This window comes from Pelmatolapia mariae, linkage group LG12, assembly GCF_036321145.2.
Source record: "Pelmatolapia mariae isolate MD_Pm_ZW linkage group LG12, Pm_UMD_F_2, whole genome shotgun sequence".
Classification (NCBI taxonomy): domain Eukaryota; kingdom Metazoa; phylum Chordata; class Actinopteri; order Cichliformes; family Cichlidae; genus Pelmatolapia; species Pelmatolapia mariae.
Genome location: NC_086237.1, coordinates 16,659,213 through 16,781,108, shown reverse-complemented (window position 1 = coordinate 16,781,108; position 121,896 = coordinate 16,659,213). Strand labels below are relative to the sequence as shown.

General features: G+C 40.2%; 4 protein-coding genes across 6 annotated transcripts; 3 read left to right on the top strand and 1 right to left on the bottom strand.

Moving 5' to 3' along the window:
• The first annotated feature begins 1,471 nt into the window (after window positions 1–1,471).
• LOC134639267 (cytochrome P450 1A1) lies at window positions 1,472–8,771 on the top strand. 2 transcript variants are annotated; one of them, XM_063490386.1, is made up of 8 exons: window positions 1,472–1,581; window positions 5,016–5,322; window positions 5,412–6,017; window positions 6,669–6,792; window positions 6,904–6,993; window positions 8,074–8,197; window positions 8,290–8,376; window positions 8,489–8,771. In XM_063490386.1, exons 2-8 carry the CDS (start codon window positions 5,032–5,034, stop codon window positions 8,769–8,771), a joined length of 1,605 nt encoding a protein of 534 aa, XP_063346456.1. In that variant the 5' UTR covers window positions 1,472–1,581; window positions 5,016–5,031. The 2 variants fall into 2 exon arrangements, with proteins under 2 accessions (XP_063346456.1, XP_063346457.1); XM_063490387.1 differs by lacking the exon at window positions 1,472–1,581 and adding an exon at window positions 4,710–4,816.
• A 1,987-nt stretch (window positions 8,772–10,758) lies between these two features.
• On the bottom strand, window positions 10,759–23,374 carry si:dkey-96l17.6 (uncharacterized). Its single transcript, XM_063488751.1, has 20 exons — window positions 23,272–23,374; window positions 22,444–22,632; window positions 16,319–16,428; window positions 15,669–15,761; window positions 15,469–15,591; window positions 15,188–15,280; window positions 14,977–15,037; window positions 14,747–14,889; window positions 14,410–14,586; window positions 14,121–14,281; window positions 13,815–13,927; window positions 13,530–13,633; window positions 13,147–13,246; window positions 12,870–13,062; window positions 12,177–12,357; window positions 11,835–12,072; window positions 11,379–11,539; window positions 11,183–11,287; window positions 10,993–11,090; window positions 10,759–10,907 (listed from the first exon to the last, which is right to left on the bottom strand). Exons 1-20 carry the CDS (start codon window positions 23,372–23,374, stop codon window positions 10,778–10,780), a joined length of 2,676 nt encoding a protein of 891 aa, XP_063344821.1. The 3' UTR covers window positions 10,759–10,777.
• A 4,382-nt stretch (window positions 23,375–27,756) lies between these two features.
• Window positions 27,757–32,993, top strand: anxa1a (annexin A1a). Its single transcript, XM_063489125.1, has 12 exons — window positions 27,757–27,849; window positions 28,473–28,551; window positions 29,232–29,322; window positions 29,568–29,662; window positions 29,768–29,881; window positions 30,139–30,229; window positions 30,341–30,420; window positions 30,837–30,981; window positions 31,082–31,177; window positions 31,286–31,344; window positions 32,203–32,325; window positions 32,481–32,993. Exons 2-12 carry the CDS (start codon window positions 28,492–28,494, stop codon window positions 32,538–32,540), a joined length of 1,014 nt encoding a protein of 337 aa, XP_063345195.1. The 5' UTR covers window positions 27,757–27,849; window positions 28,473–28,491; the 3' UTR covers window positions 32,541–32,993.
• Window positions 32,994–34,196: 1,203 nt separating this feature from the next.
• mfsd3 (major facilitator superfamily domain containing 3) lies at window positions 34,197–59,408 on the top strand. Of its 2 annotated transcripts, none has more exons than XM_063490084.1 (6): window positions 34,197–34,284; window positions 34,756–35,581; window positions 45,177–45,324; window positions 51,292–51,392; window positions 54,942–55,051; window positions 57,346–59,408. In XM_063490084.1, the coding sequence occupies exons 2-6, from the start codon at window positions 34,882–34,884 to the stop codon at window positions 57,541–57,543; spliced, it is 1,257 nt and encodes a 418-aa protein (XP_063346154.1). In that variant the 5' UTR covers window positions 34,197–34,284; window positions 34,756–34,881; the 3' UTR covers window positions 57,544–59,408. The 2 variants fall into 2 exon arrangements, with proteins under 2 accessions (XP_063346154.1, XP_063346155.1); XM_063490085.1 differs by having other exon boundaries at window positions 34,206–34,249.
• Window positions 59,409–121,896: the final 62,488 nt, after the last annotated feature.

Genomic DNA, 121,896 nt, shown 5'->3' with positions numbered 1-121,896 from the left:
TTTATTTCATCATGTATAAAATATTGTAATTCATTGTTTGCTTGTCAGAGCAAGTGAACAATGAATTGCCATCTGAACTGGAGATCTGTGGATCTCCTTCATAAAACAGCTAAACCCTCATCTTTTTACACTTGCATTTGGTTAACCTTTGTTTTTATTCTCTGGTATTTTGTTATAAAGCATTCTGTAATTTTTATGTAAAAATGTGCTATGCAAATACATTCTTACATGTGAGTCCACGCCAGCACATGACCTTCACAATCTGTCCCCATGTTTTAAGGTCTTCCCCTCATCAAGAACACCTCAGCTAAGTCGGGCTTGTTCAGCTGTTGATAGTTAGCTTTGTTGTCTACCAGCTTAAAGTTAGCTTATATGACCCTGTTGTTGTCAGTTATAAGACTGTAGGTGATGAATATGCTGTCTGTGACGCCCAAATTTTGAGGGGTTTTTTGAGCACCAACCTGAGGTGGATGGTGGATAGTACTTGGACCTGACACCATTGAAAAGTCTGGCTTGATTAATTTACTGACTCTGGAGCAATCTATGGCAGCTTATCTAGCACAAGGTGTGCACAGCACTGTATGTTTTATTGAAGCTTGTTTCTGCCACTGAAAAAAACTTTTTGTTGGCCTGGAGTAACATCATCTTCCCTCAAGAGGGCAGTGTCATCTGCCACTGGGGAGATGACACTGCCCTCTTGTGAGACAGGAACCACTCTCTCAGTCAGAGAAACTAGTTGGCTCACTCACCTCCAGGCCTCTGGAGAGAATGTGTATTAAATATTTCTCATGTAACTGCAGCGTCTGTTCAGGTTTTGTCGCTTCAGTGCCCAAACAAAGGTGGTTCAAGGTCACTGGGTAAATGTTAATGTTGCATACATTAAAGAAAGCATCCTGCATTTGTCTAACTCAAAAAAGATCTGAGATAGCAGCACCTCCTTTATTACTTCCTTCAGCAACAGAACTGGACTATCCTTTGTGAAAGGGAAGGAGAAAAATAAATGAGTACAACTGATGAGTGATGCAGCTTATCCATCTTATTAGTGTAATTTTACAATTTTGTGCCATCCATCCTCCTGCCTGTAACCTGGAAATCAATCTAAGTGGACCATCTTGGAGCAGGTCAGTTACTGGAGGTCAGTATCTGGAGGACAGTGGAGGGGGGGAGTGGAGGTGTGGGGAGCTGTAATGCATACTTTGCAGAAAAGACTAACAGGATCAACAAATCTTGAGATCCTTTATGTTTGTAGATTATTTTAGTTCCTTGAAACGTTCAACTGTCTGATCATATCAGTTTTGTATTTCATCAAACTGTTATATTTATCTGACATCTGAGGTCATCAAATTCAGTAACAGGCAGTTACTGACACACTCCTTTCTCTAGATGCCTCTTCCTCAGCTCCTCGGCCTTTATCTGTTGTGGGAGGGATTAAAACGCAAAGGAAAGTAGGATGTACAAACTGAGAGATGAGGAGGGGAACGCTTCTCTGAGTAAATCTGCAGCAGCTGCTTGAGGAAACACTGTAAATAAACTGCAGAGCGAGAGCAGTCCCGGTGGCCCGTGCATCGGAGACAAATAAAGGTTGGTACAGCCGTTATTTGTTGCTCCCAAGAAGTGCAGGGAAAAGAGGGGTGGGGCTCGTCCAATTTTGGACGTGACGGTATAAAAGAAATGTAACGTATAGATTCAAAATGCTCAAACACTCTTGCAGCTTGTTAACCGCAGAGACCGGATAACAGCAACTGCTCTCAAAGATGCGTAAGGTCATTAGCGACATATGCGCACCACAGTCAAGCTTACATTTGAAGGTAGCCTGTACGTACTTTCCACCCTGTGACCACCAACAAGCACCTTCACCGAGTGCTTCAAAGCTCCCCTCCCAGAGAGGGGCGTCCACTCTGTAGCCTATCAGGGCGCTCCGGCTTTGATAGAAGTACTGATGTCACATAATCAAGCCCCGGGCTTCTGAGTGAATTTTCAGGAATAAGTAAATAAATAGATGAATAACTCCTAGCAGAGGTTGGTCGCTGTTCATCACTGAGTTTCTCAATTCACCGAGGAGCTAATTTAATTTGCGAGAGCCTAAACTATCTCTGCAGTGGCCTCCAGCAGTCTGCTCTCACCGACGCGGTGATTCTTGTCCCTTCAAGAAGTGGATGTCAATTATTAGTGGCTCCACTGAGTCTATATAAAAACTGTGCCGTCACCCATTCCTTATGGAAACAGTGGTAATTAATAAAAATTAAAATACAGTAAAAAAAAAAAAGAAAAGAAGAAGCTTGTTTTAGATTCTTTGCCACTGTGTTGTTTTATGTTCAGGTTCGGGTTTTCTCTCCGTTATTGTAGGGTCTTTAGCTTCAAATTATTAAAGGCTTTGAGATTTTGTGATTTTGGTGGTATATAAATAAAATTAAATTGATTTGAATTGAATTATGAAATCTCCAAAGGTTGATCCTGTTCATCCGGACGTAGCGTATTCAGTGGAAGGTTTCCCCAATCTTATAAACAGTACTGTTTATAAGATTGAGGAAACCTGAAGTCAGTTGAGACTGAAGAAATCACTTGGATGAGTGACGAAACGTTTTTCCCATTGAATACGCTACGTCCAGATGAACAGAATCAACCTTTGGAGATTTACTTACCTGGATGATTGAGAATGCATCAAGATGAATTATGAAATCTATTTAAATATGAACACTCTTTTCTAAAGCACATTTCCAAAGTAACCAACTGTTATACAGCTTCATAAAAAGTAGATTTGAATAAATTAGTGTTGTGTTTAGGGGTCGGCTTAGTTTAACACATTTTTAAAAGATTAAAACATACAAAGTTATGGCAAAGATGGAAAAGCAGTTATTTCTGATGACTGACGTCACTTGTCGTCAGTTATGTTGATCATTTGTTTATGTTAATGGTCGGTTGCTTTTTTGCTTTATATCGTGAGACAAGAAATAATGGTCCAGTGCATCCTACGTGAGAGAAAGTAATAAAGGGAACACTGAAGTGGCTTTCCTCAACATTTAGGGAATTTAACCAATAATTGATGTTATCAGCAAACTTAGCGGGCTGAATAAAAAAACTGAACAGGTGCAATACAGAGACCCACATATCCGGTAATTATTGTAAGGCCACAAGCCTCTTGGACTGTCCATAGCACACAACAGAGCATATTATTTGTCAACTACTTTAAATCAAAATAGTTGGAAAGAAACAGGCAGCGCAAACATGTGGTCCATTTCAGTGATTTAAATTAGCAGAGATGAGGACTGGCATGTAGCGACTAGCTGCAGCTTCCTGTGTTGGGAAATCTGTCACTTATGTCTATAACTTTAACTTTAAGCCATAGTGGATAGGTAATGAGAAAACATACAAAGTGGATAGTTATTATGAAGGGAAAACTATCCATAGAGGCCCAAACCATTTTTTGTACTAGACTGTAAACAAGCTTTTAATTATATAAAGTTAACATTTTTACACTGGACTGTATGGGGACTGACTGGATTGAAGGCTGAAGCGCCTGTGTGATGGTGTGGCACTGAGTGGGGAGGGCTAGACTTCTGGAAGCCATTTGGAGTTGCTAAATACTTTCCTAGCTCAAAAGAGTTTTTTTGGGTGGTCCAGCATGTTCTGACCAGGCAGCACATAAACAGGCAGGGTGGGACACAGTCATTTCCCATTGTTAAGCTGTTTCACTCAATGCGGCTGTGTTGCAGTCTTCATTTCCTGCCTATCAGACAGGAACACGCAGGGCAGCCTAAATCTCACATTTTCTCCACTTATAAGTGAATGAAGACGTGGGTCAGGTATCAGATCCTTTTGGCAGGGTTGAAATCCATCTCTTTGCATTCAGGGCAATCACCCATTACACCGCGTCTCTTTTCTTCGACAGAGGTTTGGAATACATGCAGTTGCACATGGATTTCCTAATACACTCCATACATTTCAATTCACTCTGATACTACTGGTTCTGGAGAGCAGTGATCCTCAACCTGGTGGCTCCTTGGTGATGATGAAATCCTGTTATGTCTAGATAATCGGTCCACAGGCAGTGGGGCCCTAATTTGTCCTCTCAAGAGTGTGGGGAGGTTCAAAATTAATAGCTGAAGCTTTTCCCCCTTAGTCTGGCAGTTTATTTTCCAGTCTACAGCCTAAAACATCAAGAGAGAACTGAATCATGCACAGCGAAGACATAAGTAGTCAGATTTTAGGTGAAGAGGCAGTGCAGTATTAAATTATAAACAAATCATCCAACTAACAACTAACATTGTTTCTATAAGTGTCAAGTTTTTATTTAAAAGCATCTCCGGTGGTCAGGGCCAGGAAGCTGGTAATAATACCACATAATGAGTTTGAAAAACATTTTTAGCCTATGCACTGCATCAAACAGCCTCCATGTATGAAGTGCTTTGGCTGTTCCAGTGGAGTAGGAAATGTGCTATATAAAAACCATTTACAATTTACCTTTGGTAGTCAAGGTAAGAACTGGGGAGGAGGAGCCCATGCTGTGTAAGGTTCCAGTCTGTGGTTAAATTGGCTGATGCAGTCCTCTGGCTGGCGCAGTCGGACTCATCCAAAACCCTGAGCCAAGTTTCTCACTATGTGTGCCTCTCTTTTGTGAATGGGCGGCAGCTCCCTCTGCAGGGGGCCTGGCTGCTGTTGCTGCATGGCACATCCCATAATGCAAGCCACTCTCATCACAAGTTCCCAAGGGTCAGACCTCAAACCTCTGACTCCCTAATATTTTGGTGTCTGCTCTCTGCTGTCTAAATTGAGCTGTTAATTTTTTTCTCCGCCAAGTTTCCGAGAGGACTGTATGGTGAGTTTATCTTACGGTATGCCTTTCTTATCATTTCTTTATTTTTTAATATTCTTTCCTTGTTTAGTTTTTACAGGACACAGTATGAGGCACATTTTCTTTTATTTTAACGAGGATCTGTTTTCTCCCTTTCAAGGATAAATATGGGGTTTTTTTGTTTTGTTTCTTCGCTTTCACCTTTCTCTCTCTTATCTCTCAGTATTTCTACTTGCAACATGAGGCCACTGCTGTTTGGGATTCTGCCAATCAAGGAGAACTCTTTTGGCTCTCTATCTAGTGTAACTGTTGCACTCTGTCTTTTAACCCTCCTCCTGATGGTTATCTGGGGTCGAAAGAGTAAGAGATCCTTCTTCCACTTCCATCATGACTCTCAACTGGACCACACAAAATACCCCCCACCTCCTGGCCCCAAACCGTGGCCCCTTGTCGGGAATCTGCTCCAGGTTGGGGAGCAGATTCATCTCTCTCTAACTGGGTTGAGGCTTCAGTATGGAGACATCTTCAAGGTACATATAGTTACATAGTTTTTGTATTATTAATTTCAGATGAATAGAGTGAGCATGAGTTAATTTATTTGTTTGTGTCATGAATCCAGCTCCGCCTTGGCTCTTTGACTGTTGTCGTTCTGAGTGGGTACAACACCATCAGGCAGGCTCTGGTTCGACACGGGGAAACTTTTGCGGGACGACCTAATCTTTTCATCTTCTCTGCTATAGCCAATGGGACCAGCATGACTTTCAATGAGAACTACGGGCCTGTGTGGCTGCTCCATAAGAAGCTGTGTAAGAATGCCCTCAGGTCTTTCTCCCAGGCTGAGCCAAGGGGTTTTGGTGCCACCTGCCTCTTAGAGGAGCACATATGTGCAGAGGCTGCAGGGATGGTGCAGGTGATTCGAGAAAAAGCTGCTAAAGAGGAAACGGAGGGTATAGACCCAGCAACGACCTTGGTAACCTCAGTGGCAAATGTCGTCTGTGCGCTCTGTTTTGGGAAACGGTATGACTACAGTGATAAGGAGTTTCTCACTATTGTTGATGTCAACAATGAGGTCCTGAAGCTCTTTGCAGCGGGGAACCTGGCTGATTTCTTCCCCGTGTTTCGCTACTTTCCGAGTCCATCTCTGAGAAAGATAGTCCAGTACGTTCGCAGGATGAACAGATTCATGGAGCGGAACATTGAGGAACACGTTGACACCTTTGATAAGGTAATTAAGTATGCAGACTTACATGTAGGCAAGAATTTAGTTTAAATGGGGAAAAATGACAGTATAATCTGTGCCATATAATCACTGTTTGCTTAAGTTCTATTTATTTCATTTTTGCACATGACTTACTGACATAAACTTCAGTTTCATAATAATCACCAACTAAGCTTCTTAATGATTTGTGAATATTGCAATTTATGAATAAATTTTTTATATTATCTTAACTTTAACTGATCTTTTGCACAGTGACCTTTAATAGATGTCGCCACAGCCTTATGTTGTAAATAATGTGTCTGTTGGTGTTGTTTTCTTTAGATCTGTGCCACTAAATTGCATCCCGGCTCTTTAATCTGACATTGAACTCGTACATTGGTAGCTATGAGCGTAACTGTAGCCAAAAAAATAACAAACAAGTTCCATGGGATGGACCTTTTTTGTTCTTGTGCAGAGATGGCTAAAATGTTCGCACGCACTCTAATTAGGAATTAACAACTCTACTGGAAGACACGCGTCTTACCGCAATTGATTACTGTCCCTTCCCTAATTACTTTTAAGGTTTAAAGCAAGCTGGCAGTTAAAGTAGATAACTTTATATTTGAGCAGTGACAGCTGCATTGATGTTGGAAGGAGTAAAGTTATCTGTGTTTGCAGAACCGTATCCGGGACATTACAGATGCTCTAATTGCACTTTGTGAAGAAAGAGAAGAAAGCAAGGATACTTCGATGCTCTCTAACGACCAGATCATTCACACTGTCATAGACATCTTTGGAGCAGGTTAGGCAAACTACAAATTTCACATTATGATGCTTTTACGCTTGTATTATGCCAGTAATAGATCCTAATGGTGATAATGAATTTTCCCCCTTTTTTTGTGGTTTTCCAAAGGATTCGACACCATCATCGCTGGTTTGCAGTGGAGCCTGTTGTACCTCATCAAGTTTCCTGACATCCAGGATAAAATACACCAGGAAATAGGTGATGCCTTATGCTCCAATAAAACAAACTCATATGCTGTAGAGTGTGCTCGCCAAAGTCACCCATTGTTAGAAACTGGCAAATACACTGCTTACAGAGAATTCAGGGTATGCTAAATAGGAAAGTCTTCTCTTGTTCCTGCTCTGATGACTGACGCATAATCATTCTGTTTCTCATAGACCAAAAATAGGAGGTTGCTCCTTAATCGTTTTGAGTCCCACATCACTGATGAGCATAAGTCAGTAGTACATGTAGTTCTTATCTATTAAAATATTCAGCACAAATGGGATTCACACAGTTTACAAGAAACGGGTGGAAATGCACCTCTCATTAGCAGCTATGCACAGGCCATACAGGAGCATGCAGCCGTCTGTGATGTCTGCAGTATCAGGGAGAATCCTTATTAAAAAGACTGAACAACGGCCAACCGGAGCACGCTTTCTGGAGAGACAGAATCGGACCAGAGAAACTCACAAAAGATCAGTCCAATTTGCTGACGCTTTTTGAAGTGGGCTCAGAGAACTGGTGCTGTCTGTTCTGAGGCACGTTGTATTTTCACAGAGGGCGAGATGAAGCGAGAGAGAGACAGAGAGAACTAAGAGGAGGCAGGATGAATCAGAACAGGAGAGGGGTTAGAGAGTTCCCGGGAGACACAAAGGCGCTGACACGCAAGGCAGTGAACAGACGTAGTCTGACATTATTCCCCTTTTCATCTCTTAAATTTCATTTAATTAAGAGGCTTTTATTCAGTTGTTTACAGTACCGGAAGCCTTATTAGTGGAGCAATATTTGTAAAGTAATCTAAAGGATCAGCATATTTTAAATGGTAATGATTTGTGATGCACATGTGCATAAAGTTTTTACAAACTGAAAGAAAGCAAACCACAGCCTGGAAATCAGTTTATGTTAAGTTTAAATTAAAAATTAATAATATGACATATTAGAATAAGAGAATAAAAATGAAAAGAAAAAAATTAAATAATGTTAAAACAATTACAAGTTTATCACCACTTATGTCACATTTTTTTAGACCCAAAAATCGAGATGCAGATTATGTTTTATTATGTTTCTTTTTTTAAGATGAGCATATCGGCAAACTCCAGCTGCCCAGGTTTTCCAACAAGGCCAAGATGCCTTTCACAGAGGCGTTCATATATGAAGTGTTTCGTCATGCTTCATATGTCCCTTTTACCATACCACACTGGTAAGACCTAAAGTTTTGACAGCAGTAAATTTGTTTTCTCAGCATGTAGATTGTTTTTTAACGCTTTCCTTTGATTTTGTTTTCCTCTCCAGCACCACGAGAGACATCACATTTAATGGTTATTTCATTCCCAAAGACACATGCGTCTTCATTAATCAATATCAAGTCAACCATGATACGTGAGTAGCCGAAAGCAGTTGAAATCTACTTTGTCTCTTTCTTTTTATCTTATAAGACTGTGTGGATTTTTTAACATTTTGTTTATTTGTTAAAATGTTCATTCTTTCCCAGTGACCTTTGGGGCGATCCTGAGACATTTCGTCCCCAGCGTTTCTTGAATCCATGTGGACTCCTGAACAAAGAGCTGACAGAGAAGGTCCAGATCTTCGGCATGGGAAAAAGACGCTGTCTTGGCGATGAATTTGCACGTTTGGAGATGTTTGTGTTTCTCACCACGCTTCTTCATGGGCTGCGTATTGAAAATGTTCCAGGGCAGGAGCTGGATCTCAGCACTGATTTTGGTCTAACTATGAAACCACGTCCATACAGGATTACCATTTCCCAGAGATTTTAGACCGTCTGAAAACTCAAATGATGATCTTTCTGATGTTTTGGAATGTCACAGCGGAAATTAATTGTAGTTATTACTATTTTGTGCTCAGTTTGGCAAATGTGGTCAAAGCACAGACACAAAGATAAATATACACAAAGCGAACATGAGGTCATTTTACAGCATTCAGGCCATCTGCCTGCTACATTAATATCTTAAGTGACTGGTCACAGTTTAAAGCGGAGGAATGAGGATGAGTGTCACTGATCAGTCCTTCAGGCCTCAAACTACATTCATGCAGGGTTCATCCCCATTTGAATTAACCCCCCCTCTTCTTCTTCACACCTCTGTCATGTCCTTGTTTGCTCTTTGTCCTCCATTCCTTCTCCTCCTCTTAATGTAGCTTTAACTCACACCCCGTAAGCTAACTCATCTACTCTCAGTGCTGATCCCCAAATTAACCACACGTTCTTCTCTTTACCATCACTGTAACCTGCCACACACCCAGATAAGAAACAGTACCCAAAATATACGAGAGGTAAAGAGTGTGAAATTGAGCAGTGCTATTTTCATAAGCTAAATGTGATGTAGTATGGCAGCAGGGTAAGTCACAATGACTTCATTAATAGTTTTGTAAATAGAAATAGAATAGACACTTCTAGCTGTTGTTAAACTTTTGTTTGTGAACAAAAGTGCCTTCTTTTGGAAACTATGAAGTACAGACTTCAGCTGTTAGCTCTTACTGAACTGTTTCACCTGAATATTACAAGATGAATCGCTTAATCTTATTGTAAATATCTGACCTCTATACGTCATGTTGAGGTAAATTCATATCACATAAAAAAAACGTGTGCTATAAAAACTGCAAACATATTAACAAATATTCAAATGATCTCAAAGCTCTAATACCACTAGGTTTAATGCCATTATTGTTTATAATGTATGCATAAAATGTTAACTTTTGTACTATTTTTGAAAGAAAAAGTAGAGCTGATGTTGGAATTTTTTTTAAAGCATATACAGCCTACAGTTAGCCTCTTTCTAGAATTACTAAGCTAGTAATTCTAGAAAGAGTACAACTGAGTCACATAAAACAGCTGCAGACAGTGGCTTTGTATAAAACATGCAATCTGAAAACAATAATGTGCCTGTGCTTGTGTGGTAATGTATACTGGCTTTCTGTCTGTACCTTCACACTGTTCTGAGTGACTCATGGATGATGATGGCAATGATGAGGCTTACTCTGAAGTGAGTAGGGGAGGACTAGCTCAGAAGGATGCCTCCAAAGTACAAAAACAAAAAAACAATCTTGTCTACCTAGATACATATGTTAAGTACAGAAAACTGAGCTATGGGAATGTATTAAGTAAAGTAGAATGCAAGCATTTTAACCCTATTTTAATTTTTTATAGATTATTTTAATAATAAATATTAACTAAGGATACATATTAAATAATAAATATTGTTTTCCTCATGAGATCTGTGTCACAGTGCCGTATTTTTATATTCCATAGATTTTTATGTACAAGTGGACAAATTTTCTTTGATGCAGATTTGAACCTTTCCTACAATTCCCCCGACCTTTGAACTAAAGCTTTAATTTTACAAACTCATCAGTATAACTCTTGATAACAACAGTGTAACATTGCGTGCTATTGCATGTCTATTCACAGCCACTGAACTCACTGGCCACACACAAAGACGTGCAAACTGAATGACCAACTGACTTCTATTCACATCTTCATTTACACATGGAGCCTTTTATTGTGGGGGCCCGTTTCTATACATTCATTAAGAAACCACACGCAATCCTCACAGCAACTGTCAGTAACCGCATTGTGATGTCTGTCCAACTAATTAAGTAATGGCTAAATTAATATGTGAACGTCTCTAACAATCTTTACTCATAACTTTATTCACTATTACGACGCAGAACGGTTCAAACATCTTCCTCTTCCACGCTCTGCCCAGATCTCAGTTTCATGATCACCTGGAAAAAAAGTAGATTTACATTATTTTATGGTTTAATTCTAAATAGAAATGTATATATTTGAATAGCTGGCTGTGAAAGTGGCATGCACCTCTTTCAGCTGGGCAATCTCTTTACTTTCCACATTTCTCTGAGCGTTGTTGGTTATGGCCTTCACTCTTGTTGCATAACTGCAAAGTTCAGAGAGTTCAAGTGTTATTCTGTTGAGTTTTTACTGATAAAATACAATAAAACACAGTTTTTTTTCTCTGTTACATAAGAGATGTGAGCGTCTCGTCAAGATTGTATTCTGTAGGAGAGATGTTGACGATCATCAGAGTTTTGGCATTTCCACCCAAAGAGTCTTGCATCACCTGAGAGAGATGAAACACATTTTGGTTGACCTGCTTGTCTACGTTGGAGTTGAGAATTGAAAAACTAGAATACTGCCTTTTTAATTTATTACCTGTGTTAGCTTGCTATTCCTGTATGGCACATGGGGCAGTTCGGCAGATAAAGCTGAGATCACGTCACCCAGTGCACTCAAAGACTTGTTAATGGAGTTTGCCTCCTGCACAGAGGAGAACATGGAAGAATTTAAAGAAGTCATGACAAATCTTTCAACCACTCACTGACCCATGAAACATAAGATAGGAGCAGACCTTCAGCTGGTGGTCCTTGACACCTGTTTTGGCTGCTCGCTCACTGCCTGCCAGGTCTACAAGGCTCAGCTTCCCACTGCTTACACTCCCGTTTGTCAGATTCCTGCTCTCCACCATGATGCCAACAATTAGATGAGAGCGGGAACTCTCCACGTTCATCTCTTAAGAAATATCCATGACAAAAATACAACAGGACAAAGAAAGATGGATTTTGATATATTTCTGGTATTTTAAGAAGTGTGACTTCAGAAGATGTTGATTAATAATCAGTCCTCAGATTCTATAATGAAAAAAAAAGATTCAGCGTGTTGTTGCTCTGCTGTTTTCAACCCAGATCTGCAATGAAGTACCTAAATGCCACCCCACTGCTATAACTGTAACTAACACGATTAATCCAGATCAATTAGCAGGACCCTATTTGAACCGGGTGGCTTTTGCACGGCATCGAGAGCTCACTGGTGGCAGAGATGTGTCGGTTTGCGCAGGCCTGCTGGAACAGAGCGTAGAGCTCCTGGGCACTGGAAGCCTCTTTTGTCTCTGCTCCTTGGGCGAACACAACTCCCTTTCTGTTCCTCTTGATCTCCACCCGCCTGGCCTGGCCATGGGATTGAGTGTGTGCGTGGGCCTCACCAGCCTGGCTCGCAAAGAGGTCCTGCAGCCTGTCATTGTAGAGCTCCAACATATAGGCTGAAACCTAAAAGGAAGCACAGTAACCAGGAAGAGAGGAACAAAGGGAAGCAACGTCTTTTCTCTCCCAAACATGGTTTGTTTATATGCTGGTGAAATAATGTCTGCTACCTTGAAACTGAATTTAGAGCTGTTCTCGCGCATGATATCAAACATGGCATTGAAAGCTCTCGGGATGATCCCGGGATTCTTCTGTTCCTTATCCCCAACCATAGTGAAGGTCTTCCCTGAGCCCGTCTGGCCATACGCAAAGACACAAACGTTGTAACCGTCGATAGCTAACTGGATCAGCCTGTGGGAAAAACATTTTCTTCAGTTGAAAGCATCAAAATATATGGAAGGCTTGATGTTAAGTTACCTCAGGAGCAAGAGGTATCATAAATTGGGTTTCGCTGTTTCTACTTTTCCATCAACTCTTGAAATCTGCTTTTGAGCATAATTTGCTCCCTTTTAACGTTACTAAATAGCCATAACATTGCACAGCAGCAGAATCCCAAACTGAGAGAAACAGTGTACAGAGGTGGCACAGCAGCATGAGCGAATGCAACATCAGCTGTCGTCTGTGTACTGGCAATGAAGGAATTTTATCTTCTCTAACGGAGAAGAGCTCCCACTCATCACAAATCCCAATTTAACCCAAGCTTGAGTGCCTCCATGTGGCACACGTTAGGTAACTGTAGCTTTGGTTAGCCTGAGCTGGTACCTTAAAGTTACTTTTTAGATTCACAGTGGTTGCTATGATAGAAATTTGGGACTCCCTGTGTCTGTTATGTCACGTTGAATAAACAGGGCCGGGCCCCTCACCTGCTGGTGTCATGAAACAAGTCTTCCTGAGAGGCTTCAGCACTGAACACCTTGTCAAACTGAAACTCCCTTGGTCCACGAGGGGTTTCTACGGTGACAGAGTATTCGTCTATTTTTTCCACAACGATGGCCCCACCCTGCGCAGCTTCGGCTCGGCTCACAGGGCGAATCCGACAAAACACTCTAATTTTACCTGAAGAAACATGTTTTTCTTTTTAGACTAAAAGTCTAACTAAAACTAAAATGCGCTACATACAGTACAGACATACATGCATACCTTTCATATCTTCAACCATATTGTAATATTTTTTCCTCAGGGTCCTTTCTGAAGTGTAGTTCTCAATTATTTTCTTTTTCTCTTCTTTTTCTTGCTTCAACTTGAAAAAGACATGATGATAAGGAAAGAGTTATCATAGTGAGGAATGCATTACATAAAATCAAGTATTTACAGCACTTTGTGCTAAAATATTCTATAATCAATGTTTAGAATAACAATGGGGCTGCTTTGGTACCCTGTTGGACTGTTGATTTATAATATAAGTGATACCTAATGAGCAGCATGTATCTGTAAAAGCTCACTGTAGACAGATTAATGCCTCTGTCTGTGGTTTCTGTAGTGTTTGGGTGGACAGATCTGACCTGATGTGGTAAAAAACTAACCTGATCCTGCAGCAATAGAAGCTGCTGACCGGCACTCTTAACTCCACCCGTGGTTTGGCTTGCCTCCTGACCCAGGATATCCTCCAGTTCTGAAACTGCACAGTCTGAGTGGAGATGGAAAATACAAGAGTGATATGTAAAAGACTGTTACTAATATATTATGACAATAAGATGTACATTTTTGTTATATAAAAGAAGTGAAGAATGTATGTGATGTGACTATATGAATTCATTTACTATTACTGGCTGGAGCCAACATATTCAGGAAATATAAGATGTATTTACCATTCATCACGGGGCTCTCTCCATTTTTAATGCAGCCTAAAGCGATTTGACAGACCTCAATCTCCCTCACTGTTTCTTGCAATAGAGACAGATTTGACTTGTATTTCTCTGACCTGTGAAATATAAGAAAACCTTTAAAGTAAAGTGTGTAACTTAACTTAACCTGATATTTTGATATTAAGCAGTTATTACAACCATTAAGAAATCATTTTTTCCCCCTTTCTTTCTTTTTGTTTGTTTGTTTGTTTGTTTGTTTGTTTGTTTGTTTGTTTGTTTGTTTGTTTGTTTGTTTTTTCAATTTCTAACCCCTCCTGGTCAGTGGCATCCTCTCTGTCATTGCTTTCTTCTTGAACATTCTTGAGTCGGTCCAGTTTGTTTCTGGCTTCGGCCAGAGCAACCCGATTGTCCGCAATCATCTGGTCTAACAGGGCTCTGGTTTCAGGCACTGCACTGCAGATTTCATGAGCCTAAAGAAAGAGAAATCGATGCAACAGCCTAAATAAATCAGGGAGGAAAAGAGATGATTTTTCTTTGATTTTATTGCTGGCAGTTGGTTTTCCACATAGTTTAATATTAACTAATGTGTGAGCAGCACCTTGTGTATGACGGTGCAAAGCAGAACGCCACAGGGTGGCTGAGGCACCGGAGGAATGGGGCTCCTCTCTGCCTCCAGCAGTTCAGTGATCTCCCTCTCCCTCTGGTACAGGCTCTCCTTTAGCTCCTCTAGACGAGCTTTAGCGCCCTCCAGTGGTTGATCAGAATCACTGCAGTCCTTCATTAAAAAAGTGGGTTAGTCCACCAAACATAAATCAAAACAAAACAGAAAAAGCAACACTCTAAACTTTTCTTCTTATTGTCCTTTTCATGTTTTTTTTAACTCCTTTATCCTTTATTTGAGAAACAAGCTGTCACAACAACAAATTCAAACCCACCCCTGTTTGTTCCTGTGCTGACAGTCCTTCAATCTCCAGGTTTTCACCTTCCCCTGTGGTTTCCTGCTGCTCCTGTGTGGAAACCACCAACATTTCTTGGACTTTTCCTATTTCTTGCCGGGCCATCTGTAGCTCCTGCAATGCTGCTCAATGCAAAATGGCATGAATAATTTGTTAGGCACAAACATTTGGTGTTTCACAGACTTTAACATCATGGCAGATAAACTCACTGGAGGCCTGGTGACTGTGCAGGACATCCAGCCTGTTGGAGAACAGTTCCAGCATTTTGCTCTAATTGAAAGAAAAGAAGAAAATCTATGTGATTATATTGTTAAAATAGACTCAGTGTTCTTCTCAAATAAAGCCACAAGAGTGTGCTCTCATTCAGAAGCTCGATGACTGATGTAAGAGGTCATGAAGTCTGCCAGACTGCTATGCAACCTTTTCTCTGTGCCACTGCAGGGCCTCTTCCACACTCCTCTTCCTCTCAGCTCTCTGCTCCTTCAGCAACAGCTCATTTTGAGCTTTCAGGCTCTGCAGGAAACAGGAACACGAATGCATGTAAATATGTATCCGGCCACTCAATATTTCAGATGTGGATTACAAGGAATATGAACTGGAAAATTAAAAGTAGAAATGCACCACAACAAATTTGCAGTAAAATGAGCAAGATTAAAACAATAGAGGTGTTCATGTACGGCAAATAGGAGAAGGACTGCGACCTCAACTTTAGCCTCCCAGTCAGCTTTCTTCTTCTCCACCTTCTCCTGGTAGACATCCAGGATTTTTCGCAGTGTGTTTAACTTGTTCTGATAGTGAGATCTGATCTTCTGCACGGTACAATCCTGATGAAAGAGGACCGTTGTCAGTACTGTTTTGTTTTAGTAGACTCCCTCACACAGACACTCACACACATCATCACCTGGTTCTCCCGCATTGTCATCTGGAAATTCGCTTCCAGCTCCTGGACCATTTCCAGATGCCTTTTACTCATGCTTTCCATGTCCTTGGCTATCTGTTTTTACAGCGCACAGTCACTAACAGATATCAGATAGACACAAAAATGCATCCTGGTATCATGATCCTGATCAAATGCCTTCGAGGGCAACAGTGGCACAATCAAGGCAGCCATGTGAGTGTGAATGAGAGCAAAACAACAGTGTCTGACAGTGTCTTCATTGTGTGTCTGCATGCCTGCAACCAGGCAAGGCACTAAGTAAAAGGTCTGAAGAAATATTTATCATCCACTGAGAAAGAAGAATAAGCTACTTTGTCTGCTTTGACCATGCTAACATGCATCACAGGCTGATTGAGATTAGGATGTTAATTTTTGGTTTTTCTTCTTCTTTTTGCTATTTCACTTTGGAGTTGCCCAAGCAGGTCATCTGTTTCCATCTGCAAGTTCAAACAAACTAATTATCTCCCTTCTTACTTTGTCCCTGAATCATCCAACCTGAGCTGTCTCTCTAACATATTAATCCGTGATACCTCCACTAGTGTAAAACTGATTCGACTTTAAATAAAACTACACTGGTCTGCACGACTGTCCTGTGATGATCCTCATTGTTTTACCTGAGCAATGCAGAGTTCAGCAGACTCATATGGGATGTAGATCTTGCCACCTGGTGACTGCTCAACTTGATCTGCATCACTCCTGCCTGGCAGCTGAGATTCTGATGAGCCTGCAGAAAGAGCAAGCTGCAAATGACTGTTTATTACAGAGAATGGGGCTTAGTTAAAGTGATAATTAGTAGCAAGCCTGTCTCTCTAGTGCCATGCACAAGGAGCATGATTTTAAATCTGTACACAGGTAAAGTTCTCAAAGTATACTTGGAAATCATGTTAAAATGATGACTAAGCTTGTAAAAGCAAACACACATAGACTTAAACTAGATAGACTGCACTGATCTACCTGTCTGCCAGTTCATGTTGGGCAATCAGCATGTGGCACATAAAACTTCACTGAAACAGTTTCTAAAAAGGGATCAACAATGCAACCATGAATAATCTGCTTGTAGTCCTATGTTAACTTGTGCTCACTTTGTCCATTTATGTATATTCTATAGATATTCAATTTAAGGTCTGCCTAGAGAATGAATTACAAATCAAATTAGGACATGAATGCAGGGGTGTGTCGCAAGATTCACATTTCATACTCCTCCCTGTATTAAAACGAACAATAATAAAAAGTAACTTTTCCACACTCCACCACACCCACTGTCACACTCGTCTCACAGCAGAGAAAGAAACTAAATTGCAAATTTAAAATACTATAAAATTAACATTTCAGTATATGTTTTTGCTCTGAATCTGTGGTTCCCAACCATTTTGTCCTTTGACTCCTTAAAATGAAAGTGTTTTTTGTATTTTTCGCATGTATTTCTGTTTTTTTGTACTTTGCTGTTTTTTTATTATTACTCCTGTCTCAGCATATCAGATATGATTTAACTTTTGAGGTGTGCTGGCCTTAGTTTGGGATTAATTAAACCTAGCTACCAATGTTCCCTCTAAGCTGCGCACGTGCGCAATTGCGCACTGCTGGCACGGTCTCTGCGCACAGAAAATCTGTGTTGCGCACAAAAAAAATCTAACCTGAATTGAAATTAAAATTAAAACTTTAACAATTCTGTTTTGCATTGTTAGTCAGTAAGTGACTGGCTGCTCCCGTATGGGATTAGAACGATGCCACCTTATCTCATAGTCCAGCCAATGATGCGATTCACATTCGTATATACGCAGCCAATCAACGTCGTTGACAGGCTATGACAGCGTCCTTATGTGCTGACACTGGAGTTCTAGTTAGCAAAGCGGCGTGGCTGATGTGGAGTGAAGCCACGTTAATGACAACGTGTACAACCATTGGAGAGGTGAGCAGGACAGATGGAACAATTGAAAAAGGGAAAAGTGTGGACTTTATACCAGTTTTTAAATTGTGTTGATAGGCCACGTAAAACCAGAGTTATGATAAAAATATATACAATGTTTGGTTTTCTTCCTGAATACTGTCGTTGTTTATATTTACTGCGGGAAGAAACGGTAAAAACGGCGTTTTATAAGGAAAACCAACACAGGCGGAGAGTGCTCACAGGCACTCTCCGCCTGTGAGCAAAAACAAAACCAACCCCCCACCCTTTCCTATTGGTCGAAAAAAGTACCATGTCGACCAATCAAAAAATGATATGGCAATGTGGCATCTAGTTGTTAAGAAACGGGGGGAAGTTTTAGGAGTGACGGCGGTGTTCTGAGATGTGAGAGATTTGAGACGTTTAGCGCAAATCTTGTGTAGTGAGTGTGTAGTGTAGTCAATAGTTTTGTTGTGTGTGTCAGAACAATGAGGCGACTGCTGAATGTTACAGGTGTTACAGGAGTGATACATCTGCTGTTGTCAGGCCTGCAGGTATCAGGCTGTTGTTCTCCTTTGTCTCATAGTGGACAGAAATTATTTTTGGAGTGGCACAAATAATTTGTGTGGCATCAGATTTGATGCAGAGCACCTGATTGTTCTGTAAATAGTTTGAAATGTTTATTTAAAAACACCTTGGCTGCATTAAAAAAATAGCTGCAAAAAACTTTGTTTGCCAAACTGAGTTACTTTTTTGAAGAAGTAACTATATAATTAATTGCCCAACATTGGTCATTATATACTGTATTTGGCAGACAGAGTTACAGGACTCTCTCCGAGACCACAGACTCATAATGCAAGTCAGAGCTTTATGAAAAAAAGAAAAAAAGTGTGTTTTCAAAATTGGAGTTCAAGTTATTTTTACTTCCAATAGTGTTAACATACTACACAGGTCATGAACAAGATTTTTTAAATTTTCATTTATAAGTGGGCTAAAGCAGTTAATTAAAAGTAGTCTAACATAAATGTAAATGCTGTAATTTGATTATTTTAATAAACCATGTAACTTGGATGGATTCGATGCTGGCGTGACCACAGTGCACACGTCTGATGTCGCTCACAGTGGTCCAAGGGATCGCTCAGGGAGTTTGTGTGTTCGCTCAGACACATGAAAAATTAGAGGGGACATTGCTAGCTACTCTTCATCCAAATGCAACAGTGAGATGCTGCTTTAACACTGATGCTTTAAAAAATTTAATAATGTTGTGCACTATAAAACACGGTCACCATCACCAGTACTTTTATTATTGCTACTTTAAGTATTTTTAATTTTTTCTTGATTTGTCACAGACTGTTTTACATTGTTGGATTTTTTACTTTTACTTCAACGCAATTACTGTGTAAGCAGAAACTGAACACCCATACTGCAGGGGAAACACGCACACACTATAACCCCCATTTCCTCTCATACAATATTCTTTGTAGGATATTGTAGGTAGCACACTTTCTTTTTCTTTTCTTTTTTTTTTTTACAGCACCTTGGTTGACCTCTTGTCCATTGTGTTTCCTTGGGCTGGCAGTGATCCAGCGCCTGAATGCGGCCCACCTCTTCATCCAAAGAGTTTGGGGATAAGCAACAGCTTGAACAGCTAAGCACATGTTTTTGGAGAGTTGGAATTAAAACTGAATAGATATGAAAAAGCAGAAGGTACAGGTTCTGTAAGCACATATTGTCTACTGGAAGCTTTTTTTGTAATCCCTGTGTAAACATAAACAGTTTCCCTAATTTTTTAAGTCGCTTAAGTGAAGAAAATTGTAAATTTTCACCCAACTATCTAATTATATTTATATAATTTATATATTTATATATACAATTTTCTTTGGATACACCTTTTCATTTAATGGTTTTACTTTATTTTCATGACTCTTTACGTTACGTTTCTCACTGAAGGTACAAAAACTATAAATGAACACATATGGAAATATGTAGTAAATAAAAGCATGTGAAATAACTCAAAACAAGTTTTATATTCACTCTGCGGTCCATTTCATCCCAAACCATCTCCACTGGGTTTAGGTCAGGGGACTGTGGAGGCCAAGCCATCTGGTGCAGCACTCCATCACTCTCCTTCTTGGTCAAATAGGCCTTACACTGCCTGGAGGTGTGTTTGGGGTCTGCCTCACACAAAGACACGGCAGGACACTTTTCCTTAGTAGTGGTTTCTTAGCAGCTATTTGACCATAAAGGCCTCATTTGCACAGTCTCGTCTGAACAGTTGATGTAGAGATGTTTTGCAATTTCTGAGACTGGTAACTCGGATGAATTTATCTTCAGCAGAAGAGGTGACCCTTGGTCTTCCTTTTTTGGGGGCAGTCCTTGTGTGAGCCAGTTTTGTTGTAGCCCTTGATAGTTTTTGCAACTGCAATGGGGACACATTCAAATTTTTAGCAATTTTCCAGACTGACCGACTTTCAGTTCTTAAAGTAATGATGGACTATCGTTTCTCTTTACTTAGCTGATTGGTTCTTGTTATTATATGAATTCTAAGAGTTGTCAAATAGGGCTGTCAGGTGTGTGCCAACCTGACTTCTGCACTACACAACTGATCTCCCAACCCCATTAAGAAGGCAAGAAATTCCACAAATGAACCCTGACAAGGCACACCTGTGAAGTGAAAACCATTTCAGGTGACTACATCATGAAGCTCACTGAGAGAAGGCCAAGGGTTTGCAGAGCTGTCAACAAAGCAAAGAGTGGTGACTTTCAGAAATATAAAATTTAAAACATATTTAGAGTTATTAATCAGATTTCTTTCTGACATAGTTTCATAGATCTTGCTTCATATATTTGATGTCTATAGTTAGTATATACAATTTAGAAAGTAGTAAAAAATAAAGAAAAAACATTCAATGACAAGGTGTGTCCAGATTTTTGACTGGTATTGTATGTATATATAGAATTAAATAGTCATGATACTTTACAGGTGGAAGCTTGTGAAATACTTTCATTGTTTGCTTGTGTACTTTTTTTTACCCAGCTTGCTTGTAGAATTGAGTTGAAATGCTAGATTTTAACAATGAAATGAATCATATAAACTAAAAAAACAGCTCCAAAAAGTTCAAATAAATTCATTTAGCTTCTTTCCACGTGGATGGAAACTGTATTTTTGTTACCTTCACCCCAGAGGTTATGTTTTGGTAGTGTTTGTATGTGTGCTGTCATTCTGTCTGAATAACATGATAACTTAAAAGTTTAAATGAATTCTGATAATTCTGATCTTTTTAGGGGTGTAGAGTGGAGTCATGGCCATTAAAATCCCGCTTACATTTACAAAGGTCTTCAAGGTCAATGTACTGATTCATTGGTCAAAAATTGACAAAAAGCCTTATAACTGAAAAACTAAGATTCTTACAAGCGTGGTGCCTATTGTCAACATATATATAAAAAGTAGCATAGTAAGATTTAAAATGTTATGTTATATTTGAACTCTGACCTCTTGTTCAAGCTCAATGCATTGATCTCAAGGTCAAAGTGATAATACAGTAATGCCATAAAGAGCATTTAAAAATGTTTCTTACTGTCATTGTTTGCATTGAGAGCATATATGCATTTATGGAATAATATATGGGGATTCTTAATATAACATTACTTTGGACCTTTGACCTTTTCTTCAAGGTCAAATAAGGTTAAACCTCAATAATCTTTTATCTTTTTCATGAATGCTTAAAATTCTACTGCATTGGTTTGTATTGGGAGCATTCAGATTATGATACTGATATATGGGGATTCTTACTGTCACATTATAGCTGGTATCCAAATATCATGTGACATTTGACCTCTGACCTCACTTTTGCATTTCACATCTGCCTTTTTTTCAAGTTGGGCCCAACATGTTATCTATCTTTACACAAAGTATTGTCAAGAGAATGAACTGCCTAGATAGGAAAAAAACTGTAGGCCTCCCGTTGTCCAGCCACCTCCTCCAGCTTATCCTGGGGAACACCAAGGCGTTCCCAGGCCAGCCGAGAGTTATAATCTCTCCAGTGTGTCCTGGGTCTGCCGCGGGGTCATTCCGGTGGGACATGCCCAGAACTTCTCACCCAGGAGGCATCCTTTTCAGAGGCTCAAACCACCACAACTGGCTCCTTTCCATGTGGAGGAGTAGTGACTTTACTCTAAGGGAGCGTCCACCCATACAATACTATTCTCTTACAAGTAAATACTGCTCAGAGTGAGCTAACCTGGTTAAAGTTTGTAATCTTTTTTATAACAAATTTATGATCATTTTATTTCACTTACATAGAAGGACTCTTGGGAAAACGAAAACACATAAATCACTTGGAAACAGTTCCATTTTATTTCTAAGATTTCAAACATGTCTTACATTTTCATTTTGAGTGATTCATGGCATTCAGTTTAATGTCTATTTACATTTCTGAAGGCTGCAATCAAAAAGTAGATTATAACATGATTAATATGTTCTAGTTAACTAAACAGTTAGTTCTGGCTTACTTTCTCTTTCAGTTCGAAGCTTTGCCACTCTCAGCCTTGTCTAAAATATTCCACAAGTTGGCCCTGTTTGACAACTTCATCATTCTCCGTGTCATGCAGAACCCATCCCACCCTCTCCCCTCTTTTGTTCCTCGTACAGGAATGTGGGTGTGTTGTCATGTTGTAACTTTCCTCACAGAAACACCTTTCAGCAGAGAAACAGAAATTATGTCAGGAACTGGAGAGAAAGTTACTGGAGTACAAACACAGTTATCCAGTTGAATGAGTCTAAAAGCAGGCTATAGAAGAGCCCAGCGGTAAAAGGCAGAAAACAGGGCAAAACTGAAAGTCAGCTGGTCTGACCTGCTGTGGTTTTCTCATACTGGTCAAGCTGTGTGTTGTGAATAATCGGGGTTGGCCTTTCATCTTGAAGCTCTGGTACACTGCCTGGTAGCTCTTCCAGCGTCTGCGCTGCCACAGGGACTTTAGCAACCCTCGAGGACACCACACGGTCCTCGGGGCAAGTAGACCTGAAAGTCGTCTCCCAGGCAACTGAGAGAAACATATTACATATGAACTATAAATACAAACAGTGAAAAGATGAGATATGATCCTTCCCTTCACTGCCATTACTTTGGATAGACTTTTGATGATTGTAGACAGAGAAAAGGTGAAAGAACAAAAAGGAGGTGCAGCATGAGGACACGCAGCTTTAAGGTACTGATAACATCTTCATGGGATATAAAGACCTTTAAAGCCATGAGAATTCAATTGCACATAAAAAATAACTGTGAAAAACACACCTGGTGTAATTTCTATTCAGATGTAGTGGCTACCAGTTATTAATGCAACTGCCATGTAAGTCTGTGTACTTGTCAATCAGTATGTGTGCTTGCATGTGCTTCGATCTGGTTCCACAGGTTCTCGTATCTAGATTTTCAACCAGACCTTTTTAGGAACAATGCGTTCTGTTTTTTTTTTTCAATGCACTGGCTGCTTCAATGCTTCACAAAGGAGGCATCCAAGCAGCTGAAATATTTAACCCATGTCCAACTTCATCTGTCTGCACCCAATACCCTCTGTCAGTTCTATTCTTATGTGATATTAGATACAACAAAAAAACAAGGATGCTATTTTCACCATGCATACAAATAAAAGCCATTAGTAATGGGACTTTGTTTCTAAACTCACATTGCTTGCCTGCAGGAGCTACAGATCGATGTCTTCCTACTTTCTTTCCCAGGAAGGTCAGTGAATAGGATCCACTCTCAGCTCCGGGAGAGTTCACGTACATTGTGTATATAAATATGTGGTGCAGGTCACTGCTACACTGAAAAAAAGGCCATGTTGGATTTACTTAATTCAATAGTGGACATTGGTTGCACACAACTGGTTTGCTTTGGCAGAAACTTAAACAACCGAGTTAAATCAACACAACTTATTCATATTCAATAAACCTGTGCATTTTGTGTTGATAAAACGCAATTGAAACATGTTTAGATGAAGTAAGTTGAGCTCTTGGAATATTTTAATCCTTCACAATTTTGTCATTTTATTTCAACACTATTCAATAACTTTTACCCCAATAGTACTTGGTCACTTAAATACTACATGTTGTCTTCATATTACATAATGTTCAACAAAGTCTAGAGTCTGGTTAACATAAAAATTTAATGGATTTACAACAACTACCATCCTCCTTTCTGGGTTGCAGGGGGGCTGGGGCATAACCCTGAAGTGATAGGGTAAGAGGCAGGGTACACCCTGGACAGCTCACCAGTCTATCACATAGAGACAAACAACCATTTGCACTCACATTCACAGAATCACTAATTAACCTAACCTAACTCTAATGACTGCATGACTTTTAACTGTGGGAGGAAACCAGAATACCCAGATAGAAACCACTAGCGAGATTGTGGATTTGAACCTAAGACCTTCTTGCTGTGAAACAACAGAACTAACCACCACGCCACCGATCCGGGCTTAACAACAGTAGGAAAGCTATGATTTCAAGGCTTGATGCAGAATTTTCTGTACGTTTTTGTCCTTGACAGGTTACACCACAATAAATAGCAATAGCATACACGTGGTGTGTGTGTAGTTGTCTGCCTCTTATGACTCCAGTGATTTTCCTGCAGTTTGAAATCTTGTGCGATCTTGTGAATTTCATGAGTCCAGCAACTAACCACTCTTACTAGATTGTAACATGTCATCTCAACAAGAACAAATTAAGTTGTTGAATTTCATACAGATCCTACATGATTTAATTACGTTCAAGATAGAAACATGAAATTTGTGTGTTCAAATTACAAGGTAGCCTTTTAACAACCACCCAATTTATATTTTTCGGTATACCGAAAAAAGTAGAGGCGGCTGCTCGACTTGACTGAGATGGATGCCTTCCTCAAACCACGATCCAAAGCGCACAAGACTGAAATCCCATGCGGTGTCACGAGATTTAACATTGCTATATTATTGACTTACTTCACTCGAACATGATATGAACAATTTAATCTACCCTCTCTGCATATCATGTAGTTTCTACACTATATAGTTACACTTAACTTTAAAGCATGAGGCAATAGTGTTAAATACACGCAAGATGCTTACATAAATCCAAGAGATGGACAATCCCTTTTTTTCAGTGTATTCTTTAGGTTGATCTCTGTTAAGTTGACACATGAGAGTGGACCCGTCTGAAACACACAAAAAGGAAAAATCATGTTGAATTTTGAAAGCTAAAAAAAATGAACTTATAGACTGAAAATCCTCAAATATTTTAATCTATATCTTGAACTTTCAATCGCGCCCTCAAACTATGTGCAGATGTCAAAATGCCCACTCAGCAGCTTCACTCAAGGAGTGTAATCCTTCAGTCAGCCACTCCAAGCTACTATAAGCTGCAAGCTTCAGAACAGGAAAAACTGAAAATCCCAAACTTTCAGTGTGGACCTATTTTTATTTTCAGATTCTCTCATTTCACTGTGTCGTATCAGGACAAATCTTCAGCTTCCTTTACTAAACTTGTGCAAATTTACTATAACACCATCCACTAAACTGTAAAAATATGCAAATGAATGTATATTTAAATACAAAAATGTAAAAAAGAGAGAAAAAAAAAAGCAGAACTACCTGGTTGTCAGAGCAGCTCAGATCCCTTCAGTGTGATTCAGGCCAGGGTGCTGCTGTGCTGATCAGGAGAACGAGATGATCCTGATCTCTTATGGGAACCAAACTCTAAACAGTCTTTAAATATTAAACCTGCAGAGATAGAGTTTCACCGGGTACCAGCTTAAACTCTGCACAGCCAGAGGGTAAAAAGATGCCATAAACAGTCCTCAGGTTTCCCGTGTGTGAGATAGAGATTGTAACTGGATGCTTCCTCATACTAACAGACACATATATGGTTTACACACACACACACACTTCACTTGGGCTTTGTTTTTTCTCTTTCTTTTCTTGGAAACCTACATTTTCCCAAATAAAGTTAATAAAACTGAAACACACCACCTACATCCAAAAAATAAGAAGAGAATGAAGACAAAATCAGAAATTCTTGCTAATAGAATTTATTTTGTAATAAAATCATATCAGTTGCAGCTGCTACTGTTGTCCTTTTGTCCTTGGCTCAGGGTCTCTGTTACAGTTTCCTTTTTTTTCTTTCTTAGACTGAGAAACTCATTTGGAACATTTGGCCCACAGCTTGAGCATCTGTTTAACACACCTTCCTTAGAGGTAAATCCACCCGTGATACCACTTTAATGAAAGTGCAGCTTTGCCTGCTGTTTCCCTTTATTTCTCCACATTCGCAACCCTAACCCTGGATATCAAACTGACCCTTTTTCTCCAATCTGGAAACTCCAACCAATTAATCACACAAGTCTTTCATCACCGGAAAATATCAGGACATATCGTATATGTGACGGAGGTTTTATTGCATGTCGCCACTAGCCTCTGGGAATTCAATTGTTCCGTCTGATTACAAAGTCTGACGGGGTTAAAATATTGTAATCACTGACAGCATTAACACTCTGTTGAGACATGCAGACTTCAAGGAGTATGACAACCTGGCCCTGCTGTCATGACAACACAACACACCTCAGAGACACGCATTATCTTGTCACTCCAACGCTTAGACTTTGGAGAAATTTTGAGGTCTTGGTTAGCTTGGTTATTCGTACAGACAATGTAATGCTGGACTCCCACATAAATACATCACAGTAGTGCTGTCATACTGTTTAACATCACCCGTGGATAACCTTGTTGCAAAGACAAGAGAAAACAGCAGGAACGTCAAAGACAGATATTGATCTACCAACCAGTAAGACCAGTGGCGGTCCTAGCCTGTTTGGCACCCTGGACGAACACTCCCTTTGGCGAAACTTACACTTACACTTACACACACACACACACACACACACGCACACACACACACACACACAAACATATATATGAAGAGAGAGAGAGTATGCATAGTACGCAAACACTTAACAAACAGCCATCATAATTCACCATACAATGAGAATAGGACAAATCAACAACTGACAATGACTAATTAATATTGTGCTGAACACAGTCCAAAAGATTCAGTAAGCTACATCAGTCTCTACTGTTTACTATCATAGCCAAGTGGCTAACAAACGTAAACAGAAGTTTTCACTATCCCTACTAATTAGTGTTATCTTGTTGTATCTCTGTTGTGGTCAGTGCTATCCTCTATGCTGTTGCATGCTGGGGCAGCAGGTTGAGGGTCACAGATGGCAACAGACTAAATAAACTGATCCACAAGCCCAGTAATGGTGTAGGGATGGAGCTGGACTCCGTTAGGGTGGTGTCTGAGAGGCAGGTGTTGTCCAAGATAAGGACAATCATGGATAATACCTCCCACCCACTCCATGCCATGCTGGCTACTAACAGGAGCACGTTCAGTGAGAGACTGAGATGACCAAAAAGCACCACTGAACGACACAGGAAATCATTCCATTTCTGGGATTTCGCACAACCCAAGATTCAAATTATAATTATAATGGGCTTGGATTTACAACATTATGAATGAAATGTGCTCTTTTTGGACACCCCCCCCCCAAACAATATATTTATTGTTTGTTTACTTGCACTGTTGTAACTGGAGCCTCGTCGTCTCGTCTCTATATACTATACTATATCGGAGATGACAATAAAGTTTACTTTGACTTCAGCACAGCAGCAAGCAGCGCACCGAGGGCTCTCGCGCTCACGAAATTTTATAGAATTTCGAAAAAACATCGGTGCAAATTATAAGTCTGTATCATTATGTCTCGTGTTTGTTGGTTTGTTTTTATTTATTTATTTTTTTTATTTTGGTGGTACTCCAGCCAGCCAGAGACTCCCCCGCCGCCCCGCCCTCTCCTCCCTGTGCCGCAAGCAGCAACCCAACCCTGAACACACCACTCCCAGATGTCCCACATGTCCACGAGATCACAGTTTTTATTAACATTTTTTATACCTGGCACGTGATCGGCAGATGTTTTCAAGTAAGCAACGGGACTGTTTTAAATCTGCAGGAGGATCTGTTGCCAGCTCTTACACTGAATCCGGATGTTGCGTTAAGATTGCGGCTGCAGAGGACACACCGCAGAGATTCAGCCCAATGGTAGCCGCGGAGGGCGGCGTGGGCTGGACCCGTCACTAGGAGTGGTTTGTGCTCGAGTATAAATACACGCTTTCTGTGACTACAACGCCCCTGGAAACTCGGTGAGACAAACTTCTTCTCTTTAAGGCAACACGGTAAGTCTTTTGACTCCCAGGAAATCTTTGGCGTTGTAGATTCTGAACTCAGCTGAGTTTGGAGCGAGATTTGATGGCTTTCGGTCTCCTCTCCCCGATGAGATCTAAAGTTGCAGCAAGGTATATTGATTGGTGCAACTTACGAGGCGGAGGGAGTGTGAGGTTAAAGTTTGTCTTGAAAATGCTCTGCTGTCCCAACTACGTAGAGAAAGCAAATTCTATCATAAAATCAATCGAGCGGATGATATAAATAGATATATTCTATCCCACATTATAATGTATGTCCGTATCAGAGATGAGTGGGTGTGGCCAGGGTGTTTGCTACAGATGCTTGTCATTATAGAAAACTGCTTATTGTAAATCCAGAGTAGATATCTGGACTTTCACTTGACCTCTCCAACAGCAGATAAAAGAAAACACTTTTTTTTTTTTTGTTTAATACTTTAGAACTTCACTTAGAAGATTGCCGAAAGAGTCACTACTTTGAGCAACATTTACAAAAACCTTTATTTTTAGATGCTCAACTGTTTCTCACAAGGAGAAACAAAACTTTAAATGCTACGATAAATGTTCATATTTGGATCAAACACTGCTGACATTCTTCTTCTCCTCCTCTCTTACAGACAGACTCCACTCCCCACCATGTCTTTCATCCAGGCCTTCTTGGAGCAGAGCGTTTACTTGGGCATGCCCGATGATTCAGTATGTAACACTGTGGTTCCAGTTGCTAAGGCCAAACACCCTGTTTTTCCTTTTTTTTCCGTCTCTTCCTGTGGTATGCTAGGGTGGAAAAAGTGATCTGGCAGTAGAGCAGAGTAGAAAAACGCTGCGTAGGAGGTGTCGATATAAAAAGAATGAATGAGTTTAGATGTTGAAGAGAGGAAGGAAATTAACAAAAAAAATGGTGGTAGATTAATTATAGAAACATCATTAAAGTAAAAAGGGGCCTGAACTGTAAAGATTATATGCACAGAGAATGATAACCATAGAGAGTCTTGGGAATGTATGAGTCACTGAAGCCGGAATTTGAGCTCCTCCCTTTATAAACTCTGCAAACAGAACAAAATGGTACTTCTCCTTTCCCCGATTTCTTAAAGTAAGCTTAGAGAAAGTTGCACAAGTTGTAGGATAACAGTTTGGACTCTTTTATTGTTCACTTCAGTCCAAACGGGGCATCTGCCAACATTTTAAAAGCTTTGTGTTGACATCTGAAATATAAGGGAGGAACCGTAGGGGCTCCTTTTTTCTGTCTTAATTTCAAGGATACAGTCACTGGGTTTCAACACTTTTGTAGTTAAAACATTTGAAAAATGCACCTCTGCATCCCACCTTGTACATTCCACTAAAGTATTTACCAAACGCAATAATCTGGCACGTTTCAGGCTTTAAAGAATGAGGGAACGGTGAAGCCAGCGCTCAATTTCAACCCTAGTGGAGATGCAGCAGTCTTGGACAAGGCCATCAAGACAAAAGGTGAAGCTGAAATGCATGAGGGACGCTTTGAAGCGTGTGCGAGCATGCTTTGGTGTTGCAATGTGTCTCTAAGTGTTAAGTACAGACTTTCTTGGCTTTCTTGTCAAGAATCTTAACACCCTCTGGTGGCCATCATATGTAATTACCTTCTGTATCTCTGTGGGATCACACACACCAAACAATGAATGCTGAACAGTCATACTGCTGCAGAATGACAGGAATGCTTGTTTTACTTGCTTGTGCAGGTGTGGATGAGAACACCATTATTGAAATTCTGGTCAAAAGGAGCAACGAGCAGAGGCAGCAGATTAAAGAGGCTTACCAGAAGGCCAACGGCAAGGTAATGACAATTAGACAAACACGATCAGATCAAGACATTACAAAACTGACAGGAAACATTACTTCCTCTGGATCATACATTTAATCATCCGTTGATACCTCTTAGCCTCTGGAAACAGCCCTGAAAAATGCTCTGAAGGGAGATCTGGAGGAAGTCGTGTTGGCTCTGTTGAAAACTCCTGCCCAGTATGATGCCCAGCAGCTAAAACTGGCAATGAAGGTACACAAACACACATTACTAAGATGAGCACATTGACAAAAAAGCTATTAGAAAGTACTTGACTACATATGTGCAAAATGCTTTCTCTGGTTTCACCATGATCTCTTATTGTCGGCACATGATGATATCCACCCACTTAAACATATTAATCCTTTGTTTTTCTAAAGGGAGGTGGCTAAAAGGTGTGTTTAACTGGTTTTGTGAAGCCTTAAGAGTCTTTCTGTCTCAATCCTTCTATCTGTGTATCTCTGCCTCAGGGTCTGGGAACAGACGAGGACACCCTGATTGAGATTTTAGCTTCCCGAACCAACCGGCAGATCGTAGACATAAAGAAAGTCTACAAGGAAGGTTTGTGCCAAAGTTCAAGCAACAATCTTCAGTTTCTAGAAGCTAAAATTTGAACAACAACACAAGTGCCAGTGGGAAAACTAATTCCACTTTTGCGATTACTTTGCTAAGAATACAAGAAAGAGCTGGAAGAGGACATCAAGTCTGACACTAGTGGAGACTTCAGGAAGGCTCTCATTGCGCTCTGCAAGGTACTTGAGTGTGTTTTATTTACTGCTCTGTTGCAGGATCTTTACCGAAATCATTTATTCTGTCATAGCACCAGGATGCTCTAAGTTCTGAAACAACATAAGACTCCCCACTGAAGCTGGAACACCGAGCTGTTTATAAAAAGCAAACTTACTCCCTAGACACACACATACAGTCACGTGTACTCACATTTGGATATCTTACAAACTCAGTTCACATTTTAAAGTTAAAAGCCACATTTTAATTAAATTTTGAGAAATGTGAAGCTTTCTTGGTGAATTCAGTGGCATTAAATAGAACATTGTTTGTGCTTACTGTGCTTTTTCAACTTGCCAACTCTTAAAAATATCCATGATTTATTAAATTAGCTAGTTTGATTGCTGTGCTGATGGAATCAATCTGTTTCTTCATATCACAGGCTGCCAGGACTGAAGGAGTTTGCGAGCAGCTGGTTGACAGTGATGCCAGGGCTCTGTATGAGGCGGGAGAGGCCAGGAAGGGAACGGACTGCGCTGTCTTTATCGACATCCTAACCAGCAGGAGTGCCATTCATCTCCGACAAGGTTGGTTTGATTCTTGCACCATTAAGTATATATATTTTTTTAAGTCTTATCTTTAACATCTCCTTCTTAGGAATAACACCTAATCTTTCTTCTACTTCAGTGTTTGATAGGTACAAAAAGTACAGCAAAGTGGATGTGGCCAAAGCCCTCGACCTCGAACTGAAGGGAGATATTGAGAATTGCCTCACAGCAGTTGGTAAAGTCATAAACCTCTGTTTATGAAACCTCTAAACTATTACTTTAGCATTAAATCAGCATATTCTGGATGGACTGGATTAAAACTTAAAAAAATATATATTCACAGTGAAGTGTGCTGGAAGCAGAACTGCCTTCTTTGCAGAGAAACTCTACTTGGCCATGAAGGTACAGTATATGTAGGATGCTACAGGTACAACTAAATATTACAGGGAAATAATTCACAAGTGGATAAATGTAGAAGTACTCTTTAATTTGGATGATCCCAATTGCCATTTGAAAAAACTAATTGGCTGTCAATGTGGCTCAGGTTTTAGAGCCGGGTTTCTGCTATTTAGTAGGTTGGATGTTCAGTCCCCAGTTTCTGCATCTGTATATTGATGTGTCCTTGGGCAAGCTTTTGAACCCCAAATACCTCCTTCTCACAGAAGATAATTAGACACTGGTGAACAATGCTGGGCTGCTTTGGATCAGAATGTGCTAACTTTAGATTATTTATGTGAATTAGCCAATCGGCTAATTCACATAAATAATAAACAGCTCAGTCAGTGTCAAAAATAGGCTCCCATGAACTGGAGAAGTGTCCCAGCATGAGAAACCTGAGCCATGGACAAAGGAGTATTCATGCATTTAATACATTTATCACTGGGTGAATGTCTGAACATAGTAGCATCATAATGCTGAAAAAGGGTATTCCTTTGCCCACTGGAGCAACTTTTGACATGTTTGATCTCAGTTTTTACAAAACAAGATAACTAGGTGGATGTTTTTAAGTTACAAACTGACTTACATTTAGTCAGTTGCATAGATATAAAGAGTAAATCCCCTATAATTTGTCCAGTTCTTGAAGTTCTGTAGCAAAACAGCTCTTCGCTAAATAGAAATAATAGTCAAATCTAAAACCTTTTACTTTTAAAAATTCCCTTTAATCACATGCAATATTTCTGTTATCTTTTCCACATATAATATAATAAATGGCATGTTATAATATAAATGTTTCATGACTGGCTCGTTTCTGCCCTTCAGGGTAAAGGTACCCGCAAGCATATCTTGACCCGCATCATGGTGAGCCGCTCTGAAATTGACATGAAGCGGATCAAGGAAGACTACAAGAAGAATTATGGCAAAACACTCTACCAGGACATTCTGGTGAGCAAACATCTAAAAGTTAAACCCATTCCAGATGTTCAGTTTTGAATGGATTGTGCATATGACGGTACAAAAATGTCAAAAGAAAACATGTAAAGATTTATGGATTTAAAAAAAAAAAAAAAAAAAAATTACTTGTATTTTTCTCCATTTAGGATGACACCGCAGGTGATTACGAGAAGATTCTGCTCGCTCTCTGTGGGGGTGAAAACTAACAGCCTATCGCTGGGATCAAAGCTCATACAGCAGAATATCCATGCCAGTGTACAACTGTGGAAAATCGCTTGTTATCTCTTAAATACATAATGTGCCTTTTGTGCTTGTGGAGACCTGACAAGACGGTCTTTCTTTGCAAGACGTCATGATAGTTAGATGATATTGGCAATGAGCGAATACTAACCTGGAGTTGACAGAGCAGTGCAGATAGGCCGTTTCCTTTCTGAGAAATTCTTTTTATTTCAGCGCAGATCTCATAGCATTATGCCAGAAGATCTATGTTCTAGACAGACTTTGCTTGCACTTACTAGGTTCTATAACTAAAGTCCAAAGAGAAGCTGATGTGATCAGTGCAGCTCATGTATCCAGATCACCACATGCCAATTGTTTAATGTTACCATTACTCTTGAAGGAGATTTGATGTTCTGCAAATAAAAGCTTTTTTTACTGAAGGTTAGCCTGAGTGGTCTTGATTATTTACAAATTCATACAACACATATCAGACACGAGAACAAATAAGTGGTCAAGGTTTACATACATACATACATACATTATGGGTGCGAATGTCTTTGAATTGTTATTTTTCCAGGGTGGAAGGAGTGGTGCTGAAGGTTCTACAATGTCTTTAACTGGACAAAGCCAAGGCCTATTGACTTGATAGTGATCGTGATTGACAACTGGTAGTTTCTTTTTGCCAGCATAAACAGGATTTGTTAGAGCTATTTCTAAAGGGGGAAAAAACCCTTCTAATTTATCATTAGTTCTGAAAATTATACATAAGTACAAGTTATTTGGAAATATCAACACTTTACTAAGGTCTGGAAGAAGACCCAAACTGTCACCCACAGATGAAAGGAAATTGGTTAGGATGTTCAGGAACCACCAAGGGTCAAGCTTGTCATGAAATGGAAACTGCTGGAACGCCAGCGTCACAGTCCTAAGTGAAGTGAGTTTTACATCACCATGAACTACAAGGGTGCCCACCAAAACAACAACCCTTGTTCCAGAATTGACAACCTCGAATGAAATTTGCAGCTTCCCACACGGACAAGCCAAATGTCTTTTGGAGAAGTTTTATGATCAGATGAGAAATGAGCTTTCAGGTCATAATTACAAGATATCTGTTTGGAGGAGTAAATGTGAGGATTTCAAACCTAAGAGAATGATGGTGGTGGTGGCATCATGCTCTGATCTAAGTCATTAAATATGTATTCTGTGCAATAAATCCACTTTGTAAAAAGAAAAGTTGAAAGAAATTATTAAAAGCCCAAATTACCATGACATACATTTCCATGACGAACATTTTATATGATGTTGCCAAATATTTACACATTGGTAGTATGAGTACAATATGAATACATTTTAAATGAGTCTCTTAAATCCATATAACATGTTTTCCCATCATGTGCTATATAGAAATGCTGGTGTTGATTTGAACACCGAGTCAGATGCAGAAAGCGTGTTCAGCCGTTATATGATTACTAGATGGGTAGTAATAAAAAAAATCTTGCGTGGCAATTGTAAAAAAATGTTTTTTTTAAATAAAAAGATTTAAAAGCCGGTATACATCATTTCACGTGAAAAAAAAAAGTTTAACTGATGGAAGAAACTATTCTTGGTTTAGCATCGCAGAAAGGGGGATTGTTTGGCCAGAATCTGGCAACCTCATAGCTCATCCCGGCTGAAAACAAGCGGAGCACCCTCTTCGGTTAGCTGGCACAGAGCTAACTAACTTTCCTTTAAGTATGCTTTAAGATTTTGCTTAGAAAAGACGCTGATATTTTTTTTAGTTACTTCCGGGTCAAAATAAAATTCCAAAATAATACTAGACTTCTGATGAAATATGTTTTAAGCTAATCGCTTGAGTACGTTTAGCTTGAGAGCAAGCTAGCTTGCTAACGGTAACTAAGCAACAAACTTAAATTGTGCACCTGTAGTGAAATGTAAACGATGCAAAGTCGTGTTTGAGTTGTGATGCAGGGTAAACGATGAACCAGATGTAATGACAACAGTACTGAACATGATTAGCACGAGTCATTGACTTTGAGGGGGCTCTCGTTAGCTGGGGCAACGTTGCTGGTAACTGAGCTGGGCAGAGAAGCAATAAAGCAGCAGTGAAGACCCAGCCTTTTAAGGCTGCCTGTATGAGCTGTGGACGTGTTTTGCAAGTTCACTGTAACAACCTTTAATTTCACACTCTGTCTTTTATTTCAGGCCCTACGCACCTGGAACAACCAGTCCATTTGAGGGAGTCCCCTTTAATCAAAACAATGACGGTGACCTGACCAATGGACCAAGCCAGTGTCTGCTCTACCACAGGGTCACGTTTGGGGATAGATCATGAATGACAAACTAGTCTTCTTGGGCCTGCTGTACTTTGTCCAGGGCATTCCCTATGGTCTCCAGTCATCGTTGCTTCCTGTATACCTGCGAGGAGCTGGGCACTCTCTCACCCGCATCGGTTTTACCAAGATCCTTTACTTCCCCTGGGTACTCAAAGTCCTCTGGGCGCCTTTGGTGGACCGAGTTGGTACTAAGCGTCGCTGGCTGGTGGGAACAGTCTCTGGCCTTGCTCTAACATGCCTCTCCAGTGCTGCCCTGGCCCCAGAGGCACATATTTGGGGTGTAGCTGGAACCCTGCTGGCAATGAACACCTTGGCCTCTGTTCAGGACATTGCTGTAGATGGAGCTGCAGTGGGGTTGTTAAAAGGACGTGGGGAGCTGGGCCTTGGGAACACAGCACAAGTTGTAGGGTATAAAGCTGGGTCAGTGTTTGCTGGAGGTGGGCTGCTAGCTGTGATTGACGTGGCTGGATGGAGCTGGATGTTTATGCTGCTGACATTTGTGTATGCTGGTGTAGCCCTGTTTGTGTGGGGGGCCCCTGTGTTGGATGATGAGACTGTGAGGGGCCAGCAGGCAGACGGCAGCAAAAAGGGAGGGCAGGGAGCAGATGCTGTACGGCCGTGGAGGGTGTGGAGGAAGCTGCTGGCAGTGCCTGGCACACCTTGGACAGTTCTCTATGTGCTAACATACAAACTGGGTAAGTCTGATTATTATTCAAGCACTGGTTTAAGTTTAGGTAAAGTGATCTGTCGTAATAAATGTTCGCTTATTTTCCAGAAGGGCAATAATGCTCAGTATTTATTGTCAAAGTAGTTATAGACTGTTTTTTAATTGTTCTCTCATAGTGTATGTTTTGTTTTTTTTCTTTTTAAAGTAGAATTTTCCTTTTTTGTTATTTTCACTTATGCACTTCACTGGCCACTTTATTAGGAATGCCTTGCTAGTATCAAGTTAGACCTGCTTTGGCCTTTTGGTCTTAATTCTTCATGGATCTGGTTCATTAAGCTGCTGGAAATATTCTTCAGAGATTTTGGACCATATTAACTTAGTAGCATCACACAGTTGCTGCAGATTTGTCAGCTGGACATGCATGATGTGAATCTCCTGTTCCACTACATCCCAAAGGTGCTCTATTGGACTGTAATCTGGTGACTCTGGAGGGCGCTTGAGTACAAAGAACTCCTTGTCATCTTCAAGAAACCAGTGTACCAAAAAGATGAGTTCACTATGGTCATACGGGTATTGACATAGTCAGTGTCAAGGTATTTTATCCCAGAGAAGTGCTGCTCATTGGATATTTTCCCTTTTCAGACCATTCTCCATAACTTTAGACATGATTGTTTGGAAAAAATCCCTGTAGATAAGCAGCTCCTGAAATACTCAGACCAGCCAGTCTGCCACCAACAACCATGACACATTCAAAGACCCTTAAATTCATTTCTTTCTGTTCACTTCAACTTCAGTAGGCTGACTTGATTATGTCTACAAGCCTAAGTTTATCGTGTTGCTGCCATATGATTGTCTGATTAGATATGTGCTAGTAAACAGTTGAACAGGTGTATCTAACAAAGTGGCCAGCGAGTCTATACTATTGCAGTGTTGGATTATTATATCAAAAAGTTTATGTATGAGTTTAGCAGTTTTCTCAGCTTCTGTATCATGTCAAAGATAGGAAATACCTCTAACATGGTTTAACATGGTAAAAGTTGCAAGTGGCACCCGGCATGGTGGCACGGTGGTTAGCACTGTTGCCTCACAGCAAGAAGGTCTTGAGTTTAATTCCACCATCAGGTCTTTCTGTGTGGAGTTTGCATGTTCTCCCTGTGATTGCGTGGGTTCCTCCCACAGTCCAAAGACATGCAATTAGTGGGGATAGCTTTATTGAAAACTCTAAATTGCCCATGGGTGTGAATGTGAGTGTGAATGGTTGTCTGTGTCTTTGTGTCATCCCCCACCCCCCACCCTAAAAAGGATGAGAATGGATGGATGGATGGATGGATGGGTGCAAGTACAGAAACCCCACCCACCTGCTGCTCAACCTTCTGTTAGTGATGAGAGGCCCATAAGAGCAAAGCTTAAAGGGAGGCTTGTTTAAGAGAATGGATGAATTGAGAGGCTGTACCAAGGCCCGGTATAGGATAAATAAGTATTAAACATAGAGCTGGATTTGATTATAATACCAATACCCTTGATATGTTTTTATTTATTTTCTGTTCAGTCCAGTCTAACTTTCCAGAGGCAATAAAATGCAGAATTTTTAGAAACAAGCCCTTTTTCGTCCCAGTTTGAATTTCTGAAGTCGCTGCTGTGTTGATGTAGGGCCAAAAGATCACCACTAGATGTCTCTGGTGGTGTTTCTTTGAGTACTGCACTCACAAGCGCATTGAAGAAGTTAGAGAAGTGATCCTTGCAAGGCATGTCCTGCATGCACATTGGGAAATGGAGACGTTAGACAGATAAAGCAGTTGTTTTTAAAGTCACAGTGACACACATACAAAGTTGAGATGAAAATGCATTCTTAATTTGAATGCACAGAGTTTTGAATTTGAACGAGTTTCTTCCAACAAGAAGCAAAAAAAAAAGAAAAGAAAGGAAAAAAAATTAAAGTAGTTTTGAAATAGTTGAGCTTGTGTGTTTGGGGGGGAGAGAGTTGATGTGGCCAGAGTTTGGTGTTTGGTAGCAGAAGGGGATTATGTAAGGATTAGAGTGTCTTTGTGTCTGTGGCATTCAGAAACTGAAATGGAAGATGGCGCATCCTGGTGATGTGTGTTTCTGTGCGTGTGTTTACACTGTGCGTGGGTGGTGGGAATATAATTGTCTCCTCATATTTTCATAGTCTTGAGTTGTGTGTGTGTGTGTGTGTGTGTGTGTGTGTGTGTGTGTGTGTATATATGTATATGTGTATATATATATATATATATATATATATATATATATATATATATATATATATATGTATGTATGTATATGTGTGTATATATATGTATATGTGTGTGTGTGTGTCTGTTTTGGGAGAGTGTTAAGGGTGGCTCAGTAATCGGATAAGCCCCAGCAGACGATACTACTAGACAAAATTTGAAGGCTGGCTGGACCCCCTAATCTGTCTCGGGAGCATCCCCCTCCACACCCAACACTCTCTCTGTTACATAGCATGCATACACACATGCGCGTGCACGCCATTGGCTGATGCTAATGATAACAGCAATAAATGCCTTTGATATACATTTAAAGTCTTCTCACTTGTTAGGTTTTCATATTGGTTTGATTTAAATGTCCCCCTTCTTTGCATTACAAAAAAGAAATGGTTGTGTAATATTTTAGATTAGGCCTAGATGTGCCAGCATAATTGCCTATGTGAGACAGTATTGTTTTTGTTCAAGGGCTATGTGGGTATGTTTGTGTGAGACCGGTAATCTGCCTGTCTGAACCCCCAACTTCTCACACTCGCACACACCAACACACACACACACATACACATACAAACTTACACCCCTCTCCCTCATCTATCCCTAATGAACTCTGAGTTTGTGCTGCGTCCAACACTGTGGCCAATCATTGGCAGCCTTGTGTATGAACTGTGACCCCTGTGCCATCTGAGGCTACAGGCATGATGGGAGAACTGTCTGAGTAGAGCGATGGACGGAGGGTGCGAGGCGGAGGGAAGCAGACGGAGAAAATGGGAAAAAAGCCACAAAAAAAAAGAGACAAACAATGGTGGATATGAGTTGCAAATAAGCTCAGTGTTGGACACAAACATTTTGATGTCCTGCTGTCATCCAATATTCCCATGGTGCATTTGGTCACTTTTGATTGTTAGCAAACTTCCATGAGGTTCCTTTACATCAGTTCATTAAATATCGGATAAGCTGGAATTTGATCCATAGGAAAACACATTTAGCACAAAGCCAAGTCACGATACTACAAGTGCACGTGTCTAAACAAAAGAGTGTTTGGACATCAGTGTGGCTATAAGGCGAACTGATTTATTAGATACTATATGTATGTGAATGTGTTAAAGACACTAAAAGTCAGCTTTCTATCCTTGGAATACAGATGCTTTAGTGTGTATGAATTGATAAATATAGAGGAAGTTAAAATCTGATTGATTGTGTGTCCATATAACCACTTTTTGCTGTACAAGTGTGCCTGTGCCACCTTTCTTTATAATAAATAGACTTTCTGTGACAATTTTTAAATACTAAATAAATACATCAGAGCAGCAATTTGCAGTCCACCACTTGTCAAACAGAGGCCCTGTATGCTTGACAAGTGGTGAACCCTGGTGACTTTCTCCAGGGAACAACTCAGGTGTAAGGATGGATGGATGAACAGTAGAAGTGAAGCTTTGTTCCTGCTTTTAACTTTAGCATTTCCTGCTCAAAAGATGGCTTTGAGGATATATGAATTTAGGAAACATAATATGAGAAACTGCAGCAGTGTACTGTGATACAGCTCATTGGCACCATCAACTGATGCCTCCAGGATAACCACAAAGTTGCATCAATGCCTCAGCAATTTAAAAAATATATAAGGTTTGCAAGGAAAGGATTTAATGCAGCACTGCTGCATTAGATTTAGCTAGCAGATTTAGAGAAAAACTTGGAGAGAGAGTGGGGGTTATTTTCCAGAGGGAAAAGGAAGGCCTGTAGGAAGGGAGGCTGAAGGAGGGGATGAATTAATGAACAACCGCCACATGGTGCCCTGAGAAACGGAGAGCAAAATGGAAAGAGAAATAAACACATTTATCCATGGGTGCATGATCATTTTAGACATTTAAAGATATAAATCCTCCTTTTTACCACATGAACCACAGGTATTTATGATTCATTTGCCTTAATGAACCGAAATCAACATCAGCTGCCTTCATTAATTGACGACTATTGAGGATATTGCCCCGATTGCTTGAAATGCTTTAAAAACCTAAATGGAAACTGTGCAGCTGCCTTAAGATGGAAAGGATGTGCATAGTAATACTGCACTCAGAAAATAAACACAGGTGACAAACATAAGCAGCCCAGTAATGCAGCAGGTTTGAGTTGGAGTGATGATGTATCGTTCAGTGTTCGTGAGACCTACGGGCCATGGGGAACATCTGCATCGATCTGCAGGGACTTGTTTGTGTCAATAGCCTAATATACACAGGATTATATGTAATTGTGTTCAGAGAGGGTTCTGTTTACTCTTTTGTCCTGAGGGAACCCAAAGAGCTGAAGGTGTATGTGTGTTTATACCTATGTTTGTGTGTGTGAGTGTGTGAGAGAGTGTGTGTAGTGCTTTGCTGAGACATGTAGTATGTATGAACCTGTCTCCGTTTACCTTGCTTTTGCAGGGAGTGATAAAGGGTCACTAAATGTTGACTGTGTGTCCTCTCTCCTGGACCTGCTCTGCCAGCTCTTTTGTCTAAGGTGCAGCATGAATGTCAGCATTTCACCCCAATGTCCTCGTTGACCTTTTCCCCTCATCTCAAGCTTATCTGTCTGTGATCCCTATACGTATAACTAGAGCTGGGCGATAGAACGATAACGATGTGTATTGCGAAATAACTTTTCTCGATAGAAAAATTAAACTATTGCGATAGGCCTCATCTCTCTTGTCCTCTAAAAAAAAAAGAAAAAAAAAAAAGAAGAAGAACAGCCAATCCAAATTAAGTAGCGCAGAGCCGAACCAATCACAGCCGCAGCGTCACGTCACGTGACATGTTACGTACAGCACAAGTGCCAAGCCGCACATGTGTATTTGTTTGGGAAGCAGCCAGCCGCCGTGCCGCCCGGGTAATGGAGGAAATGAGTGTGCCGACTAGAGAAAAATCAACCGAGAGCATGACCGAAGGTTACCGAAGAGAAAACAGATGATGGTTCCAAATCCGGAGAGATTGTCGAACGGAAGGGCCATAGAAGTTCCGTAGTGTGAAGGTATTTCGGCTATTTCAAGTCTGACAAAAAACAGAGTAGCGCGCACTGTAAATTGTGCCGAAAGCAAGTCTGGAAATACAATAAACCAGTGCATGCTCACTCTCTGACTGAAAGCGCTAATTCGTCATTCGGCTTTTGTCAGACTAAAGTAACTGTTAAAACTGTTTGAAAAGCTAAGCTATACAACAAGGAGAGATTGAAAATTTCCTTTTAGTTCTCAGTTTATTTGATATTGACAAAAGTTAGTCAATTTTGTCTGTTCTTCTGTAAAACAAACTAAGATTTATTTTTAGAATTAATATTTTGTTTCTAAGTGGAACTGACAATTTAGTAGTCTGTTTTGTTTGTTCTATTTTGAAACTTAAACGCTTTAGCGGCTGCCTTTTGTGTAGTTTGCAATATTCATACTCATTTGGCTTATATCGTGATATATATTGTTATCGCCTGAAATGAAAAAAACATATCGTGATATGAAAAAATCTTATATCGCCCAGCTCTACGTATAACCAGTTATCCCCCGTCTGCTGCAAACACGCTTATACAGACAGGCGAGAGGCTTAACTCTTTCCCCCATAAAGGTGACATTTGATGACCTGCCCTATACCCTTAATGACGCTTTTTGACATTTCTGTATATCTCAATAAATACATGGTTTAATGACCAATAGTTTTCAGGTTTTTCCAAGGCTAGCCGATGCACTTCTCATGGACACACAGTCATTTTCTATAAGCAGGCCTAACATGTGACAGAAACCTCTCAGTTCAGAAGAGAGCTTCAAAGGTTATTCCTTGTAAACTTTTAAGGGGTAAAGAGTTAAGGCAAAGTTGACCAGTTCAGTGAGGAAAATCTCTGTTATGCATATTTTGGGCCCACTTGTCCTGCTTGATCTGAGTGATCACTTTTATCCTATGATGGCATGTTTTTGTCATCTGTTCTCCATCCATAGGGCACGTGGGTTCACTGAATGGTTTTGATATCTATCAGAATGATGTGAATCATCAGTGTCGTCGATGAATGCCAGATTTTGTATTTTTGTTATTAGTTTGTGCACTGGCACTTGCTAGCCACCCACCCTGATTCATACTGTGTGCCCCAAAAAACAACAGTGTTACTGCTCCTGATGAGACAGAGGAAAAGACACACCGGGGAGCTTATTTCCCACTTCCAGCACGAAGAGAAATAACAGAGTATACCAGCGGGAGAGCTTTGTTGTCTGCTGTAATTAACAGAAGTGGACAGATATCAGCTGGACAGCTAAAACAGTATTATGTCATAACATTTGCCTGGCTCTTTTTGATTTCTTCCAACTTCTTTATGTATGTTTAAAGTAGCTCATCTGTCTGTCCTGTACTCTTCACCTACAGTTTTTCTCTCACAGCCACTCACACCAAGAGCTAAAAAGTTGAGACAGTTGTTAACTGTCATATGAATCTAATATTGATGGTAATAATTTTATGCTTTGATGAGAAAACAAAACATTCTCTTGGTTGTCAAGAGATCGTCGCTTATCCCAGAGATCATTGTCCATCTGCACCACCCTACTATAGGGAGCTTTTTAAATTAGTAGAATAAACAGAGCTTCCTTCATGCTGTCACTCTTAATGTTAAATAATGCTGTCTTTCTGCTCTCTCTGTAAACACTTTTCTTTGAGCCTGCCATTCCTCCTCTGTTTCCTCTTCACTAACCTCCTAACATTGTCTGTGTTCATCTGCCCCTCCTCCTCTTCCTCTGTCTCTAGCAGTCTCCATCCCTGTCCTATCTCTCCAGTCATGTTTAACTCATATCATTTTATGTATGATTTCATGATTGTTGTCTCTTGCACCACATCACTTTTGCCCCTGCTTTTCTTGCCCTTTTCACCTATTTCTTTCTTTGTCCCTCTCCTTTTTTTCTTTGTTTTATTTCTATTCCTGTTTTCTCTTAGTTTTTCACCTTTTCTTTATTTCTCCCTCCTCACTTTCTTCTTCTCTTGCCATCTCTCTCCTTCAGTCTTGTTCCATTCGTTCTGATTTTCCCTCCACTCTGTTTAATCTTAGCGGATGTTTAATGAAATCCCTGCTGAAATGGACAATTGTTGCTTTGAGAATATTTATAGAAAGGAATAATCAGCCTTGTTTTGTGTGTGTGTGTGTGTGTGTGTGTGTGTGTGCGTGTGTGTGCGTGCCTGCATGTTACCACCCCTTCCCCCCTTTAAAGAAATAATTAGTTGAAGGCAGGACTGTGAAAGCTCTGAGCTTTGAGCTGAACAACAGACAGACAGGCACAGGAGCGCAGAACCATGGGTAAACAACTCTGGCATCATGGGTACTGCTGCTGCCAGTGTTTACTTTATTATGACTAACATGGTTATTGCTCAGTTGATGCAACTCAGAACAGTTCAGCACAGAGGATGACAGATTAAAATGTGAGTAATGCACAGACATCACCCACGGAGTGCATGGACTGAAAGGATTTTACTGTTTTCTGTAGAAATTTGCTGCTATACGTTTAAGTTCCGCTTCACCGCTGAAACAAATGTGCCATACTGTAATCAACAATAAATTCCTGTGTCACTGTTCATGAGTGTAATCTCTATAAGATACCGATGATCAAAACTAATATGAACTCCAGTGTTTTGGGTTTTTTTTCCTCACGAGGTGCATTAAAGTTCAAGGATTTTAATGTCTGCAGCATCGTTGTTACCACTCATTTACTCAGATTTTCCCTTTTCGCCACAGTTTAATTGCTTTGACTGCAGTAAAATATGGCTTGGGGTTTTTTTTTGTTTGTTTGGGTTTTTTTGTTTTGTTTTTTACAACCAGCACTTAAAAATATTTACTTTATCAGGATGTAGAAAAAGAGAAAGCATCATGTCCTTACATTTGTGTGGCTGGAACCCAAAAACATTCTGCTCTGAATCTGAATTTGCTCCTTGAAGAATTGTCAAAATTGTTCTGAATCCATTCTATAATTAGTCAAACTTATTTTAGATTTATTATAAAAATAGTTTTGAAATAGTGAGACATTGATTGATTTTTAGTGATGTATCAGTGTAATATTATTTTTCCTTAATTATTATTATTATTTATGCACAAGTTCTGGATATCCTTTGTGAAATTTAAACTTCTGGTTTTATGTGTTGTTACTACTTGTGACTTATTCATTTCAAGTTAGCAATATAAATCAACCACTATTAAAATCTGCACATTTTATGGGGTTTCCCTCCTTTGTGTGATGTAAGAAACCTTTTTAGATTTGCTGCAGTGGCAGTTCTTGGGTCATTTTTGCATATTTTCTGAAGCACTAAACAACAAATATTTTACAGTCAAACACTTTTGTTTTAGAAGTAATCCTTTCTAACTGACTAAATGACCTTTCAGGACAAGCTCGAACATGGTCATTCCCATCTCTGATAACCATATGCAAATTTCCAGCAGTAAAATATGAGTGACAGAGGAGGGAGACGTGGAGAATCCATGTTTCCTTCCCCGAATTTCTGCAGGCTTGTCACACCGCTGTTTCGGCAGTGACACTCTAATTCCGCTGCTGCACTCCCTACCTAGCTTCTCGGCTTTCTCTTATTATTTTTTTCATTTCAGTCTGTTTCATCTGTCTTTTTTTCCCCCCCTCGTTCTCTATTTTTGTTTGTCTCCTGGCTGACTGAGTGAGTGAGTCGTCGGTTGTGTTGTGTCGTATTTGACAGCAGTCTGGGAGCCAAGCTGTCACTCATACAGCTCCTTGGTCCCACTGTCTTTCTGAAGTCAGTCTCCATTAATATAATAATGGCGTATAGTCGGCACCACTGAATATTTTACTGTAATGTTCAGCAGAACATTACCCCCACACTCAATACCACACAGAGAAAGTCTTACTGCCTGACAGAAACTTTTTATTTTGACTGAAAGGTCTTTGTGCGGTCTGTTTCATCTATGGAAGTTTCTGTGTTTTTGTTGTGTTTTCCTTTTTGTGCTTTAGGAAAAGTGCTAGGCCCCCGTTTGATAAAGTGACTGAGGGTATTCTTTTTCTTGTCAGGCATCTATTATTGACACTTTCCAGGAATAGGCCTGGGTGCGCCACATGTTTCGCATTTGATTCTGCAGTCGTCATCTCAGGAAAACCATGTTTTTTTTCAGTGTTGCAGGCTAAACAGTTTGATACAGCACCCTCATAATATTTGACTGTGATTGGAATAGGCATGTGTATTCAGAAAGTGTCTCTTATATTTACCGTTGGTGAAAATAGCAATGCTTAGTCAGATGTATATGGTAGATTATGCGTCTTTTGCTCATTGTATCCTACAACCCCTTTACCACCACCCTGACCCTTCACCCATTTTAATTCATCATTCATTTGGACTTCTTCTTCTTGTCCACCTCTGTCTACTATCACTGTGTATGCAGGTGAGCAGGGTGCGGTAACCATGTTTCCTCTCTTCCTGTTGGATCACCACATGACTGCCAGGGAGCTCGGCTTCTGGAACGGCGTCATCGCCATGGGTTTCTCCATCTGCGGATCGTCCCTGGGAGGCCTGCTGCTCGCTCAGTTTAGGTAGCCTTCATCAGCACCATCATTTATCACTGGTTTCACCACGGCTCTTTTCTGTGGCAGAAGTATTTTGTGACTCTTTTCAGTGTCACTTTGCAAAACCTCTCAATTTAAGCGGCGTCTTTGGGGGGTGTTTGTCCTTGAAAAATGTGTAAAATGCCTGTGAAAAACTTTAAATTGCATGTCACTAACTCCACATTCTTCATCAAACTGTGTAATAGTCACCTGGGCTGAAACTAAGATATTTAATCATGAACTAACCTGGCAGGTAGGTTTCTTCAGTTAATCTATCATTTTATATATTAGTGCTAAAAAGTACTGAAAAACGTCCATCATCATTGATCCAAGAAGACATTGCAAAATCACTTTCTTTTTTTAGCTTTTGTCTTATAGGTCTATCTATATCTGTTATATAGTACTGTGCACTTTTTAAAGTGGTCTTGAGCAATAGTTCTGTGGGTTTTCTGAAGGTCTATAAAAAATGTTTCTTGCGACATTGACTGCTTTGTCGTTCATTTTCAGTCTAGTCCTTGAACCTGACCATTTTCAGAGTATGTTGTTGGGGTTTCTTATTTTTGTTTAGTTGTTTTTTGTTAAGCCACATAACACTGTCCCCTGAATCATTCAAACATAAAAAGACTCCTTACTCAAGAGATGAACCTGTAATTTTTCTATACATAAGACAACTGTAGCAAAGAACCAATGTATCTTTAGGCACTTTGTTACAAGCAGTCTGTGCCAAAAACACATAATTTTAACCCATTTCTTTAGTTGAATCCAAGAATAAACTGCAGAGATAATAGTTTGATAGGCACCAACAAGGCTATTCCATTGTTTCAAAAATTGGAGGTGAAGATTTGATTTACTCTCTAAACCAAAATCTTAAACTATTACTAATGTAGTCAGAAAATACACAAAAACCACTGTAGATTCAAGTTTAAATTGCATAAAAGAGTTTATTGAAAAGCAGTTCCAATAAACCCAAAGCTCAGACAAAAAAAGAGACAAAAATGCCCTGGGGGATGCAAACAGTAGACAAACAAAATCAAACCTGATTAAAGACAGACACACCGGGCGGTAGGAGGGGGGTCTTAATTTATAGAGAATGGCCTACTGTGCCCTCCCCCTGCTACCTCCATTCTGGCAGGTATTCAGCTCTAATAAAATGGTACTCTCTAGTTTGTAGTTTATTACTTTTAGCTAGGTCACGCTGACCTGCCAGACTTCAACGTCATACTATTTGTCAAAACATTCCCCTTTGAAGAACCCATTCCCTTTTGATGTAGCCATGTGTTCTCATGATCACCATCCGATGAGCCCAGGTGTTAGTCTTGTTGGATGGGTTTCACATCTGGTGTCCAAGCATAACGCACACACAAAACAATCACCTCTTTAGTGCAGATACTTGAGCACAACATGTCGCTAACTTGTGCTCTGAACACTATGCATGTTGTGAGATAAGTACAGTACTTCTAAGCAACTGGGCCATTATATGGAAACTAAAATAAAGTGTCCTATAGTGCTAATCTTTTATAATACTCCAGTATTTATTAGCATTTATTATAAATTTATAATGACTTTGAGTATTTCAGTGTTAATTACTTTCTAGTGTTTACTTTGGTAAAACTGAGACATAATAATAGTCCAGTAAACACACTGATTAACTAAGGATGATGAAATAAACAGTAGTAATACTTTTCACAGTATGCAGTGTTGCATAGGCCAGAGTGGTTTCATAACGTGAAATATCAAACAATTCAAATAAAAATGTGAGGAAACTGGTGAAATAGTTCACTTCACTTGTTTCACCTACTGTTCACTGAAGCTTTATCAGAAAGGGTCTAAGTGGAAGAGTGGCTGTCAAGAAATTACTTACCCACCATTATTTTCGTCTGTGATTTTGTGTGCACTGACTGTCATGTTTTAAGCCTCTTATCACTCTTTATATGGTTTGCTTCTGCTAGTGTGTGTACAGTAAACACTGCCTTGTTTGAGAGCATGGGAACCCCCTCTGTGGAGCGTGGACATTAGCAGCAAATCCATCAGACAAACACTGATGTGTGCAAAGACACAATACAAGCACACACAAGCACCCCTCAAGTTTGACACAATATCCACCTAGTTGTTTTTAATTGTCACCTTTACAGACAGGTATAAGATGGTAGACTTTCTGCTACAGGTGACAGACAGGTACCTGTTAGAACATTCAATTGTAAATTACAACAGTTTGAGATGAATAAACATTGTCAGGAGTGGGATTACATCAGGGATCTGCTCTGAACCCTTACTTGTTTCCATTAGTGATGAATAGGTTAACAGAGGAGTCAGGAAGGAAGACTGCGCTATGGTCTTTATAGATGGTAATGGTGATCTGTAGTTAGAGTAGGGAAGAGGTGGAAGATAGACTTCAGAGGTAAAAGTATGCTCTGGAGAAAAGAAGGATGAAAGTCAGAAGCAAGACAGAATGCTTATGGACTGGAGAAGGGGTAGTAAAGGAGTTACTTCTGTAACAAAGCAACGGACAGTTCACAAGAGAGGTAAAGAAGAGAGTGCAGGAAAGGTGGGGTGGGTGGAGACGAGTGTTAGTGGTGATGTATGACAAAAGGAAAGCGGCAAAAGAAAAAGTGAAGGTTTGCAAGATGGTAGCGAGACCATCTATGATGTATGGATTGGAGATGGTGACACTGACAAAAAGAAAGGTGGTAGAGTTGAAGATACTCAGCTCTTCACTGGGAGTGACCAGAATGGATAGGATTAGAAACAAGTACATCAGAGGGACAGCCTAGATTCAGTTTGGAGACAAAAAGGGGGCAAAGCTGAGATGGTTTAGGCATGTATAGAGTACAGATACTGGATAAGATTAAGCTGCCTGGCAGGAGGAAAAGAGGAAGCCCACAGAGAAGATTTGTGGCTGTGGTGAAGGAGGACATGTGGAGGGTTGTTGTGACAGAAGAGGATGCTAGGAATGGGGTGAGATCAGGTGAGATGGAGGAAGATGATCCGCTCTGGTGACTCTTGAAGGGAGGAGCCAAAAAAGTAATTTATAAAACTTTTTAAAGATTCATAAAGTTATTAAATTTGTTAATTACTGTTTATACCAAAAGACTTTTCAGGAAAAAAAACCCTATCAATCTTACAATAATAAAAAAAAGAGAAATTTCCATAGACTCTGGTGTATTTGAATCAAGGTTTGAATAAACATCTTTTGTGTTAATAATATGATTTTTAAACATTTTCCATGTTAAATACAGACATCATAAAATTGTGCCATTTGCACCTGACCACAGTTATGTAAGATTTTTCCATCTGCCTATAGAACCACTTTGTAGGACGGCCCTGCCTATGGCCATTGTGATGGGAACTGTGACTTACAACAATACCTGGACAGAGGATATTGTGTTAGTTCCCACTCCATGCAGTGATGTAGTCTTAATATAAATCCTTATTCTTGCTATTAATTCACATCTTTGCTGATTAGAATATTCTGCACCTATGTGCGTAAAGTAATTAGCATATGTTAGATGTACATGGTATAATGACAAGCTAATGGATAAGCAAAGTCTCTGTTGCCCTGTTTTGTTATCTGTGTCAGTGCTGTATGAGTGTGTTTGCTTGCCTGTTTGTTGACATGTATCAGTTGCCATGTGCTCTCTCTTATGTCAGTCTGTTTGTCCTTTTTCTTCCACTTGGATTCCAGGCTTTCTCCCCTTGTCAGGTGACACTAGCAAACACAAAGAAAGCCTCCAAAGGCAAAAATTTCTTTTCTTTTTTTTTAGGGAAAGTGCTTTCAAAAGATGTCATTGTCATACTTTGGCTTTTGATCTTTCACTCTCCCTCTCCATTTCACACCTATGTAACTTGTAAAGGCGGTAAAATCTTCACACCCTCACAACACGGAGAATACTCTCTAAATGTGTTATTTTGCACAAGATAGACAGATTTAGCCTGGAAATTATACCTTTAAATTTGTACAAGCCATCAATTTCATTACCAATCTTTTAGTTTTGCAAGGTTTTGCACTGACCCAAAATATACTTAGTAAGTATTCTTGGTGATGTTTTAGGCTTAAAACCATTGTACAATAAAATTCAAAGATTGTACATTGGGAAATAAATCACTGGCTTCATCCAGTCTCAGACTGTCTTCCCCTGAAATTTATAGTAGTAATTTATTTGAACTGTGTGTAAAGCTCTGGGTTTGAGCGTGGGGGTTGCATATTCTCCCTGTGCCTGTGTGGGTTCTTTGCAGGTACTGTGGTTCTAGTTTTGTCTCATCTGACCAAAGGATGGCCTCCAGTCTGCATAATCTTTTTCCAGGTTGTCCTTGACATGCTTCACTCTGGCTTGAAAGTGTCTCTTCTGCAAAAGTGGCATTTTTACTGGTCTGGATTCTCACAGTCCATTCCTGTACAGGTGGAGTGAATATTTTGTATAATCATCTCCTGCTTTGTGAGCATCAAGAATTCTTTTTCTCAACTATGAACTGTTTTTCTTTTATTTTTGGTATGATGCTTTCTCATGTGACCACTGAAGATAACCCCTTAGTTTTAACTTGATTTTACAAGCTGTGAGAATTAAAAAATGAAATCACATCATTGCACAGCAGTGGTTTGTGCCTATGGGTCTACAAATGTGTAGTAGATTCAGTGTTAAAACTAGTTTCTGATTGTACATACACTGAGCTCCTCCGCTTGGTTACCACTTCTCATCACCTGCACGTACACACACACACACACACACACACACACAGAAAGGGGCTGTTAGTTAGGCTGGGCTGTTGTTCCTCCTCTAAAAGCTCCGTTGGAAGGTATATCCTCACTACCATCAGAAACGGCTGAGTGGTCAGTGAGTGACCCCCTTTACAACTGCCCCTGGCAACCTGAGAACGTAGTTATTCTTATCTGGGCCTGGCCCGTGTGAGGTGGCAGCCAGAGAGGTTTCTTTTTCTCACACACACACATCCCTCAGCATCTCTTGAGAGCGCGTGATATGAAAGGCTGTCATTGAGAAGGGAGGCAAAGGAGCAGCAGAGAGAAGAATGTCTTTAGCATGTGAATGATGCAGGATTGGTTTTCCAGTAGAGAGGTAAGGAAACGCTGGGTGGAGGGGGAAGAGAGAGCCAGATAAAGGTACAGGGAAGAGTGAAAGAAGAAGGGGGGGGGGGGGTCTTGAACAGAAATAAAAATACATTTAAATTAATAGAGCTTATGGCATCAACTTGGGTTTTAGGTTTTAAGATGTTTTGAAAGCACAGCTTTTAATCCATTAATCAATCAATCAAATAACTTATCAATAACTGCGCTGGAACATATAATCATAACAGCCCTGGTACAGATCTATTTGGGAACCATTATTTCCCCTCGTTTCCTGTCACATTTATACTGGCAGACATGTTTAAAGAGTCTGTCTGAATATGAAAGATAAATTCAGATTTTCTTACCTAACTAAATCAGATAACCTGTCTTGTGTGTCCCTTTCTTTCTCACAACCTTTTTTTTTTTACACATAAATAATTACATGCAAAAAACCCCATAAACAAACACACACAGTCCCTTGAGTGGCAGGCATCCTCTGAGTGATTGGCATTGTTAATCCCTGATGTCACACAACAGTGTGAGTGCGTGTGTGTGTTTTTATGTATGTTAACAGTGATTAATTATCTTTCTCATGCTGGGGATCTCCTTAGGTTATTGATTACGTCATGAACCAGACCCACAGGGGGATGATTTTCTTGCACTAACAGGGAATCAATTAGTGTCTGGGGACTTGTTTACTTATGCACGTGCACGTATGTAACTGTGCGCGCGTGCGTGTGTGCGTCTGTGAAATGCGAAGAAACAAACAAAGTGTCTCTAAATTTAATGATATTAGCTCGGAGTGGCTTTCATCAGGTATCACACTGCTCATCAATACACTTAAAAGTTAGTTAACAGCTCTCTGATGCTCTTCTTGTTTGCTGGTTTTTCCTCAGCATCGGGGCCCTGATGCGGCGCGTGTTTGTGTTGCGAACAATCAGCATGGTCTTCCAGAGTTCTCTGCTCACTGTCCTCGAACCATCGCCGCTCATGAAAGGTAAGAAGCAAACCCACAATAAGACAATGGTCACAAAGTAAATGATTTCAAAATATTTTAACAAATGCTACAATTCTGGATTATTTAGTCCGGTTTATGTTTGGTGCTCTGATGTAAATATGACAGAAGCGGGCAATGAAAACAAAGAGCATTGTTACGACCCGGCTCAAAGTCCGCAACATAAAAAAAAAGAGATGAATACCAGAGTGTTAGTGAGAAGAGGTTTTATCTTAAAATGGAATACCAGGTTGGCTAAAATGGCTGGTGCCACCAAGGCAAAGACAAGTGAGCTTCTGTGAAGCTTGCCTCAGGTATGCTTTTATCCACACCTGACTAGGTGTGGCCAATTAGCACCAGCTGAACACACTGAGATGATTAGGGGCTGCAGAGGGACGTAACAGCATATATGCAGTAATCAAATAAACAAGTGCTAATACTCACTGAACCGCATTAACCTATAATTTTTATATTCTTTTTTTTTTTTTAAATTGTGAATGACTGTGAATAATATCACACACACACACCAAACACAGTAAAGCTACAAAGCCTAACAGTGGCCACAGTTACAGTTTTATCAGCAGGGAATGAAGTCAGCAAAAATAATGCTGTTCAGTGCTTATGGCAGGCTCAGCAAGACACAAGCAGTGATAGTCCCCAGGTTTACTGCAATGCTATTGTTTTATGGTATTTCTGCTAGTGCATTTAAGTTCTGGATATGTGTAAAATGAGGTTCGTAGTGTTTGTTCTGTGGTTAAGGAGCTGATATTTATTTATTTATTTGTTCCTTTGTTGGTTTATAGTGACAGTGACAGGAAAGTAACTTGATATTGAGGTTAAGTAAGACTTCGGTAGCAGGGTTTTACATTAGAAATTTGTTGTGACAGGATAAGATGTAAATCTTTCAGTAGATTCATTCAGATTTAATGCATTTCCATGTGCACTTGAAGCTGACCTGTAGTCATTGGCCTAACATGTCATCGCTCCAGTCGGATATATAACAGGAGACTTTTAGAAGTAGGGGTTCCAAAACAGTTCTTCCTTAATTATTGCTTTGGACCTCCTCGATGGAGTTTGCATGTTCTTCCTGTGTCAACAGTTTCTTGCAGATGCTCCAGCTTCTTCGCACACTCCAAAGATGTGCATGGGGCCTATCCTGTTTGCAGCCACTCAGTCAGTGCTTAGGATGCCACAGGGTGTGGTGAAGCACATTTTGGAGCTTTCCAGGAATGGCTTGTGTCCTCCATGTCATTAAAAATACATGCCAAGTTTATTTGCAAAGAAAGCCATGTCAGGCTTCAGAGCAGATGGGGCAGGAAGTTAGAGAAGGGGAATGATACAGACCAAAAACTGCCATACAAAGAACCAAGCAAAACCTCATCCAAGACACATCATCACAGACTCTCACATGGCATATCCACACTGTTGAGGATAGGTGTTTTCTGCATTTTGCCCAGTGTCAGCTGGAATAGACTCCACCCACTACAACCCTGGTTGGACAAGTGCCTAAGAAGATGGATGGATTTCTCAGTGCAATATTGTAAAAAATTTGGGGATTTCATCTATGGTACAAAATGTAATTTAAAAACTCAGTGAAAAACTGAGAAAACAGGAGAAAACTGTGAACACTAAAAACCAGAACTGACTTGCAGAGATCTCAGGATGCCATCAGGATGCCATTATTTCTTAATTATTTTTTTATTCTTTAAAATTTGTTTGAATGTTGTATCAAATTAAACTGGCAATTTGTATAGTGTGTGGTAGGAGTGAAAGGTGGGTCTGAAGTGGGGTGTGCGATTACATCAGGGATGGGCCCTGAACCCCTTCTTGTTTGCAGTGGTGATGGACAGGCTGACAGATGAAGTTAGCTGGAGCCTATGGAGAGACTGATGTCTCCAAATAACATTGTGCTCTGTAGTGAGAGTAGAGAGCTGATGGATGAGAGCCTGGTTAGGTGGAAGCGTGCTCTGAAGAGAAGAGGAGTGAAAGTCAGCAAAAGTAAGACAGAATACATGTGTATGAATGAGAGAGAGACAGGTATAATGAGTTTAAATGGCTCAAGTCAACCCTCCAAAGCAACAGACAGTACAGAAGAGAGGTGAACAAGAGGGTGCAGGCAGGGTGGAGTGGGTGGGGGAAAGTGTCAGGGGTGATTTGTGACAGGTGAGGGCAGCAAGAGGGAAAGGAAAGGCTTGCAACATGGTAGTGAGTCCTTTTATGATGTATAGTTTGGAGATGGTGGCCCTGACAAAAAGACAGGTGCCAGAGTTGAAGGTGCTTAGTGACCAGGATGGACAAGATTAGAAATGAGGATATAAGAGGAACAAGTCAGAGAGGCAGTGTCAGAGAGACAAGGGTGAGATGGTTTTGGCATGTGCAGAGGAGGGATAGTGGGACTTATTGGACAAAGGATGCTGAACATGAAGCTGCCAGGCGGGAAGAAAAGAGGAAGATTCATGATGTAGTGAAGGAGGACATGCAGAGTGTTGGAGTGATGGAAAAGAATGCAAGGGGTTAGATGGAGGCGAACGATCCTATTGGGATCCCTTAATGGGAGCAACTAAAATAGGAAGATTGGGAAAATGAGAGTTGTTGAAATCATGAATGACTACAATATAAAATGTTTGAGATTTTGAACACTTTTTGTGTCAGCTGTATGACAAGTGAAGAACCCTTAGAAGGAAAAGAGGGTTAAGTTTGAAAGGTTATATGTGGGATGTAAAGCCTGGTACTAATGTCACTGGCAGTTTCAAATGCTGTTAGACCTTTTTCAGTCTTAATCCATGTTGTGGAGGACGTCTGTAGGAGAGGTCTCCCTCCAGACAGTTATTCATTCGTTAATGTCTGAATGACACATCTGATTGCGCTGAACAGCCGGTCGGGATTCACATTCACACCATTCATCTCCTCCTGAGCCCGTCTCTTACCCTATCAAGCTTCTCCAACTCAAAGTGGAGGCATCTCCCGCCTCCATTTTAAACCCAGAACAAAGATTTCAGGAAAACTTGACTAAAAACCCTCAAAACAGAAAAAAAAACATTCAGTTTCAGATTTTTCAATATTACATGATAACCCTCCGCTTCCCGTTCTTCCAGTCTGATCAGTCGGTGTATCTTTTTGACTCCACCAGTCTTATGTCGCTGACTGAAGAGTCTTGCTCGGCAAAAACTCTGGCGGCTTGAGTGAATAATTCAGTGTTAGTGGGAGCAGAGACAGATAGGCTCTGTGGTTCCTCTGTGTTTCCCCACTAACACTGCTCTGCCACTTCCCCTCAGAGGATACACTACATGTGTTTTGGGGACTGGGACTGAGGGGGGGAGCTGCACTTCAGCAGATTACCGTTTCTCGCTGCTTTGTCTCCCTGCTTTCACTTTAACATAGAATTGTAAAGTGAGTAGTGTAGCAGAGAAAACGACGGTGTAAAGCTGCTAGCTTTCTGCCTGCTTTCAGAAAAGGAACTGCTGGGTTTTCTGTTGTCTTATTGTAGTTAGACTCAGATGTGTCAAGGCTGGTTTTGATCCATTTTACTTGCACGTGTGTGTGCTTTCTCAGGTATGGCAGTCCTGAGCATGAGTGTTCAACACTTCCTGGGTGGTCTCATCACCACGCTCACCTTCACTACCATGATGCATTGCACTCAGAGGGCCGAGGAAAGCATTCAGGTAAAAAGGAGTTCTGTCCATTCCCGCCAACAAGCTCATTATCTAGCCCAGGGCTGCTTTCATGTACAAGTTTTGCTCTGTTGTCATCATCTTTTTTAGTGTTAATTGTGTTGTGCTTTACTGTTAGGTCTCCTGTGGCTCAACAAGCCAACAATACAGTCTTTTCATTCTTTTCACCCTCTTTCTTTCTACCCCCACCACCTCTGTTTAGGTTAAATTGTGTAATGTTAGCTCATTTCCTTTGGTTGTCAAAGTGATGCCGGAGAGGGAAATCTTTCAGCATTAAGTGCCATACCTTTTGTCACCTGTACCTGTCAGTTGTCATCAGCTGTTTCCACCAGGAAAATGTCAAAAGTTTCAGCAGCCCCAGTTTCCTTGCATTGCGGCCCCCCTTGCTGACATTGTCCCTCCTACTGCCTGTCTCTTTGTCATTCTCTAGTCTTTTAAACGCTCTCTTTTCCGACTCTGAATTTTTTCCTCTCCTTGCTCATTTTCTCCTCTTTGACATAACTCCTTTTGTCCCCGTCGTATCTGGGCCAGCGTTGCCTGGAGGTGATCGTTGTTCACACAGCCATTCAGACGTCACTCAGTCAATCTCTGAAGGTGACAAATTATCATTTAAATTGCTGTCAGTCCTAAAGTGAAAAAGAAAGATGAAGGGGAAAAAAATCACAAGCTGAAGCACAGACACCAGGATCCAGTTATGAAATTACACTTAATGAAAGGAGAGAGAACAAGTACAGCATTTCACGAGGAGAGCCGAGGTTAATCTGAGAGACTCTCATGACACAGACTGACTGTTTTGCTTTTTAGTGTCGGCGTGGGATTTTGGTCTGTGTGCACATACATGAGAGGAGAGCATTAGCTCACCTGTGCTTGGTGTGTAAATGTGTGCGTTACTGAAGGTAGTGCTATCCAGTAACAGAAAGCTGATAGTGTGAGTGCTTGTTAACGATCCCCAGGAGAAAGAAACTGAATCTGTTAAACAAGTTGCTCAGAATAAAGGCACTCCACTTAACTGTGGTTACACAGGCTCTCAGAGCGCTCTACCTCGGCCTGCAGACCGCAGACCCCACTCACCGCTCATCAGATTCTGATATGATTTTCAGTCTTTGTTTTTTTCCAGTGAGAAATGCCCTCAGCTGATTTAGTGAGCATGGTCCATTCTCCAAAATCTAAAAAAAATGTCATAAATAAGAAAAGAAAAGACAGTCGTGAACTGCAGAGAATATTAAATGTTTTTGCTTTAACAAAAAACAGAAATCAAAGTGATCCCAGTTAAGGGTTAATCTGCTGATAAATTATTGGACTAACTGTCACGGCTCTGTTCCTACAGTAATACAAATAATATGCAGGAAACACTTAGTCACTTAGTAAGAAACAGGAGTATTTCTTGCAGCACGGGACATTTAAGGGAACGTAATGTTACCCTTGTTTATCTCGTTGACAGTGTGCAAACAAAAGCACAATTCTGAACCTGACAAAGTTGTAAAAACGTCCTATAAAGTTAAGTGTGGTATCTTTTTCCTTTTGTAACACAAAAACTAATTTGTGGATGAAATATTTCTTTGTCAGATAAGATAAGATTTCTTTATTAGCCCCAGAGTTGGAAAATTCACAATTAACAGTGCAAGCTTCTTGTAAATGTATTCTGATTGTAGGACTCGAAGCATTTGTTCTAATGAATTCTGCTTTTCTTAATTTTAATTAATGTGTTCAGGTAATGGTCTAGGTGTCACTAGAGTCCCATGTTTGTCAGAGCTACCTGCTGCTCTTGGGCAGAGGGAGGAGGCTTGGGGAGATTAGGTAATCTCTGTCCTTCTTGTTCTCCCTCTCTCACTCTGCTCTTGAAAGCCTTAAGGCTGAGATCAGATAGCCTGCTTCACTTGGCCTCGTTCCATCATCTCAGGCCATGATCTCACGCTTTCTCTTCCAGTATTCCAGCATTTCGTATTTTTCTCTTCTTTTGCAGTTTGTTTTTCCTAGAAGTTTTCAGATCTAATCTCTCGCCCCGTTTGTCCCTGTAGTGGTTAATTGTGTTAACCATGCTAATGCCTAAGAGACAGAAGGTGATAAGCTGTACTGGTGGATAGGATGAAGTCTCACGTTTTTGTTTTTTTTGTAACTGTCTTGCACTCTACTCCCAATACTGCTATCTCTTTTTACTCACAATGTGTCTTTCTTTCCCAAACTCTCCATTTCCCCTTCTCTCCTCTCACTTCCTTCTACTTTACCTTCCCCTTTTAATCTCTTTTCCCCTCATCCTACCTCTCGGCTGCCCCTTCTCCCTGTAGGCGACCCACTACAGTTTCTTGGCTACTCTCGAGGTGCTGGGGAAGCTGATGTTCAGCGCTCTGGCCGGAGGCTTGGTGGATTGGTTTGGTTTCCAAGTTGCCTTCCTCTTCTTCCTCACCCTCTCTGCCGGAACGGCCCTGCACGTGTGGACAGCTACCTTCACCGGTGCTCTTAGGGAACATCAGCAGCCCAAATGAGATCAGGGTGAAACATCCTGGCTTTGGTGCTGAAACAGTGGTGAAATAATTTGAGTATTTGGACTCATTAAAAAGCTCTTGAATCCTGTTAAATGTAACTCACATGACTTCAGAAACTCATTTCAGTTTACAAGATCTTGAATAAGTTTATCTCAGCCATTTTAATGGAAAATCAGCCATGCTATTTAAGTACTCTGTCACAGAGTTGTTGTTTTTTTGTTGTGTGTTTTCTTAATTGCACATCATGTCCCTGGCAGATTTGCAATATTTTATTTTATTTTTTGCATATATAAAGTCTTAAATATACTGGAGCACAGCGAGGCTTGCAGATACTGGGTAGGTAAGGATTAGTGTGTAGAGTTTTCTGAAGGGAGGGTGATGAGGTGTGGATATTGTTGGGCAGTTTGGAGTCTAAAAAAATCACTTGGAATCAAAGGGAAAAAAAATCAAAGCTTTTTATAAAATCATCTGAGCCATTTTAATATTGTCATAAGACAGCAATAAGAGCTGTAGCCAAAAGCAATATTGCTTCTTTGTTATGCTTGTTCTGTCATAATGTACTGTATGTAAAGTTGTTAGTCATTCTCCTGGGTTGTATGGTTTACAGCTGTAAAGGGAAAAGAAAAATTGCTACCTCGTATCAACGCTGTATGGTACGATGCACGGGAGGCAAATACAGAGTAGCCACACTGAGTAGAGCGGCAACACATACAACATGCTAGCTAACAATTAGCCAACGTAGAGTCATATTTACTGGGACTTTCTCCTTAAAAAAAAAAGAATTAAGAGTTACAGATTTAGTATTTACAGTCAGGGTTGTATATTATGGGGAAATAATGAGGACCATACAGCTCATGTAGCCCATGAACGTGGATAAACTATTACATGGCTGTAATACCCAAACACTTAATATTTTATCGTTTATTTATCCTAAAACTTGGGAAAATACTGTGCCACAGCAGCCAAAACATTAAGCACAACATAGCTTAAATAAAGTAGAATAGCTCTGTGAATAGCACAGTAAGGTAAAACTTTAAATTAAAGCTGAAAGTCTAAATTCAAATCAAATCTTTACTGCTTTGTTAAAAAAAAATCCAATGTGGACTTCCAGAGTAAAACTGCAAACAAACAACAAAGGGCGTCTCTGTCCGAACACAAGCCGACTGGACTGGACCTGACTGTATTCTGTTACATTTCTTTGCAGAGTACAATACTCCTTAATACTTTGCTTTTGTTACCAAATACATTCATCCTTCACTTGGCTTCTTGTAGGAAACCTCAGCCTTACACACTGCATGGTGCCATCTCGTCTCACCTTTGAATCGAACTTGTTATTAAAGAAAACTTGAATGACCAACATCACTGGGAAACTGCAGTTCTTGACAACATTGTACTTTTTTTGTGTTTTTTTTTCATGTTAAAAAAATATCAAATGCACAATATTACACGCTCTATATACTGTAACTCTTTATGGTACTGTATCCTATAGAAAATAATTTTCTCCTGTTATAATATATGAATGAAACAGCAATGTAGAATGTTTTTCTTACAAGGCTTGGTGAAAATAAAAGTAAAATCCTTCACATAGCTGAATGTAATAATAGAAATTAAGTCTTAAAATTCATTGTTGGACAACGATGGACTGGTTTTAAATAAAGGCAGTAACCTCAGCACGTTTATCTAAACAAAAAAGCCTGCTTTCACTCACATGGCACATAAAGGGATGCCATAGCACATCTGTACTCTTTTATCCATGTAGCCAGGTCCGATGACTTGTGGTACGTATAAGCAAAGCATATCTCTTGTCTCTCAGCTACTGTGTTGCCTGAGGTTTGCACAAAAATAAAGCTGCTGAGTAAAATGTCTTTTTTTCTTCCTTTTATTGATTTTTATCACACTTTTACTCTAGAAAAAAAAGGTCCTGTGTGGTCTTTGGGGGTACACCTACCTTTGAAAATCCACTCTCGACTTGTGGCAACCCTGAACACCACACTGGCTCTCTGTTGTATCCTAGCTAAGGGCTACAGAAGTCAATAGGCCCTGTGTCACACGATCCCCAACCCCATACAGCTTTAATGACACAACAAATGCTATGAAGGAGGATTAAACCAGCTTACATGGCACCTGAATACACCTCCACTTTACACTTCTTCACCCACTGTCGTTATCTGGGCATTTTGTTGTCTTGCGGGATAAAGGGGAGAGTTTGAAGTGAGACTTATATGGATCTGTTTAGTTTGGTCACCATAAGCTATTCCATATATGTGAGTATAAAGTTTGTGCTTCACTCTATAAAACAATCCCTTGTTTCCTTTAATTTTTCCTTAGAGACCAATGATTTCTTATGAAGAAAGAGGTTTGAAACAACTGCAGGCAACTGCAGGCAAATCATTTGTGAGCTCTATTTTAAAGCCCGTGCAGATGAGAGTAAAGAAAGGTAAGGAAGTGGTCTTGATCCAGCAGTGCTGATGAGAGTGAGACCTCCTACTGCAGTTGCCAGATTGCCACAAACCCCCCCCCCCCCGTGGTGAGAGTGAGCGTCTGGGGGCCGACCTCCCTGCCTCAGTTGCCCATTGTAGTGACAGACTAGTGGATTTGATGTGCGTGTTGGTGCACATGTCAATTCCTAACTTTGTCGAATAACAATCCTGGGAATTGCGTAAGAGCTGTTGCCAACTCGACGACAAGATGGCTCAATTTATCAGGCTTTTGCTGCACACATAGAGCTGTACCTATTCTTTGAATCAGCAGTGCACATGGCTTTGTGTTAGTCCATGTGTGGATTTTTTTGAGCTGTTATCACCAGTGATGCATTCCCTATATGGGAAGGTAAGGGTGTTTTGTTTTTTTTGTTTTTTTCCCTTTGCTTTTTATCAGCTGCGATTGTGTTTCATTCATTAACAATTGGGTTGGGGCACAAGTCTGGTCACATCACCAACTTTATACCTGTATCACACAGGAGGCACAGCAAAAGGAGATGCCCCATTCACCCTGTGCCAAGCCTGATCAGCTAATCACAGTGTCACAAGACTCGCCACAATGACACCGAGACAATAGGAAACACGGAAATAATAAGGCGGATTTTATGCGCTGCCTAGAACGGAGAGAGTTCACTGACAGTCACATCTCCTGCCTGGTAGAGTTACCTCTGGGGAGAGAGGGAGGGAGGCAGAGAATGCAACATGTTTTAATCTCGGCAAACAAAGGTGTTGTATCGCTTTTTTCTCCCTCGCTTTTGTGTCCGAGTGCTTCGGGGGGAGAGAGGTGTTGGCTTTTGGTGCTGCTTTTGTCCTGCGGTTGGCAGAATGGTCTTCTGGGAAACCTGAGTGGGCAGGTGGAGGAGCGATCAGCAGCATCAAGTGTCACAGTGTTTCCTCCACCGGTGTTTACTTTTTGTTTATTTGGAGAAAGAGAGTCACGGACACCTCTCTCTCCCTCTCTGTCTCCTTCTCCTCTCACTTCCAAGCTCATCTCTCCTTCCCACCGCTTTGTCTTTAGTCTTTGTATTCCTCTTCTGCCATCTCAACTAACTTCACTCTAGGACATTTTTTGATGGGATACACAAAGATTTCAGACACTTCCTGTTACCTGAAATAACCAAAGAAAGATTAGGGAAATAAATACAATCTGACCATTCAAAATGCACCTAATGTTGATGGTATAACCAAAATGTCAGCATATTAGTCTTCAAGGTATTATATGTGTTACAGAATACTATGTTTGCCTTCTGTCCCCAAGCATTTATAGGCAAGCTTTTATTCTAATGGTTATGAATGTGAAGGCCAGTTACTGTCCTGTTGGAACACTTTAAAAACACATCATATTATCATATGGATATCTGTACTAATGGAAATTAAACTTATCAACCCAAACAATCAGTGTGAAAAATGATGTGGTAAATTTCATTGCAGCAGTTCAAAATGATACTCAGTTTGTATGCCCCCCTCATGCTTGAATGCATGCCTAACAACATCTGAGCATGACCCTAATGAGACGACTGATGGTGTCCTGGGTGATCTCCTCTCAGGTCTGGACCAGATCATCACTCCTGGACAGTCTGATGTGCAACCTGGAGGCACTGGATGGATCAAAACATAATGTCCCGGAGGTGTTTTGTTGGATTTAGGTCAGGTGAGCGTGGGGACCATTCTGTGATATTAAATCCTTCATCCTCCAGGAACTGCCTCCGTATTCTTGCCACATGAGGCCATGCATTGTTGTGCACCAAGAGGAACCCAGGGCCCACTGCACCAGCGTAGGGTCTGACAGTGGGTCCAAGGATTTCATCCTGATACCTGATGGCAGTCATGGTGCTGTTACCTAACCTATAGAGGTCTGTGTGCCCCTCCATGGATATACCTCCCCACATCATCACTGACCCAACATGCAGGGCTGAACAATGATACAGGCAGCATAACGTTCTCGACAGCTTCTCCAGACACTTTGACATCTGTCACATGCTAGGTTTGACTTGCTCACATCTGTGAAATGCATAAGGTGCCAATAGTGGACCTGCCAATTGTGGTATTCTATGGCAAATGCCAGTCGGGCTCCACGTTGTCAGGCAGCGAGCACAGGGACCACTAAAGTATGTCGTGCCTTCTTGCCAATCTGAGGTGCTTAGCAGGCTCTGGCAGCTGTTTCTCCTTGCATAAAGGAGCAGATACCAGTCTTACTGATGGCAAGTCCAAATCCAGCTCTCCTAGAGTAACTACCTGTCTGCTGGAATCTCCTCCATGTTTGTGAGACTGTGCTGGGAGATACAGCAAACCTGGCAATCATTTATATTGATGCCCCATCCTGGAGGAGTTGGACTACATGTGCAACCCCTGTAGGGTCCAGGTATCGCCTCATTTTACCAGTAGTAACACTGACCCTAGCCAAATGCAAAAATAGTGAAAAACAGTCAGAAAAGGTGAAGTGGGTAAAAATGTCCAAAGCATCTGAAACTGATCAACAACTTACTCTGCTACTTAACGGACCAGATCAATATCCCAGAGGTTAAACTGACTCGATGCTGCACTCCGATTAAAAAGACTCTGAAGTGTCTAAATGTGAAGGGAGTAAATGCACAATCAGTAAGAAGTCTGACCATATACTGGAATATAGGAGAACAATCCTACTTCTTACTTGATTTGTGTCACCAACAATACATTTCCCAGTTTATGGTCTTTGTTGCTGGTTTCAAGTTTTCTTCAGTATTGCAAAGAGTTAATTTTGTATAGACTTTTGGAACACTGTTGTGTTATAAAGACTATGAGATAAATGACACGAAAATATTTCACTCAATGTCAAGAAAAAGTCATTTTTGAATGTTTTTGCATTTCAGCGACAGATCGCAAAAAGTTACTATGACCAACAGTTTCAATTGCACAGGTCAATTTATGGGAGGCAATTTGTCTTCAAACGCAACCACAGCAACTACCCTATTATTTGTGGAGGAAAGTTTTAAATCAGTGAGGTTTGGCTGGACTAAATGTAAGTAATCGTTTCTTTTTAATGTGAGTTTCTGTGTATGCAGATGGAAACAGATTTTCAATGTATTTTTATCAATTTATGACAGTTGACCACATTGCATGTAATTGCCTGATAGCAGACTGATTGCAGACTGATTGCAGAATCTGTGTTGATGCACCAAAGCTGCTCTGAAGACATTAACTGACTGTTAGTGACCTAAGACCATGTTTCCCATCTTTGACGCACCCAATTTAAAGGCAAATTTGCAAATTCATTGCACAAGTTCCCAATAATTTTTATTGTTCCCTGGTCTTTTGTCACTGCACCAAAAACAATACAACAATAAAATTCTCTGTAAAGAACCCAGACAGACTGGTAGTCTTAAAATAAACCTTCAATACTATATAACACTGCCATTCCAGCAATTCAAAGAGAAACCCTAACACACTCAAAGGGTTTTACAGGTTTAAGCACATTAGATATATTGCAGTATTAATATTCACACTTCCAGGTGAAAGGCAATAGAAAAACAAGCAGAAGTGGAGCAGAAAGAGATTATCTGAAATGAGATATCCAGTGACTGAAGTGCTAAGAATGTGCAACAAATTAGTCTGATAATGCTGGCATAATATTACCTTATCACCTTACCCAAAAAAACACACATTCAACAAAAACTTTTTCCTATGAAATGGCAAATGATCCATCTTTACTCTTTATTCTGTCTAATAAATAGGTATTGTATATTTTGGTAGGGTTTTTTTTTTTAGCACATAGACATATTCAGTGTGAGTTCAGTAATTTAGGTCAAAAGGAATCCAGTGATCTTCGTTCAGATGGTGCTACTGTGGGTTCCTTTTTGCTTTAACTTGAGTTTGCTGTGTTCAGAAATTCTCCTTCAGTTCTATTGAAAACTATTATTTTATGTTTTCAAAATTGAAACAATTTGTCTAATACATATACCAGATTTATAAAACACAGCCAGCACATGACCATCTATCTTTTTCTGTCATTTCAGGGTGTCTCATAATCGTGTTTTGGAGAATTTTCTTTTTGGGGAATTAACAGAAATTCAATGCAATTCATCAAAACACACACGCACATGCACATAGACACACACATAATCCCCTTAACTTAATTGAGAAAAAGCCATTTTCCATTTTGATGAAAGCCTGAGTAGAGTTTTCAATTAGTTTCTTCTGAAGTGCTATGAGTTCACCTTCTGAGCAGCCGTCTGAGCAGTAACAACAAGCCCAACCTAAATGAATAACTTAATGTAGGGATAAACTGTATGTTCTGCTCCCATCTTATTATTAATACACAGCTAATTTTCATACAGGATCTCTGCTCCCTGCCAACATAATCATAGTAGTCTATTTTTAGAAGCAGGGTTTTAATTGGCATGAATATTCCAATGAGAGACAATGAAGCGCGTGCTGAAGACGGCAGTGTAAACAGCGTGTGCTTGTCTTAAAAGCCGGCAGAAAGAGGCACTGAAAGCACAAGACACCGAATTTCACAGACAACATTAGCAAGCCACACACCAAGTGTGTTTTACTCATAGGGTGAGAGGTGAAGTAAAGCCTGATCGGGTTGTGAGTCTGTCGCACCGATACTCAGTTGGGTTGGTTAACCCAAGAAAATATCCCCAACACCATTACATCACCAGCCGTTGAACCCTTGATAGAAGGCCGGACGGACCGTGCCTTTGGGTTGTTTACAATAAATTCTGACCCCACTACCTGAATGTGATGGCAGAATTTGAGACTCATCAGATCAGGCAGTTTTTATTTAAACTTCTATTATCCAAGTATGGTCAGCTGGTTTGAATTGTAGCCTGAGTTTCCTGTTCTTAGCTGACATGACTGGTACTCGGTGTGGTCTTCTGCTGCTGTAGCCCAAGCTCTGACATGTTGTGCATTCAGAGATGCTCTCCTGCATATGTGGTCAGGGCTCTAGAGTGCGACCAATTTGGTCGCAAATGCGACCAAATTTTTCCGTGGTGCGACTAAAGAAAAACAACTGTTACCAACACTTGGTCGCACCTGTTTGGGTAACAAAAAAAAAATCTCTGCAACTCCGTGTGGTCAACAACAGACACACATTATGCCCCTATCGTGGACTAAACCAATCAGAGATAGTCAGGGGCGGGACCTCTCTGATTGGCCGTGGTCCAGTGGAAAGTGCAGGTAGAAGAGGGAGGTGAGTAGCTTTAATAAGGCGATATCAATTCATTAACGGATTCCACACAAAGACGTAAACACAGAGCGACCCGACGCATCAGAATCAGCTTTGTCTTTCTCGGCTTTCTCACCCGACGGCCCGCAGACGGACACGCTGTCGGAGCTTAGCGATTCTGATGCGTCGGGTCCACGCTGTGTTTACGTCTTTTTGCGCTGATTCTGAGCTGCAGGTTTTGTCTCTCCAACCAAAATTCGCCGAGCCAGCAGCAGAAGAAGCAGCAAACTACGCTTCACATTTGATCAATGTCGTCATGAATTCCCTCTGACTTTTGCTGTTTTGCTTCCCCACGATAAAAATTACACTTCCTACACAGCTCCCTGTGTGTACTTCAAGAACAGTTTCCCGTCTCAAATCTGTTTTCTGGATTATTCATTCGCTTATTACCCACCAGTCTACCGTTGTTTACAGCGCTGTCTTTTTCTTTTTTCATGTAAATGACGTCCGACAAGAAAGCCTAATTTCTGCTGTTCAATACTGAAGAAATTTAAACTTCTTAAAATTATGCAAAATTGCAGAATATTGCAGAATATTTTTAAGGTTATCTGTTATAAAAAGCCAGACCAGGAAAATCTCCTTCATGTTTTTCTGTGTTTTATTGTCAGTTACTTTGACACAAAGGCATCTACTGTGATGTTCACAATTCTGATCAAGTCTCACAAGTGTCAGTACTGATAAATGATCAGAATTATAATATTTCTGACTGTCTGAGGCTAAATTGAATCGAATCAGGACTTTGAGAACCGGAATCGAATGGATTATAGAAATCAGTGATGATACCCAGCTCTAGTGAGCAGCCTAGGCCTGACAGAAGTGGATGTAGCTGTGGGTAATAAGAAAAGATGAAAAGAACTATTGATAACTTTTGTGTTAAGTTAAGGCCTGATCTGTCTGAAATTCATAGCCAGCTCTGACACGGTGCCATCAATCTTTGAATGCTGAAAAAGCAGCAGTGTATCCAGAAAACACACTTCATGCTGCAATAAATGCACTGCCCAAGTGTCCCCTCTCCCCACTGCCTTTCAGCAGCAGGCAGCAGCAAACAGGTCGTCAGGCCAAGATGATGATTAAGTTTAACATTTTCTACAATATTGACAAAGCACTTTAAGCACAAGATTGTTAGTTAATAATTTAGAAATGAATATTGTCTGTATGGACTTCCCCCCAAAGAAGGTGCACATGTAAAACTGCGGTGTTAAGCGAAGCGGTTGAAAATTTTGAGTGCGCCTAACTTTTGTGCCGGTACGCCTAACTTTTGTGCCGGTACGCCTAAATTTTTTAAGTTAGGCGTACCGGTGCGCCCATGTCAAAAAGTTAGTCTAGAGCCCTGATATGTGGTTGTAACGTGTGGGTATTGGAGTTATTCCTGCCTTACTATTAGCTATCAGCCTCTGACCTCTGGCATTAATAAAGGATTTTCCCCCAGAGAACTGCCGCTCACTGGATATTTTGTCTTTCTGGATCATTCTCTGTAAACTCTAGACATGGATGTATGGGTATATCAGCAGTTTACTCAGAGCATCTTGTCTGATACTAACAACCATGCCCCATTCAAAGTCCCTTAAATCACCTTTCTTTCCAGTTCCAAGTTTAAACTTCATGTAATCGTCTTGATCAGAGCTACATGTCTAAATCTATGTTGAACAGCAAGCTGTAAGTAGCATCATAGCATGGGCATATTATTATCATAATCATAGCTAGACTAGTTAATAGTTTGCATACCAACAGAAGACCAATGTTGCTAATTAACTGCACCACAAAAACAGTTTCCATGGTGAAAACAATAGCCGTGTACACCTATTAATGCAAACCAACTGAGACACTGTCTTACACTTCAGGTAACTGAAAGGCTAAATTGCTATGTCCTATGGTAAGGAGGTTCTGATCGTAGTGTATTTATCGAGACATCAGACACATCCTGCTTCTTGTTCCTCCTGTCCTTTCTCCCGATCCTGATCAGACTGGCACTCAAACATGTATTGATGGATTTGAAAAGTTTATATTTTCAGTCAAGAATAAATAAAATTATATCTTTTGGTAAGTTTGGCTGACATTTTACCTTTGGAGCCTGCTTGGTTTTAAGCATCTGGTCCTGTTTGTGGAAGCCAGGTGAGCTGCAGCCAACCAGAGGAAACTGATGTTACAGCAAAGGGGGAGGTATAAAAAGGCATGAGCTCACTGAATGAACTGAACTTTTTGAAAGTTTGATGCGCATGTGTTTTATCACAGCCGTATTTCCATAATACACACACACACACACACACACACACACACACACACACACATATACATATATATATATATATATATATATATATATATATATATATATATATATATATGTGTGTGTGTATATATATATATATATATGTATATATGTGTGTGTGTATATATATGTATATATATATATACACACACACACATATATATATACATATATATATATATGTATATATATATATATATACATATATATATATATGTGTGTGTGTGTGTGTGTGTGTGCCTGCAATGCAGCTTTTGACGTTTAACAAATAAAAAATTTGCTCAGACTCAGAATAATTTCTCCTCAGTTGAATCCAGTGATTGTAGTATTTCCTCCACACTATTCTGATTTGTAGCGTGACTCTTTTTTAATTAAATTAAATAAATCAATGAAAAAATAACATTTAAAAATGAAATAATCTAAACCACATGTGTGAGAGTTTGAAGTGATTGGAGCTGCTCTGTGGCGAAACAGCCTCTGCTATCCAGTCGCTCGGTGACGGGCTGGGATGTGACAAGCTGCCAGCTCATATGGTGCCTAGCCTGAGTCACTTAGCTCTGGTCTGCCTAGACCCCTTCATCCTATACTCTTCCACATCTTCACTATCTCTCTCTCTCCCACCACACACACACATACACATACACAGCATCCTCTTCCCCAGCCTCATTTGAACCATTAGGGCCAGGACAGGAGAAGCCTCATTCTTGTGCACACACCCCACTTTTTCTCTTTCATTTCCTGTCATCTATTTTCTGACGCCTTTGGTACACTCCACCATCTCACTACCCTCACATGTGGACAACCCATGGAGACTAACTCCTGACCTGATGATGGAGCCTTTCTAGGTCGTCTGTCTGTCCATCCATCCAAATGTTGAGCATCACTGTAACTGCCCAGTTATTTGTGATGTCATAGTGTCATAAATTCAGCACATGGGAGTTTACCTTTAGGGCTTTCTGGCAGAAAGCCAAACTAGTAGTGCTTTTTAAATATATGATTAAAAGAAGGGTTTATGTTGATGGAAATGTAAAGTTGAACTGAGCCAAAATTGAAGGCAAAACTTTTCAAGGCTTCTATTGTCTAGCTTTGGTGAGCCTGTTAAAATCATAGTCTCAGTTTCCCATTCTTAACTGACAGGAGAGTCACTCGGTGTGGTCTCCTACTGCCGCAGCACATCTGCTTTAAGGTTTCACGTGTTGTGTGTTCAGAGATGCTCTTCTGCATACCTTGGTTGTAATGAATTTGAGTTACTAGTAACATCAACAAGGCATTTTCACCTTAGAGATGGTTGTGTGGGAAAATCTCAGCAGATCAGCAGTTTCCGAAATACTCAGACCATACATCTCCCCACCAAAAACCATGCCGTGTTCAAATTCACTTGACTCACCTTTCTTCCTCATTTTGCTGATTTGGCTCAGTTTGAAATTCAGCAAGTGATCTTTGTCATGTCTACACGCCTAAATGCATTTAGATGCAGCTGTATCAGCTGATTCTGTTATTTGTTTTAAATGGCTGCTGAAAACTTATTTTACAGGTTAGCTTTAGCCCTTTATTTTTGGCTATAGTTTGCAACTATTTGCCTGTATGTGTGCGTGTATGTTGTAATGAATGTCTGACTGTATGGTTGATTATGTGTCTGTATGTACGAACATGTGTATTTATCTCTAATGTGTGGGAAACATCTTGTTCTTATGTTTTTTGAGAAATCCTATACAATGAAAGTTATTATTATTATGCGATTGGCTGATTAGATCTTTACGTTAACAAGCAGCTAAAATTAGAAAATATTTGTCCCCATCCTGAAAACGTGGCATGATGAAAGAAGCTGGTTAGGGCATCTGGTTAAGATGCCTCCTGGGCGCCTCCCTTTGGAGATTTTCCAGGCACCCCTAACTGGTATGAAAGCCTGCAGTAGACCCAGAACGGGAGAGAGATCTATATCATCTGGCCTGGGAATGCTTTGGGATCCTCCCCTGGAGGAACTGGAAGTGTAACCGGCAAGAAGGACATGTGGAACACCCTGCTTAGCCTGCTGCCACTGTGGCTTCACTTTGAATAAATGGAAGACAATGCATGGATAAAATGTCCATTCATTCTTAAAATAATATTCCACATTTCCTTTTGGTCTCGTATTGGACAGAATTCCAAGTCTTTTTGATGAACAACCTGTGTTTGATCTGTTCATCCACCACAACATCGCCTTTATTTGTCACTCTACACTTTTTGCACTGCAGGACAAGCTGCACTTGACTATTTTTCCTCCACTTGTTAGCTGGAATGACACAACATTAACACTATTGTGTGAACAACAGCAACAAGGCAAAATCAGACACACAAAATACAGTTAACTCTTGTTTTCTTTTAATGGATTTTATGCTTCTATCTATTTGCTTTATGATATAACCACTAAGAATCTGAAGCATTAACAAATTAAGACAAATTAACAGCATGAGTCAGATATGTGTAATTTTTAAATAAGCACAATTAACCATAACACCTCCTCCAGCTTGTCCGGGGGAACGCCAAGGCATACCCTGGCCAGGCGAGAGATATAATCTCTCTAGTGTGATCCCCCGGACAAGCTGGAGGATGGATGGATGGATGGATGGATGGATGACACTGAACACTGAGCCTATTTTTAATCAACTAGGATAGGCCATTTAACATTTTTTCATCGCAGACATTAATATCTGCATCTTCATCTTTTTTCAATTTTCAGCACCTGCTATTTCCTGCACATGACGTGGATAGAGCATAATGTGATAAAGTGATAGAGTGAAGGATTGGTGGAGAACCATGGATTAGAAAAAGGAAAAAAATAAAGGCTAAAGGATAGAGAGGGAGGTACAGGACCATTACTGGACTCTCTGGCATCATCAGGGATTCAGCCTTGGGTCAGAGCTACTAATGAATGTCTCTCTGCCATGCTCTCAATCTTCCCCAATCTCACATACACAACAATCATATTCAAAATGCACACTACATGTACAGTTACGCATTCATGCACGCTTGAGTGCTTTGAGCCATACAAGCAGACACATGTGAAAGCCCAAGTGCACAACTACGCACACAGACACACTCACAGCTGAGCCGCCATGTCCAATCCAATAAGGTTTTCACACAGTGTTAAAAAAAAACAACAAATAGCTGAATTTATGCTTCCTTCTGGGGTCTCAAACTGTTTCCATCTTAATTCTGGTGCAAAGCCATTTGTTGCGTACTTGTTATTTTCTTGCATCAAAATCTCTTCAGTAACACAGCATGAGCCTGTTCATCCTATTTTCCTGTTGCTTCATGGAGAAACTAATCTTGTATTATCATTCATGTAAGTCTCGATGTGTCATCTGCAAGACAAAAGAAAAACAGTTTAGTCACCTATATCTCCATGTACCTTGAAAGCCACACCACTTGTGCATCTCTGCAGTCTTTCAGGGAAAAAAGGCTTACAGTGCCACGCTGCTGAGAAAAGCCAACTCATCCCCACCAGCATTTGTTGTGCTCCCCTTAATCTAATTCAACAGCTAGAACCACTGTGACAGCAGCTCCTTGCTTCAAGCACTAAATTATAGTCTTGCAGGGAAACAGCAGCAAAAATAAAGATGATATGGAGAATAAGCAAGAGTGGAGACAGAGCAACAGAGAAGATAATGCACGCGAATAAATTAAGATGGATGTGGGATAGAGAGAAACAGGGGCAAGTATACAACAGAGCAGGGGTGTATCTGGTGGGACTGTCAGAGAGACAGTGCATGGATTGATGTAGACAGCTGGACATGGGGTTTTTAATCTGTCTAAATAGGATCTGCCCAATGCAGGTTTTTCTCCCAAACAGCAGGCCCAGCACTGGGTTTGCGACAGCCAGACAACAGCAACTCTCAGAAATGACACCACTGTTCTGCGTGTATGTATGTGTGCGACTGTGAGAGTGTGAAAGTAAACAAAATATATTTATGTGAAGAAGATGAGGGAGAGAAGCAAACGGTAAGACAGGCAGTCGAAATGCCTGCAAGTCTTGCTGACAAAAGTGTCACATAAACTTTGTAATTTTCATTTCAACTTTCTACCTGATGCCAAACATTTGGTGATGCAGACTCATGGAGCTAATTTCAGTTGATGTCTGTGATGTAACTTAGATACAGCAGTGAAGATTCCAACTAAAAGCAAAGCAAATATCAGTTGAGTTTCCAGAAAGTCTGCAAAAGAAATTGTGCATTAATGTGTGATTCCATCTACTGTCATTATGCATATAAATTGTCTAACTCCCTAGAATTATTGAAATAATACTCGAGCCAGGTGACAATACTGAGGAATAAGAGAGTGCAAGAAAATGCAATAATGACACGATGTAATAGGTGTCTAAAATTGCAAAGGTCAATAGCCATGCTATTATTATCCAAAAGAAAACTCTGCTTCCAAACCTCCAAGTTTTTCATAGGTGTGCTCAGACTGCAGAAAATGAATATCATCATACTTCGTAGATATCTGTACTCAGAATCCTTTTTAGGATGGACAGAAACTGGAAGAGATAACTGTGGCCACCATGACTTCCTCCTCTGGTTAGTTTTGTTGTCAAGCCAAGAATTAAATTCTGGTTTGATGAAAAGGAGCACAGCACTTCACTGGCTGGTCACTTGTCAGTCAAGCATACCCTGCTTTATCCTTTTTTATGACTACAGTGGAGAGTATATTTTATAAAAATACATTCAGTTTTCATTTAGAACAGAATAGTTTACAGAGGTAGGAAGGTTGGTTGCATTGTAGTATAAATAGAGATATTTTAATTAGACTTGAAACAAGTTGCTGAGATATAAACTCCATCAGAAAAGTGCTTACTGCAGTCACAGAGCGAGAAAACCAACTGCTTATTAGAAGCTTGACCCATTGTTCATATAAAGTAGTAGTGTTCTGTCAGGGGAAGCAAGGCAGCAGTGCTTGTCCAGTGAGATCAAAAAATAGGCATAGAGTAAAACATGCTAGCGTTCTGTCATAAAGCTTCTTGCTTTTTTGCATCAATCGTTTAAATTACTGTCATCTTAAGGCTCCAGTTGTCTGTAGAAGCAGGTTTGCCACTGGAATCTACAGTTTCTGTCCTATTACCAGAGGCTGGAGCTTGTCAAACTGAGAGGCCAGCTGCTGTTTCTGGCTGTTTGTATACACACGTGAGGCCAGAACAGGAATTATGTTGCCAGTAGTGCAGTTCTATGGATTGAGTTGTTTACATAATGTGGCACTGCTGCTATTGCTAAAGGACCACTTCAAAAAGAAGAAAAAAAAATGGGACTTTGGAGATTTTGTACTGCAAGTCTATGCTGCTTGGTGTAACACATTATTACAGCACTGTAAGCTACTCTTAATCATTATTGTATACAACCACAAAAACAAAATACAAGTTGACATTGCATTACCAGCTGCTGTTTTTTCCAAAATTGACTTATTAGTCCTGTGCAGGGCTTTTTGCAGCCCAGCAAAAAAAATACTACAACAACAAAACAGAGAGAAATCATAAAAAGAAAAAACCTTGGGAAAAAGAGGGGATTGAGAAAGAAAACCATAAAGAAAACAGAAACAGAAATCGCATATACTTGCTAATTTTGTAGAAAAAGAATACAAATATCAGTAAAGAGTTTATTAGAGATTTCTGCCAGCGAATATATAGCTGAGGTTTAATGTGGGTACACGGGTATGTGTGGCACATAGTCGACTGGGTGTGTCAGCCTGCTCTACTGTCAACTCTTTCAGACAGGCTAACAGGCTCTTGGGTCCCGGGACCCAGAGATTGTGATGGGAACACAATTTAATTGGGGTAATCGGCGCGCTTTTAGGGACCTGCTTATTAAGGGAAACCCCTCACACAGACGGGCGCCTCAGCAAAGGCAGACAGGCAAGCAAAGTGACAGCTCGGCTTCACCATCCAGTGTCTTTGCCCACATCCCTGCGTCAAAGACCCCAAATCAGCGGGCAGGGATGCAGTGTATGATCGCTGATGTGTGTGCCGACGTGTGTATGTGACATCTCTGTAACACTAACAATGTTTAACAGTACTTAAATGTGTCAGTGATACAGTGCCTATGCCTGGAGATGAGAGGGCATAAAAGGTGTGGCGGTCACAGTAAATACAGACCTCCATGACACATCCCAACCAAAAAAAATTACATTTTTCTGAACATTGTATTTGGGATTTTTGCCATGATGCAATAGTTAATATCAAAAATCAACTCAGAGGTTTAAAAAAAAGATTTTTTTTTTAATCACAACCTACTAATTAACTTTTGAAACATGTCAGTGTAAATAATTAACTTCTGTATAAAATCATAAAATCTTATTTCCCATAGACTGAATATGCTTTGGTTTAGTTTTACTAAAAAAAAAAAAAATCTCACTGAGCATGCTCAGTTTGACTGAAGCCCAACTGAATCGACAGACAACAGTTTAATTCATTGTTTAAGGTAACAATAACTGAGATTGTTTTATCTCGTCTCATCCGCATTAACGTAGTCATAAGAGAAAGAGCTGTGAGGATTAGACACTGTCTGACTCTGCCCCCAACACACACTCACCTACAAACTCATGCAACTCACGCAATCCTTTCCCAGCACCCCACGTGCAGTCTTTTTTCCCCTCCAATATGAACGAATCAGCCTCCATGTTGAAAAGTGTCGATACAGTAATCACATTTAGCTTTATTTCAGTCTCCTCATTAGGGCCAAACCTTCCTTTTAGTTTTTCATTTCTCTCTCCACATTAAATGTTTCTTTGTTTTTCCTCCCTCCCCGGTCTTCTCCCATTATCCATGCATTCATAACTTCATGAAACTCCACATTAAAACCCTTTAGCGAGGTGGGAATCCAGTTTTCTGAATCCCATTTCCTGTCCTCACTCCCTCAACCCAAGACAAAAGGGCTTTTATTTTATGCTGTGTTTTCGGTGGTCTTAGAGATGTTGCCCCATCCTGACTGAGGGTCAACACATATTGTTTATGAAAAACAAAAGGATGATGACGTGATGTCATGTCTAGACTCAATGCAAATGAACAAGGTTCTTAAAAAAAAAATCTTGCAAGCTTGCGTACAGTATTTTCAAACCCATGTGATCACACACACACACACGGATATCTAATAAACCACACGCACACACACATACACACAGTGGCAGACAAAGTGGGAATGATTATGGTAATGATAATAATCATGGCTGTCATCACCGTCTCCTCCACCATGTTAAAAATTAATCTGAGTTAACGGTAATCCATGTCTCCTCATTAGATTACTGGTGTGGGGAGTGGAGACTCACAGGCCATCTGTACATCATTAACAGAGTCTCAGTGACAGCTCTCTCCTCTACTCTTACCTTCCTCCATCTCTCCATCCCTCTGCCCTCTCATCCATCCCTTCATCTCACTCTACGTTCCTGTTTATCCATCTCATCCTGTACCACTGTCACTCATTCTCCTCTTCCACTCCCTCATTATTCAGTGTGTCAGTCTATATGTGCGTCACGTTCACAAACCAAACCCAGTGACAGAGAGGATTTAAAAACCACACTGATGTGAGACTGTTTCTCGATCTCGCAGGGGTGTCATCATCAGCCAGCCTCATTATCAGCCCATGATGATGATGATGATTATTATTATTACTATTATTAAAACACATTTCTGTTAAGTCACTGGACACTGTTGCATCTGATGCTCCTGCTCTTACTCTCCTTCCTACATGCATCACTGGTGAAACAAGTCCAAGCAAAGCTTTGATTCATGATAAAGGTCAAAGGTCAGGGTCAGCGCTGTTTGGAAGTGGACAGGGATTTTTCTCAGAGACAATTTACTGATGGCTTTAATCTCCAGGAAAAGGTGATCTTTTTACGTAACCGACTGGCTCCTCAGCTGCAAAAAAAGAGAAAATTTTTGACACATCCATCATCGAATGGTGTTGCTCATGTCACCGGAACAAGTACAGACAGGCAGAAAAAGAGAAACAGAGGAAGATGCTGCAAGACATATACAAAAAATGTCAGTGACATTGAAAATGACATTGAATGGTGTTGAAATATAGGCAGGCAAATACACCCAATTCGCATATATTTTATTATTTGTAATGTTTGGCTGACCACATCAGGCCGTTAGAATTACTATATATACATATATATATATATATGATTTGTCCTTTATGAGCTTTTATGGCCAGTGCACAGAATAAGAAGTTTTTGGCTGGATAGTGGTTGACTACCCTGGAAGCTTCAAAGTATTGAACATTTCCCCAGAGGCTAACTCATCAGTAATGGGCTCCCAGATCAATCTCTCATGATAAATGCAAAACAACCATCATTTGCTAGTTAACTTGTGTGACTGTCTCTCTTTAAAGGCAGACATCTGCTGTGTAGAAACTAAGAAATTACTGTAGCTAGCCAAGATCAAGTAAAAACCCCTTAACAGCAGTGTATCTTTAAAATATAGTTAAATGCATTAAAAAACACTATGAGCGTTGTTACATACAAGGAAAACTGAAGCAGCTGTTTCCCATGTATTCCCTCACAAAATTGAGGTGATTGAAGTATCTTTATAACACCTAAAATATTGTTAAATTCTTTAACAGAATTAGTGACTGCAGACTAGACAGATTTATAATTAAGCAAAAGAAAGTGGTGATGAGGATACACAGTGCAGTAAATGACTCCAAGGCTCTTGATAATTGATAACATCTGTACTTTAATTTCATTGCGGGGCAAGTCTCCTCTGCGGTCTGTCCTGCTGTGGGCAAACATTCTCCACAGTCTACTTATTTCCAGTCAGACATGCTTACTACAGGACAATGCCGAGGTTACACCAGTGAAGTGTTTTCTGTGAAGACTCATGGAAATCACTCCCCCGGTTGTTTCCTGCCTGAGCTTTTGAACTGTCAAGACTCCCAAATCAAAGCATAATCTCACACAGCACAATGTGAAGCAGCCACTGAATGAAATCGACAGCAGAGTCCGTAAGACTCAGGTGTGGTTTCACATCGCTTTAACCTCAGCCGGTTCCCCGGCTATCTCATCTCGACAGGCGTGTGGGACGAGAAGCTCATCAACTTTTCCTGTGACATCTGCCAGTGAGGAAAGTGTGAAAACAAACGGAGAAGTTCAGCTGCTTCTGCTGCAAGATCTTTTGTCTCTGTCAGCACAAATCTGTGGATTTTTTTTCTGCTAACTTTATGTTCAGCTTTTATTGTTGTTTGAAGGCGGAGCTCACAGCATTTGTGAGTGTGCACTCATGAGTGCGTGTGTTTGTGTATGTGTGTGTGTGTGTGTGTATTGACAGATGGCTGTCATTGTGTGAGACCCGGTGTGCACATTCATATAATAGAGGCAGAGAAACATAGTAAACATATGTAGTGGACAGCAGGGTTCGCTGACTGGAACTAAAGGATGCACGTTCAAAACACACGGCACACACACTTTGATTGCATCAATTATATCCACGCTCTGCAATATTTCAGCTGCATGTGCAATGCAGGTTGTGTGGCTTGTGTGTAACATGAGTAGCAGATAATTTGTATTTTTTCTAGGCTTTGTTTTGTAAATGAAAACGATACACCACTAGTATGTATCAAAAAGTGACACAGCTGAGGAAATCTTTAAAACTACGAGGAAAGGAAACAAACCGAGAAGTCACCAAAGAAGTCTCTGGACCAACTGGCTTTTTGTATTTGTGTATGTGCGTATGCGTGTGGAGGCCTCACCACTCCACTGGCCCTGCGCAGCAGCCTAACCGTTCCTGACAGCCAGTGGCTCATTAGAGCTGCTGTTCTGTGGTCCTACCTCCATCCGCCTGCTCCCAGTTTCCTGGACCCAGCCCGCAAAAAAACAATAGGTGTGTGTGTGTGTGTGTGTGTGTGTGTGTGTGTGTGTGTGTGTCAGCTGGCTGTGCTCAGGCTTGAACCAGGACAGGCACAGGGGGCAGTGGGGAAGAGCGAGAGAGAGGGGGAGTCAAGGCCTATTCACGGGCACAAAGACATAATTAACCAAATTGGCAAATGGTTCGAGAAACCGTCTCTTGAACATTGTGTGCTAGCCTTCTGTTGCTATAGCAACTCTAAATTTGCGTCTACGTGTGTGTGTGTGTGCGTGCGCACGCGTGGGAGTTTGTTCAATGTCCACATTAAAAGTCACAAATGATTATCAATCACGTCTTCCAAGACCACACACGCATATTAATCATCCAAAAATGCTTCGGTTTATGCTGCAAAATTATTTTTCTGACAAAAATCTAGTATGTTTTTTAAAGACGTCCCTTGTAAAGATTTTTAAAGATTACCCGATAAAGAATATATAAAAGTATTGCATGAACAAACAGATGTGTTGAAAGCGTGTCTGTTTTTCTGTCTGCCTGCTTCATCCCTGTCATTAGAATGATGACGGAAAAGGCGGCAGCGTCACTCACGCTCTCACACATCTTCATCACAGGTGTGTGCGTGAGTGTCTGTGTGTCAGTCAGCTGACTCTTCCCCAGTTCGTCAATAAAACATTGATCACAATGACAGTGGGGCAAACATCAAGGACAAACTGTTCGCTGATCAATGGATGCACGGCTGCTCTGTGCGTTTGTGTAAGTGCGTGCTGAAAGCTTTCCTACCATAGAAGATAACATTTCATATTCACACTGAAGCTGCATAAGAAATCGCTGTATCTATCAAATATAAATTTCACGGCTGTACAAAAGTTGGAAGTTACGGATTTGTTCTTCAGAGCTGCACTAAATTTAATCCATAGAAAGTTGCTCTTCTTCAGAGTTACAGTAAGGTTGCAAGGTTTGTTTGTTTGTTTTTGTAAACTTGTCTTCCTCCCGACGACTCCAGCCCCGTTTTGAGGTTAGTTTCTGTAAAGTTGTGCCTTTTGGCACCAAGCAGCATTGTGGTTTGGGAGCTCGAAGCTTGGTTAAAGATAAACTTCAGGTCTGACTGAAGAGTTCACTCTTTCTCGCTCTCTTCCCCTCCCCTCTGTCTCTCTCCCTCTCTGTTTCTTCCCCTCCCATCCCTCGTTCGGCCCCCAGAGTCACAACAAGAAGCAGCAAACAGCTTGTGCATCCCTCGTACCAGGAGAAAATGCCCCATTTTCGGCTGTTTGAATCTGACATTTTTGGCACATTAAATATTGGACATTAATAAATTAAACGTAATGAACTTACATGAAAGAAGAAAAAAGTCCGTTGGTACAATGCAAGAAAGTATAAAAGGCAAGAGTGCAAAAGAAAGAAGCACAACAACAACAAAAAAGAAGGCTCAAACTTTTTTCTTTAATTCCAATTAGCTATTGCCTTCTGCAGCCATTGGAGATTATTTTTCATGTTCATTTATTCAAACAAATATTGAATAATTTATCGTGGAGGGAATAACAACATGAGAAATCACAAGCACTCAGTGCCAATGTAGGGAAAGAGGTCTGTCTATGAGGAGTGTGGCTGATGAGCGCGCTTAATAAGTGCAACTTATTGGTCATTTAATCTAATTAGACCTCCGCTGGGTGTTTTGTAACATTGAAATAATCATAACTGCTTGAAGATGCAGCTGATCCGTGACCAACAACAGCATCGATTTACTATTTAATTAAACTTATTGGAAATTATGAACTACTGTGCTTTGATCAGTCATTACAGACAATTACCTTCCGTATAACTGATGGCATATTTACTGTAACGTTGACAGACTGCAGCCCATTATGTGTGGCAAGGGGCATGTGTTTCTAACACCTGTGTCTACTTTCTGGTGCGTGGTTCGGTCTTATTTGCGTCAGTGTGCGGATGTGTGTCAGTGGTCGGTACACAGTATGTAGGTCAGGGTAAGTGAAACCGGGGTCACACCCGACTATTTTGTTGCATAATACATTGACTTCCAAAGATCCCATAGCACTCGTCTCTGTGTTGCCTGCCGGTCCAGCTGCTGCAAAACTCCTGCTGTTGTGGTTTCAACCCTCGTGGCTAACAAGGACTTAATTATTGAAATTATTTAGCAAAAATTATGCTTTCAATTACCAGTTTTTGCTACTATTACTTATTACTTCACTGTTTCCAAGTTTATAACCAAACGGATTGTTTTCTGATGACCGCCTCACACATTGCAGCACTCCGTGTTAAGGTTAAATCAGGTTTAACGCTACTGAAGATTTCCGGATTAGAAAAACATAGTAAAGGTTATCGAACAACTTCGGCCAATAAAAAATGCTGATTTGAAACCTCCATGTTAAAGTCGAGGGGAGTAAAAGAAAACAAAAAACTGAAACAGTCACATTCTCTTAGTTTCCTTAAACAACCTGTCGATGTCAATAACCATTTAAGAACATGAATGGACTGCAGGGAAACTGCAGTTTAATAGTTTGGTAGCTTGAATGGTGATTTTTGCATTACCAAAATCATAGGGGGTGTTTGGTATATAATGGCAAATTGAGACGTTCAGACAAGATTGTGCTTAAGGCGTAGCTAGGATTAGCATATAGCATATACCAGTTATTAAACCCAAAAATTAATCATTAAGACTAAAAAGTGCCAGTGTGGCTATGCTGAATAGCCAGTTTGCATTAGTATTTTGTAATGTACAGTGCTTGTAAGAAAAAAAAAGTACAGGCTTCTAAAAAAATGTGCAAGGATGTAAAAAGACAGCAAAAAAAGACAGTTGCAGATCAGCTTTTTACCCCATAGAACCTGTTTTAGGAGTTTGAAGCACTAACAGACTGGCCAAAAACTCAAAGAAAATAAATAAATAATGACATGGATGGTGACCTGCTCTTGCTTTTGCACATTGCAAATTGTATGCTCAAGGTATATTTGAATTGGGGAGCTAAAGCCCCAATTTTTACTTTATGCATTGGCAATGAAGGTTTAAGTCATGTGGTATAAATCTTTGAATGTTGTTCCCAGGGCACTGCTTATTTTCATGCCCAGTGTTCTGCTTACATTCGTTGATCATTCGCAGGTGTAAAGAATCTAGAATCTGTTTCTAGTTCCCATGAAATAAACGGCACATAGAGTCATTATTTGTTACCACAACACATTGCCCTTTAACAATGAATAAAAACAGCAGAGTCTCTCTATTTTGCATCTGATTTTTTTATGACCGGTGTTTTCCCAGATGAGTATGCAGTACCGTGATTTACAGCACCTTGTTAAAGTGAATAGGTGTGAGCTTCTTGGGTAATTTGTGAATTGTACATAGCAGCACCTATGAGCCTGTGTAGGCACCTCAGGACCAATTATCTCTTCCTCTCATCGTCCCCTCTAAGCAAAAGGCCCCATTAGAGGTCCATAAAGATATCACAGATAGACTAGAGACCAATTATGAGTCCCTGAACTAATAACAGGTACACCAAGTGACAATATGGACATCCAGTCTACAGCTTTCTCTCATAACAGCTTGTGAGAGAGTAAGAAATTGTGACCAACAAATTCCCACGGCCCTTTCTGCACTGCTACACTGCTACACCTGTAGAAAGGCATAGTTTGACTGACAGATCAATAGTGTTTCTGTGCATTTCCCTGTGATTAAAGAACATTTTATCATCATTAAACACTAACATTTCTTAGATTTTTATATGAAAAAAATGCTGTGAAATTATTTTATCCTGATGTTTTTTAGAAGTTTTAGATGCATCCCATGAATTTAATCACATTCCCAAAGCCTGCTGTGAGTGATTTTTATTTATGCTTAAGCATATCTGCGCCAAAAAGTGGATGCCAAAAGTGGCACCAGTATCCTGAATCTCCTACCCGCACCCAGTCGCTCTGTCCAAACCTCCCTCTCACCCTCTGATGGATTGGCCATCTAGAGAGGGTAAGTCCAGGTCGGGTACTCATCAATGAAAGAGCCATGAGACTCCGGTACAGCGATGAAACCAGAGGGGAGGAGAACGGAGGGAGACGAATGGCAGCGATGGAGAGGAGGAGGAGATGGAGGGGGGGAATGGACTTCAAAAACAACAACGGCAAGAAAACAAACAACAGGGAAAAGAAAACAAGTGAGAGAAAAGAGAGAGACGCAGAAGAAGCTCAGAAGCACCCAAGGTCCTCGAACTAATTAAGATGATTTGCATTTATTTATGAGGTTTAATGAGCAGCTTTTCAATGGTTTGTTTTCCCCTAATATGAATATTTCCTTTTCATTATGTTACATAGATGGAAAAACTCATTCTTTCCAATAATCACATCCTGCCCTTTCGGTATCTGTAGATACCGTAGCCATTAAATGTGTGTGCATTTATTTGCTACTCATAAACTTCTATCTATCTATCTTGTAAGTAAATAAAATCTTGGAAGAATAACAACACAGGGCATAGTACCTATGTTACATGTCACTATTTAGTACACTTTTACTTGTTCCATCAGAATTCAGAGGGTAAGTAGCAGCCAGGTGCTGCTAAATCAAATGCACTAAATTAACTGATGATCACCAGTAAGTCTGATTATCCATAAAAGCAGGACTTTAAAGTTTGTTACTCTGGAGCCAAAATTCCTTCACAGTGATGTGAGAGACTGATAAAGTCATACAGAAAATAACAACTTCAAGTTATTGTTATTTCCTTATTAAATTTCGACAAGCTCCTGGGTGTAATAACGCAGTGCTTCTCCTTATCATCTCTTTGTTCCACAATGAAATATCTGGATACTACAATCACCAATAGGTTGTGTGCACAAACTCGTATTTTTCATGGTATAGACAGTATGTGATTATGTACAATTGTGGCAAAAGTTCAAGTTGAACCTTGAACTTGAACAATTGTGGCAAAAGTTTGCATACACTTAATGTTGGCATGAATCTGCATGATTTCTTTGAACTATTGTTTGTTGTTAGAGACCCAGCTTTTCAGTAAAGTCCAAAAAATGCCAATACAGTTGAGGTCAGAGTTTTGGGAACTCCATTCCAGAAGCTTAATCTGCCATTTCTAAACAACTGCAGATTCCAGGACCATGAGTTTAAATAATTGTACGTAAGTAAAAGTTATTCAGATGTGTCACCACGTTTCCAAAGTCCGGAAGAAGATCCAAGATGAGTGAATATTGGTTATGATGTTCAGTAGCAGCCCAGGGACCATCAAGGCTCATGTCTGCCACGAACTGGACACTGCTGGAACACCAACACAGTTGTCCACAGTGAAGCCAGTTTTACAATGCTATGGACTGAAAGGGTACCAAGCAAGCATGGAGGCCCTGCTCCAAAATCAACACCTTCAAGCTTGACTGAAATTTGCAGCTGTCCACAAGTTTTATTGTCAGATAAAACAAAGCTGTTTGTTTGGAAGAGTAAAGGTGAGGTTTTCAAAGCTAAGAAAACTGTACCAACTGTCAAGCATGGTGGTGGTAGCATCATGCTCTGGGACTATTTTACTCCCAGAGGTACTTGTTGCACAAAGTGGCTGGAATAATGAAGAAGGAGGACTGCATCCAAATTCTTCAACTTCACCTCAAAACAACTTGGACAGATGGGTGTTCCAGCAGGACAATGATCCCAAACACATCAAAGCTCGTTTTGGATAAAGCATGCTAACATTAACCTTCTAGAATAGTGTTAAGAAGGCCCTGACCTCAACCCTATAGAAAATTTGCGGACAGTGCTTAAAAACTGGGTCTGTACCAATTGAAATGAACTCTACCAAAGGAAAATTTAATTAAATATTAACTGGTGTGTATGTGTATATTTAAACCTGTACTTATACTTTATCTCTGTTGGATGGTGAGCTTTTTTTCTTTTTTTTCCCCCCTTTTTTTTCAGAATTTTAACTCTTTTTGTGTGGTCTACAATCATTCAATCATCACTGGAAAAGAATATTTCAAAGAAATCATTAAAGCCCCAAGAATACGATGACATCCATGCCAGTGATGAGTTCATGTAAACTGTAAGGTGCCACCAACAGTTAAAAGTTGCACATTGGTGTCTTTTGTATAGATGTAAGAACAAAATTTTGTATCAACACCAACTTTCCATTAATCCAAAATGTATTGAATCTGGATGTTCTGTACAGTGTTTGCATATTCCTTGTTGATTTTTGATGAAATGTTAACAAAAACAACTGTACTTACATTCAGGGTCTCTGGCATCACACTGATGAGTTATTGACTTTTCATCCAGGACCATCATCAGAGTGATACGACTGCTATCTGCAGAACTAATAACATTAGTGCCACTCTTCTGTCTATTTTGTGTTTATTGCCTGTCAGTAAATGATCAGCACACTAACAAGAATCCTCCATCTCCTTTAAATCCTGTACTCTTTTTATTTCACTTTTTGGGTTTACATATAGGACACTGGCTCCACAAATTCATCTGACTCTTTATGTCAGGGCGGATTGATCGTTTCCAGCAACATTATAATCACCACAAAAACAGGAGACAAAATCAATGAGCAATTCCCATCAGATGTTAATCAGAATCCTGTTTACTTCCTGCCGTACAGAGGCACAAATTTCTGATCTTCATTAACAAAAGTCAAATTATCCATACTGACCTGTACACTGGATTTCACTGGGAGACCCTGTGGCGGCGCTCAGGAATATGAATCAATGAATGAGAATTAATCCACAGCAACACTACTGAATGTGTATTCTGCAGCATGGTTGTGCATGCATGTGTCTTCTCCTCAGAGCTCAACCCTGCTGGCCTGCCCAGCAGTCCCCATGACCATATGGCTGACTGTAATTATACATAATGTACTTCTCCATCAGGTTGGGCCTAATCTGGAGACTATATGTTGGTGAATGTGAGCTGATACCGTGTGTCTGTTTTAGTGGGTATGGTTATACAGGTGATCCCCTCAGCTCATATACGTGGATGCATAAATGTGATTTGTGCTGTTTCTTATGGTTTATATTCTCTGTAGGGGTTAATTAAAGAGAAAAACATAGTTACTATATAACCTAATCTTAACTGCTGTCAGTACTCTCATAAATGATTAGGGTGGAGAATTGTTGTCTGATGTTACAAAAACATGTCGTATTCCATGTTTGGACTTTTAGAAAGATTTATGGAAAATGCTTTATTTGAAAGTCATTAGTTACTTAACTGCAAGGTAACGTTGTTGTTTTGTGCATGTCAGAACAAAGCTCATGAAAATCCAGAGACTTGCTCAGTGAGTTTGGGTGTTTTTCTCAATCCTGACAGTTTTTGTTCAGGAAGTTAAAATAGGTGCATCTGGTGAGTTCACACATTGTGAATTTTAAATTATAACCATCTCTGAATGTTTGACGGGATCCCTACCAATATTCCTCCTTTTCCAGCACTCTACTGTAAGCTTATGAATAAAATGTTGATATGAATAAAATTAAGAAAATATGATTCAGTTACTAGGGAAAATATATATATTTTTTTTTTCAAAAACTCAGTCATAACAATTTCTAGTTACCACTTTTCTTATGTCACTTGTGAGAGTCATATGCATATGCATCAAATGAATAGCTTAGTTGTAAGGAAGTGGTCTGATGAGTCAAAAAATGCTTTATGTAAAGATAAAACCAAACTGGCCATATTTAAAACTGTTTGGACTTTATGATATCTGTCAGTTATAACAGTTAGAAACTAACAAAAAATCTTAAATCTATAGGTTATTGTTGTAATTAAACAATTATTTTTGTTAACTGTCACTTAATCAGCCTTGTATCAGTGCACTTTTTATTTTTATTTTTTGAATTGATGCTAGTACTTTAAGGCCGTCATATTTACCTAGACTGGACAGCAGCTAACTTACGTTGGAGGAAAGACCCAGTGCATGAATAGAAAGGAGAAGGTGGCTCCTAAGGACGGAGGGGCGGCCTAAGAAGACAACGGAGTTGTGGAGAATAATTTGAAAACCGCCCCTGCTTTCTAAAACACACCCACCTCAGACACTGTGCTCTCATACTGCTCTCCTGTGTGTTTTATCAACATATTTGTGTGCACAAGCAAGTATGAGTGTCTCTATGTTATGTATGAGTGCATAAATTTCATAAGACTCTGCGTGTGTCCATACTGCGTCTATGCCTTTGATGTGATTTATTCTGTAGCCTCTTCTTTCTGTGTGTTTGTGCGTGTGTGTGTGTGTGCGTGTGTGTGTGTGTGTGTGTGTGAGTGTGATGAGTTGTGACAGGTGTTGTGGCCGCTAGTGCTGCAGGAGAAGGCGGAGGAGGAAGAGGGGAGGGAGTAAACGAGAGCAACACAGATGATTATTTAATTACCGTCTAATACTGTGTACCCCCTCCTCCTCCTGCTCCTCCTCTCTCTCTCTCTTCCCTTCTCTCCCCATTCTCCTTGTCCCCCTCTCCCTAACACACACACACACACACATCACTTCATCCACTCCCCCTTTTCATCCTTTCTTTATTAATGAACAATCCGGGCCTTTCTACAAATCCACTAGGGCTTACTGTACCCCCACCCCCCAGATACTCTGTGTATGTGTGTGTGAGAGAGTTGGCTTCTCCCTTTGGAGGATATCCCCCCCAACCCACACACACACACACACACATCCCCCACAACACACGCAAATACACAACACGCACACATGCACACACAAATTTCCAAACTAATCAACGCATTCATTGATTCTAACTCTTTCTTGTGTGTGTGTGCATGTGTGTGTGTGTGTGTGTGTGTGTGTGTGTGTGTTTAGGGCATTAACATATTTTATTCATTCATTTGTAAAAGAAAGCATTTGCATGTACAGTATGGCTGTTATCTGCAGGTTCAGTATAATGCTCTTTTGCGTGTGTGTGTGTGTGTGTGTGTGTGTGTGTGTGTGTGTGTGTGTGTGTGTGTGTGTGTGTGTGAGTGCACTTTACATGCTCAGGTCCCTGTCTAATGACTGTATGATGACAGTGACCTGAGTACCTAATGTTACGTGTGTGTTGTGTCTCTACAGCCCAATTATGTGCTCCTTATAGCACACAGACATCCAGTACAATAGTCTGGTGAGTGCATCCTGTGGTAGCAGGTCCTGCCAGTCTCCACAGTAACAACAGGGATGTGAGTCAGTGTGAGAGCAGAAAGGAAAAGACAGTGGGTCACGAAAGAGAAGAGTATCACCTTTCAAACACATTGATACACTATACTGCAGCATAAAACAGATAAACATGGAATATGGAAACTTGTAAACACACTACCAGCAACATATTAAACATATTATGCAGTTGTTTCAATATTCATCTCAACAATGATTTGAATATTCTCCTCCTACTCTGGCCTAAATTTCAGGAAATCTCTGTCTCTGTTGATATGAGTTCAACAAGAATGGCATCTATTCATATTTTAAAAATAATAAATAATAAAAATGATAAAGAATTGAGCTTAGAATAACATAGACACCACCAAATATACCTACTTTTTTAAAATAATAGAAATCACATCAGATAACGATGAAAACAAAGGTCATGTTCTTTTGATTGTGGATTACATTTTTGTATTATCAATCATTTGGGAAAACTGCTTTCATAAAACAATATACCTGCTATTATTTCTTCTTGTAATGGAATGGCTAAAAAACTGAAAACCACATTAATCAGAATTTGTTATGGGTTAATAACAGGTCAGTTTATTTTAACCCCAGTTATTCGTTAATAAATTGTGCATAACATATCATAATGGAATTGTAGCTACATATAAATACACTGGTAGTGAACTTCTTAAATTTTACATCATTATATATGACTATTACTAAATATTGGACCATATAATTCCTTTGTAATCATATAATGTGTCTATAAAACATGAAATTGTAATTGTGGTGTTGCGTTTCACCCTTCAGAGGAGAGGGTTTGTCAGAAGAAAAAAGGGTCACTTTATCCTTTATAAAACATTTCTTGATGGGAGTAGTCTCCTCTAGGATGTCAACGCCCCCGTCCTTAGGGCTGAATGGTTTGATGGGTATGAAAATGATGTGAATCATATGCTGCAGCCTTCACAGGCAGATCTCAGTGTAAATGAATAGCTGCAGGTATTCATTTACACTGAGATCTGACAATCTGAAGATTCTGTGTTGATTTCTTTTGGCAGACTGATGTTCATCACTCCAGCTCCAGAGACTTAAAGAATCAATGCCAAGCTTCACCGAAGCTGCCCTGACAGTAGATGATGGCACAATATAGTGGGTTTCTTTTTTCCTTTAATTTGTCACCTGTCTTTATATTAGGCAGAGGCATTAATATGTGGTAGCCAGTTCAGTCGCGCTGTTATATAATAATAATGCGAGACAATGTTAAAGTATTTTAAAGCTGCTTCTCATATCTAGTCTAAATTAGCAGCGCTAGTATTCGATCACCACAGCTGAAGCTTTAAAGGTTTGCACTAAAACACTTTTGCTGTCCAGCGCTCATCCTCTGCCTCTTCTCACCCTTCCACCATCTTTCTCCCACCTCTCCTCACTCTTTTCACTTCACTTTTCTGACCCCTGTCTTCCTCACCTCACCTCTCACCTCCCTGCTACATCTCCACACCTCTCCTCCTCACCGCAGCACTCTGAGTGTGCCTCTCACTTCCCCTCGCCTCCCTCCCTCCCCTGCACTTCCTCTTCATCTCACCTCCTCTCTTCTCTATCTTCCCATCTTCTTCTTCCCTTATCTCCCTCGTTAATAATTCAACAGCAGTGCACACATGAGTGGTCATCGCCCGAACTTCACAAGGGGGATCTGGAGGACAAATGAACCATAAGGGTGGAGGAATTAAAAACTTCCCCACGGCTCCACTACAGGGCCGGAGGAATCTGCTGCCTGCCTGGCTAACGCCCGTCTGTGCATCCTTTCCCTCTCTTCCCCCCACTAAATGTTAGCGCTCCTCTTTCAGTGTGGGGTGGGAGAGGAGGACGCGGTGGGCTTTAAATGCTAAGTATGCCCTGAGTTTGGAGTTTGGGAGCGGGGACCGCCCAGTGACATTTTGTCTTTTCACACAGCTTGTTCTCCCATTAGAAACCTGCAGATGCACGACTTTGTGTTGATGAGGATGCGCCCATTTGTGGTTCTCAAAAGACATTCGCATGCAAGCATATAAAAAGAAAATGTAAATTATAGATAACACATTCCACGACACGTATTCATGTGAATATAGCAGCTAATGAATACGTGAGATATCCTTTATACCTTCCAACCCACAGGGAATAAAAGAGAGGAATATTTCCTTTATTTATTAGTTATTTCATTTTATTCCCTAGCATATGGCTGTATTATAAATCTGGATAAGCCAGGTTTTGATAGGCTCCTTTACCACACATTCAGATAAATAAAAAGTATAAATATAAAGCTTTATGTTGATGAACTGGTGGTTAGATCAAACACTTTATGCTATCAATATTCAGTGAAAACTATTTGCTGATAAATGCTGTGATGACTGATGTCTTTATTAGTCATACAGAAAAGCACTGATTTGCACATTTTGAATTAAATGACATGGTACAGGTGAAGGTTTGCCATGTTGCTGTGGGTCAGTATACACGATCACTGAGGATTCTGAGGATTTGCTGAAAAAGATACTTTTTGTTTGATGAGATAAAAAAAAAGGTGCAGAAAACCTTCTGAAAGGCCATGGATGTGTGCTTGTTTAAAAACACATGTTTCAGAGGTGAGTCTTTTGTCCTTTCTCCCTCCCTCCCTCCTTTCTCTCACCCCAAACCGCTAGTGGTAGATGACTACCCCTCCCTGAAACTGGTTCTGCCAGATTCTTCCTGTTAAAAGGGAGTTTTTCCTTCCCACTGTTGTAAAGTGCTTGCTCAACATGGCATTATCTGACTGTTTCGGTTAATATAGGGCCTTTACCTTACAATATAAAGGGGACTGTTGCTGTGAACTGGTGCTATATAAATAAAACTGAATAAAATTTAAACTGAATAGTCTTAACAGACTTACTACACAGACAAATCATTACCAGTGTAGTAAAACATAAGGTAATGTATTACACATTAGTCATTACTATTTGAAAGTAGTGCATTATTTCACTTAAGGCCATTACACATTGGGCTTGTTGTGGAAAAGTGACATGAAATAAGAACTTTCCAGATCCATGTAACATATAAATTAATCAAACGTGTTGTGCTTTTGTGGAAAAGCTGTTAAAAAACTGAAGTCGGTCCTGATTCTAAACAAGAAAAGGAAGAAATTCTGGGTTTATCCAATTCTCTAGAGCAGGCAGCAGCAGGGAGGATTTGATGGTTTGATTCAGGAGTGTATCACGGCTGCTTTAGTACATATTTCATGATGTCAGTGGGGAAGTTTGAGCTCTTGTTAGCAACGATTGGACCACATCTGAGGAGTCATTTCCGAGATTTCCGAATGACCCGGAGCAGCTTGTAGCTGTGCATCTGACGTAAAATAGTATAATTTTACTATTTCCATGTCATTTTATATTCAGCACACACACATAGTTGTAGTTGTTGTTTGTTGTCAAATAAAGTAGTCTGATTGGTCAGATCTGTTTGTTGAAAAAAATCCCAAAAATTGAGCTTGGTCTGAAAAACTAAATGCTGTAAATTCATTCCACACAATTACACAGTTAGTGTGAACAAATTCAGAAAAATATTTTTAACTGGTGAAATATTTGCACGGATTTTACGAGTCTTTTTTTACACCCTTGAGAAGATGATTTGTTATACTCCTCCTCATTCCATTGCTTTACTCTAACAAAGCCTGACATGCTCTGTCAAATAATTACCAATTAACAATAGAAACCTTAGGCTAGAGTCCCACGAACCAACACAAATCCCTATCCTAATGAGGACACATAGAAGCTCTTTTGTTTAGTCTTTAAGTACTAACTCAAAGCCAACAGCACAGTTAAAGCCCAGCCCAAATGGAACTTTACTGCAGCTCTGCTTGCAGAAAGAGATACATGTAGAAATGAAGACTTCAGCATCACAAGCATGGCTTCTCATTGCTGCGTCTGTCACCTGTGGAGGATCAGGATCTGGCTGGCTGTGGTCGGCATACTCTCAGCTTGAAAGGTTTGGGGAGTTTTTCCACCAGCAGCTTTGTGTTAGCATGCTGTCTTTGCTTGGAAAGAGTCAGTGTCAGCAGTCGATTCTGTGAGTGCAGTTTTCAGTTTAAAGTAACATCTTACTTACATTTCTCAAAAGTTGTAGCTCTCCCCTGCCATTATCCTCCCTGCTCTACAAGAATCAGCTGATCTTAACTTTACCAGTTTTTGTTCAAATTTCATCTTTTCCTTCATGCTGTGCAAAAGTCAATTCTCAATATATCCTGAATTTATCAGCTGAAGAACGCCTGTATGTGAGCTATACACCCAGAACAACAGACAAGGAAACAGTTACTATCTTTTTATTTATGTATCTGTCTGATCTGTGCCCTTTTGTTCAGTCCTGACTAAACTCACTCTAACATGCTACCTGACACCTTTAGTAAACCTTCACCACACTAATCCAACAGCTTCTTTCCAGTTTCATTTCCACACTCAGCCGGCGAATGATTCATCTTTACTGGTAGAACAAACAGACTCGACACATATCTAAAAAGTTGCTAGAAACGCCAAGCACAAACATGTCCACCTCACCTCATTCTGATGAAGGCATGTTCTCAGATGTAAGATCTCAACAGCTTACATCTGCAACAGAGCTAGAGCTTAAATTAGACCCTGACAAGCATTTTTATGGCAGTGAGAGCTGTGCTAGAGGCGTTATGTTTCCTGGTTGTTCATCCATCCATCACATTCTCTTGAACATGATATCGCAGTAATGCCTTGAGGGAATGTGACAAAATGTGGCACCAAATTAACCTGAACTCAGGGATGATTAATTTGAATTTGGTAGTCAAAGGTCAAGAAAGGAGTAAAGATGATTAAAAGTGATGACATTTGGTTCCAGAAAGTCCAAAGTTATTTTTACTCTATCAGGACCACTTCAGTCCAGTAGAATTATTCCATCTGCAGATATATTTTTCCACATACATGTGGAAAGCCTGAGGTAGTGGAGACCACCCCCCACCCCACCCCCAACATGCACATACATCAAAAGCCTGAGGCAAGGAGAACAGCAGCTAGACCACCCTTGGGAGGTCTAGCAGGCATCAGTGACAGCAGACATGACACTGATTAGGTGGACACAGCATGAGGAGGAGGAGCTGGGGTAAAGGCAGGTTTCAAAGTGGCTTGCAGAGAAAGCAGCAAGCATAAACAGGGTAAACTGGCATAAATAGCGCCCTCTGTTTGCCAATTGCCAACTGAATGCTTACACTATGCTTCACTTCTCAGATATACCCCCCACACATGCATGTCATTGTATTTCCCAGAGTTCAGATCTGTCTTCTTAATAGATCTGCAGGGTTTTTTTTTCTAGAGTTTTTTTTTCTTTTTTTTCTTTTTGAAAATCAGTGTGTAATCATTTGTAAACAAGTGATGGGATGTATGGAGGGTGTTCAAAGTTTCGACTCTTCTTCCAGACATGACAACATGAGGATCACAGGGAAAAGTATGACTGCAGAGACTCCTGCCTGTAAAGACACAAAACACCCAAACAACTGTTTTAATAGAAACATGGAAGCCAGTCTAATGGAAACTGATCAAATGACTTGATTTAAACTCCTGTTGGTTTTATCATCTCAGGTCATTTTCTTTCAGTGAGCAGGATCGTGCATATTACACAGGAATAAGTCTGTGTTTTCTTTTGCTGCGTTTTTTTCGGGGGGGCTTGTTGTACATAAACAGAACAAGTAAGGGGAAAAAATGAGTGACACACTGAATGTCACTTGAGGAAGGAAGAGGAAGAGGTGTGACTTGTCCCAACATCCTTTGCATTTTACCACTGCAACAGTCTTGTCAGTCACGGAGTGAACAAGGAGGCATATGTCACCGCATTGTCGCTATGGCAATGACAAGCGCACTGATGACTCACTGTGACACATGGAAATACAACAAACAGACTGCTGGCCTACACACACATACATACTGAGTCAGTGTAGCGAGGCAAGATCACGGCAGACAACACACACAAAAACAACACTGTAGCTTCTGCACAACATAATGCGTGCACATACACAGACCTATACTTGTACACATTAGTGAGACAACAACAAACCGATGATGCATTCAGCCTTGTTATACAAAACTGACAATGTTACGATGGGACAAGAGTCTTGAACTGGTGACATCGGGAACTGTTGTGTGACATCATATAACGGTGTAGACTGAAAACGTGACATATCACCGGGGAAACTGCATTTTCTAATCGTTCGAATGATTCATAGATGCATTTGTGCACAATTTGCAGCACAATTTGTTTGACATTTAAGGAAATGTGCTTATTTGCTTTTTGATTCTAAGCTGTGAGAAAATGAATTCCACTATAGCTAAATTCGCCTGCTCACAAAATAGCACATTAATAGTCATGTCTTTGCAGACAGAGCCAAGCTGTCATTCCACAAGCTTTAAATCAACACTCATGATTCTGATTCCTGAGAAGTCTGCTCTATGCCACCCAAATGACCGCCACCCCAGAGCATTCGCTCCTCTCATCGTAACTTCTGAGTAGCTGGTCCTGCAAAACATTACGTGCAGATATGTTGTCCCGCTTGATCACTTGTTTACCACAGTGTAAACTGGGCGGGTGGATGGCATACTTACGTCTGCCATCGCACACTTACGTCATGATGCTATTCGCTGATTTTTGCTCGACCTGATTGTTGAGTTGATACAGCTCGATCGCAGCAAACCCCGCTGAAATTGACACTTCCCCAGTGTATAGTTCAGTATGACTGCACTGAGTCATCTAGCTCCAGTTGCATCATCATGTTTTCTGATGACAGAACATTGGTGGGCCCGCAACAAAGATCAAAAAGGTTACAAAGACTACTACTATACATACGTGATTACTAAATGTGAAGCAAAATTTCACCTTGCTTTACTCACGTGAATTCAGTAGTCACAGTCTATGGGGGAATTCAGCTGACGGGGTTTTTGCAATGCAGCCTGAAGCAAAATTTTCACCAAAACTGAAACATTTTAACCCACATAAATGCAGATTTGTGTCAATTCAACTTTATGCTGCACACAAACTTCAAATCAGATTTGCTGTGAGAGCACCCTAATCAGTTTTCTCTAACCCAAGGGAAAATGGGGCTATCCGTGCCCCATAAATGATGATGATTGGCATTTCTAAGATGGGCAAAGCCACAAAAGAGGTTAGTGGATATGCACCAGTTTCCCTACATAAAGTCAAAAAAGGTGTTGGGTAAAACCTTTGCCAAGTTAATATTCATTTTATTTTATCAGACCCACACATACCAAACCGACCTAAACATACCTCACTGTACTCTTTTACTTTTTGTACTTCACAATGAATACCTGCACATCTGTGCATGTTTAATACCTACCTGTAATATACCAGAAACATTAGTATTAATACTTATGTCATTTTATATTTATATTTATAGTTGTATTTATATCTCTATATTTATCTATTTATATCTCTCTTCCTGCACTTCATTTATTACGATTGCTTTGTTGTCTATTGTATGTATGCTGCTTTGACAACTCAATTTCCCTCTGGGATTAATAAAGTTTCTCTGATTCTCATTCTGAAACCAGACTGGTGCCGTTCATTTGGACAAATTTAAACCAAAACAACGGTGCCAAGATCCTCTAAAGTGGGTGATCTTCATCCTGCGTCATAGTCCATGGGAATCATGGGAGTGTAATCCACCTCAGTGTAACCCAGCCACCAGTTTTACTCCACAAGTTTGACTCAAACAGCTCCTGTAGACAGGTGTGTTCTCTTATTCTGGGGTACAACAAAGCCCTCTTTCACTTTTAGATACCCTCTTTCTCTGAGACACAGCTGACCAATAAACAGTGCAAGTTATCATGTGGGTTTTTACTAATGCATTTTACTCTGCTTGGATTTTTTCTGCGTGTGAAAGGAAACCAAACCAATGAGACAAGACTTCAACATTGAAAAGTCATGAACTGATCTGGATCGAATAACTGTTGATGGGAAAACACTCATAGTATAAATTTAAGGATTGACAGTCAAACAGTTTTTACTCCTCTCGTATAATCCCAGATATATGGTTAATATAATGCCCCTTACAAATACCAGTCTAAACAATCTGATTTCAGAGTGTGCTTTACAGTCTACCGTGCTGTGCAAAGTTCATCAGCTACACTAATGCTTACATAAATATCTTGTGCAACCTATTTACAACCATCTGTCCTATATTGCAATGTGGTCCATGAGGAATCACAAAATTTGGATGAACGGTAATATGACAAACAAAACGTCTCTGCACCTGGCCAAGAAATAGTCCAGTGCATTGCTACCACAAGTAGCTACCTGGCTATTACGAGCTACTGTAGGTGTTTTCTTCTGTTTACGATCTTTATTGCTAAGATAAGCTAACTCTCCTTGTTGTAGCTATTGAACAGACATATACACATTAATATTAACACATTAGTGTTAAGCTGGGGTCTCTAGCAAGAACACAAAGAATCTTAATTTGTGCAATATCTGTTCAACTACTCAGTTAATCATGTTTGATTTGGCAAAGTTAGCTTTACATCAATAAAACAGTTTCCCAAAATCAACACTGTTTATCTGCAACAAATAGATATGCAGCTATGTTTAATAACCAAAGCCTTGATAGGTTGATAAAAACTTCTTATCTAGGTGCTATTTTATTCTCTACAAAAGACCTCTGTTGACACAAATTAGCTGAATATAAAGCATTTTTAAGAGAAAGGATGGGAAACGCAAGCAAATGTTTGATACTGCTTCCTTTACACAAACAAAAATCAGCACTGGCTAAGAGAGATTAAAGTGAATCAATAAAACCGTAATTTTCCTCGTTTTTGTCCCTGTAAAAAGGGTGTATGTAACAGCAATGCCAGCCTGTGTGCATGGAAACAATTTTTCACAATATTTGGCAGCTGCAGGTCTGACAATAATCACAGGGGTAATCTAAGACAAGACACCTGCCCTATTGTGAGGTGTAGAAGAGCAAAATTACTGCTACTTTTCACCACTTCCTTAGTGGAAGTACACTGACAAAAAAAAATCACTTCATTGTCCATTTGGATGGAAAATAACTCTTTTGTAATCTTTTCTCAGAAAAGGTGTTTTTACTGTACATGAGTAAATCAGGCATAATAACTGCTCAGGTGAGAGGGGAAGAGTCAGGGTTACAGCTGCTAAGGAGCTGTTTTCCAGGTTCATTTCAAATATGTACTTCATGTTTGCATCCATGGGTGATCGTGTGTGGTCTGGGAGCCCAGCTGTAGTGAGGCTAGACACTCGTAAAGCGTTGCCTTCTGCCCTGAAGCTACACAGCGCCATCTAAAATGAGCAACCAGACTGAAGAAGGAGGGAAGGATAGAGAAGAGAGAAAACACAGAAAAGCATAGTATCTGAAATCTTATGTTTTTGAATTACAAATTCTGATAATAAGACCATAATATTTACAATCTACTTTACTTTTATTGTAACAATTGTAGTTCTGACATGCTTTTTCTACAATATTTCTCACGTCCTTACACTCTCTGTGTGTTTATACCACTCTGAATTTAGTCCTTAGATCATGATCGGGGCAGGAGCCTCGCCCCTCCCAGAGCCTGGTTCTGCTGGAGGTTTCTTCCTGTTCAAAGGGAAATTTTCCTTCCCACTGTCGCCAAGTGCTTGCTTACAGGGGGTAGTCTGACAGTTCTTTGTATTATTGCAGCGTCTTGCAGTGACTGCTGTTGTGATTTGGTGTTATACAATTAAGACTAAATTGAATTGAATTAAATGTTTGGTTTAGAGTTTGTACTTTTGACCTCAAACATAAAGATCTAGAGAAATCAGGAGTCCCACAAATCTGGATAACTGTGACATTCATCTGTGCCCACACTACTATTCTTTTTTTATGGGCATGAGGCTGAATTTTACTGTGTTCACACTGTCGGAAGTGTTCTCAGGAAACTTGGTAGCTAGATGCAATGCTCATGATTACCCTCTCTAGCATTACAAGGACTTTAGTAGGTCATTTCAGTTTGATGGTCAGCTGTATTAGTGTAACCCACAGAGAAGGAGCTAAATCAAATGGGCAAAAAGATTTGAGTACTGAGGCAGAGACAGAAGGGGAAATGCACCATCTTGAAAGGCAACCCAACTAGGGAAACTGTGGTGTTCCTGTGGTGTCTGCTCTGTTGTTAACTGAAGCAGCCTGGTCTGAAAATAAATGTGCTACAGCGATGTTTGCTCATTGTGCATCCAAAGTAAACTAGGAACAATGTCAGCAGAGGGTCATTTAAGACATCTCCCTCGGTGGATATGCCAAAGAGTAGTATGATAGCTGCTCTAAACACCAGTGAAGTCTGTTGTAGTCTGTAATGGTGTGGTGGTAAAGTGTGAAGTCTTCTACCTTTTCAGTGGAGGTGGAGACATTCATTCATGAATCATAGCCATGCTGGTAGAAAAGAGTAAAAGTGGCCGGACCAAATGCTCACCTCTTAATACTATAAGAAGAAGTTGTTACAAGGTAATATGTAACAAAAACTTGCATCCAGAGGTGAAATGAACAAACAATGTTGTTGAATTTTGTAAAGACAAACCCACAATTGAGAATTTAAAAGATATTAAAAAGTTACCAGTAACACACAGACAGAAATGTAACAGGCTGTTCTTGTGATTTCTCATCACTAGCTGATGCTAGCCCTTAAATGGCTAGTCTAGCAAGCCATTAAATTAAACAAAAAATGATTTATTTTTTTGCTACTTTTTGGAACACACAAAACATTTTTCTGAAGGCTGGCACTGACTTTTCTGTAGGAGCATATTCAATGGAAAGTTATCTACAGTCTCACAACTAATCAGTCTGTGCAGATGAATGGTGAAGGTGATTAGGTCATCTTGCACAGTAGCCCAGATTTGTTTGATTCCTGATTTTCTTCCAAATCTCTACTTGTAGAGATTTATACAGCAGAGTTAATGGCTGAGTTAACATGACTTTTAATCACCTTTTAGACACGCACTCCTTTGCATTAATCAGCATTTTGGCTTCATGTCTCAATAAGCAATCTGATCACCTTTCCATAAAATAAAGATGGCGATCTTTGATGCCAGTAAGTTCCAGGAATCATTGACTACAAAGAACTCTGAGCAAGCATTAAACATTAATTAAGGATCACATTTACTTTATTTTTGATTTATCCAATTATGTTTAAGGCACTGAGGGTGAGGTACTGTGTTAAAAAAAAATCAGTTGCTAATATAATATTTTTGTTCATTCCAGATCTTTAGTGCCATGGTGTACATTATGAAAGGTTTGCCATGGTTTAAACATTTCTAGACCCAGCTATGTGTCTGAATGTGAGGAAGATTAATGTAAAAGTGACTATGATAGAAGGCATTACTTTAAGCAACCAATACATCCACGCCTGAAAGGGGCTTTAGAGCCACAATAGCTGCATTTATGGGAAATATGCCAGGTTGAAATAAAACTGTAATTCCACTTTAACTTTCAGCATCAGGCAGACAAATATACTGTGGTTCAAAGGGAAGCCTCATTTAAATTGTATGATGTCTAAGTACAGTAAGACCTACTGTGGCTCAGAGAGAGATGATGATGGAGGGAGAGTAGTGAGTGTGCAAGGGAGGTTCACATACTATAAGAGCATATGAATGAGCTTTACATGTAGGTTTGTGTAGACACTCAGGACACCCCTGTACACAAATGGAGCACTTTACACAAAAGACCACACGTCTCATATAAAATAAAAAAGGCTTTCTAACAAGAAGGAAGAGGAGAGAAACCACAGTAGCATTTGTTTGATAAACTCTTAGATCCTCTTTATATTACTGACATCTCTGGTGTTATTACAGTAGTAATTTCATGACCATAACAGCTCAGTCATTTATTACTCACGTGACTGCTGCTCTGAACCTCTGAAGGCACGGAGGCATTAGCAGTAGATCCTCAAGTAGATCATAGATGCTCAGTCAATTGAGAAGTGGGGATTGCAAAGATCAAGTCAACACCTTAAACTCTCGTCATGTTACACAGTTTTTACATTTGTCAGATGCCACACATTTTTTACAAATGAGGCCACAGCCACCATGAAAAGTTGTGGCTGATCTGCAGATATGTTGAAGTGAGTGGTGCGAGACAACATAATGTCCACATGAATGCCAGAACCCTGGGTTGTTCCCAGCAGTAGAAAAGTGCAATAGTGCAAGCTGCTTTTATTGCTTGCGCTGTTGTCGTTTCAAATGTTGTCTTTTCCTAATCACTGCATACGGGGAGATGTCCTGACCTGTCCTGACACAGTCATCATGTCATCACAATTTGTCCCTTGTCAACATGTCTCAGATCCAAACCCATTGTAATTTTTCCTACCTCCAGCACATCAGCTTCAAGAACTGCCTGTTTATTCAATACATAATGTACCCTGCTCCTTGGCAGACGCGATTGTAATGAGGTCAACAAACTTGTTCACCTGTCAGGGTTACAGAAGGACAAAATGACGTGCAAGTGCTGCTGTGACAACCCAGGCTTTCACTTGGATGATGAAGCTTTGTTCTCATTCATCTTGATTCCAATCCAAGTCCAACTGTTCATTAATATTAAGATGGATAGTTGGACCGCTATAACTTTTCAACATGAAGGGCATCTTAATTACTGGAAGAAAAATGTTTTTGACGTGAAGCTAATAGTTTTTACTACTTGTACTCAAATAGGCTCCACTGGCCGCTTTTAGATCTAATGTATTTTTTAATGGGAAATGGCAGTTATTTCACTTAATTCATGTTTAAATAATAAATAAACACTTAACTTGAGTAAACAGTCAAATGTTTCACCACATAAGTTTCCTCCTTTCAAGATTAATGAGTATGATATACGTTTTGTCACCACTTACTTCAACAGTAAAAGAAATGTATAGCCAGTAAATTGATCTAAAAAGTCATTATAGAAGACATGAATATTCACTGACTCTATCCTCACAGCAACAGAATCTGTCATTTAAGGAAAGCCTCTCCTTCCTCAAACAAATGCAGAAGTTCATGTGGCAAAAAAGGGGGAAGGGTAGGAAAGGTAGGAAAGGAAAGGCATCTACATTCATAAACAGTCGTGTCTGCCGTGAGAAGGTCGCACCCACACAGTTTACAGACTGTGAATGTTGGGGTGGCTGGATAGGTTAACAAAACATTGGAGTCCTATGAGTACACAGCACCTTCCGTACCTTACTCTGCGTCCACTCAGGAAGCAGTTTGCTCATTGTGTGTCGTTTTGAAGCTGGCGGTTGGTCCATAGACAGTATAAAACATGGATGTACCTATCATGACCTATCTTGGTTGCAAAAAACAGATGTGACAAATCGTGCAGGTCTGGCTGTGAAACGTACTCACGGGCTAACAATTTGAGACCAACAAGTCGTCAGCCAATGAGCGTTCGGTTTGATCATCTTTTGACACACGGTATGACCAAGAGTTACAGAATAGACTTATTTTTCTAATCAGCATGACCCAAAACAAGTGACTGAGCCCATGAACTCAGGAGAGTGTTTACACTCTTAGGTCAGTACCAAAAGCTGTTTTCCCGTAGACTTAAATAGGGATAGAAGTCTTTGAAACCACAGCTATCGCCATCTTGTGGCCTACAGATAGATTGTGGGTTTAAAGCACTTGAGTATTGGCTTCATTTTTTTGATTCATCTGTTGTTCTGTGAGTTGGTCACAGGCTAAAGGTTCCAGGCTCCGGTTACGTAGGTTACTCTCCAAAGAGTATCTGTTAACAGCTCATAATTGGTAATCGTGTCATTCGCTGAACCCAAATGTGAGAAAAGTTTTGCTTGCGACCCACTATCTTTTTGTTTCCTCTGTTTTTGTTTTTTTTTATCTGAAGTCACTCGAAATCACAAGAGGGTAATTTTTTGTTGTCTGGTTACCATGTCACAGTAAATCGCTTCCTCTGTGGACACATGTTATCACTCTAAGGGCTAAGTCATCATCTGTGCTACTAACCCTAGTCCTACCTTCGCTTTGGGAGAGCAGCACCAGCTCTTGCTAGCAAAAAGTCCTTTGCAATATCAAACTAAAACCAATACCTGAATCCCAAATATCTATTGAGATTACATAAGATATAACACAAATTGATTTTTTAAATGTATTGTTCTACATGGTATAACAATAACATTATCACATCTTCAAGTATGAACCTAAATTATCACTGAGTGAGTACAGAAAGCAGCTTTTTGTAAGTAAGCTATGTACTCCTGGTGATGAGGGTGGCAGATTGAAAAATGCCTGTGTGTGTCTTTCTGAAGGGCAGCTAAAAATTTCATCATGTTGTTTAATCTGGGTTTGTTTTTCTTGGTTATATTTAGACGTCTTTACTTGTTTACGCTTGAAAAAGCAATTTATAATTTGAGACTCCAGGCATTATTTGACTACTAGCTCGAAAATTTAGGGTATTTCATCCTGTAGAGCTCAATTAGTACATTTAAAAAGAATTATCAGTTATAATAAATATTTTCTCACTTAGCAACTAAAGAACCCGAATCATGGTGAGATGATGTGTTTGCACTGAGAGTAAGACTGATTTAAACGGCAGGCTTAAATTGCAGATTGTGTCGTAATTGTTTGTGCATTTTGGGGTTGTGCTCACGCATGCCTGCGTGTGTGTGCGAGTGTGTGCTCCCCTTACTGTGATTGAAGTTATCCATTATTGATGATGTCCTGATGAGATCAATCAAGCCAGAGTTTTCTCGTCTTTTGGCTGCTGAAGCTGATAATGCCGTTATGACATACTAATCGTCATGTCATGAATATTTAAATCACAAGGAACACACATTCCATATTCATGACTGTTCTCTGTTTTTTTGTCTAGTTTTTTTTTTTTCCTTTAATTTTTTCCCCCGTCTGGAGTCACCCCCCATCATGCTTTTCTCTCTTAATTCATTTTAGGCTGTACTTATAAAACAGTCACTGTCGCCATCTCGTTTGCTGTAAATCTAATCTCTAACGTTGAAAATCATTCCCACAGAAGATACCAGATCTGTAATTTTACGCCTGCGCTCCGTTTTTCGGCTGTGACCAGAAGTCCACAGAGATCCATAGCACATTTCGGTTTCCTCTCCATCTCGTCTGTTCTCCACTGCATTGTTGTTTTATTTACCTCAGAGACAAACACCATATTTATTCATGACTCCTCACAAAATGCTGGTAAAATAAACATTTGTTTTCTCCTAATGAAAAGCGTGTTTCGGAAATGAGTTGTTTTGTTTTGGGCTCGACCCCAAACAACTTGCTCTCGATACAACAAATATGTATGAAAATAAAAAGGCAATAATGCAATTGGTTACGGCGTAAATGCATTTGTTCCAGCAACTATCCTGCGGAGGCAGGCAGATCAGTAATAATTCATAAACAAAAGAGCTAACTGTGTTCATAATTCATAAGAAGAGAAACATACACCCCAGTCATTGCTGTGGCTTACTGGGCCAGTGTGCAGCAGAACAGAAAATGCTTGGATGCATTGAACTTAAAGGTTTGAAGAGCAGCATCAGGAATTCAAAATTCAATAGCGCACAATGACCAAGTATCAAAAGTTACACTTAAAAAAAGATTTAAATCCAATGGACTTTTGTGCAGTTTCCTAAGCTGACCACGATACAGACACAAAATGAGAGTTGCAGTACTCACGTGTGTGTGTGTGTGTGTGTGTGTGTGTGTGTGTGTGTGTGTGTGTGTGTGTGTGTGTGTGTGTGTGTGTCTCCGTCTGTGCTGGTTGGCATGAATGTTTCAGTGCTTAAATGGAGGCAGACATATTGAATCTTCACTTATCCTTGGGAGAGGCCTCTGGCACGCACACACGCACGCACGCACACACACACACACACACACACACACACACACACACACACACACACACACACACACACACACACACACACACACACAACCAAGGCTAGGAAGTGCTGTGTGGGAATATTCACACAGCATTAAAAAATAATGGATTGAGACACACCAAATATGGCATATGTGAATACATGTGTGGCTGTGAGCAATTTTAAGTAAAACACAAATTTCATCTTATTTCATAAGATTTTTTTTATTTTCTATACAGGAAAACATTTTAATTTTTGCACTAAAACCCTTTCATAGATTTATTAGGTGGAAGGACTTATTTCGTAGAGTTGATTTCCTCATAGACATTAAGTGAGCTCTTCTAAAAGGCTGGATGCGTATGAAATATATGTATGTGTATACACACAGATAGATATCTGTGTAGATATCTCTGTATATAGACTTTTGGAGAAAAATTAACTGCTGGTTTGCTCTCTGCTCTGTTTACAATACTGGGGTGATTTTCTGCATGTAGAAGTGAGATAGATAGATAGATAGATAGATGACAAAGAGACTAAAAAGACGAGCAGCCAGGTTAACATATTAGTGTTTGACACGTTTTGTTTTTATGCTGAAGCAAAGGGGAGTAAAAAGAGTTTATCATGTTCCTCTATGTGTCATTCAGTAGCCATGCTTCTGGGTTGCTGAAAATGAGTAATCACCAACCATTTGATTAGTCCCTGTCACTGGGCACAGTTTTGACAATGCTCATGGTCCTCCAACGGCACTTACTGGATGAAACGAGAAACCACTGCTTCCCTTTTTATTCAGATAGGTAGAAAATATGAAGGATCTTCATAAGTTTATGGTCAACACCTTTTAGTGTACGGCTTCCCTGCTTTGTTTATATGTGTTATGTATAAGTACTCACCGTAAGTGCATGTCTTAAACTACAGAAGCGTGCTCTCATTGGCAATTTGGGGGAGGAAAAGATCTAGAAGCATCGTTCTCTTAACAGCGTTGTCTAGACCTCTGCTCTCAATGTACATTACAAGTGGCCTTTATTCACACACACAGAGGCACACACACACACAAACTTACTCACTGACTTTAATAGCTATGGTGTGTTTTTGTAAGTTGTATAGGTTGCCTCGAGCACTGAAGCCCACAGACAGACAGGTCTGATGGAAGGATGGATGGACGAGAGGCATTAAATTACATGCTGACTGACCACAGAGGTGAAGACTCAAGCCCCAGGCCTAAAAGCTGTCTTCCTCTCTTTGTCCATTGCCTTCCCCTCTGTCTCTTCATCCATTTTCTTCAAACTCTTTTCCACCTAAATCCTTTTTATCTTCAATGAACCCCTCTCAGTCTTTATGCTCATTTGAATGCCTATAGCATCGATTCCTCCTGTGAAAGCTCAATTGTACATTTATGATCATGTATGCTTTTTTATTTCTTTGTTGGGCATGTTGTGTGGTCCATTTGGGGGGAAATTGCGTGGCTCTGCAGAAAGGGCAAATGGATATTTCTGGACGAATTCATGCAATGCATGTAACTCCTGCATGTGCTGTCTGTCGGCAATGATGATTGCAAATCTACAACCAGAACTTTGCTCACAACAAGGCACACTAAGGAATAATCAACAGCTTGATAGTTAACAGAAGATAAAATTATTGTTGTCTATAACATGATGTTCTAACACACACACACACCGGTTCACCTGCTCATTTTTGCAAATATCTAATCAGCCAATCATATGGCAGCAACTAAGTGCATTTATGCATGTAGACGTAGTGAAGACAACCGGCTGAAGTTCAAACTGAGCAGATGACTTTGAGCGTGGCATGGTTGTTGTTTCCAGACAGACTGGACTGAGTATTTCAGAAACTGCTAAACTACTGTGATTTTCCCACAACACCATAAAGTTTGTCAGAGAAAGGTCTGAAAAACATAAAATATCCAGTGAGCGGCAGTTCTCTGAGTAAAAATGCTTTGTTCATGTCTGACATCAGAAAAGAATGGCCAAACTGCTTTGAGCTGACAGGACGGCAACAGTAACTCAAACTGAAAAAAACGTTGCCAGATCTGGTGACTCTCAATTTCTATTGCAATTGTTAGACGGTAGGTTCAGAATTCATTCATGACCCGCTGCTTTCATGTCAAACTGTTCAGGATAACACACCATGTCACAAAGCTCAAATCATCTTAAAATGATTTCTTGAACATGACAATGAGTTCACTCTAATTCAAATGCCCTCGACAGTCACCAGATCTCAATCCTATACAGGATGCTCTACCACTCTGTTCCATTGCCACTAGGATATAGTGGACCAGAGGATTTACATGAGCCATGTGCAGCTGATAAACTCTGAATTCTCAAAAAATACAATATGGATATATGGGTAGAATATCACGTCATTATTCAGACTTTTGTTAGATATAGGTACATGAACCCAAACTGAACTCCAGAACCTTAATTTGTATAACTTTCATATATGAATATGCAACTGAAAAGTGTTACATGCACTTACTACTAAACAAGATGATGCAGTGATGATGATGATGTGAGAAGCTGGTTAAACAGAGCTTATTTCATACGTGGACCCGTGAATCTGGTTCTCTTTTTGATTTAGAAACATCAGTTTCTTACTAACAGTTCCTCCTGACTTTTCATTCTGCCGCTGCACTGGCTGCAAAAATACACAACTATTATCGTAACATGCACAGACACACATTCTTCTCTATCACTCACAAACACACACACTTTCCCTCACACCATCACCCCCTACTCTTGATAGGCCAGAGGGGGTTCCATTAGCTCCCACCACCTGCTGTGATACACCCACTCATCCTTTCTCCCCACACACACACACACACACACATACACACACAACGCACACTTGCATGTACTTGTGTAGAAATGTACAGTCCTTACTGGCCCATTATTTCTTTTCTTAGGTGCATAGCAGCTATGAATTCATTACAAATTGTGATTAAATGTAACGACAGGTTTTTAAAAAGTGCAGCCATATGAGGAAAGACTGCTCCTTTACAAAAATTTTAAATCTTTTTATGGTAAAATGTTATAAGATCCAAGTAGAAATATTAGCAGTAAAATGTAAAAAATGATTTGGAAATTATTCTTTAACCATTAAAATATTGATGTAATTACCTGCAAAGGATATCCAGTGTTGTCAGACTACCACACTACTGACTGCTAATGATCTAGTTGATGGTCTTTATGAATACTCAGCTTGCGAAGATTAATAGTACTGTAGTAGGCAGAGTTTACATGGCCCTACTCTCAGAATATTAGAGTACTGTAATTAATAAGTATATATATATAAAACAACTAATGTTTTTGTGCTTTTCTTCTTGTTTCTGTTTTATCATGTCATCTCTCACTCCATTTCTTCCTCACTGTTCTCCTCCACATCATTCCCATATTTCGGTTCTCCATATCCCGTCCTTTCCTCCCTCCCCGCCTCCCTCTCATGCCCCTCCTCAGCTCAGTAGCTGTGCTGAAGACGGGGCGATGCGCTGCAATTACTCTAATTGGTTGTGACTTCTTCATTTACATGACAAGTGCGCAGCAGTCCTGGGAACCAACGGCCTGCTTTCTGCACCCTTCTCCAGCTCTGGTCAGCCTGGGCCTGAGGTCCCCTGGGTTTGGTGGGGGGGGGGACCACTATGAGGAGCAATGGTGGGAGACAAAGGGGTGGGTGGTGGGGGGGTTTCTGGCATTACATGGTTTATGATTCTCCTCATGGGTCTAGAGAGTCTGAAGGACCCAGACTCACAGGAATGGATATATTAGAGGGGAGTCTGCAGTAGAGGGCCAGAAGTTCAGCATCCTACAGAGTAGCTCTGGGAGGAGATGAGAAGCAGCTGAAAGTTTAAGTCTAGATCTAAAAAAGCTCTCGGAGATAAAATAACAATCTGAGCCAGAGATGTCCTGACATCCCCGAGGAGGTCTTGGAAGAAGTTTGCACTGGGAGTGACAACATTCGGGGGGTTAAGGGGTGATGGGATTTTGGATGGACGCTTCAGAACAATATTGTCTGCTTCTCGACATTCCTCCTGCTCATCGTCACGGCGACGCTGCTACTGCGGCCACCACCCCTAACAAGGCAGCAATCTCAAACAGTGAAACTACTCATTAGCGTGGCCGGGGTGCATATGTGTGTGCGCACACGAGTGTGTGTGTGTGCTGTGCTGTTAGTTTAAGCATTATGAGTGTACTCAGCTGAGCTATTCTTATGGTAATTCAGGAGTTAGGTATTCATTCGGTGGGCGGCTCTAATGTTTGCTTTGCGGATAAAAAGGGGCTTTTATTGCCAGATGAAGTTCACTTGTCAAGACTAATCTCATTTAAACAGCTATTCTGCAGGCCAGAGAGGGCGAGAGGCAGCGGACACAAACTATTACTCAACAAGCTGGTGGTATTGAGCGTGGTGCTGTTTATTTATGAAGCACCGAAGAGAGCAGGCACATTTCTTTTAATTGATCTGGAGGAAGAGCGTGCCTCTGAAGGATGGGTTTACATTTTTCAGCCTGTCTTAAAGCAAAAGTCAGGTGTTCGTATATAAAATTATCATGGGGTTTAGTTCCTTAAATGATGGTGAGCTGATGAAAGAAGCAAAAATTTGAGTGATTTTTTAAACCAGTTGAGTCTTTCCTTTAAAAAAAAAAGTAAAAGTGGGCTTGTGGGTAACCTGTGAGCGATTTATGATAAATATTATATCAAACAATATTACCCTTAATTAAGCTACAGCCTCTGTGAAGTGAAATAAAGTGAGCTGAAGTTACTGTATTCAACAATAAAGTGTTTACCTAGGCTTAAATTTCAGTGTAACAGCTATTCAAAAGTGCACTGTGTTCCCTGCCCTTCATGCAGTACAGGCAAAACTGTGACGATGCTTCTCTCTGTCTTCCCCTCATTACTGTGCATTTGTTCCAGACAGTAAAGGTTGCCAGCTAATGAGCAAATGAGAGTAAAAGCACTGCAGCTTTTTGAATTTATTAGAATCCAATCCAATCCAACTTTATTTATAAAGCACTTTAAAATAGCCAGCACAGGACCAAAGTGCTGTACAGTAAATAAGTGAAGAACAATAGATAACACAAAATAGCAAAAAATATGAACTAAATAAAACACATAATACATAAAGTTGGATTGGATTATGAAAAACTTAAAAAAAGTTAAAAAAAAAAAAAAAAAAAAACTCTCTAAGCAAAAATTGCCATACTATTCAACGACAAACACGACAAACTAGAACCCCGTTTTTAGAAATCTAGTAAAACGGGGTCTACAGCGTGAATAAAAGCGGCCCCATCTCAGCATTAATCCTGCAAGCTGAAAATGGATACTTGCTGTGTGCGTTTAACTGAGGTGCAAAGTGACAAGTTAGGAGCGAGAGCCATCTCGCTGTTACCGCAAACCCGGTGCGTCACTGCACCTACGCCAAAGGACACTTTGTGCGTCCAGCGGCTTTTACAAAACGACAGCATTTGATGCCCTGGGAATGAGAACAGGTTGAACTGTTTTACCTCTCCCTATGAGTGATATAGCTTATACCAAACTCAATAGAGCTTAAGGGAAAACAACCAGCAGCTAAAGTCAGTGTTGTCAGTCTTGACCCCTGCTGACCTCAGTGGGGACACTTTTGCTACTGAGAGCTTAAACAATGGAGATCTCCCTTCAGGGGTTAGAAAGAGGAGAACAAGTGACAATGATGGGCAGTAAAACACGTCTTAGGCTGGATTCTCCGTTTCTGTGATGGTTGTATTCACTTTCAAACTGTGAGGTAAGTTGAACAGAGCAAAATGGAAAATGAATCCAGTGTGTTTCCAAACATTGTCATGGTCATAGTCTTAGTTGTCTGCTAAGGTTACTGACCTATACAAGAAGGTGGAGCGGCATGAAACAAATGATTTTCTGCACAGGGCAGGGAGAAGAGAGGAGTGGAGACTAATGTGCAACAGGAATTGTACCTGCAGTGAGGAAACTTAAGCTTATGATTGCGTTGTAGTTTCCCACGTGATGAATATCTAATTAAACTTTTTTCAGTATACATTTGGAAATCCAATTAGTTCACACAGAACCAGTGCGTTAGTCTCCCAAGGTGACAACAGATTAAAATAGATTCAACTTCAAATCATCCTTTAAAAGGATCATTAGGCTACTCTATTGCTGTCAGATCAAGCTCTCTGATTCCAGGCATTAAAAGAAACACTATTACCACAAGCAGTACTAGTACCAATTATCTACTTTGTGCTTTGATGAGGGGTTTTTTTTTGTTGTTGTTCCGATATTCATATCTCAAATTCGTGTCAAATAACTAAGCATCCATTTTTTTCCAAAACAATACACAGCAGTATTTTTTAAATGGATGGATTTAAAAATTGATGCAATTCCTCAGCAGCTATTGCAGTTAAATTAAAGCTGCAATTAAAGTTTGGACTTGATTGTTTCATTTTAATTTGTGGTGTCACCAGAATTTCTGTCCCTAACTGTAACTGTATGTCAAACCATGGTAATAACATCTCTTGCATACTGTAGCTCTCCTTTAAAGGCAGGTTTTTATCAGTGCCTCGCTTATTCATATCCTCACAGTCTGCTCTTCAGCACAAGAGGGAAGGCACACATTTTTCTATCCAGAGCTAAAGGAGATTCTAGCTGTTCCCTGAATTTACAGGGTGAGCTGCAACATGAACACATGAGTATTTATACATAATTAGCTATAATTATATATTTGTGTTGCCTAGCTTGTACGGCTCACCCCTACCTATTAGCTAAAATCATCATCTAATAGGTAGAGGTGAGCAAGACATTTCCTTTTGAAACAGAGTACAGGTTTCTGGCTCACTTCACCTACACGTATCTGTTTTTCTGTTTTTATCTAAGAATTCAAAATATTAAAGTGAAGTGAGAGTGCAATGCATGCTTTTGCACTCCTGTAGAGCTGGGCCTGTTTGAACAACAGACAGGGACGTTTAACAGCACTTAGTGCTGCTTTAAAGATTTTTCCACAAATCTCAAACAGTCCAGACCATCCGTCCGTCCATCCAGGATCACAGCAGTCTGAACAACAAGTACTTGCCTCACTGTAAAAAAAATGCTGCGAATGCGGTATAAAACCTTGCTGGACAAATATAAATATTTAGACTAGTGTAACTGGTAATATTTATGTTGGTGTCATTTCTGGCCACCAGATTTGAATAAGCTAAATGAACTGCAACAAAGAAATTGTTTTAATGTGCAGCAGAGATTTTTTTTTTATCCAGACTGTCTTTTCTTAAATGACCATCTGATTTTTTTTCTTTTGAAATCATGCATTTTTTAAAATTTTGCCTGAAAAACAGGATACTTTGCAGATTTCCAATTTATCTTAAATCATTTCTAACTTTTACTTTCATTCACTTGTTACCTTCATTTTCAATTGTGTTGGTAAGTTTAGGCATCAGAACTAACTGGTTGTGGTGTTGCAGTGATTTTAGTTCTGCACGTTCTGCATACACACACCCAGCTGATAGTCATTGTTTAGCTTTAAAACTTAAATACAGGAGCGTGTGCACAACTTGTACAAATGGCCTTTTTTGTGAGCAGTTTTGAATTTTTTTTAATGTTGATGTAAAACATTCAGATTGTATGTTTTAGATGAAAATATATTCAGATATTTTGGTGTACTGGCGTAGCGTTTCCTGAGTTATGCTAGAAAACAAAACAATCTTGCTCAGATCTCCATTCCTCTCCTTTACACATATAAACTTTGGGACCAGTAAATACTGTAATCATCAGAGGTTTCATGCCACAGATCACCTCTGTTAGTTGCTCTCTGCGTGTAACTGTGACCTGCTTACGAGGAGTTTGGAGAGTTGCTCTGAGCTTGCATCACTCAGACCTGCAACTGTATTTGCATGGCTTCCTCACTTTGAGCTAATGCAGCTATCAAAGAGACCCCCTGAAAAACATGCTCCTTCTCGCTTGTGAGCTTGCGTGTGGATTCAGTCGAACAATTGAGCCGAACCGGCGGTCTTATCTGTTTCTGGCTGCACAGACGCCAACTCGCGATAAAGTTTTTCACAAGAAAACCTTCTTCTTCTTTACTTCCTCCTCTTTACCTTGCCTCAAGGAAGTTGTGCTTTGGCAGCCGTAAATGCCAGTATCACTATAATATAAAAGAGTGATTGTTTCTTTATTCTCTGGGGCCTTTGAGTCCTGCTGAGATAGTATGCTAGGTGTGTTCTCAGAAAAAACTGTGTGTCCATCCATGTGTGTGTGTGTGTGTGTGTGTGTTTTCTCAGCAATGCTTTTGTTGACTGTGTGAAACAGACACTTTTTAAAGCTGCCTTTTGAAGTTGTAGATCCTCAGAGAGAGAAGAGCAGCGAGACAGAGAGCTTGCAGATAGTGACAAAGCAAAAGGTACCAGGCGTGTAACAGGACAGGACACACAACCGCGCAAGACATGTGATCACCGATACACACATTTACTCCCGGCTTCTCAGCAGACTGCCAGATTCCCCGCTGAACAAGCCAACGATGAAACCTAAAGCTAACGTGTGTGTTCTCTTTCTGACCACAGCTGCTCCGCTCTCACGCTCCCTGAGGTGTGTCCCTCACACACACATACACAAACACACACATACGCTCAGACACACATGCAGAAACACACACAGGAGCACGCAGCGTGCAGGGACGAGATAGTGACTGAAGATACAGAAACACACAGAATTTTATAAGCAGAGGGAGAGGGCTTTTCTTTTTTCTTCTTGTCACCGCTCTCATCATCGTATCATTCAGAGCCAGGTCACGACCAGAGAGGCATCAAAGATGAACTCCCAGTGAAGCCACAGAGGAAGAGAGAGAAAGGGAGGGAGAGGTCATGACCACAGTGGCACAGAAATGAACCCTAGACTGGGATCGGGAGACCGAGCAAGAGAAAGAAGAGTTAGATGGAGGTGTGTTGCTAACAAATTAGCTTGGGCTAGTCTTTAGAGATTGGCCTTTTTGATTGGTTCTTATGGTCTCTTTGGCACACAGCAATTAGGAACCACACACCCCCTGCTCTCCACAGAGAAAAAAAGCTGGAGACGCCACTTTTGCTCTGCCATGCTGACTGAATCCTGGACAGTTTTTGGTGGGGGGGGGGAAGAAATAAACACACATTTTCATGGTTTATGGATAGAAACAGAAGGAGGCATGGAAGAAGATCCTCTACAGGACAGAATGGGATAGAATGCATCATGGTTTTTGCACGTTAGATGGCGGGAGATGGTTTGAATATATATAATATGTGCCTAATGTCAGATATTATTATTCACTGTAGACTCCAGTCATGCAGGCTTGGCTTTATCTGCAAATAAATGTTTACACTCAGGACAGGACACTGTCCTGGTGTTATTGACCAATAACACCAGGAAACCAGTGTTTTTGGATGAAGGCATGTAGTCAAGCTTGATCAAATAAGAATAAATATGAAAGAAAAGAGACAGTGGAAGTTGTGTAGAGTAGCTGGTGAGCAGATGGAGGGCACCAAACGGAGATTTCAGAGCTCTGCATTTGATTGGCGGCTGGTGTGAGCATTTCAGACTGATATTTTTGGTGTGAAACGTATGCTGCTCTTTGTTGAAGGTGACCATGGCCTTTGCATGTGTGGGTGTCTGTGTGTGTGTGTGTGTGTGTGTGTGTGTGTGTGTGTGTGTGTGTGTGTGTGTGTGTGTGTGTGTGTGTGTGTGTGTGTGTGTGTGTGTTGAATTTATTGCTCATTTCCAGTCATAGCAACTGCAGGGCATCACTGTGTGGTTTCCGTAGGGTGTCCTCCTGTCCTCCCCTCTCTTCACCCACACCACCCCTAAGCCAATCTGACATATTCACTGTCCTGTTTTCATGAGCATGCCATACGTGGGTCTTCGGACTGGACAATTCTTTTTAATTGAGCTTAAAACGCAGCTTAAATGAATTAAAATTACAATCCATGATGACATGATTTAAAACAGTTTGCTTTATCAGGAGTTTCACAGCTGGTTTATCTATGAAATGAATCTTCTGACTGGTTTGGCTTGGAAAAAAAAAACATGCATCTTCTATGCTGTTCTGCACCCAGAGATGGAGACATTGAACCCCCAGTACTCCTTCCAAGGTAGGGAGGAGTGTAAAGTTCCCAGAGGCGAATAAAAGACAGGAAGGGCAAAGCTGCCACACCACACTCTGGTAAGGTTCTCCAGGACTGGTAAGTCTCAGATGGGATCCCACAACTACTTCTGTGAGTACATGATGTCCATCCATCAGTATTTGGAGCAGTTCTTCTAATGGTCGCAAATATGTCAGTCAGTTCCGAAAGACTCTGGATACCCAAAACCAGCAGAAATAAGCATCCTTGCAGCCAAGTACAGAAAAGAGCTTCTGTAATAATTCTCCAGGGAGTGCATATTTTTACAACTCATTCATTTAAACATTTTCAAGGCTTAAAGTCAATGGCTCTGCTTAGTGTGACATTTAGATGCCGACACATGTGGCTGGAGCTGGCTTCTCAGTAGGTGACCTTTTTATCTATCTAAGGCCAGCACTTTGCATATATGGGAATGGATAATTGGACAGATAACTAAAACCTTGTGATAGTTAGCTTCAGACACGCTACTGCTACTATGACAAAATCATTAGTAAGTATCAGTAGCTATTGTACAGTGTTGCACAGCTACTGTACAGTATCTAATGGTTATTTACTTAGTTACAGCTGAACAGATTTGCAGTGTTAATCTTGGTAAAGGAAAATGAAGGACACTAAATAATTTAAAATTTGTTATCTTATATTTAAATGATAATAATAGACACACATCCCAACAGAAAATAAAATCTGCAAAAATACAATTTACAGTTTTAAAATGAAGGAATTTTAATTATTTTTAAATGGTTTTTTTTTTAATCATACATTGAATTTTACCATTTACCATCTGTAAAAACAAACACACACATAAAAAAACATGTAATGACAGAAAATTACCAGGACATTCAGTGTTTTTTCTGAGCAGTTTTTGTTTTCAGTTGTAGCATGGCCTGGGTCCGTGTGCGCCTGTGTAAAGCTGCCAACTGTTGTAAAACTAATTATAACACCAAGACTGTTTTAATATGCCAGTTCACACTTAAACGCCAAAATGTTTCTCTGCATGAGAGCAGATAAATTAGATTTAATTCACCTTTATATGGATTGTATCATTGTTGTTGAGCTGCGGTATCCAAACTGCTGTTTGCAAAGTTTATACTGTATACTGAAGACTGCTGATGTTTCTTCTCATGGTTGCAATCATTGAAAATCTGGTGGGACGAGAGCTTATTGACCAACAAATCGAGTAGTCGTCCCTGAGACTACGGTAACTGTTTTGTCTGAGATTTAACAGCTGCACTTTTATTTGCTTGCTATAACAACACGTGACGCAGGACAACAGTTTACCTCCTGAATGTGATTTGATTTGTGTTAATTTGATCATTTTCTTTGTAAAAATGAACATCTTTTCCTCTTGTAGTTCACATTCAAACATCTCCAATGTGCTGCTGTCTTGACATGTACTTTCACTGTAAGTTCTTAACTTGAATATGTAGCTCAGTAACTGGTTTGAAGGTGATACAAAACAAGCTGAGCAATCCGCTTGGGCCAATTAAATTTTCTCATTATCACATCATTTTACTCGCTTCCTCCTAATTCTCCCCTTCGCTTCCTCTTTCCGCTCTCTACTTCTCCACACGCGCAGAAAGTTACAGAGAAAGTTCGCACAACTCCTGTGGATTGGGTGGCTTTTTATTGTGTTCTTTATTCATGTGTTATTTGTTTATGTGGATTAATAATTAAAAATTTGGTGCATTTTACAAAGGTTCAAGTCTGCAGATAATGATTCCTCTCCATTCTCTCCCAATGGGTTGTGTTTGTAATTTTCTTGAATATAAAAGTTGCATAATTCATGTGTATCGGCGGGCCACATCTATTAATTATGTCAGTCTTTTAGGTGCTCGCATCTTTACCGCATCTTTTTTTCCCTTTCATTCTTTCTCTCTTGTCCTCTACATCCCTCTTTTGTGATTCACTGCAGTAATAACAACTTTTGGAGTATCCCCCCCCCCCCCCCCCCCTCTTTCTGTCTCTCTTATTACTCAGTTCATGAGGGTCAAATGGACTCTGTTCAAGTTTCATCTAGAAAAAGATAAAAAGAAAGAGCGGAGAAAAGGAAAAAGTTTGCAGTGCTGCTGTGATGTAAATGCCCTTATTTAGTAATTTATAGAAGAGGGAATTGAGCACAACTCTGTGGAGATTCATAAACTATTGATGTGTCTAATCTTTTAGATCCTGCCAACACGATGATCATGATCTGTGTTAGCGTAAGATGCTTCAGCCCCCCCACCCACCACCCTCTGCCTCTCATTCTTCTCTCTCCCTCCCCCATAACTCTTAATTCTGTCACTTTCGCTCCGACTCGCTTTGTCTCCACTTTTACTCAAAATAATTAACTTTCTCCGTTGTGATGTGGTAATGACAACGGCCAGGTCTTGAATACCTTATTGCACTACGTGGCTCTGGCCAATGATAATATCATTGAAAACGTTTGGCATTGAAAACGTGAAAAGGTTTTTCTTTTTGAATCTTATGTATGTACACTCAAAGACCAATTCACCAGCTCATTAACACAACTCAATCAGCTAATTACAAAGCATTAACTCAGTGCATTTAGGCTTGTTGACGTGATCAAGATGACCCGCTAAAGTTCAAACTGAGCATCAGAATTGGGAAGAACGGTGATACTGGTGACTTTGAACGTGGCATGGTTGCTTGTGCCGGACAGGCTGATCTGAGTGTTTCAGAAACTGCTGATTTGCTGGGATTTTCTCACACAACCATCTCTAGAAAGGATGGTCTGAAAAAGACACAAATTCATATTAGCGGTAGTTCTCTGGGAGAAAATGCCGTGTTGATGCCAGAAGTCAGAGGAGAATAGAAAGGATGGTTGAAGCTGATAGGATGACAAAATTAAGTCACATAACTACTTGTTATATCAAAGGTATGCAGAGGAGCATCTCTGAATGCCATGTCAAACACGGAAGGAGGCTACAGCAGCAGAAGCGCATGCCAGGCGTCACTCCTGTAGCAAAGAACAGGAAACTGAGGCTATAATGCACACAGGTTCAGTGAAATAGAAGACCTTTGGGATGCAGCGAAAGACATCATGGATGTACTGCCAACAAATCTGCAGCGACTGTGTGATGCTCTCATGTCATTATGGACTCTGAGCACCTTGTGCTTGTTCAGCACCTTTTTCAGTCTGTGCCTTGAAGCATTATAAGGAAGTTCTCAAGGCAAAAGCGGGTCCAACCCAGTACTAGCACAGTGTAACTAACAAAGCAGGCGATGAGTATATGTTTGTATTGTTTTAAACCTATTAGAAGTCTTTTAAGCCACTTGTCTTGGAGTCATTTCTTTGAACATGTAACCTTTCAACAGTAGATTTCTCCTTTTGCAGATGTGTAAATGATAGTCATAATGTATGTCAGCTCTCAGTTTGAATGATCTCTGACATTCAACACATCACCTGTGGCCTTATCTCACCCTGTATACAGCCTAACTCAGACATGACTACTTGTAAACATGTGCTACTCACTGTGAATGCAGGCAGAGCACTAACCATATTTTTTTATTATTTGTTTGTTTTGTTCTGTAATACAATATGAAACCAGCAGTTTGTGTAGACAAAAAAAACCCCATCTTTTCCATCATGTGCACATCTCAATAAGCTTCACTCCTCGCATATTAAATTCCTTTCCATCCATCACTTGAAATAATGGGTGGTATAATCAGACGCAGTTAACAAAAGCAACAGCAGGAATAGGAATAGAAATCTATGCACATCTAAATAATACAACCATCAGTATATGCCAAATCTCTCAGGCTACAATCTCCCCCCTAAGGGTGCATGCCTGGAGCTGATTTGTATACAAAACAAATCTAATGTATGCTTTCAACACATATTTAACATATGCCACTCACTGATAAATTATTCAAGAAAAGAGGCTTACATTTTTAATCGTCAGCGTTTCGTCTTCCCAGTAAGTGATGAGGAAATGGGAGGACAATGGGTCTGTAGAGAGAAATGAAAATATTTTGTTGACATTAATTGAATGTAAAAGTGACACTAACATAAAATAATGTGCTGTTTGTTTACTTCTCATCTATCTATCTATCTATCTATCTATCTATCTATCTATCTATCTATCTATCTATCTATCTATCTATCTATCTATCTATCTATCTATCTATCTATCTATCCATCCATCCATCCATCCATCCATCTATCATACAAACAGAGCAGAGAGCAAACCAGCAGTTAATTTTTCTCCAAAAGTCTATATACAGAGACCACTGCGAAAGATCTCCCCCCAGCACAAACATACATGCACGGGGGGTCCGTACAAGTTGGCAACCCACATCTGCGCACTGACTAACACGTGAACTCACCCAGAAGTTGAACCATGAAGGTTAGTTGTGTTCAGGGGGTGATTTGTGACACACAGATGATTCATAATGCAGCCATGCAAACTGTTGTTCAACATAATAAGTATTCAGATGCATGGCCAAAAATAAACACAGGCAGACAGACTTGGAACCAAAAGGACACACAGAATTTTTTTTTTAAATTTCTATGCCTAAGTACATAAACAAAGGCAAACACACGCACACACACACACACACACACACACAAAAACACACCTGCTCTCTTGCAGGAAAGTCCATCTTGAAAATGCTGTCAGTCCATCTTGCTTTGAGATGTAACTGAGTGTTTCAGTGGCTTTTGTCTTTGCCACAGGCCTGTTTGCACAAATGTGAGCACACGTGTAGTCGCTGTCTGTCTTTACCCTCAAGAGTCTTTGGCATGTTTCATGCTTCTGTCATGATTAAGGACAAAGACACCTGATATGTCTTGACCTGATAGGATTCTTGTCACATGAACGAGCGGGATACCCGAGAACACAACTTTATGATGAGCAAAGAAATACATTTATGCAAGTCAAATATCATACAACATAGACAGGATATGGGGAGTCATATAAAAGGATAAACATTAGGCACTGAATTGTTTTTCATTGAGCAAATTTCTTCACTTATGCCAGCCAATTAAACATTTGACTTTGGCAACTGTCACCATAAGTTTAACATGAGCACATCCCTTCTCTAAACTTAACCTATAGCCAAAATTCGTTCCACAGAGGTTCCAGACAGAGGTTACATAATCATTCATCATTTTTGGTCTTTTTCAAAGCCTCTGACAAACAATGTGTTTTTTGTCTTTCATGCTGGGGAACAGTAAGCAACTCATTGCACTACTGCCCCGAAGCCATCAAGGTCAAAAAAGTCAGAGCGAGATCTGCTCGGCACACTGCAACAGCAAATCAACATGGCACGGAAATTTAGAGAAGAGCAACAAAAGAACTAATAATGACCCTTTCCCCACAATAACCTTTCCTCCCGCCTTTGTTCTTTTTACCCACACTCTTCTCGTCCCTTCATAATTTTCTCTTTCACTAAATGCTTGTCAGGTCTCTCACGCCTTCCCTTGCTTTTCTGTCCCTCTCTGTCTGTCTCTCTCTTTCCCCTCTCTCTGGGTAAGAATAAGGAGCAGCACTGCTATTCAGACCAGTAATTACATTTCTGTCCTTTGTTGGAGCCGAGTGTTATTTTCCATTAATGGTTGGACATATTATATAAGCAAGTCTTTATGGAAGTGATAATGGTCAGGGACAGAGGAGATGGTGAGCAGGCGAGTGTATCAGTGTTGCTCTTTTTCACAGAAGGGGCACAGCGGAGCTTTCATTAATCCTTCAAGAGTGCACACCTAACCCTGCTGTAAATGAACACACACGTACGTACAGCTCGACTGGGATGAAGTGACACACGCGTACGTACACAACAGAGCTACACTCGCATATTCACATATGTGGTTGGCCGCCACAAACATCAGCCATCACCAACCCCACTCCCCATTCAAAAAAGCAGAGAAATAGGCCATGGTGATACGCTGATGCAGAGGTTATGCCCACTTTCACGATATAATTAATTCATCTGTTGTTTGCAAAATGCTGTATAAAATATAGATGGTCTGAGTTTGGCTTTAATGTTTCATACAACCCCGAATGAGAGAGCAGAAAGGCTGGGAAAAATGGCCCTTACTGCACACTGTTAAATCATACTGGATGGATGGATGGATGGATGGATGGATGGATGGATGGATGGATGGATGGATGGATGGATGGATGGATGGATGGATGGATGGATGAATGGATGTTAGCCACAGCAATTATCTGACCAATAATATGTAGTTTTACGAGTAGCTTGTTGAGTTTTTGTGAGTTAAAGTGCTGGAAATTTTGCTCAGAGATTCTGGTCCATATTGACATAACAGCTTCAATCCACAATTTTAACACAGATTTGTCCATGATGTGACTTTCCCTTTCCACCACATCCCAAAGGTCCTCTATTGGGTTCAGGTTTGGTGACCATATTAATACACTGAACTCGTTGTCACGTTCAAGAAACCAGTTTGAACTTTTGATACAAGGCAGAATGGAATCATGTTTTCATGTTGTTGACTTCAAGTTTTGACCCTTAATGCAGCAGAAACCAAGACTCATCGGACAAGGAGATGATTTTCCAAATTTATATTGTCCAGTTTTGGTGAGCCAGTGGGAATGACCCTAGATTTCATGTTCTTATGACAGGAGTGGTACCTGGTGTGGTCTTCTGCTGCTTTTGAACTTTTAAACTTAGCACTGACAACAATTTTAGTCTGGAAGAGGAGATGTCCATGACTTCCCAAAAAGAATTTAAAGTTTTCCAGTTTGTCTCAGTATATTATAAAGGAGCTCTGGCTCAGACGAGATGGCAATGTTTTTGGATCAAGTTGTAACCTGAATTTGTGGATGCTACAGTCAACTGTGTTCACAGACAGTGATTTCTGGAAATATTCTTCAGCCCATGCAGTGATTTCCATGATAGAATCATGTCTGATTTTTGTCCTTGCACAGAGATTTCCTCTTCTGATTCTCTGAATCGTTTCATCATATGTACTATAGATGATGAGATATTCAAAGTCATATTTTTACATGGGGGAACATTATTCCAAAACTGATTTTTGCAGACTGGTGAGACTCCCAATTCTTTCCTTCTGAAAAACTCTGCCTCTATGTAGTTCTTTTTGTGCCAAATCATGATACTGATTAGTTGCCAATTAATCTATATTTAGTTGCAAAATGTTCCTCCAGCTGTTTTAGTTCCACTCATTTTTTTTAGCCTTTAGTTGCCCCATCACAGCTTTTCTAAGACATGCTGCTACCATCATATACAAAATGAGGAAACATTTTTTTTTCTGAAATAATAAAATGTTTCATTTTAAGCATTTAAACTGTTTTCTTAATGTGTTATTGTGATTAAAATGTGTTTTTATAAGATTTACAAATAACTGCATTCTATGTTGGCTAAAGTTTTTACTACTATGTACAGTAGTAAAAACTGTACCCAACCATCTCAGTGGTTACTACAGATGAATAACACGTGATGATGTTAATAGATAGATTTTGTGTTCTAACCTCTTCAGCATACTTCTTTAAGATTTTGGAAAATGTTCTTCTACTTGTATTTTTGTAGTTTGGAATTGAAACTGTACTTAATAGTGTTTCGCACAGCATCAGTATGTGTTATTATTGAGTTTGGCTGCATAAATAAATAGCTGACATGCAGCATTTTGTTTCACTACAAAGCACAACTGGTGTTTTCTTTCTTATTACTTACCAAAAGTCTATCTTCTACATGATAAAGGTGGATAGCTGGGATTTATGGCTCGTTCATGAATCGATCTTTATGGATTGTCTACAGCTGTTGTTTTCTCGTGAGGCCTGAGCGTGAAGAAATCAATGCGCTTCTATAGAAAGTAAAACATAGTCCAGATCATGTATTATCACTTTGTCTTCTATAGCTGACAACTCAATCTCTTTAAAAAGAAAAAAAACAGCATAAGTTGGACACCTTTCATTTTCACTTCACTATAAGAGGCAGTGTTGAATTCAAAACAACAAATTAAAAATGATAATAATATAGTTGTGCCCAGCTGGGAAAAAATAAACATACATAGCAACACACCACACACCCATGTAGCATCACTTTTACCTACTAGAACACAACATGATGGAAAGTGACAGCATTGCTTCAGGCAACATCAGCGAAAGAGAGAAGACAGAAATGGAAAAATGGAAGGGGAAGCAGAGGATACGCAGAGCTATACTGTTATATCAGTGTACATAAAAATGCACATACCTATAAACCATACCGCAGCTAGACACGAGTCTGCTAGTCTGACATGTTTTTATTTAGAGATGATCACAGTGCTGGGGAAAACAGCTGGGAATACCACACAGGTGGGGTTTGGTAGGTTGAGGTCCAACACTGGCTGATAACGTGAATGTATGACCTTGGGCAGAGCATTAGACCCCATGTTTCCAGTGTTAAGTTAATCTAACAGACTATCGCCTCAAGCTAAATACCCCATGAATATATAAATGGTATCTATCCTCTTATTCAGCTCTTAGCAAAAAAATGTAATAAATTAATTTTCCACAATGTTGCATCATTATTATTATTATTGAATAGTTACCGAGCAGTTTAATTGCTCCTGAGTGGGTGTAAATAAAAATGTAGCGATCCTTACTGTCTATCACTATAATGCATGAGGTAAGCAAGAAATGACTAAAGTTCAGTTTAATATGTAGCATTGCTTTAAGGCTTCACTTTAAGGCTTGCTGAGGGTCTCAGCAAGGAAAACAAACGAATCAGGAAGACATCAGTGACCTTTTGGTAAACCTTGTAGTAGACACACACATTAACACTCAAGTTTCCAAAAGAGGCTAAAAAAGCATCCCATATTATACTCTGAAAGTCAAGTTGTTTGATCTCGTATCAAGACGATGCAGGTGATTGAGTACATTGCGCTGAGAAGGATCTAACCCTGGTGTCCTTCAGCCCGCTATTCTTACATGTGCCTGCAAAGGTAATATTGCAGAGTAATCACAACAACATGTCTCCCACATAATGCCCTATAATGAGATTTCCAGTCGCACATCCATTGATTTCAGCCTATCTCGACCCTCTCAGACAGAAAGAGGGTGAAATTGGTTTTGGCACCAAGAGGTACTGAAAAAGACTCAGAGAAAGAGGAACGAGAGAAAAGGCAAAGTCGCTGGACAGTCGGTCCTTCATTTTTGATATTTTTTTAGCAGTGAGGTGATGGAAGATCATTGCAGAGCGATAGGATGAGGTCTGTGTTAGGTGTGTAGAGAAAATGTTTATGAGTTTGTATTTACAAAACAATACATATATATATATATATATATAGAGAGAGAGAGAGAGAGAGAGAGAGAGAGAGATAGATATATAGATATAGATATATCATCTGCCCATGCGTCGATGGCAAATGCACAAGCAGCCATGCATATAGATGTGTGCATTCATGCATGCACGTGTTTATATTGTGTGACAAAATGTGTGTAAATCCAAAGCTAAATGATGTCAGAATCTTGAAGTGAGGATGTCTACACGTTATAAAGACCTGTAATTAGCAGATACAGTGA

What these genes read in the sequence shown, in the direction of transcription:
- LOC134639267 (XM_063490386.1), top strand. Translation starts at nt 5,032, where the DNA reads ATGAGGCCACTGCTGTTTGGGATTCTGCCAATCAAGGAGAACTCTTTT. An exon ending in ACGTTGACACCTTTGATAAG is followed by an intron (nt 6,018 to 6,668) that starts GTAATTAAGTAT and finishes CTGTGTTTGCAG; the next exon opens with AACCGTATCCGGGACATTAC. An exon ending in TAAAATACACCAGGAAATAG is followed by an intron (nt 6,994 to 8,073) that starts GTGATGCCTTAT and finishes TCTTTTTTTAAG; the next exon opens with ATGAGCATATCGGCAAACTC.
- si:dkey-96l17.6 (XM_063488751.1), bottom strand. Translation starts at nt 23,374, where the DNA reads ATGTACGTGAACTCTCCCGGAGCTGAGAGTGGATCCTATTCACTGACC. An exon ending in GCTCTAAATTCAGTTTCAAG is followed by an intron (nt 12,073 to 12,176) that starts GTAGCAGACATT and finishes GCTTCCTTTTAG; the next exon opens with GTTTCAGCCTATATGTTGGA. An exon ending in TCAAGGACCACCAGCTGAAG is followed by an intron (nt 11,288 to 11,378) that starts GTCTGCTCCTAT and finishes TCCTCTGTGCAG; the next exon opens with GAGGCAAACTCCATTAACAA.
- anxa1a (XM_063489125.1), top strand. Translation starts at nt 28,492, where the DNA reads ATGTCTTTCATCCAGGCCTTCTTGGAGCAGAGCGTTTACTTGGGCATG. An exon ending in TGGGCATGCCCGATGATTCA is followed by an intron (nt 28,552 to 29,231) that starts GTATGTAACACT and finishes GGCACGTTTCAG; the next exon opens with GCTTTAAAGAATGAGGGAAC. An exon ending in CAAGGCCATCAAGACAAAAG is followed by an intron (nt 29,323 to 29,567) that starts GTGAAGCTGAAA and finishes TTGCTTGTGCAG; the next exon opens with GTGTGGATGAGAACACCATT.
- mfsd3 (XM_063490084.1), top strand. Translation starts at nt 34,882, where the DNA reads ATGAATGACAAACTAGTCTTCTTGGGCCTGCTGTACTTTGTCCAGGGC. An exon ending in ACCATCGCCGCTCATGAAAG is followed by an intron (nt 51,393 to 54,941) that starts GTAAGAAGCAAA and finishes GTGCTTTCTCAG; the next exon opens with GTATGGCAGTCCTGAGCATG. An exon ending in GGGCCGAGGAAAGCATTCAG is followed by an intron (nt 55,052 to 57,345) that starts GTAAAAAGGAGT and finishes TTCTCCCTGTAG; the next exon opens with GCGACCCACTACAGTTTCTT.